This window comes from Miniopterus natalensis, chromosome 10, assembly GCF_054644295.1.
Source record: "Miniopterus natalensis isolate mMinNat1 chromosome 10, mMinNat1.hap1, whole genome shotgun sequence".
In the NCBI taxonomy this organism is placed as follows: Eukaryota; Metazoa; Chordata; class Mammalia; order Chiroptera; family Miniopteridae; genus Miniopterus; species Miniopterus natalensis.
In genome coordinates this window covers 69182852-69327030 of record NC_142090.1, presented here as the reverse complement: position 1 = coordinate 69327030, position 144179 = coordinate 69182852, and the positions used below count along the sequence as shown (strand labels likewise).

The 144179-nt window shown below is 38.2% G+C and overlaps 2 protein-coding genes across 3 annotated transcripts; one reads left to right on the top strand and one right to left on the bottom strand.

Moving 5' to 3' along the window:
• The first annotated feature begins 58162 nt into the window (after positions 1 to 58162).
• Positions 58163 to 59590, top strand: LOC107540266 (endogenous Bornavirus-like nucleoprotein 1). Its single transcript, XM_016216983.2, has one exon. The coding sequence runs from the start codon at positions 58163 to 58165 to the stop codon at positions 59291 to 59293; it is 1131 nt and encodes a 376-aa protein (XP_016072469.1). The 3' UTR covers positions 59294 to 59590.
• A 23663-nt stretch (positions 59591 to 83253) lies between these two features.
• On the bottom strand, positions 83254 to 125226 carry AHR (aryl hydrocarbon receptor). Of its 2 annotated transcripts, none has more exons than XM_016217060.2 (11): positions 125121 to 125225; positions 113212 to 113399; positions 98107 to 98210; positions 97691 to 97780; positions 95449 to 95572; positions 94353 to 94483; positions 92547 to 92749; positions 91570 to 91679; positions 90868 to 91009; positions 88067 to 89294; positions 83254 to 85358 (listed from the first exon to the last, which is right to left on the bottom strand). In XM_016217060.2, the coding sequence occupies exons 1-11, from the start codon at positions 125183 to 125185 to the stop codon at positions 85215 to 85217; spliced, it is 2529 nt and encodes an 842-aa protein (XP_016072546.2). In that variant the 5' UTR covers positions 125186 to 125225; the 3' UTR covers positions 83254 to 85214. The 2 variants fall into 2 exon arrangements, with proteins under 2 accessions (XP_016072546.2, XP_016072547.2); XM_016217061.2 differs by having other exon boundaries at positions 85266 to 85623; positions 125121 to 125226.
• Positions 125227 to 144179: the final 18953 nt, after the last annotated feature.

The window sequence follows — 144179 nt, the reverse complement described above, 5'->3', positions numbered from 1 at the left end:
CCAAATCTAGAAACACTGGGTATTTGCACATGGCCTTTATATTCAATGGGCTATAGGCTATGCAGTCCACACAGCGAAGCATGTAACAGATAGCCAGCTTGGGGGTGGCTTTCCTGGAATGATATTTCTGGAGGAGAGCTGTTTGCACCATTGAATTTGGGTAGTCATATCTTCACTCATGACTGTTCATCTTCTATATAATCCACTCAGATTTTAGTTAATCAGAAAATATGTTTGTTTTTCTCATCTTAACTTGATTTCGCTAGCAAAGACTCTACTTCCAAATGAGATCACATTCATAGGTACCAAGGGTCAGGACTTGAATATGTCTATGGGGGACGAATTCAATCCATAGCATCCCGGTTATTTGTTTATATTTTCTCATTAACAAGACAGTGCTGTGACACTTTCAATAACCATTTGCACATGGTTCAGGAAAAGTCAATTTTGGGTAACCATACTCTCCCTATTGAATATATGGTCAGGGGAGAAAGCAGTGGGCTTATTCCTGATTTATACAACAGCTCAGAAAGTAATGACCTTAATTAAACTCAGTAAGCTACAGAGCACAAGCAGAATATGTTTTCTGTTCTAAGGACCAAGAATATCTTGAGCTCTCTGCAATATTGCATCTTGCTCAAAGTATGAATTCACTGGTTTCTTAAGAACATTTGGAGGCAATGAAAGCACAAATAAACAAGTAGAAGTACATCAAACTAAAAAGCTTCTGCACATCAAAGAAAACCATCAACATAATAAAAAGGCAACATATGAAATGGGAGAAAATATTTGCAAACCATGTATCTGATAAGAGGTAAATATCCAAAACATACAAGGAACTCACACAACCTAATATTAAAAACAGCTCAAATTAAAAAATGGGCAAAGGACCTAAATAGACATTTTCCCAAAGAATATATTCAGATGGACAATAAGTATGTGAAAAGGTACTGGACACCACTAATATCAGGGAAATGCAAATCAAAACCACAATAAGATATCACCCCCTACCTGTTAGGATGGCTGTGATGAAGACAAGAGATAGCAAATGCTGGCAAGGATGTGGGAAAAAGGGAACCCTTATGCACTATTGGTGGGAATGTAAACTGGCACAGTGAGTATGGCAGTTTCTCAAAAAATTAAAAATAGAACTACCATATGATACAGCAATCCCACTTTGGGGAATATACGTAAAGGAAGCAAGATCATTATCTTGAATAATATCTGTATTCTCATGTTCATAGCAGCATTACTCACAATAGTCCAGGCATGGAAACAACCTTAGTGTCTACTGATAGATGACTGGATCAAGAAAATGTGGTATATATCTACAATGGAAGATTATTCAGCCTTAAAAAAGGAAATTCTGACATTTGCAACAACGTGGATGAACCTGGAGGGCATTATGCTAAATAAAATCAGCCAGACAAATAAAGACAAATACTGCACAGTATCACTTATATGTGAAATTCTTAAAAAAAAAAAAAAGTTGAACTCATAGTAACAGAGAGTAGAAAAGTGGTTACCAGAGACTGGGGGTAGGGAAGGCAGGAGAGACTGGTAAAAGGTATAAACTTTCAGTTATTAAGATGAATAAGGCCTGGGGATCTAATGTATGCTGTGGTGACTATAGTTGATAACATGGTCTTGTATAGTTGAAATTTGCTAAGAAAGTAGAACTTAAATGTTCTCACACACCCCCAAAAAGAATATTTGGGAGGGATGTAAATGCCCTTATTGTGACTAAATGTTACAAGGCACATTCTGGAGCTATTTCATAGTGTGGTCCTTTGAACTGTGGCACACAGAAACAAGTGTCAGCACCAGTGGCTGCTGCCAAGAGTGGCATTTGGTATCGTGAAGGATGAGTTACAAGGTACCACAGAAACAGCCACAGCAGAAGCATCCCCTGTTGGGATTTCAGGAGCCCCTGGCGTCTCGTCTCTCATCTCAGGCGGTGTGGCACTGAGCGTCTGGTGGCTCTGTCTGTGACATCTGGCTTGCAGTGCTTCCATGTGATCTTTCTCCTTCTTTTTCTCCACAAAAAAAGTGGCAATGAAAACATCTATTGAAGGGGGAAATGACATAAATCATTGCAAATGAAAATAAACCGGTTAATGGACAAGAGAAGCTGATCTGGAAGATCAAGGGATAATATTGTGTGTGAAATTAAAAGTTACCCTCCTGAAAAATAAAACTTTCTGGTTTTTATCTTATGTTCTTTGTTTTGTTTGATTGTTAGGGCATATGACAGTGTTCCATGTATTTGATGAAAAAAATTATTTTATAAAAGCTGAATAAGAGGTGTAAAGGGGGAACTTTTAAATCTGGACTCTCCTAAGATATACAATGAAATGTACTGAACCTTGAAATAGGGAACTAAATAGAAATGATCGTTATTATGTGATTATTTTATTATGGCATATAGTGGTCATAAATAGTGATAGAAAATGCAAAAACTTGACTTTTAATTGTGCCAGAAGGTGTTCGTAAGACTCAGAATAAAAATTCTCATATGCCAAGAGACTATGTGTTTTCTAGACTAGGAGTTGATGCTATGAACTGACAACTCTGGATTCAAGGTTAGTGTGATTTGGTCAAGAAAAGAGACATTTTCAACAGAAATAACTGGCTCATGGTACATCAGTACTTAATAGGAGACCCATTTTAACACCCCAAGTCTAAATGAATGACAACCCTATGGATTCCATCTTCCTTCAATTATCCAAGTGCAGAAAAGAACCACGAGACTGTATTTAACAAGGTGATGGAGTGTATTTCAAGTCACTAACTCCAGCACACACTCTGGTTGACTTAGCCATTAGAAATGGATTGCATGCTTCTTTCTGCAGCATTTTCTGTCATTTATATACTGTTATAAGTTGTGAGTTTTTTTTGTTGTTTTTTTAGAACCTCTACGAACATCATTTTAGGGTATTTAAAGAAACTCAAATATTTCCTTGCATTTCATTCTTTTCAATGCAATGCTAAATCTAAAAGGAATAGAAATACAAGTAGCTTATTTAAAGTATAGGGGGTCTTGGAGTGTTTTAACTGATACCTTATCCCTGTTAATAAATCTATTACTTTTTCTTCTTCTAAGTCCACTTTCTTAGGTAAATATATTTATGGTCCTTTCTTGATGATTTCACTCCCATTTCAGATACTTTTCCCAGGTTACATCTATGCTTGGAACCATGTTTTTCCTTCATGTCTCTCTTTGGTTTTCCAGTTTGAAAAGCATTCTCTACTCTATTATTGACACTCCCTAAAATTTTACTACCTCCAATAAAACGTTTTAAAGCTACTTAGAAAAGAGATGACCCTTTTATGGGCAGTATCCAAAAAATTCAACAATCTAAGTGTTTGATCTGCCACAGGGAGACACATCGCTCATTCCTTAGATTCAAAACTAGTCACCCTCGTCTTGGAAGCCATTAAGCACCTCAGAAAGGGTGTCACCTCAGAGTTGTTCAAGAATCATCTGAGTGAGCTCCTAGCCCTTGATAATAACAGGTTTGGGTTGAGAGGAGCCTTGGCCCAAAGACACATTAGAGGCTATACACATAGTATCATAAGAAATAAACTCTGGTCAAGACCTACCAGACAGTGTTTTCCTACTTCTTTCTTCTGAACTAAGAATTTAAATTATCTGAATTCCTTTACTACATAAAAAAGTATAAATAATAAATAATAATTGGTTACAATAATTGGCTTAATTTCTGATAAGATGCCATCCTAAGTCTTACTTTGCAGAATCTTTGATAACATTTTTATGATTAACATAGAAATATCTGTTAACTTTTTCCATAAAGGAGTCCAGAAAAGGATTTTATTCAGCTGACAAAAATAAAGGTGGAAGTTGAAATACAAAAGGTAATGGCATTTATTAGCTTGTCAAGTTTATTACTGATTATGTATTTGTAGTTGATAAATATTCTGATCTTGAAACTGAATAGTAAGTTTTCAAGTCCTATTTTCAAGTACTGATTCTACCAATTACCCGATGAGTGACCTTAGCCTAGTCACCAGTGTGGGCTTGCAAACATTTTTTTCAAAATCTTTACTTTCAAAGAACACATTTTTCTGAGGTAGAAAATATGGAAAAGAATAAAAATATTAGCCTCAAGGTATTGTTGTGAAAATCAAGTAAAGGATGTGTGTGAAAGCATTTAGTTAATTGTTAAAAGACAATATTAATGGTTAGGTTAAAAAACAAAATTTAGCTGAGTAAATTTTAAGGATTTTATTAGCTTTATTCAGTGATTCATGAACTGAGTAGCATCCAATCTATCAGGAAGAAAGGTGCTCTGAAGGGCTATGAGTACCAGCTACCACATTATATGTAAAATATATTCAACCAAGACTGAATTTTCCTTAGATTACATTGTTAAATATTTATACTATAGATCAGTTGTTCTTAACATACATAACAATCCATTTTTTTAAAGAACCAAAATAATTTGGATTGCTCATTTAAAAATCAAGTTTATCTGTCCCTCCTTCCCCACTGCCTAGGAAGGTGTACCGGTTTTGACAGGTAAACTATTGGATGGACTTGTTTTTATTAAAACATTTAAGCACCTTTTTTTTTTGTTTGTTTTTTGTCTTTTGGCAGTTCAGTCATGGTAATTTAAGTTTTATAAATTAAGAGTTAATTTGTCTCTCTTTAGAATAAATATGTTAACAGATATTTAATGAGATATTGTGAATAGGCCCCATTAGTTTCTGCGACACATGTATAATGTCTGATATGGTCTCAGCCCACAAGTCTCTTACCTTATAATTGGAGAAATAAGACATACATGCCAGAAAAAAAATCCATATTAATACAGGATAATATGTGATAAGTATCAAATAAGTGGAACGGACATTAGAGTGTTGTTTAGCGTTTAGGGAATGCAGAGAATACTTTGAGCATGATGCAAAGGACATGGGTTCTTTATCTTTAATTCAATAAATATTCATTGAGAACCTTTTCTAATCTTGGCGTTCAGCCAGATAATGTCTCTGTTTTCTTGAAGCGTACATCCTTTGAGGGAGGGAGACATAGTAAATAAATAAGATAATTTCAGATAATAAGGGTTTCATTAAGAATATGAAACAGAGCAAGGTGGAATAAATGAGGGATCTAGATACTATTTAATTAGGGAGGCCTCTCTGAGGAGGAGACACTTAAGCTGAGGTGGACGCCAAGGAGTCAGCCATGACGTGTGAATTGAGGATGCCAAGCAGAGGAATGAGTCAGTGTAAGACAGGAATAAGTTTAAGGTGTTCAGAGTTCAGAAAGAAAATAGTGTGGTTGGAGGGATTATAATAAACAAGGAAAGAATGGCAGACCATAAGGTGAGATATGTCTAGATCATGAAAGATGGTGGAAGTCAAGAGGAAGAGGTTTGCATTTTGTTTTCAATGACATGGAAAGACATGTCAAGATTTTATGCAGAGGATTAAAATAATATGTATATCTATTAAAAAGACAATTTGGCTGGTAAGTGGAATAAGAGGAGGAAAGTCAACTGTCATTACAAGAAAGTCAAAGAAGTACCATTGGTCTTGGCAATATGGAAATCACTGTGACCTTGACAAGGGCCACTACAGTGGATTGGTGGCACGTGAACTCCCAGCAGGAGCTGGTTGAGGAGAGACTACATGATGAGGGAGTTGAATCTGTGAAGCACCCCCAAAACAACATGTTTTAAAGCAACATGTTTTCAAAGTTAGGAGAAACTTTAAAGATAATCTAGCCCAACCCTTTCATTTGACAGATGACTGACACAAGATTTAGGGAATTTAACTGCTTGCAGAACCAGGGCCAGATGGCTAACTTACAGTCTGCCATTCTTTTTTTTAATTGAATTTATTGGTGTGACATTGGTTAATAAAATTACCTAGGTTTCAGGTAGACAATTATACAATATGTTTTCTGTACATTGTACTGTGTGTTTACCACCCCAATTCAAATCTCTGTTCATCATCGTTTATCCCTTTATTCCCCCTCTACCTTCTTCTACCTCCATCTCCCCACCCCTCCCCCTTTCTCTCTGGCAATCGTCATACTGATCTATGTCCACGAGTCTTTCTTTTTTTCCTCTTGGCTTAATCCTTTCACCCTTCTCACCCTGCCCTGCTAAAATAATAATAGCCTTTATTGAGTGATTACTAGGTGCCAGGTACTATTCCAAAAGCTTTACATATATTTACTACTTTAATCCTCATCATAAACCTATGAAGAAAGTTCTATTAAAATCTCCATCTTACAGCCAAGAAAACTAAAGCACAGGATATTGAAATATCTTGTTTAAGGTCATACACCTAGTAAATTCTGCAGAGGCAGAATTCAAAACCCAGATACTGAGATTTAGTAGGGCATATTCTTAACCACCATGCTATTCTATTTATTATTCCATTTAGTTCCATTCCTTAAGACTCTGTTTAAAATCAATACCTGTATAAGTTACTGTGTTAAATTTCATTACATATCTAATCCCTTTGAATCTCAGTACATCCCAACTTTGTAGAAAATGTTATTTATGTTTAAATTTCTGATTGAGTGTTCTTCATTTTTACTCATGGTAAAAGTAACTATCATACTGGCATGGAGCCATGGCTCATTGAAACAAGTTTTGTGTGAAACTGCTTTGTCATTGACTGACCACCATAAGAAACCTGTTTGTGGAGATAATAATGTAAGAAATCATTACTCATGTTGTGCTTGCCTGTCTGTGAACTGACCTCACTGCTATGAGCTTATTGATTCAATTGCTTCTTGCCAACATTTAAATTGTAAAAGAAGTAAGATCTTTTGGGGGGAAACTTTAGAGCACCTACCACATGGTTTTAAGCAATAGAGATTCAAAATTATTCCTAAGAACAAATATAAAGGAAAAAATTTTTTTTTAACATCTTAAAATAGGGAAATTTCAGGAAACAATGTAACTTCTCTTATGTCCCTTGATTTTTTAAGATCTGAACTTCAAGATCCAACTGGATTTTCATTGAAATTTACCATGCTCCCCTTCACAGCTGTGGTCTCAAAATATCACTTCCATTTATTTTAGCCCAGGGAATAACTGCTCGGCAAAACCACAGAGTCAATCAGACTCGAAATGCCCCAAAATCCTTCCTGCTTTGGAATTTTCCATCTACAGATCAAAAGATTTTATGCCCGTCAGCAATTTTTTAAATGCATTTGCTCCTTGTATGCACAGCTTCCATTTAAAGACTCCCCTTGGCTGACTTCTTTCATGAAGTTGTCTGCTTGCCAGGAAAACAACATTAATGCAGAGGTTTCCAAGGGGCCTTCAGGTCCTCTTTGACATTGACCTGATGTTTCAGATAATGTCCAATTCAGTCCTGGAGAAACCACCCTTCTTTGCACCAAGGGCAAAGGAATTGGTTTCCAGGGTGTGCACACTGTGAGATAATAGAGACAAATATAAGCCACTTAAATGAGCAAGTCATTTAAAGAGAGGATTAAACATACAACAGAAATCACTGTCATCTATCAAAATAACATCATGTCATTAACACTGGATTTAAGAGTAGTTTTAAGCTTGCATATGTACAGTGGGGTTGGAAAAACTTGGAAATACTTTTTTCCATATTTTTTTAAAACTCTGAGTTTATTTGAATAGTCTCAATTGCCATCTTTTAATGACGGGAAATACAATACACATAACAATAGATTTGGAAAAGAAAAACTGAAATTCCCAAGGGTGGTAGTCTTTTGGGAAAAGTTAATATTCATGAATTACGGGAAAGTGATGGGAGCCAATATATCTCTCTTCTTTGCTCCAAGTTTTCAACTCCTTGCTACAGCCAAACCAGGCCTTATAATAAAATCATGATGACTTTTAAAAAGGGGGAGAGCAGCAAGCCCATATTATTGAGCCTTTAGAACCTTGACAATAATAAACTTAGTGTTTATATTTGCATACCTAAGCTCATGCTGTTTTCATGTAAAACTTTCATCTATTTTTGAAAAAATGTATTTGATTTATTGGGTTAATAAAAATGATATAGGTTTCAGGTATAGAATTCTATATACATCATTCATATATCGTGTGTTCACCACCCCAAGTCAAGTCTCCTTCCAGCACCATTTACCCCCCTTTACCCTCTTCTTCCTCCCCGCACCTCCCCTTTCCCTTTGCTAATCACCATCCCCCTGTCTTTGTCTTAGCCTGTGAGTTTTGTTTTTTACTTTGCTTAATCCCTTCACCTTTTTTACGTGGCTCCCCAAACCCCTTCCCTCTGACAGCTGTCAGTCTGTTCTCTATATCTCTGGGTCTGTTTCTGTTTTGTTTGTTTGTTTGTTTTGTTCATTAGATTCCACATATACATGAAATCGTATGGTACTATTTTTGAAAGCAGATTTTTTTCTTTGTTTCATCAAATCACAGTATTTCTGTGCTAAAAAGTGGGGTTGAATGAAATTTGGCCTAAATGTCCTTCTTTCATTTCTGTATTTGACTTAATACACCAATGGACAGATTCAATATTTGGTTGATAATGCGTGAGCTTGCTAATTTATTTACTGAGTGTTCCTTCTGTACCACACAGTATTTATAACTATACAAAATATAAAAATAACTTTCTGCTTTTCTCAAGAGTTCCCATTCTAAGAGTATTAGATTAAGCAGATCTAGGTCAGCCTTTTGTCCATTTTCATGTTTCCTTGTTTCTGAAATGATGGGAACTTTTGGGGGAAGAATTTAATGGAGAAGGAAGGAATGAAGAAGTGACCAGCAGGGCTTGCTCAGCAGTGTGGTGATTCACTACACAGTGAGAGAGATGATCCCTCTCAATTTTATACACAGTTCTTCCAGGAAAAGATACATTGCCATGGATTTCTTTTTTTATCTTGCTCTGGCATAGTAAAGAAAAAAATGTGTGTTCACAGGGCCGCTTTGACAACATGCAGTGTTCTCATAGAGGTACATTTTCTAGATGTTGTTTAATGGACTTAGGAGTCTATGAAAGTCCAAGAAGCTCAAGTCTACAAATAAAAACTTAAAATCATAAGGGTTAATTTTAGCAACGGATGAGAAAGATGTAGTTTGTCGAATGTCAGATGGGCATGACCCCAAATTAATTGCTGATTATCCAGAAATGTGCATATACTTTTAGCAATTAGTGGAGAGATCAATAGAAAACATATATATTTAATTAGCCATATGGTTTGTTTTACTAGAATTGAAACTGTATGTCTCTCCCACTGTGTCAGACTTTTAGGATTTCACAAGTTATATCTATATACGTACTTATATTCCATTCATTTTGATTATTTATAAAAGTGAGCAGAATTAGCATAATATCCAAATCATATTTAGCTATGTTGCTAGAAAAGTAATTGAAATATAGCAGAGGTATTTTTATTATTTAAATAGTAAGAAGTCTAGAAGCTTTATTGGTTTCAAACTGTTTTAATTCCTTTACACATTTTAGGTAATATGTTAGAAACATGATTTCAAGAATATTGGCAAATTCAAGCTCAATAATCAGGTTCTGTAGAGTTGACTTTCAATTTAATCAAAGGTCTAAGAACTCTGATGTCATGTATATCTTTTCCCCATGCCCAAAAGAAGCAGCCATGACTGTAACAACTATTTAATGCAAGTTACCTCTTGAAGCCTCATAATGAAGAATTTATTTTTCTATCCATTAAATATTAGTCCTGTTACCTCTAAAAGGCTCCTTAGAAATGTGAGAAAGAAAAATTACATTTTTTCCCAGAACTTAATCATCAGCCTCATCTCTATAAAATTCCAGCCAGGTACCTTCCCTTTGCCAGGGTTCCATGTAGGTCTCAGGTGGACAGACTCATCAATATCAACTTTGTCTGGATTACAGAAGCAAAGATGGTGTATTGGTATAATTAGTTAGGTGGTCCTTCCTATCAATTATTTTCTTCCTTTTTCTTCTCAAGAAAAATTACCCATCATAATATATAGTCCTCCCCTTCAGGAGGTTACTGTGAAACGAAGTTTCTCAGGCAAGAAAACCTAAATATCACAACTCTCAGATTTCATTAGTCACTTTTATATAGCAAAAAATTGATACCTTCTCTAGCAAATCAATAATGTTCGGTCAAGCTTTTTTTCCCCCCCAGGATGAAGGTGAAGTCTTAAAATTCAAAATAACAATGAGACTCATGAGATTGGACCAAGAGCTCACTGTTGACTCTAAGACAGTTTATTTGAATTGCTCTGTCTTTGATTAGTCCAAGAAATTCATGGTGCCTTTTTTTCCCTAGCTTCTTCAACAACTGTAATTAATCACAGAATTTGGCATTCATCTTTCCACCAATGCCATGGATACTTTTTGAATGAATGATGATTATTTTTGTGTTCAGTTTTCTGCCCTTCGGCTATCAAAATTTCCTAGTTGAGTTTCTCCACATTCTTCAAAGCTTGCTTTCAACTTTGGCTAAAAAACAACATGACAGGACAAGATTCATTATGTAGGTCTCTGAGTTAATCTGCATTCAAATACTTGATGATTATAGTACTTAAACCTGTTTGTCAAAGCACTTGGCTTTTGGAGAAACAGTCTTTGAAAGTTGTGTCTAGAAGGGTGGAAAAGACTAAGATTAAATCTGAGCATTTTGGCCAGGCTGCCATACATTCACATAGACTGTTGGGACTAGGGTTAGCCTCCTGCTGAGCACCTGAGTTTGTGAAATGGGCAGAAAGAGACAAGAAAATCAGAACATAGTATTGTCTATTTTTATTATTCTGCCATTCCATTTCTAGATTTCCAAAGGATCAAAGTGATTTTCACCTGTTCCTGTATTGATATCTAGAACTTATTACCCAACTAGTGTGTCAGGACTTATATGATGAAGATTCAGCATTCTATATCTGGCTTTCAAATTTATTCTTTGTGTAAACTGGCTCTCTATCCTTCCATTTTATCTTCTTGAAATGGAAACCAGCCAAAGCTCCCTCCTCTCCTGATCTTAATCTCTTAGTGCCTGGCAACAAACTTCACAGTTACTGCTCTTTTCACTTTTTTCATTTTCTGTTCTTCAACCTCCCTTAACCACTCCTGAATTCTTTGATGCTTTTCTCTTGCACACTCTTTCCTCCTCTCACCTATCTACCTGCCTTGCCCCATAGCTCTACATGCCCTTTAGAAGGCTCCATCACACTCCTTGTCTGTTTGAGTCTTCTTCAGTTGGCACAGGGACTCCCTGCTTCCCCAGAGACTTCTCAACATAAAGAAGTAGGTGATAGAAGAGAAAGGGAAATATAGTAAAGCAACGTAGGGATTTTCTAGCTTTTGGAGAAAGTTCAAAAGAAAGCTGCAAAACCTATGGGAAAGGTTTAGAGAAAATAAGATGGCCTTATTGATCCAGAGCTAATGGGAACTAAAGATTGTTTTACAATACACATTGAATTAAAGTTCCTGAAAGAAAAAACACAGCAGATTAGTTCCCAAAATAATGATATGTGGGAAAATACATGGTCTAATGACATAAAGTCTATGTTATTGTGATAAAAAATGTTTTGGTGTGTAGAAAGAGGTAAAACCAGATCCAAACTTAAAATGAATCAATCGTCCCTGGCCCGGTGGCTCAGTTGGTTGGAGCATCATTCCTTACACCAAAAGTTGTGGGATTGATTCCTGGTCAGGGCACATGCCCAGGTTTTGGGTTCAATTGCCTGTTGGGACACATGTGGGAGGCAACCAATCGATGTTTCTCTCTCACCTTTCTTCTCTCTCTAAAAATCAGTGAGAAACATATCCTCAGGTGAGGATTAAGAAAATCAATCATACATGAAGATAACTGGATTAAAGCCCAAGCAGAGTAAATCTTCCACAGGAATGCTTGTCCATTGCATTTTAACATCACTAATTTGGACAATTGTTTCAGTGCCTAATTATTATGGTTTTGCAAGGATTTCTAGGTCAACATTGTTTACCTGACCATGTGGATTATTCTCATTCATTATATTTGTTGTTCATTCTGTTATGTGCCAGGTGCTTGAGACATAAGGATGGTTCTAATATAAATTGAATACCTCCCTGTGCCAGGCCCCACATCAGATGCTTTATATTTGTTAATATAATTAATCCTATCCTGAGAGGTGAGTTGGATTATTCCCCTTGTACAAAGGATAAAACTGAGATTCAGGGTAGTTAAACAACAAGGTCACATGCTAATAAATATTAAATCCTGGAAGTCAATTCATGCCTATCTGACTCTATTGATCAGGCATTTCACCAACTGTTTATATTTATAGTTCTAAGTCCATTATCAAAAACCATGGTGCCCTGCCAAGAGATTTGGGGTTTTTAACCTTAGGTCCAGGAAGGTTCAGAGATGTATGATATAATAGAAAGGGAGTTGTAATTCTCAGGTCAAATGTTGTAACAGGGTGAACAGATCATGGAATCTTCACTCACTTATCTAAAACTGACCCTTTTAAATGAAATGACATGGCTAATTAGAATCATCTTTCCTAAAACAAGGTAGAGAAGAAGGTTACTTAACTATTTAAGGATCAGGCTCCTACCTTGATTTACTTAACAAACAGTTATAAGGAGCCTACTATATACAGGGCAATGTGATAGAGGATGGTGATACAGAATAAATAAGAAATGATCTCAGACTTCAGGATCTTTTTAGTCTTGGGGGAAGGAGTAAACATGCATATAAGTGCAGATATATTTCATCAATTTAAGAAACCGTTGATTTTATCCAGCCAGTGTGTCTCAGTGGTTGAGCATTTACCTATGATCCAGGAGATCACACTTCGATTCCCAGCCAGGGCACATGCCTGGGGTTTTGGGCTTGATCCCCAGCAGGTGTGCAGGAGGCAGCTGATCAATGACTCTGTCTCATTATTGATGTTTTTCTCTCTCCCTCTCCCTTCCTCTTTCTAAAATCATTAAAATATATATTAAAAAAACACACATTGATTCTAAGATGCCACCAAGGGAAAAAAGATGTCAAACTATGTCTTGCTATCAATTGTAAGATTCGAATGTGCATATTAGAATCAATTAAATAGGATAGGTGACATGCTACTTAACGTAAATGCATTGGTAGTGATGGTTTAGGCCTGGGACAAAGATGGGGAAAGAGGAGAATCAGAAAAATCTTTCCAAAAAGACCTCTGAGTTGAATTTGTAAAGGTAAGTAGGTGGTGGTGTGGAGAAAAGATACAAAGGATATTCCATAAATGAGATCAAAAGAACGAAAAAGCTGGCTGTCTAGCTGGAACACAACCTCCTTTGCTTTGGGTGATAAGTAGGTTAGGGCCGCTGGAGCATGGCTGAAGGACTGGGAAAGGGGGCTAAGTTAAGGCAGGGTAGTGGGTTGCAATAGGACTCCTGAGGTTCTGGCCAGACTCAGGGATCTTGAAAACATGCTAAGGATTTTGCGTCAAACTAATGTAGGCAATAGGAAGCCACTGAAAAAAATCAAGCAGAAAGCGAAGTCTATTTTGACGTCGTTTCCTTCAGCCCAGAAGGAAAGACACGATTATCAGAATTTCTGATTCCAAGGGCTGCTGTAAGATTCTAGTAGTTTACATGCTTTCTCTCCTCTGAGTCTTATATTATCTTACTTACTTTTGTTCACAACTTTATTCTTTGAGATCCTGCTCATTTTAAAAGGCCCATATCAACTCACTTCTCTGAGGTACTGTTTCCTGATCTTCCTCAAGTGTACAACAGTTCACCATCGCTAGTTGAACCCCATTTTACTTCCTGAGTTTCTCTTTATCGACCTTCTCTTGATTTATGTCTTATTATGTGGCATATTTTGTCTATTAGACTGAGCTGTTTGAGTGTAAGGATAGGGTCTTAATGTCTTATTAATTCTATATTAGTATCTATTCTGAGCTCAGTCTAATGGAGATAACATAACATATAATACAACAAAATTCTGCTTTCCGTATACCCTGCCCTGACTCTCAGGAGCAATATGAGGAGCAAATAACATGTCCCTACATTTGTATGCTTCTCAGTGTGATAGTCAGCCTCCAAGGTGGCTCCCAATGGTCCTGCTCTTGGTATTAAGACTTTTTTATGGTTCTCCTCCCACATTGTATCAGGATTGATGTACGTGACCAATAGAATGCACCTAAAGTGATGATATGTCACTTCTGAAATTAGAGGGAAGCCAGATGTCATGAGAACACTCATGCACATGTAGATATATGGAACACAAACAGCCTGACACAGCCAGGGACATGAGTGATCCTGTAAGTGAACCTGCCAGCCACAGGTGACTGCAGCCCTGGCCAACAACTTGACTGGAGTGTCAAGCGAAACTGAGCCAGAACCACCAGCTACACTGCTCCCATCCTTAGCCCTTAGTAACTGGGAGATAGTGATTATTTTAAGCTTCTAAATTTAGGGGTAATTTGTTAAGCAGCAATAAATAACTAATACATTTAGCAAATGTCATTCCAGTTCTATTTGAGTGGAGGTTTTAGGGAGACAGGAGAACAGTAGAGTTCTCAGGTTTAGAAAGCACAGGACATTACAATCAGATTTCTAATTTAAAGATACGTACATTGTAATTTTGCCTTAGCTTAATTTTAAGATAGATCTGTGTCACAGTTCAGATTTAGTGTTCAATCATTTATCGCCTAAATGTAGTGATCTGATGAGTCCCTTAAGAGAGACAAGAAGAAAAGAAGAGTGGGCTGGTGGAAAGAGGGCTGAGCTAAATTTCTCCCTCTAAGAACTGAGGTTATAGAGGGGTGAAGGCCAGGGGAGGGGTGGTGGGGTTGGGTGGAGGTGGGCAAAGGGGAGGGGAATGGGGGACACCTGTAATAGTGTCAACAGCAGCAACGAAAAGAACTGAGGTTGTGCTCCAGCTCTGTCACTTACTATTTCATTATCAATGGGGAATTTATTTAATCTCTTTTGAATCGTGGTTTCCACACTAGTAAAAGGAATATAATAATTCAAGCTCAGGAGGGTTATATCAGGAGGGTTAAATGAGTCAGTGTGTATAAAAGAACTTTGTAAACAGCAAGACATCACCCAAATTGAAGGTGCTTTATAAACTGAGATGCTGACACGTTATTGGCTCAATGGACCCCACTTACTGAGTCAACTGGAAAGTGGCTATTTGACAACAGAGAGATTCTCCCCTGAGGAGACATTTGGCCTGCTGCTAACTTGGGTGCCAGGCAAGTATGTGCCGATCAGAAACTTCCTGGACTACCCTGGCTCCTTCCAGGCTTCTCGGTCTCTGTAACAAACTTGATTTTCAGAGAAAAGCACGATAGAGAGTTAGGAGCATACATTTTGACCACCTTTATCTACCCCTTTCCCCCCTGTCAATGTCTGTCAGTCACCAATCTGTCCTCTGTTTCTACGAGTTTGGTTTTATTAGATTCCACATATAAATGGGATCATACAGTACTTGTCTTTCTCTGTTTTACTTATTTCACTTAGCATAATGTCCTTGAGTTTCATCCATGTTATCACAAATGGTAGGATTTCCTTCTTTTTTTATGGCTGAATAACATTCCAGTGTGAGTGTGTGTGTGTATGTATGTGTTTGTGTATGACATTTATTCACTCATCTCTTGTTGAACACTTAGATTATTTCTATATCTTGGCAATTGTAAATAATGTTGCAGTCAACATGAGGGTGCTTGAGAAAGTGGTTTCACTTCCTTCAGATATGTACCCCACAGTGGAATTGCTGGATCATATGGTAGTTATAGTTTTAATTTTTTGAGGAATCTCCATATTGTTTTTCATAGTGGCTGTATCAATTTCCATTCCCACCAACAGTATAAAAGATATCATTTTTTCATACATTCTCTCCAGCATTTCTTGTCTTTTTTATAAGTCATTCTAACACTGTGAGAGTTGTTATTTTATTATGGTTTTGATTTGCATTTTCCTGATGGTTAGTGAGGTTGAGCATCTTTCTATATACCTGTTGTCCATTTGAATCCATTCCTTGGGGAAAAAAAAAGTCTGTTGCAATCAGGTACCTTTCATAAGATAGTGTGCAATGCCTTTCCACTTCTCCTGGTTCTGATGAATTGCCAATTGTTTCACAGACACAACTGGGGGAATACTGGGAAATAAGAAAGAGATGTGGCTGTGGCAGTTCATGCATTTGTTAGTCTGTGATACTAATAAGCTAATGTTAACTCAATAGCATTTTCTCCTGCTTGGGAGCTAGTGGCAGTGGAGACTGGCGGGGAGAGGGGGAGCAGCAGATTTGTGTGTTGGCAAATAAATTGATTTCTCTGCTACCCTCCTAATTTAGATCAAATGATTAACATTAATGGCATTGAGGTGAAGATGGAGATGAGCTTGCATTTAGAATCTTGCATAATATCAATTTTTGATAATCAAAAATATTCATCTTTCATGAATCATTAATTTGTTGCTTACTTCCTACATATATTCATTTGTCGTAGGTCAAATTCCCCAGAACACAGACTCTGAGGTAGAGATTTGCATGAGAGGAGTTCGTTGGTGTTTGCTTGGAAACAGGACCACCAGGGAGTGCAGGGAACCTGAGAAGCCGACTTCTTGCAATGCAGCTGCAACAGTGGCCACAGACAACCTCATGGGGAGCTCTGGAGCTGATGGCCTTGTAGAAATACCTTGAATCTAGGCCACAAGAGCCAGGTCTTCCAGCCTGTATCAATCAGCTGCGGGATGCAGATGCACCCTGTGAGGGGGTGTAACCTTAGTGGCTCCCTCCCACCGAGAGAAATTCTCAGAGAGGACTCAGCTCTGAGCCAAACTTTAAGTAGCTGGGGAAATGCACACTTTTGCTTTTAGTGGGGGAACTGGGAACACATCACAGCATCCACTACAACCATTAGGAATGGGCATGTTGGTCCACATGTGGGAACTGCTATGAAGGAAGGAAAACACAATATTTTGTTTGCTCAGATAGTCTAAGTAATAGTAAATTAAAGTTTGACTATCAAGTTTCAAATCATTAGAATACAACAAATACCCTTAAAGCCAAGTTTATGTGAATTATAATTTTTTTCCTGGCTGATGGAGATGAAGGAAGAAACAATCCAAACTTCATGGAGTCTTAAGAACCACATTCATTAGCAAGGAGAAGCACCGAGGTACAGTTAATAGCTGTCTTACTGACATAACAGTTAACTGCTTTATCCACAGTAATGGGTAAACATTTTATTCATTATATCACAGCACTGGCCTCGGTGTCATTCCTTGTCTCTTGGTTGCAATTGTTTCTCTGGCTAATCCAAGACTAGTTATTGGTGCCTCTGGGATGCAGGCATTTAGATGGTGGCACCAGATGAGTTCTTGGGTGGGTATGTGGGCCTATGAGGAGAGCCGGGCCACCGACAAATTCCCTGAGCTGGAAGGTCCCTTCTGCTTCTCTCTGAACACCTGTGCTACATTTCACAGGGTCTTTTTATTAATTTTTCAATTACAGCTGACATATGATATTATATTAGTTTCAAGTGTACAACATAGTGATTACAGATATATATGCCTTACAAAGTGGTCACCCCGTTAAGCCTAGTACACATCTGACGCCATGCATAGTTATTACAGTGTTATTGACTATCTTCCCTATGCTGGACCTGACATCCCCGTGACTATTTTCATAACTGGCAATTTGTACTTCTTAATCATTTCTCCTTGCTGCTGGTTCCTCTTATCCTCAGGCCAGTCCTTTTGGTGGGGTATCAGCAAAAGAGCTCCCACCTAGCTGCCTCTATGTTCTCAGCAAACTCATGCGTTCTTCGCACATGAGAGGGAATGGAGGCTGGGCCACTGCTGCAGTCCCCACCTGGCTGGCTTTCTTTTCTCACACTCTAGGGCACGTAAGTCCCCAAGTCTAGTACAAGGACAATTATGGGGCAACGGGAAAATCTCATTCAATATATTGATTTCTGTGTCTATTATCCAAGACAGAGGAGGAACTGGGTAAATATTGAGTGAGCAAAGGTTTAGCTGCTCAACAACCCTTCACAAAATTTTTTTTTTAACTCTTTAAAAATATTTTTCTCAAGTTAGAGCTAACGTGCTTACATTCCATCACGTACTCTTTTCATTGGGGACAACATCTGTTCCCCAAGCCCTTTAAACGGCACATTATATACACCAAGGCTGCAATTAAGTAACCCGCAGCCTTCTCCTCTTTTTGGCCAACCAACATCATTTCCGTGATTCCTTCCTCTTAAGCCTGGGTTTCCAGCTCTTTAATCATCTCTGCTCTCTTCTAGATCCAAATGTCCCACTTACTTTTAAACTGTGGAGACCCAAATGGAAATCTATCATAATGATGCTGTAAAAGTTTGGCAAATTTCAGGGAAAACCAACATCTGCTTGGTCCCTCCTCATTATCTTCTTGCTGCCTTTTCATTAAGGAGTTCTCGAGAAAAGTTGTAAAATTTATTTTTTAATTAAGTCAACAATTTTCCTTCTAGCATAAGTCTTCCTGTTTGTACCCACACAATTTCTATGCAAAAATGGATTAGTCAATGGAGGGGTTGTAATTTCATAAACATACACCTTTACACAATGTTTTAAAATATCTTGCATATACTTTTAGAATCTCTAGGCACAATACCATTGTTTAACTCTTCTTTTTAAAAAAATATTTTTTGTGTATTAGCTCAACAGTGACATTGTTTTTGCATAAATTATTTTTCAACTTAAAAACATTTTTATCATCTTTATTTGAATCTTGCCTATGCTCTTGGTATAGACCCGATGACTAAAAACTAAAACAATAACTAGTATTACATAGCACTTACCATATGCCAGGCAAATGTTTTAGATGTATTAACATATTTTATCTTCATAACAACCCAATGAGCCAGGCACTATTGTCATACCCATTTTTTGGATGAAGAAATTGAGGGACAGAGAGGCTGAAGACTTGGCCAAGATAGCACAGCAGTTGAGGTTGAGAGCTGGAATTTAAACACCAGAAGCCTAGCCTTAGCCTTCAAGTCTATGTTTGTATCATGACCTACTGCCATAAGTTTATAATATTTAAAAAGGTGGACTGACTCTTTTGTAGAAGGTTTCTTTTATTAGTGGTTATTAAGGTACGCAAGAAGAAGTTTTCTTTGTATTTAAAGATAACTTTTCTACTATAGTTATTAGGCTTGAGTGCTAATGCTGATTTGACTGAAGAAATGACTTATGGTAGTTTCTTTACTGGTATGCTCCATTGCTCCCTCGCATTAAGGAAGGTTTCACTTTTTGTTTTGAAAATGTGAATGCTGCAGTTGCTAAATATTAGTGAATCTAATTTCCTTTGGGTCAAATATTGAGCTCGTCTTGCCATCATGAATTGCAAATGTAACTTCCAGGAGCCCTAGAAATTTACCCCAAATGGCTGTGACGTAAGTCTTGGGCTACTCAAAAATACAGAAGAATACTTGATCTTGCCCTGAGTATAATTCATTGATGAGTCAGTTTCCAAGAACAGATGGTTCTATTGTTACCTCCCAGGTCTCCCTGTGGGGCTCTCGGAAACTGTGCTGTCCTTTCAGAGAACACTCGAGACCTTTCCAAGAGAACCGTCTGAACTATTAAATGGGTGGTGTGTTGAGACTACAGCAAACTTGTTGCTGCTTCGGCTGCTGGGGTTGTTCTTTACATGTTTCATTTAAACTTGGGGGAAAAGAATTTCCTTGCTGAAGAAAAAGAATTATATTCCAATTTATTTTATGTGGACTGAAAAATTGAACATAATATTCAAAACTGCTTCAAAACCCAATCCCACAACTAGGTGCTACACCTATTTAAGAGAGAAGCTTATCTGAGAAAACCCATGGGCCCATTTCCAATGCATAGGACAAGAAATGATATTTACAATCAGATGTAGGCATTTTAAGGAAATTTTAGCAAATGCTCTTTAACCACATCCTACTGTTATAAAATGTTCTCTAAAACAATTTCTCTTAAAAATATGATATACATGCAGTTTTACAGTAGGATCTGTGTATATTAGGAAATAGTTAAGCAACACATATATTTCCTAGTGTGCCATAATTTTTAAAGGACTCACAGCAAAAATATTTGCAGTGTTTATCACTCATGAGTAGGATGGGGACTGTTGGGGATAGAGATGCAGACTTTGACTTTTCCTCCAATGTCTGGATTTCTTTTTAAACCCTGTGTGTGGTATTTCATTAGAAATAATTATCTGAGCAGTGAGATTATGGGTTGTTTTGTTTTCATACATTATTCCATCTCAAACAGAAATATTATTTAAAAATGCAAAGTGCTTCTTGAACTCTCTCATAAAAAGTTTAATCAGTCGATGTATGGAGATAGTTAGTTTGACTTGGAAGGGGAAAGGTACCTAGTTTATCATTTTAGAAGTTTAGCACTGAAAGGATCCAGACATTGCTTTACAATAAGGAACTGAACGTACATGACATTAAATGATTTGTTCAAGTTCACACAGCTAGTGAGTAGGAAAGCTAGAAGTAGAATCCAGGTCCCCTAACTCTAGCCAGTACTTTTCCTATGAAACCTTCCCTAAGTATTAAGTATTTATATTTTTTAAATAGTATTATAATTCGCAACTGTAAAATTGAAATAATAAAAAAAACCTGTATAATTTGCAACTGAGAACCGTATATTCCTTTCATTTAATTGTACCATAAAGCCAAGCTTTAGAAGAGGTATAAACACATGTAAGGGATAAATATGATTCATAGGTAACCATGTTAAGTAAAGTATAAGTGCTAGAAGACACACCCAGTTTAAAACTGAAATGGTTCTTACTTGGGGTGAAACTCAGTGAGGGATGAAGGAATCGACATGAAAATTATGATTTCATCTAATTCTTTATTGGCTGCTATTCTGTTGAGATTGTAACGAGACCTAATTGGACCTCATTAAAACTCTTTAATTCTAAATATCTTCCTATTTAACAAAAAGGTTGGTAGAGTGGAGCCACATGTATTCATTCCTGTAGAAGCCTGATGTACTGTATGTTTCATCCAAGGATTTTGCAGTTATGAAAAGAAAAGAAAACTGCATAATTCTAGGCTAGAAGGAAGCAAAAAGCATGAAAAATGATCAGCCTTGATACTGAAACCTAACTCAAAGGTAGATCTTATTAATAATACACCTTAGTACAAGAGAAGGTGAAATCTCTGCTTTCTCCTACTAGAATCATAGTCTTATTATTTCCCTTACTATTTATAAAAGGGCTTAGCTCAGCTCTTCAAGTCCGTGAACAGAGATGTAGGAAGCTTGGCATATCCTTTCTCCTGGCGTAGCGTATGGAAACATATGTGCTCTGCTCCTTGGACTGCTGACCTCTACCAAGTGAGGGAACTTGTCACGGAGGGATCGTTTCTTGCCATAAAGATGTCCACATGCACACAGTACTGTAGCACAGAGAAGGCAGTATTTGCTGAATACATTAATCCATAGCTGTTACGACTTTTCCCTCATCACTCTTTATAGTAAATCCATAAGTAAGCTTTGAAAAATCTTGAGAAAATTGACTTCAATGTCTTTTTCATCTAATACCTTGAACTGGGAACACAGAAAGAAAAGTAGATCGTGGATAATTTTAGGCCAAATTTCTGAAGGAAAAAAAATATATATACAAGAGAAATTGCTACCTATTTGTAGCTGCCTGGAAGTTGAATTTTGTGATAAAATAAATTCTCACTATTTCACCATTACCTTCTTTCTGGAGAAGATGATCATTGCTAGTCACACTTCTTTGCCTTTTTAAATTTTTCCACTTAATATGCTCTAGTAGGATAAGTTATGTTACTTTTGTTTTTATTTTTTATATGTGAAAACTGAGGCTTTGAAAAATTAGGTACCTGACCACACAAGGAAGTCACTGGGCTGGTGTACTGGGTTTGAAGAACCTGGATAGATAAGCAGGTGCTGAATCAGTGGAATGTGAGACGGTATTGGCACTGAGCAAGGAGACAAACCCCAGAGAAAGGGCTGGCTTACCAGGAAGTGGAATTAGCACAAAAGGTCAGCTTTCTCTCTCAGATAAAGGGAAACTCACAGGTCATATCCCTGACGCAATGAAAACAAAGCCTAGACACTTTGGAAAAAACATAACATGCCCAGGGTACAACTTTGCTAGAAAAGCCACGGAGTAAGATTTAAATATGGGGGGGGGGGGGGGAACAGTTTTAAAACTGGGTACCTTTTGGGCTAGAAAGAATTTCCAGGCAAGTTAAGGATGAACTTTCTATCCTTTGTCGCATCTGGGTACCACCAGGAGTACAAAGAGAAATATTTTAGGAGTTTTCATTTCAAAACGGACAGACAAAGAAAAATGAGAGAGAACTGTATGAAATGATCATGTAAAATTGATTTTAGTAGCGAAATATCATTGCTATCATTTAAACTGAGAAACAGCTCTGCCAGTATTGCACCAGAGGCTGAGTTTATTACAACTCGGTGTGGGGACCGGGATAATGGAGACTGTGGAGCAAGAGAAAAACTAAATATAAAACTCTTCAGGAGGACTTGGGGAAACCATTAAAATTCATTGGTTCAAGCAGTTCCTTAAAACATTTTCCAGCAGCTTATTGAAGCTGTGGAAAAATTTGGGAATTCTCATTTCTTACTCTCAGATGTGGAAAGCTTAAATTACAAGAAGATGGACAGGAAGGAAATGGCCCAAGGAAGGAAAACCATGATTGAGTTATGGCTAATCTGAACATATTGGTGTTTTTCAATTGAAGAAGATGCAGTGAGAGCAGGCCAAAGGATGGGAATGATATGAAACTGCAATTCATTTATGTTCCAAAAGAGGAGGGAAAGAGAGGGCTTTCTTAAAGAAAGCTTATAAAAATGAAGAGAAGCAGTCACTGTCTAGACTGCACTTCGTTTATTTGTTCGTTATTACAATAAATATTTAGTGAGTAGGTTCTCTGCATGATGCATGTGCCTGTAAGAGGGAATGAAAAATTACTTGACCGTTCTGAACATGTGAATGTCAAATGAAGTGGGAGCTTATCTCTTAGATATTAGAATTGCTACCACTTATTATGCCCTTGAACTTTTTTTTTTTTTTAAGAAGATAGTCATTTGAAATTAGGGAAAACCTTAAATATTTAGAGGTAGTAGATTTTGATCACACAGATTCTTGAGTGGAGAACTTCTACTAAATGGCATAGCTGTAGTAAGAAATAGTCAAGATTGAAGCCTTAGGTGGCATTAAACAGAAGACAAACAAAACTGTTGTTTTTTTTAGTATCCCATTTCTTAAGGCATCTTAACATGTCTAAACCATGCCTAAGTTCATGACTAGAAGAATGACTAGAGAATGAGCTAAATTTCTTCAATCTACATTTCAGACATTTCTAGGGTGAAACTTTCTTTGGGCCCGTTCCTTTATATATTGTAGAAAATTATTGGTAGAAATATATATATGTTTTTCAAAAAATAGATATAAGTATTTCATGATTTCTTATTGTAAAAAGGCAATATTTTCAAAAGTCAAAAATAAGCATCAAACTAAATGTGCTAACTACAAAGAGTAATATAAAGGGGAAACAAAGTCACCATCCAAAGAGAGCAATTTTGTATATTTCTTGTAGAGCTGTTTGCATGTTTTTGGGACTTTTTGCAGGCCAAGATCAGGACATGTGCTGTTCTTGTTTGTCCCTGAGACTATTTACCTTTAGAGAAACATGGTCTAGAAAATCTACAGCCATGGCTCTACCATCTAAGTCTGTACTTCCCCAGAAAAGGAAGGGAATGATTCTCTCCACCTTACGAAGTAACAATCCCCTTCCTAGAAAATAAACAGCTAACTCTTTACATTATAGACAATATACCAAATTACTTCATATTTTCCAAACTCAATCTGCATGGTTTTACATAGTCCTAATTCATAGATGACTCTTCGGTGATTTAGCAGCAGCCTCTCCCTCCTAATTTGGGTCTGGTTCCTGGTCTCATTTTTCTTCTAGGGAATATGTACCACAAGATTATTTTCACGCTTAAATCTAAGGATACTCACAGATTTCAGGTATGCATTTCTTTTTCTAGACAGAGATTATTACTCCCCTTTTTGAAATAAGTTCTTGTGTGCCCCCCTTTTTAAAAGGATGAAGGCTTCCTAAATAAATGCTTTTAACTTATACCCAGAAATTTCCACTCCCCACACCCCAGCTCACCCCAGTTGTTTGTACTCAAAATTTATGGCCAAGGATCCTAACTTGTAATGTGGAGGTTTTAAAGAAACCATAAAGACAATGAACTCTGGAACTATAGAGGCAAATTTAAAAGACACGTCTCTTGTTGAAGACTGGTTACATTAGATTTTGTTGGATGTGGAAAATGAATATCACAGTCTTCCCCACTTCGTATCCTGGATTAGCCCTGTCATGCCCACCGGAATTTCTACTTGTGAACTTAAAATGAGATTTGATTTCAGTCTGTACAATGAACACATGGTGGATATACAAGTGGCCCCTAAGCCTTTTGATGTTCATTAAGAGGAAGGAGTGGGGAGCTGTTTCCTGGACGAGTATGGGGCACTAGGGAGCTTTAAAGAAAGAAACAATGGCAAAGGAAATGTCAGTCTTTTGCACTCATTATATTTCTGTGAACAATGAATCTCATGAGTTTTAGGGCTTTGAATGGACATGTTACAGGTTCTAGTCCTGTTCTCACCACTGTCTTGGTAACCACACATAATACTTCTAAAATTTAGATTTACTCTTGAAAAAACAACCAACATCGTACCCACTTCCCCTTGTCACCTTCTGGGGCTACTGGATTGCTTTGATTACAGATAATATGAAAAGCCTTTTAGAGCATTTGCTGTTGAAAGATCTATTAAAAGACATGGTAGTTTCAAGCCTTAGGTTTTATACACTCCAATCTCCCCACATTTATTTATGATTCTTATGAATAGAGAATACTAGGAAAATATATAGAAGAAAATAACAAACCTGTACATTTATATCAACCAGAAATAGCCTCTGTATAACTTTCAATACGAATCTTTACAGTCATATACATATGTATATATTATTTTTTAAGTAACAATTAAGGGTTTTGTAAGTTATAACAAATGGGATTGATTTGTTTTTTTCATTAAGTATAATCATTCACACAGAAGTCGACCTTGGATTTTATTTCCCATAAAACTTGCTGTTTTTGCCAAAGCACTACCCTAATTCTCAGTTTTTCTGAACTTAAGTTTAGACACAGTAATACTTTACAAGTGTGTAAATAGATTTGTATATGACTCAGACATTTCACATGTATTATCAAGCCTATATCATCCAAACCCTTAGATTGTTCTAAAGTTATAGAAAGAGAAGTTACAGTTATCTGGACAATACCTTAGTCAGAAATTCATAGATGAACTGTGCAACTGCCAAGGTCTCACACAGTCAGATCTGATCTTAAGCTCTTTACCTTTGGACTTTCAATGTTGAATATGATGGAACAGCACGTAATAAGCTAGCAATTACCTACCACTGATAATTTTTGAAGAACCGTGTTAGAAACAAAAGGTACAAGCCAAGGTCCCTAGAACCAAAAAGGAGTGACTCCTCACCACTGTTATGTTTTCAAAGAGGTCTCTTAGGAGAATTATTTCATACCCAACCTCCATTGCAACATTCAGTGTAAGTTAAACCATCAAGAATGAGAGTTATTTAAATTTCAGATGTTTCCAGACCTGGCTTATTTCTGTATTTAGAGTTGTATGTCATCTTTCTAATTTCCCCTCCTCTATTACTAGTAATTACCTTCCGTTAGGAAGGACATAAATAAGGGCAGGAGAAAGCTTTTGTTAATTGAGTATGAGGCCCCCAGTAATACTCTATATTGTGCTTAGCACTTCAATATTATCATCTTTTTTTTTTTTTTTAATATATCTTTATTGATTTCAGAGAGAGGAAGAGAGAGAGATAGAAACATCAATGATGAGTCATTGATCGGCTGCAGCCCGCAACCCGGGCATGTGCCCTGACCCGGAATCGAACCCTGATCGCCTGGATCCTAGGTCGATGCTTAACACTGAGCCATGCCCGGCCGGGCAATACTATCATCTTATTGAATCTCTACATCTAGTTCTTGATATTGGTATTTTTTTTAATGTGTTTTCAAAGCCCCATTCTCCCCTTTATCCTTAGCACAGGGCCTCATGCAGTTCAAGATTACATTTCTCAGTTTCCCATACTCTTCGCCTCACATCTCAATGGTGAGAACTTAGTCACATGATCCATGAGATCAAAAGCTTTGCATGTGTGACTGAAAGACAATTGCTCATCCTGGACGTCCCCTTTGCCCGCTTTGTGCAGACTGGCTGGATTTTCTGAGAACCAGCTTTGCCCTTGAAGTGTGGAAAGGCCTAGGAGATGAAAGGAGTCTATGCTCCTGAATGGCTTCGAGGAGCAGAACTGCCCACCCAGTTTAGAATGCCACCTAAACTGTTACATGAAGAGAGCTATGAACGTCTCATTTAAGCCATCGTTCTTTTTAAAGCATTGTGTTTTGAGGTCTCTTTTTTTTCTGCAGCTTAGTCCTTACTCCAACCAACAAAGAATTATTGACCTCACTGTACAGATCAAGATAAGTGAGGCGCATGGGAGTACATCACCGATGTACCGGGATTTTTCCAGCTTCCCCTTCTTGCTCAGCAGAATGTATTTCCACTGAAACACAATGAGTCCCTCTAGAGTGTGAACAGAATAAAACTCTAAACCAAGCAGGCCCAGGTCCAGGGAACACTCAACTCTTACAAGATTCAAGCCAAAACTCTCTTTAACCTCTCCATCTCTGGGTCTCAAATGAGCACCCTGTTGTTTAGCAGCTCTCTTCAGGAGGTTTGCTTTCCCAGAACAGCCTGTCCTCATTGTAATAAGTTAAAAAAAAAGCAAAAACTTTCATAGTTGTATTTTATATGGCATCACCCCAGCTTATCTCAACACCTCTGACAAACGGCAGCAGGAGAAAAGACTCTCTCCATGTGAGTTCCTCAGCTGTCTCTGTCCCTTATGAGTTCCTTACAAAAAAGAACCCATCATCTTGTTCTACACAGGTCAAATAAATATAACTAACACCAAATCAGTGCTCTGCTGACCAAGTAGCACAGCCTTTAAAAAGATAATCTTCATGAAATAAATGACTAGGCCTCCTCCATAAATCAATCAAGCAAAGACCTTGAGAGTAAATCAAGGCAAATGGGAAACCACCTGGAAGAAATCAAACAGGCAAAGCAGGTGCGTTGGCTTGTGTTTGGGAAGATGAAACACAGCATGAGGCATTGCACATTTACACAAAAGCAAGATCTATAACCTTTGTCAGGCTTTGAACTGAGTTAAAGGCATGACTTATTTAAGAAGAGCTGGTAGCCGGGAACTGGTTGAACTAAGAGTGTCAAGACCAATTCTGAAGATGTTTTCTTATGCTTAGCCTGTTTTTATGTGCTGTGAGGAGTGCCAAACAGCCAGTGGCAGATGGTCCTTTATCTAAGCGTGATTTTAAGGGATGTGAGAGATGGAATGATGGACTATTTCCCCAGAGTAGAGGGAAGAAGAAATTTTTGCTAAATAAATAAAAAATTAAATAAAATGCTTCTGTTGTGTTGGGTAGCTGCAAAACAGGCAAAGGGTGAGGAGAACGTCAACTGGCTGTTCCTTATTAGGATGAAAACAACACTGGACCAAATGTCCCTGAATGACTACAACACACATCTGTGGACATGCAAAAGGGACAAAAGCTCAAAAATTGAGCCACAGCACCACCTGGAAAACATACCATAGGCAACATAATCTTGTCTCCAGCAACCCAGAAAAGGCTGCCTTGCTGTGATAGAGGTAGATTTAGACATCACAGACTATTCCAACTTGGCAGGGTTTATTGGGCCAAAAATAATTGCCGCCTTCATTTTGGACCTCTTAGAATGCTTCAGAAGTTGTAGTCCAAGAATGCAAACACACACACACACACACACACACACACACACACTAAGTAGTGCCAGGAGTCTGATTTCTAGTAACTTCTGGCTAAGATCCTCAGATTCAGCCTCTCCTGATTTCTCACACAAAAAAAGATAAAAACTACCAAAAACTTGAATTTGAAGAACCTGTGTGCTTCTTATATCCAATTGCGAGGTGGATAGAAATGAATTGAAAAATGCAATTGAGACCCACCAGTGTCAAATCTTTACAATAGAGCAAGCTGCCCAGATGGAAGAAAGTAGAAAAATCCCCAAACCATTTGTCCTTTGGCTCAAAAACACCAGAACTGTGCCAGCAAGAAAACTGAGCAGCTGTCCCTCTCCTGCACAGGTTTCGGCCTTATGGGGTGGTCAGTGATCCTTTTGTGCCCACTAAACTCTCCTCACATTCACTCCCTACCATTAATACAGCTCTTTCTATGTAGAGGCTGATACTCCCAGAAAACAGAGGAGCATGGAGGGTTGCCAGATTTAGCAAATACAAACACAGGATGCCCTGTTCAACTTAGATTTTATGTAAACTAAAAATATTGGTTTAATATAACTATGTTCCAAGTAGTAAATGGGGACTAGAAATTATTTTTTAGTGTAAGTATATCCCAAATATACATGGAACATACTTAATGCTAAAATTATTTGTTGTTTATCTGAAATTCTAACTTAACTAGGCATCCTTTGCTTAATCTGGCAACTCAAATAAGGGGGGGGGGGGAGAAAATAGCATTACCACATTGCATCTTGGAGATGCAGATCCTACAAATAAGTCTGGTAGGCTGAACAAAGACACAAGAAACCCTTGCAATAACACTAATTGGATGTTAAAAATTTATATTTATATTTATTAAATTTGTTCAGAACATATAAGCCTTGGAAGGATAATATCCCAAACCAGCCCAGTACAAACAGAATCACTACAAGGGAGATTGACTCTTGGAAATGAAGAATTAGGCTGGAATGTATATTCATTTACCTGCCTTCTAGCTTATTGATAGCTAGATTCCAACAGGCACTGAATGCCATGAAGGAAATCCACACACCCATCAGTAGGCTAACATTGAGCCTAGACAGAGCTTGTTTCCTTAAGAATAAAGAAAGGAGAAGAAATAAGGGAAAATAGATTTCAGAACATGGGAAAATAACTACTGTCCCAAGAACATAAGAAACAATTATTTTTACTGCTTGAAATAATCTATAGTAGCAAAAGATTATGATGTCCATGAAATAGGAGCTGGAAGTCATAGGATCAATTCAGAAGCAAGATATTTCAGATAAAGAAATTTTAGAAATTTAGAATTAAATATAGTAGAAGTATTAGAATTTTTAGGGGAGTCAATGAAGAAATTAACATTGTATAATGTTGAATCAGAGTTTAAATATGAGATACTCTCTCAGAACTCATAAGAAAAGTAAAAAATGATGATAATGAAGAGATGATAGTTAGAAAGGACAGAGACCCCTACAAGTTTCAAGTACGAACAATGCAAATTAATTTAAAATGTTTGCATTAGATTAGCCTTCTGTAACTATGAATGCCAGGAGAGAGAATAGAGAAATAGCTATAACACTTGAGCAAAAATTGGTCCTCCAAAGTACAATTTTACCTGTTATTTTTCTTGTGTAAAGAAATAAAAAAGACATTCTCACATATGAAAGATTCAGAATACATACCACATGTGTAATTTCTTGAAAATAAATTTCATTGAGAAATTCAACATGTGTTCAAAAAATTAATCAAATTAAAAATTCAAAACTAGATCCTGAAGAGAGTGTCTTGATGCTTTTTTATGTTCATCTGAGGAACACAAGTTCATCCTGGTGAAACAAGGTGGTTCTCAGTGTATGTGCATGAGGATTACTGGGGGAATATTTGAAACCACCACGATTTAGTCCCATTTCAGATTAATTAAATCAGAAATTCAGAGTACGGGGTGTGGAAGGGGACACTGAAAAATTTAAAATTTTCATATTTTATTTTAATGTATAGCTAGGATTGAGACCAATCATTTAGATTCAAAACAAGCATGAAATCAGAAAGTCTGGGTTTTACCTTCTTGCCTATGACTTGGACAAGTAGTGATTGAGGGCATTGGTCTCAATCTATGTAGACAAAAATGTATTAATTTTATTTTTTAAAATATGATTTTATTGAATTTTTTAGAGAGAGAAGAAGAGGGGGAGAGAGAGAGATGAGTGAGAAACATTGATCTGTTGTCTCCTGTACCTGGGTGTGTGCCCTGACCAGGAATCGAACAGGCAACTTTCGGTGCATGGGATGACCCTCAACCAGCTAAGCCACACCAACCAAGGCAAAATGTATTAATTTTTTTTAAAAACTGCTATGATAGTAATAGCAGTAGTAATAATAATACCTTCCCCATGTATTTGTCATTTGCATAAAATTAGAAAATATATGTGTCATTCACCAAAGGAGGCTTATACGATTCCTAGCCACAACACAATGTTTTCACCGTCTTTTCTGGGAATGGCAGTGTGCATGTGGTGTTCCATGTTTTGAGTTATCATAAACAAGGGCTTTCTAGTTAAGTCAAACCATGAAATTCCATGTAATTCCAAACATATTTCAGTTCTACAGAGAGTAGCAGCTCATTTGCCAGACTTGAAAGGACCTCTGAAATTTGGCCACTCCTATTTCTTTTCAACCAATCATGCTTCTTTTCTTACCGAGTCTTTACCCAAACCTGATGGCCCCAACACAGCCCTGCTCACTTCTACCTGGATACATTTGCTCCTTGTTCACTGGTTCACATGGTTGCCATCTCCTCAAGGCCCAATACATCTTTTATCTTCACTTCTCTTTCCTGATGACTCCAACTCTCAGTGACCTTCACAACAACCATGTAAACTTAGTCATATTCTCTAGTACTTACTTTATAAAACTTAGAACTGTCTTATTTATTACTCTGCATGTATTTGCCCTAAGTAAACTTCAATTTCCTGTGAATGGTGTAGGAAGAATAGAGTGTGATGTGGAAAGAGTACTCAACAATGTACAAAATGCTCATGATATGGTGTTGAAACAAAAAATAGGATACTAAGTCAAATGTATGATATTGACTCAGTTATGGAAAACTGCATAAAGCACAGGGAGAGAAAATAAACTTAGGAGTTGGCAGTGGTTATCTCTTAGTGGTGAGATTATGAGGACCTTTAATGACTTCTTCATGCTTGTCTCTATTTCCATGAGCCGTATTTATTAATTCTACAATAAGTTAAAATATGTTCTATGAAGAAAAAAACTGTGATACAAGAGTGACATACATAAAAGAGTCAAACTTTTCAGATAACATGTATTATAAAAATATAAGACAACAGTGTATGAAAAAGGTTAATAGTATACACAAAAGAAGATATATGAATGAAAAGTAGGCAAATTTTAAAAACTTGCTGAATGTCATTATTTATCAAGGAAAAGCAAATTAAAGCCACAATGAAATATCACTGCATACATCAGAGCATGACTAAGTTTAAAAGTCTGACAATACCAAATAATGACCAGTATGTGTTTCTATAATCAATCTTGATAGCAATGCCTATAAGGGCGAAAAATTGAAAATAACCTGCCTATATAACCCTATAGGAATTGTTGGAAAATTATTGTATCACTTCCAAACAGAATAATTTGTAGCCAACAAAAGTTATATTTTGAGAGAATTTTAAATGACAGATTAAAGTTTACAATATAATAGTGAGAAAATATGTCCAATATCAACAATAGCTGCTCTGTGGTGTTGATAGGAGATAGCTCATTTTCTTCTTCTTGCTTTTCCAAATGTTAGCATATATTACTTACATTAGAAGAAAAGACAAATAAATGTATTTTAATGTAATAACTTGTTTCTGGAATACAAATACAATTCCTTCAACAGGGGAGTTTGTTCTTTATGAACCAGTGACTCTTGCTGCTGATTTGTGAATGATGTGTGTTTCTGGGCAATAGCTTTCTTAATATATTGTGTATTTGGGTTTAATTATTGGTCAATTCCATATTCTTTATAAGAGTGGTAATCAAAATGTGATGTCATATCTCTGGAAGTCCCTGGATTCAAAATCGTTTTCTCAATAAACTAAGACATTATTTGCCTTTTCTCATTTGTTGTCATTTGCAATAGTAGATAAAACTTCTGGTGTCTTAGCATGAAACAAGGACCTGAAAACAAACTGTACCAGTTGCATTCTTTTCTACCACATACTCACTGTAAAAAAAAAAGTAAAAATATAAACTTCAGAATGTCCTTGAGGAAGCAGTAAAAATTACCTTATTAAATCTCAGTCCTTGAGTACATGTGTTTTTAATATTCTCTGTGACACAAAAGGAAGGAAGCCTAAAGCATACCAAGCATGATGATTGTCTTAAGGACAAAAACTTGTGCTATTGAGTTCTGAACTAAATTGTCACTTTTTTCATGGAACACTATTTTTACTTGAAAGAATGGCTGACAGACACCATGGTTATTCAGATCTGGATAGTTGACATTTGCTTGAAAATGATCACAGTGAGCCTGTTACTCCAAGGAAAACAGGGGCCAGTATCTGTTGGCAGTGATAAAATCTGAGGTTCCTGGTGAAAATGAGACTTTTGGAAAACTGTTATCTATTAGCATAGGTTTAACAGCTTCCCAACACTTAAAAGACTTTTCTGATAAAATTAATTTAGTATTATTAAATGTTATCTTTTTATATTACATGATGAAATGGGTTGACATTTGGAAAAGCTATATAACACATTGGACCTGTGTTTTCTAAATGATCAGTGTACAATGTTACAAGGTTGGACATGGGTAAAAGATGGACCAATGGTCTTTAATGTAACGGAGCAGGCAAAGTTCACTGATAGTTTTCAGATTCCACATGGCAACTAACTTTTAAGAAGCTGTTATTAAAATATTTATCCCTTTTCAACCACACTTGAACATGAGGTGGATGTTCTTTATATATTTCAACCAGAACAACATATTGCATCAGGTTGAATATAGAAGCAGAATGATAATCCAATTAAGTTAATCTCAATAAATCCCTGAATTGGATTTGTGAAGCCTTGAGTATAGAAACCCCTCAGTTATTATTTTAGATAAATGGAGATTACCATCAATTTTCTGGTGCTTGTATTCAACAAAACAAGGGAAGCTCTCTTTTCTTAAAAATTATCTTAATAGACATTTCCTCTATTATCTTACATATTAGAGAAAAAGAAATTAATTGTAGCTGTTTATATGTTGGAAATCATCCTAACGTTACTGAACTCAATACCAATATGTTACTCCTATTTATCAGTTAGGATCAGTTAGCAGCATGCAATATAAAACCAAATGTTTAGTGGAGATTTATTTTTTTCTTACATAAAATGAAGTTCAGGTAGGTCCTCCAGGGCTAGTGCAGTGTTCCCATAATGGGGTCAGTGTCCTAGTCTTGCTACATCTTTCTGCCTTGTTTTTATTGACTTCAGAGAGAGGAGGGGAGAGGGAGAGAGAGATAGAATCATCAAGGATGAGAGAGAGTCATTGACCGGCTGCCTCCTGCACGCCCCCACTGGGGATCAAGCCTGAAACCCGGCATGTGCCCTGACCGGGAATCGAACCATGACCTCCTGGATCATTGATCGAGGCTCAATCACTGAACCACACCGGCTGGGCCCTAGCATATGATTTTAATCTTTTTGCTTGCAAGACGGCGTCTCTGCTGTCCATGCTCTAGGCAGGAAGGCCTCGGAGCTGTTAACCAGTTTTGCATCTCATTAGCCAGAACTGTATCATCCTGACCACTCACAGCTGAAAGAGATGCCGGGCAATCGCATTTAACTCTTACTCTCCTGTGGTAGTGGTGGGCAGGGGAGAAACGGGCTTGAAATACACGTTGGATCAGCCAGGCCAAGTGCCTGCAATATGTAGTAATAATGGCTCTCTTTAGTGGAAAGAAAAACAGTAGAAACTTACTAGCCCCAGAAAAAAATTTTGAAGTAGGTATATAATATTTCTTCCTGGGTGAAGTGAACAACAATAGCATTGAGAGGGTTGCCGAGGTAACTATACAAACATACTCTGTATATTCTTTTTATTTATTTTTTTAATCTTTATTGTTGAAAGTATTACAGATGTCCCCCCTTTTTCCTGTTCACTCCCTCCACCCCACCCCCACCCCCTCCCCAGGCCTTCCTGCACGATTGCACTATTGTTTGTCCGTGGGCTATGCATATATGCATATAAATTCTTTGGTTAATCTCTTCCCACACCACCGCCTCTTTCCCTCCAAAATACATCAGCTTGTACTCTGTATATTCTTAAAAACAAAGGAAAAAAAAGTCATTTTTTAATTTTCCCTGTAGAAAGAAATAATCATGTTTGGGCCAATAACCTAATTATAGAATTGCAAACTTAGCAGCTGTCAACTTGTTTCATTTGTGTGGCTCACAGCATATAAAGAATTTGAACAATTTTTTTTTTTAATGTTAAATCTTTTTTTTTTTTAATATATCTTTATTGATTTGAGAGAGAGGAAGGGAGAGGGAGAGAGAGAGATAGAAATGTCAATGATGAGAGAGTCATTGATCAAACCTGCAATTGGGCATGTGCCCTGACGGGGAATCGAACCCAGATCGCCTGGATCCTAGGTCGATGCTCAACCGCTGAGCCACGCCCAGCCGGGCAGCATGTAAAGAATTTAAAGAAGGGAAGACTCAATGATGTCAACTAAAGATGACCTCACAGATTAATAATCAGGAGGAAGACTTCATTCCTTCCACATTCACTGTTTGTTGAGTACAGCGATGTATCTGGCTCTTTATGGTTGGGATAAAGAAATGAGTAAGGCATAATACTCATTCAAGAAACTCAACATCCCCAGTGAAATTTGCTCTGAATTTTTTTCCCCATTACTTCATTTGCAGGAGGTTTGATGAGCCAATTCATGTACACTGTATAAAAAATGGTTCTGACATCAAGATCTCTGCCTTTCTTTTATATACTTCTCAAGCTATAAAATACACTTTGCTCTACAGTTAGGGTACCACATACATAATAAATAATTCATTCTTATTGGATAAGAGCCTGGGGATAATATTCTTGAAGCCTAATTCTTAGAAATTATATTTTTGTAGGCGAGAGGAAAGCCATATAGCTTTGCCTAGAACGAGTTAATTGTTCCTGTACCAAGAAGGAGATTTGAGGAGCAACGATTAAACTGGAAATTTATTTTAGCTTAAATAACTGACTAAATTTTATCTTCTTTCTTGGAAGAAGATAGGAATACATAGATAAAAATTACTATTTCAGAATCAAAATTGGATACTTTCTTGAGCTTTCCAAAATTTCAGTGATAGAAAATAATTGTACTTATAATGCTTAATCATATGATATATTTTAAAATCTGGTTGAAATTTTTTTTCTTGAAGTCAAGATTTATTTAAAGTGGCTGGTAAACATCTTGATGAGTTATTCTGGTTTGGAGTCTGCTGGTAGTCCCAAATAAAATGAAATACCTACTCAGATCGTTTTAACAGTTTACCAAGATTAAAAATGCCCAAACCATAACATTTTTGTGGATTTGAAATTCTAAATTCTGCTTTTAACCCTACTTCAGATCTTTAATTTGGGGAGAAAGGAAAAGAAAAATTTCCAGGTTTATGTGGGCATCAGGGAAAGTTAGGACAATAGATTTGCTTAGGCCACACCTCCATTTAAGCATCCAGCCCTTTCAACCCAAAGAGGCCCCCTAATTAGTCAATTTGGGTTTTGTCTAACTTCGGACCCAAGGTTTTAGCATTCAGCCCTTTAAGCTAGTTATCATATTAGAATATGATTGCATATATAAACCTCTTTATTGTGAAAATTTTGTGGTTGTTTTGGGGAATGGGGAAGATCAGTTAAAATATTTTATCAGAGAATCTTTATGAATATCAATTCTCTGCTTACTTTTAAGTCTAGGCTAATGTGATTTCTGGTTCTGGATTCTATTACTCTAATGACAAGTACTTCTCCACCTGAAACTTTATTTCCTTCATGCTTTACTTGTTAATTCTATTAAAGTCCCTACCTCTATAATAAAATTTAAACTTTAATTTTTAAAAATCATTTTGCTTGTTTGTAAAATCCAGTGTATTTTAATATAGATATAAAATGTTAGTATAATGAATAGTTTTTTAATTCAAGGCAAAAGAGAAGGAGAGAAAACATAGGCCTGGAGTATAGATGATCTGACCTTTGTTCCCATTCTGCCATCAACCAATTGTTAACCTCCCTTTAACTCCCTTTGTTTCTATTTTATACAAAAAAGTTAGGGGAGTGAAGCAAAATCTCTATAAGGTTTCACTTATTTCTAAAAATTCCATAAATCTTGTATGAATTAGAGAACAGGGTATATTCTGTTTACTGTTTGTGTATCTTTAAATCTCATACTCAAATGTCACATACACTATTAGATTATTATTTATTATCTCTTTAGGCATATCTTTTAGGCAGACTTCAAATAAGTACTAGAACAGATTGTTTAATGAAAACTGCTTCCATTGAACCAAGAGCAAGATTTGTACTTCCAAAATCTCATCTATTATTCTTTTTGTAAAATATATGAGCTATGAAATCTAAATTGAAATACTTAATATTTATTAAAATTGTTCAGTTGGTCATGAGATTTAAAGGAAGTTACACACTACAGATTAAAAAGCAAATGTATACATTCTGCAAAATCTATACCAATGACATTACCCTTTTTCATGAGCTTTATATCAAAACACAATTTTATCCAGGACCCTGCTGGAGGCAACATCTGTTCCATATTTACTTTACTATTACCAATCCTTTTAGGTTTCTTGAAACCCACTTCTAAAGACAAACTTGATTTCATAGGACTCTAATTTTCAACACTATGAAGTAAGGCTTCCTTTGTTGAATTCATAGTCTATAATACTCGGATTGTGGAAGTATGTTTTTAATGAAAAACTTCATAGGAGGTATTTTAGATTATTATTTCAGAGTATACCAGTGGGGTCTATATTAGCATTTTCCCCTTCATGGCTGATCACAAAGTGATCACTATATTTTTATCACTTCTGTAATGCTTTATTAGTTTTCTACTGGCTTTGCCTGAGTTTCAGAGTAACAATATTTCTCACCAAAACCCTTCTCAGGTGAGTAGACTTTTTAACTGCCCTCTGGGGCATTTTTTAAATCTTTAATAACTCATGCAAGACACACATACACACACACTCATCCACAAATACAATACACAGCTGTCTTTCCATCGCTTTCACAACTCTTTCCATTTGTTAATATGATTCTATTCCTTTAATTAATATATTCAATAAACATTTACTGAGCAGCTTTTATATACTGGCTACTGTGGACATAAAGGTAGATATTACATGCTCTTTGTCCTTAAACAGAGTGCAATCTAGTGGCTAAGGTGGACATGCATATAACTCAGTGTTACAGTGCATTGTGGGTAGGTGCCCTAGGGGAGGCAAGAGCAAAGTGCAAAGATTAATCAGAGGTGGAAGATAGCTGGAAAAACATTTAAAAATTGAAAATAAGAGTGAAGGCAGGGGGCTTGTGCTACTACATTTGAAAGCATTATAGACCTGGGACCTGGCACTCTATCCTCAAGGGAAGTCAGGCTTCTTCTCCCACACTGTGTACCCCTTACCGAAGGTGGTTATCAAGGCCTCCTAGCTTCAGAACACCATTCATTCATTCCCAAGAACTTAGACAAAAACGTCTCTTCCTTTGGGTCTCCTGCCATCTTGTTACCACCCACCACCATGCTCCTTGCTCTTGTTTACCAAAACCCTGGTTACTCCCCCACATTCAATAGGGACCTTAGCCCCCTGATCATTTCCTTGCCACCATTTTCCCAGCAAATTTCAAGTCAATGCAGACAACCCCGTCCAACAAACTTTCTTCACAGTTCCCTGATCTCTTCAACTCCACGGACCAGCACCACCCAGCCTCTCCCACCACACACACCTGACCCCTCCTGGACTTTATCAGCTCCCTCCTAGTTCCCTGTTCTGAATTCTTAAACCCTTGGCCATTCCTTCCCTATCCTCACATTTCTCTCAGGCCCTGATTTTCAGCTCACCAGTTATTGACTCCATCAATACCACCAACACGTTTACTCTCCATTTCCCCCTCTATCCTTCCAGCCTTTCTTGTCACCTCTCCCTCACTTGTGTCTGCCTAACCCCTAAAGGCTCATTAATTCATCCACTTGAGCCCACGTGTTCCTGTTGCCCCACCTGCTGAGGACAAGACAAAGCTTAGCTCATTCTAGAACTTCCCTCTACTCTCACACCTGAAGAACTTGGCACAAAGCAGAGGAGGAACAATGGATGTGATGACATATTCACGGTCTCCAACTTGACGCAGACCCTGGGTGTGCCCTGTAATCATTCTCTTTCCCAGCCTCATGGAAACCACTTCAACCTTCTACCTGTCTCCTGGGTGCCCTGACTTACTGTTACTTATCAGTTTCAACAGATAAAAAAACTGGCGAAGTTCTAATTCGTGAGAAAACAGTGACCATCAGACTAGCACCTCTTTGACTTCTCGACCTGCTTCTGCCAACATCTGCATATATCATAGACATCAATGTCAGTGGAAAAGAGACACCCACCTCTGATAAAAGCTATTCACACAACCTTCATCTGGCTCTCATTTCCTCCTGTATCCTCAGTCATGTGGCTCATCAGTCACCTTCTCTCTTCCATAATCAACCTCTCCTTTTCAGTATACAGGTGGACCTTGTTTCATTGCACTTTGCTTTATTGAGCTTCACAGATGTTGCATTTTTTTACAAATCAAAGGCAAGAACCTCCACCAGAAAAAAAAAAAAAAAGACTTGTTTTATTATGATACTTGCTTTATTGTGATGGTCTAGACCAAACCCACTATATCTCTGAGGTATGCCTGCATTAACAGAATTCAAATTTCTCTCAACTGAAAAACCAAGACCCTTTTCTGATTTGTCTCCTACTCCAGCTTCTTCTCACCCTTCTCTTCCTTTCATACCTAAGTGTCCAAAAGAAATTAGCAGGCACCCTTATCTACCTCCTCACCTTCCACTTAGGCTTTATCAATTTTTATTGTAAAATATTTTATATGTATAAAATAATATGCATACATAAGACATAAATGATAATTGAAATGTATCCACAGCTCATCTTAGAAACAGAATAATACCAATGCCTTTAAAATAAACTTGTGTTTCCCTTCCCAACCCATCTTCCTACCCTATAAGGGCAATCATGAATTTTTGCTTGATTTGCATTTTTTTCTCCATAATTTGTACATGCCTCAACAATATATGATTTAGTTTAACATGTTGTGGATTTATATAAATTCTATCACACTGTTAGTATTCTTCTGTGACTTGTTTTCAAGTTTTTGCTGCATACTTGCTTTGTGCAATTTATGGATAAACAGAGCAGCTGGGGTTTATAATGTATCATTTAATGGGAATTTACTCTATAGAAACAGTTGTTTCTAGTTTTGCTATTATTACACTGAACTACATGAAATTGCAATTTTTGTAGGTTTAATGTATTTGATTATCAGGATTTTATACAGTTTATCCTATACAAAAAACTCTGCTGTAAACTTTCTCATACACGACTCCTTATGCTGTGTGAGAACTTCTCTAGGCCAGGGTAGAATTCATAGTTCCAACAGTCTAAGCATCTCCATATTTACTACAGAATGTCGTTATTTTTTTAAATTATTGTTCCAGTTAGTATCACCACCATCAGTGTATAAATGTTCCCATTGGTTCACATTCTTAAGAGGAAAACAATTGCAAATTTGAAAGATGTAAAATTATATTTTGCTGTTAAAACTTTTTTATTGTCTTGTTTAGAGCACTTGCGGGTTCACAGCAAAATTGAGAGAAGGTTCAGAGATTCCCCGTATATTTCCCACCTGCACACATGCATAGCCTCCCCCATTATCAACATCCCCTCACCAGAGTGGTGCATTTGTTACAAATGATGAACCCACATTGACACATCATAATCCCCCGGAGTCTGTAGTTTGCTTTATGGTTCACTCCTGGTGGTGTAAATTTTTGCAGGTTTGGACAAATGCATAATGACGTGTGTCCATCATTAGCATATCATGCAGAGTATTTTCACTGCCCCGAAGATCCTCTGTGCTCCATCTAGTCATCCCTCCCTTCCCCCAGCCCCTGACAACCAGAAATATTTTATTGTCTCCATAGTTTTGCTCTTTCCAAAACAAAATATAGGGAGGATCATACAATATACCCTTTTCAGATTGGCCTCTTTCACTAAGTAATATGGTCTTAAGGTTCCCCCATGTTTGTTCTTTTCATAGCTTGATAGATCATTTGTTTTTAGCACTGAATATTATTCCATAGTCTGGATGTACCATGGATCATCCATTCACCTACTGAAAGACATCTTGGCTGCTTCCAAGTTTTTGCAAATATGAATAAAGCTGATGTAAACACCTGCTAGCAGGTTTTTGGGTGGAAATAAGTTTTCAACTCGCTTGTGTCAATACCAAGGCACGCGATTGCTGGATGGTACAGTAAGAGCATGTTTCATTTTGTAACAAACCGCCAAAACGCCTTCCAAAGTGGCTGTGCTACTTTGCATTGCCACCAGCAATGAATGAGTCCTACTGCTCCGCACTCTTGCCAACATTTGGTATTTTGAGTGTTCCAGATGTTGGCCCTTCTAATAGGTGTGTAGTGGCGTCTCATTTTATTTTGCATCGCCTTGGTGGCATGTGAGGGGGAGCACCTTTTCATATGCTTATTTGCCAGCTACGTATCTTGTATCTTCGTTGGTGATGTGCCTGTTAGGTCTTTGGCCCATTTTAAATGGGGCTGCTTGTTTTCTTATGGTTGAGTGATTAGGTCTCAGACTTTTACTGAGTGAGCCTATGTCTCTGGACTGTGAACTTCACAAGTATTGCTACTCTTTTTTTTCTTTCTTTCTTTCTTTCTTTCTACCCCCTTAGGTGCAACAGGATGAGTAGAGCAGCTGGAGTTGGCTATCTCCCTTTTCCCAGGTCGAGGGTACAGCTGGCTCCAGTGGGGTATCTCCCTAACCCCAGGGCATTTAGGCCCTGATCATACCCCAGGCTCTGGTTAACTAGTTTCTCCTGAGCTCAGGCTGTGTTAAGAAAAACACAGGTGCTCTGCTGTATTTCCAAATGGATCCTTTACTCCTCCCCCTACATAAACAGGAGGGGCTTTTTCTCTATTTACTGCGGGATCTGGGGAGCTCCTGGAAGGTAATCTCACCATATCGTGGAGGCCCCATGACTGCCTTCTCCTGGAGCTTTTGACGCGGGGCTGTCCACAGTGAGCCTCCAGCGATCCCACAGCGACAGCTCAGGCTCTCCTACCCCGGTGGCACCGGTCCTTGCTCGGGTAGGTGATGACACCCCGTATTCCTTCACCCGTCTGTCTCTCCCCTCTGTGCTCCCCTACCTTACGGATTCAAGAGGAATGGTTGATTTTTTCAGTTTGTTCAGCTTTCCCTTGTTACTTAGGATGAAGTGGCGTCTTCCAAGCTCCTTACATGTAGAATGCGCCTTTATGTTTTTAATTCTCACTTTCCTGATGAGTAATAAGATTGAGGATCTTTCGTATTTTACTTGGCCACTTGTGTTTCCTCTTCTGTTTCTGTGTGTGAGCATTTTTCTATTTAAAAACTGTTTGGTGAGAATCATCTACAAGTTCTGTTATTAATTGGCTTTTAATGGTACATATTAGAAATGTATCTTTCCAGTGGTGGCCTATGTTTCCTCCTTGATTTTTATGTCTTTTAATGAAAACCATGGTGTTGTTCATGTTAGCGGAGTCCAATGTGCCAGTCAGTTTAGGTTTTGTTGTTGCTGTTAAGTCCTTTCCTATTCCAGCAGCATGAAGATCGGTTCCTAACTTGCATGTAAAACTTAAAGTCTTGATTTTACGCTTAATTTTTAAATTCATATAGAACTGAGCTTTGTTTTGTATATTGATCTTATATAGTCCCTGAACTAAGCTCTTCTATTAATTTGAACAGTTTTAAGCATTCTTTTGGGTAGTCTGTGAAGACCATCACGTTTTCTGCAAATGATTTTTTTTTTTCTCGCCCTTTTCCTATCCTTAAGTACTTTTCATTTTCTTATTTTCACGTGCTTTCTGGGGTCCTCAACGTGAGGATAAATACCTGCGGCAGTAGTGGGCCTTCTTTTGTTGCTCTCTTTAAAAAGAATGATTTTACTGACTTGCCAATGACTATGATGTTTCCTGAGAGACTTTTATATGTACTATTTTGCCAGTTAGAAATGTTTCCTTTAATTCTGAGTTTGCTAAGAGTCTCTAATATGGATGAATATTGTGTTCATTTTATCTGCACAAAAGTGAGATGGCTTTATGGGTTTCTACCATTTTTGTTAACTTATACTAATATTTTTTAATGTAAACTAGCCTTTTATTTCTTGGATTAAAACCAACTTACTAATTTACATGTATTTGTGTTTAATATATTTCTGGGCTTAGTTTGCCAGTATGTTGTGTATAATTTTTGAATCTGGTTTATAATTGAGACCTATAATTTTACTTTTGAAACTTTCATTATTGGGTTTTGGAATCGAGATTACACAAATGACCTCAAGAAAACAGGTAACGGGAGAAAACGTGTCTTTTTTATGCTCTGGAAGAATTTATGTGATATTGGCATTATTTGTTTCTTAAATACCTAGTAGACTTTGTTGTCAAACTGTGGACTTGGACTTTTTTGTGAGAAGGAAAGTTTAATTTCTTCAGTGAGTATAGGACCACATAGGGGGGTTTTTTGTTTTTTCATAAGTCAGTTTTATAAGAGATAATTTTCTAGAAATGTGCCCATTTTATCTAAGTTGTCGTCGTAATCTTCAGTTGTCTTCAACATTCTGCTCTCCTTCTAGTCTGTTTCTTCTGAAGCTATGTTTCCTTTCACTTTGCCAATATTTCTGTGTCTTTCCCCTCTTTTGTTGATCCATTTTGTCAGAGATACTTGGATTTTATTGTTTTTTCAAAGAACAGATTTGGTCTTTCTGATTCTTCCTATTGTAGCTTTCTTTTCTACTTTATTAATTCCTGTTTTTATCTTTGGTATCACTGTCTACTTTCTGGGTTTGTTTTGCCAATCTGTTTTTTAAAACAGAGTTAGATGCTTCATTTATTTCCAGTTCTTGTACTGTGGGTACATAAGGCTATACATCTTTCTCTATGAACTATTTATCTGTATCTTACATGTTTCGATATATAGAAATGCTTGTCATTGCTTAGTTCTAAAATGTTCTAATACTCATCTGGATTATTTTGTGTTATTTAGAAGTGGCCTCAAATGTCTAAACACGAATTTTTTTTATGATGTTATTATTGACTTTAAACTTAATATTGTTGCAGTTACAGAACATGACCTATACCTTATCAAATCTTTCATACTTGTTAAAACTAGTTCTACAGCTTATTATGTGGTTTCTATATATTGATATGGTCAGTAAGGATCGTGTGTGCTTGAAAATGTCATTTCTAATTGTTTTGTGCTTCATTCTGCATAATGCAATTAGTTCAAGCTATGACTTATATTCTCAAAGCCTTTTATGTCTTACTGATCTTTTTTGGTCTGATCTATGAATTGCCAAGCAATGTCTCAAAACACCCACTATGATTTGCGAATCTTTCCTGCTAAGTTTACTGTATACACTTTGAACTGTGAAATTTGGCACATGGGATTTTTTATCTTTATGTAGTGACCCTCTAACTGAAATAATGCTTTTTACCTTGAGGTTTATTTTATCTGTTGGTACTATACCCTCATTAACTTATGTTTACCCTCTCATTTAAAAAAGATCATGTATTTATATTTTAAACTCCTTGTACATTTTTATTTTTATCACCTTGTACCTTCTGCTCATGCTTAGTACAGTTCAGGATTAATCTGTATCATTCTGCGCTTCATGCGAGGCCTTTAACTTGACTTAACGCTGATCATGTTCTGACTGATTCATTGTTTTACCTTTTTTTTCCCCCCTGAACCTCACTGTGCCGACACATGCCTTAAAGTGACCCCCAAAGAGTCATGCCTTTGCATAATTGTCTTCCCCCGAGTGTGGGTAAAACTTGTGACTTGCTTCTAACCAGTGGAGTATTGCAAAAGTAATGGGATGCCACTCCCTTGATCAGATGACATCCAATGGCAAAGGCAGTGAGGATGTCATTTCAGTTATGTTGTTCTAGAGACTGGAGGGGGAGTCGCCTTCCTAGCTTGAAGGTACCTGTGACAGTGTGAGAGGGTCTGTGGAATAGGGTGGCCTCCAGCTGACCGCCAGTGAAAGGTCGGGCCCTCAGCTGCAGAGCCTCAAGGAAATCAACTCTAATAACCGAATGAGCTTCGGACAGTGGATCCTTCCTCAGCGGCCCCGTCAGAGAGCACAGCCTGTCTAAGCCTTAATATGCAGCCCTGTGAGACCCTAATAGGACGACCCATGAAGCTGTGTCCAGACTCATGATCCTTAGAAACCGGATAATAAGTATGGTTTTAAGCCACTCAATTTGGGGTACTTCTTTACCTAGCAATAGAAAACTAATACACTTTCAAATTAGACTTTATTGTTATGGCTTTATAGAGTTAATATTTGTTTAGATTCACTCATAATTTCCACTTTATTTGTACACTTCTTGAACTCAGTATTTCTCCTGAAATGATTTTTTTCTTATTCTTGAAGTATATATTTTAGGAATTCCCACAGGAAGGAGTTGCTTGTGGGAAATTTCTTGATTTTTGTTATATAGTAGTATAATGTCACTTTAAGGTACAATCCTAAGTTGCAGACCTATTGAATTTTTAATTCCTGTATTTTTTATTTCTAAATGTCCAAATTAATTTTCATTTTTATTTCAAATGCCCAGTCATCTTCATAGTCACTTCTTTCTTATTTATACATTTGATTTTGGTTGTACTTTAAACAGATTGCACACTAATTTTATAGTGAGAATGTGACAGTTGCAATATCTCACCTGTTTTTAGGTCTGATTCTGTTTATTGTTTGTGCTGACATTTACTCCTATTCCTTGTTTCATTATTAGTATTATTAGTATTAGTATTATTTGCTTTGAACAGGCACCTAGGGAAGATCAAGCTTGGAGGTGCTCTAATCTTTCAGACCACGAAGGCAGTGAAATGTTACATCCTGTCCGTATGAGAACTAGGTCTGGCTTGTGAATTCTCAGAAGACATTTTGTTTGTCTCTTCATTCAAGGCGTATTTTATTTTTGTGGGTTTTTTTATTTTTCCTAATTCACACTTTAAATGAAGATACAATTCTTTATAGGTCCCAGAACTAGAATCCAACCCTCCCACCAGTGCAGACCCGCATTTGTCAAGGTCAAGACTGAAGCTCTACTTTGGAATTCACAGACGCTTTCATTGATGACAACTCTCTGAATTGCTTCTTCCTAGAACTTTTGCCTCTGGAGGCCCTGATAGTTCCTCTTACTCTCTCCAACTCAAGCATGCATCAGAATATGTCTTTAATTTTGTATCTACTACTGTTAGGAGCTTCGCAGCAGCATAGTTTTTCAGGATATCCACTCTGCCAGTACTGATGGAAAAGGAAGTCTCTGTCTACTCTTCACCTTCCTGTAACCAAAGTTTGCCCTTAGCATTTTACAGAATTTTCCCTTGCTCTGGTCACCAGTAACATAACTTCTAAATTAAGTAAATGCTCATCAGGTCTTCCTCACTCTGAAGCCTTTGCAACTATTGTCCACTTTCTTCATGGATCCCTCCTTTCCCTTCTATTTCCTGACACCTCCCTCACATTACATAGGGGTGCACCCCCCCCTCCCATCTTGGCATTTGCCATTACCAACTCTTAGGATGTTATGTCCACACTGGTTTTTATCCCAATGAGGTCTACCAAACCAAAGATTACCAAACCAAAGAAGCTTTACCTGATCCTTTCCTGTCCAATGGGATATGGGACATACATCCCAACACCTATTACCTATTGTAAGAACCGCTTGTCTCTCAAGACTGCTCTGTCATTAATCTGTTGTAAAAATGTATACCAGCCCGTCTTGGAAGTTGCCTGTTGATTAAAACCCTATAGCTCGCTGATTTTTTTTTTTTTATTGCAGCTCTGCTTCAGAGTTGATTCATTTCCTTCAAATTACTGGTGAATAAATGGCTAGGTGCTGCTTTCATTTTCTGTAGAAGCTGTTTCAATAAGGCTGCTGTTGGAATGACTGGGTGGGAGGTTCTAGAGTCATAAGTCACTATACGACCAAAATATCAAGTCAGTCTGATTTCTAGCTGCATCCCTGAGGCAGGATGCAGGCTCACCTGTGCGCTTCAGGAATAGCTAATAAAAGGCACAGCTTGGTGCCACGCTGAACTTTCCTCATGTTCATGGACCTACTTCTCCCTGGTTTGTAGTAAACTGTCCTTTTAATTAAAATTTATAAATAATGCTGTTCAAGTGATACTTAATTGGAGGTATTACTTTTTCTTCAGCAAACTCGGAGAAGGAATGTCAGTGAGCAGAAATCAGATCAAATACTCAGACCTGGAGTTGCCTGAGCAGTTGGCAGGCCGCTGGGGTGAAGCCTGTGCTGAGGACCTTCCCCTCTGGACCAGAAGGAGATGCACTCAGTGTCCCTTCCTCTCCAGCTGCCGCTTTGCAGGCTCCTCCACTGGTTCCTCATTCAGTCTGTCTGCTGAATATTATCCTTCCTCCAGGGTCTGTTCTCAGTCGTCATTTCTCTGCACACTGCTGGTCTCCTTTTGTGACCTCCTTGTCATCAGTCACCAGGTTACCCTGGTGACTCTCACAGATGTGTTATTAGCTCGGATACCCACCTGAAGTTAAGGTACAGTTTGAAGTTCTCCCTGATCGTCCCTTTTTAAAGGCACCTAAAATTCAACATGACTGAAAGCGAACCCTGCAACCCTACGAGTCAGTTGTCAGTTCTCATTGCATCAGCACCTGGTAAAATCTCTCAGGAACTCACTCCAATTTTAAAGTTAAAGGAAGCCTAAAACTGGCCAGAAAGATCTAGTCCTGCTTAATCATTAGTTCTAATTTTGTCCACAACTTCAGTCGTTTCTGATGGTTGCGATGTTCCCTCCTTCACCTCAGAGTAAAGAAGCTAAAAATGTGTTGTAATTTCCAAATTCCTCTTTACCTTTACCTAGCTGTAAACCTAGATAGCAATAAAAAGCCTCCTTTTTATACAACCTTAATGCGTGTATATATAAGAGAAATCATCTCACTAAAATTGCTTAATTTGAAAAATAAACTTAGTGATAAAGACAAAAGCCAAAATTAAATATGGAAGCAATGTAGACGATAGGCAGGAAGAAAAGTGACCCCAAACTTTTGGCTTCCCAGAACCCAGAGACCATCATCTCTCTCACTTCCTGCTCGTGGTGAAGGAATGTAGGGGGACTTCAGTTCTATATTGCCACGGTCAAAAAATAAATACAAGTTGTTATTATTTTTAAATCAATAAAGAACTTTCCACCACCCCTTTGGCAACTTTCTGCATCAACCACTTCCCCCTCATAACTCCAGCCAACTGTTTTCACATCTTCTAAGAAAAACAGGTGGAGGGTATTTCTGGGACTCTCTGCTGCTGAGGTTGCCCACATTTAGGTAAAAGTGTGGTAAATAACCACCAAAAACCTATTCCTGAGAGACAGAAGTAGAAAAAATTGATACATATAAAAAGAGAAGTTGAGGTGTCCTGGGGGTAGGTGAAAGCCAACTCGACAAACTTCCTCTCATGAGAAAATAAAATTGAAGTGCCCACTACTAAACCAGTCTGTGTATAGCCACCTCAGAAAACATCTTCAGGATCTCCAAGTGTCTAGATATTTTCAATTTCCGCATCTGAGAACGGGAAGTGGGTGGGTGCAACCCTATTAGCACCCTTTGGAAAGGAAGCTGGGTGTGCTCCTCAGGACTGCTTATCACTTTTCCTTTTTTGAAGGAAGGCAGAATTTAGTGACCTTTCCATGTAGCTTTATTTGAATTCCATGTGAGAGCAAAATAACAAAATGATCACATTTCTTTTATATTTGTTATGTATTGTTTAAACTCTGCCCTAGGAGAGAGTGACCCAAGGAGTAAATAGTAGTACATATGCTTAAAAAAAACAAAAAAACAAACATATGAGCAGCGTAGTCTCACCATTTACTCTACCGGCTGAGATGGATGTTAAGATGGATGTTGACTTTGGCATCCAGGTTAATTGGTATTTCTATTTTAAGTTTTATTGTGTGGACGTTGAGTAATGGGTAAGAGAGAGAGAGACAGAAAAAGGAGAGAATTAAATTTCAAAATAGTCCATTGTGGCTTGATCTGATTTGGACTGGAAAGAGCAAGCAGAGTTACTGAATAGAAAACTGGAAGAGTTGGAATCGCTCCTCAATGCAGAGAGAGAAAAGAGGAACCAACTTGGGCGAGACTGAGCAAGAATTTGAGTCAAACTGAGCACAGAGGAGGCAGCTGCCTTTCTGTTGTGACACTTATAGGACTGATGAGAAAGAACTGAAAAGTATTTTTTTGGTATCATGATCAAATGTCCCTTGGGCACTTTTCAAAGTGCTTCCATAGAGAAACTGCTCTTCCATTGCAGTTCGTAGGTGTTGGATTGGCACCCCTTTGATCGCTGTAGGATACTAAATAGGCTGTAACAAAGAAGGAAAACGTTCTAGCTGTATAGGGCTCACAGAATTTGTATCCACCCTGCCACAGTGGGGATTACATTCTCCTTAAGAATAAAATACTTAGAAGCCACATCAACATTTTGGGCCCTCACAGTACAGAGCTAAATTATATATAATTATTACCATATCTTTGAATATAATTATTACCTTAGTTGTTATTCTAGTAATATTTGTTATTGGGTAATTGTAATGTATAAAAACTTGTACTAAATTATGCATGAGATAGTTTAATCCTAAAAACTCTACGAGATCGGTGTCATTTTTATCCCCATTTAAGTGTCGAAGACACTGAGACACAGACTTCATGATTTGCCCAGTCCTACTGTAAATAAGGGGCTGAGCCAGGATTTGAATGGAAGCTGCCTGACCCTAAGCCTGGGATTGGTTTTAAACTCTGCCTCAAAGAAAAATGCTTGAGTTACATGTATTAATCTGGAAATGGAACCACAGATAATTTTGTTTGGAGTTTTAAAACACTTGCTTAGATTTTAAAAGCAGCCATGGGTAATATATCCCCAAATCGTGTCTCTGAATTGACTGGACTAGTTTTCCACTGAGAAAGTTACACTGCTGTCCTTTGGGACTTGGGTCCTGTCACTAGAGCTTCCTCCTAAAGAGATTGTGTTCAGAAAGGGATTTGAAGTTGAAAAATGTTTCCTTTCCCTTAAGGCGATTCCACACACCCTTCAAATAGGAAATTTTTATGTTGTGGGATTCACTTATTTGCCTCTCTTCTAAATCTGAGTGATCCTGGAGACGACCAAAACGCCAGAATAGGCTCCCTATCATACATCATTTTTTAAATCACATGTCATGAAATGTGACATCAGTTATCCTTAAGATACAATGAAATGGACCAAAGAGGCACAGGAAGTTCTATTTGTAGCTTCTCATTCCACAGTTTCAGGACTTGGCCTCTTTGTTGATCTGCAGGTGGACACAGCATCACCTTCTTCCAGATGACTAAGAAAAAATGAATGAATATGTGAAAGAAAAAGGGTGCTGCTTTTCTTTAGATCTGGACATTTTAATGAACGTCTTTCCATTCATGCATACACACATACACACACCCCTTTCGGTTGCTTCTGATTCTCCTTAATGATGACTATCACACGTACGTATATATACACACAAGCACATATATACACATATATAATAAAACATTGTTTTATATTTTTTACATTTAAATCACTGTCTTTTTTTTAATACCCTGAAGCCTAAAGCAACACTATGGAAGCCACCGGTTACAACCTTCTAGCAGTTCTGGCAGTTAATCTAAGACTGTGGAGTTCTGGAAAGTCCCTCAAAGGATACCACAATGCCGATAAAATCTGTACTTTTAAAAATTGCCTATTAAAAATATCCCCATACATGTTAACAGGGATTACCTGACATGTAATGGAAGAGCATTGCAACCTGATTAACCTCAGAAAGGGAAGAATGGCAAACGCTGCCCCTAAGAACAAGCCAAGAGAGAAGACGGTGTAAGTCACCACAAGCACAATATGCAGTGTGGCTTCCTTTATGGAAAACATACTGAGAGGAAGTAAATAATTGCACCTAAAACTGGATATCTAAGATTATAACACACAAGTACAAATAACGCATGAAAGTCGGCCCACCCTGGTTATAAGAAAATTATAGTTCTTTCTAAAGAAATTCCTGGAGCCTAACCACTAAAATTCTTACGTTTAACTTTCCTCTCTTCTCTAAGTACTTCTTGACATGATTATTTGCCATTTATGTTCAAACACAAATGTTTTTTTTAAGGACTTGGGAAGTGTTTTAACATCCTGACTGCAGAAAATACATGCTGCATTCATGTATGAGTATACACACACACACACACACACACACACCCTTCCAGCTTTGACTCTGTCCCCTGCCTCTACTATATATCACTCAACAGCCAGAGTAATTTCTTCAAAAATATAAATTGTGTCTTGCCTATCTCATGCAGTCCTTGTCTTCCAGCTTTATTCAGGATAAAAGGCAAATCTTTGCTATGGCCTTCGGGTCTCCTTCAGGTCTGGTGTGACTTGGCCCCATTTACATCTTCAATCTTCAGCCCATGTTGTTCCACCCAACCCTTGGCTCGTGATCTTCTGCCATTGTGGTTTCCTCGCTGTTTCTCTCACAGGCCAGGCTTGATTCTGTCTGAGCCTTTTGTTCTTTTTTTAATAGCTGGCTCCTCGTTTTTCCTAGTTACCTTCTCAGAAAGGCCACCCATCTCCATTGAAATTTAAGTGAGTCTCTCCTTGTTCCCTCACGACACCCTGCCCTCTCCCTTTATCTCTTTCTGCATTTTTGCATCTGCTGGTTTAAAGGCAGTCTCTGCTGCTATAATATCAGTTGAAAGAAGGCAGGAACACTATCTGCTTTATTTTCCACTGTATGCTCAGGACCTAGCACTTCATTTGTACTGGTGCATGCGTGTGCAATAATCTTAATTAACTTCCTTTTAAATCAGAATTGTTTCTGGTTTCTAATTCTCCGTTTTCATCCCAGATTGCCTCCAGATATCTTACAAGAAACTCTGAAGTCATAGTGAAATTGGCAACGAAGAAAGGCTGCACGACACCTGCCTTACCTGTTGATGTACCTCTCAGACAGAAAACCAACCAGTTAACTAAGGAAATTAATAGTTAACCAGTTAACCAGTTAACTAGTCATGTAATTTTTCCAGAAGAATTTCAACCCTAAATTTTGGTCAGTCTCACCACATTGTGATTATCTGAGATATTATTGTGGGTAGGATCAGCCCAGACCTTAAAAGTCAGATTTTATTACACCCTAATGACCACTGTGAGCACAACTGTCAACCAGATTGGCTCCCCAGCTCAGACTGGTAATGAGCAGCAAACAAAACCAGTTAAATTGGTGGTTTTTGTTGTGCAGATCAAGAGGCAAGTTGGCCAATTTCTTCATTTTTTACTGTTTTGGTACCATATTAACTCTGCCTTTAGTTTCATATACTCTGCAAAGGGGTCACTCTTACAGTGTCGTATTTGAAAATGGTGACATTGGTGATGGCTGCTACTCGCTAAGGCACATCTGTCACTGTGCCTCTGAAGAATCTTACAGAATGTTTCCATCATTTCATTGAAAAATGTGAGTTGGATCATTTTATATATTTCAATTGCCATATTGATTCACAAACAGAATAGCATTCCTCACTATGTTGCAAACATTTTCTGAGTGAGCTTTTGGAAAATGAAAAATAGCTCTTGATGCACTGCAGATTCATCCCTCAGGACTTCTCTTTCCTTCACGCTGTCTTCTCACACTTCCTCAGCTTGGAGCTTCTGCTATTGCTAAGCTCCTGCAGTGACTAGTTCAGCAGTCCTTGATAATTTTCTTGTGGTAAACCTACGTTCAGAAAGTAAACCTTAAAAAAAGAAACTAGTATTTTTTATTAAAAATGTGTAGAGTAAATGGATGCAGATAGTATACAAACCTTAAGGGAAATTTATGCAGAATATTTAGGCAAGACTTGGACCACTGCTTGTTAAGCTACATTTGTTGATAGAAGACTTTTATATATCTTTCTTTAGATGGTTGAGAAAATTCCCAAATTATTAAAATAGTGTATATGTGTATGTTTCAATTTGTAAATACAGACACATAGGATTAACCTTGTAGCTGGGCTAACAAAGAAAAAAAGCAAGGTCCTGACTCAAACGTACTGCATTTTAAACTAACAAAAGAAAACCGATAGTCACTGTGTTGGATCCATAAGCAGGACATTTCAGATGTAGTACCAAGAAAAATGGTCACAAAACTTGTCTAATACCAGATAAATGATACTTAAGAAAAAATTTATGTTGAGGAACATATCTCAAAATTTTGGCTTGGCACAATACTTTTCAAATGTTAGTAATTGCTTTTTTTTCTTTTTAACTCAAGGGCACAGATACATGCATTTGTTTTTCGAATTTATATAAAAGTGGAAAGAAAATACGAGTTTATTAGTGTTGGATGCTTTTGTGCTTATGTAATAAAAAATCTGGCTGAAATGCTTTGGCAAGTATGCAATGCATCATATAGTGGAATAACTTATGGTGCTTGGAAGAAAAATAAAAGCTGCTAAGAGATTGTGGTTTTGAACTTGGCAAAAGAGTTGTAGAATGAAGTTGGCCCACATATTTTCACAAGAACTCTCACAATGGATAACAGACTTTCTAAGCACTAGATAGAATGAGGTGATAAGCAACTTACTACGTTGAATTCTACTGTAATCTTTTTAGGGTTCATATGTGAAGAGAGATTGTTTTATAGAGAAGGACCCCCAACACACCCACAAATGAATTGCTTGAATATAGTTCAAGAGGGTTATACCTTATCTTAAGTTATACTCAAGAGGGTTTGCAATATAGCAATATTTTAATTACTTTAGTATTGATAACTATTTATGAGCTCTTATGAGCTGGTGTCTAGAGGATAGAAATATTAGTAAGAAAACACAGCCCTCTTTTTTGTAGAATTTATGTTCTTGTGGTCTTCCAGGTAGGCATTGAGCCATAACAATTCTATAGGCAAAATAAGTTTTATAGGAGAGGTAAAATGTTATGCTTCAGGTAGTGGATTAAGAAAAAGCTTTGTTTGTGTCCATCTCTAACCTCTAGGGAAGAGCTCACTATTCCCATTTACTCAACCAACACCAAAACATGAATTAATAAATAAAACCACCTTCTCCGTAGATCGAAGAATAATACGGTGATGAGTATAGGAGAGAGAAACTGAAATCTCAAAATATGCCTATTTAAGGTACTACAATAATTAGAGAAGCATTCATTCATCCCACGGGAGACTAGAAGAGTTTAAATCTCCCGTTTGTGGCACTTTCTTCCATCTCACATGACTGATGTGGTCTTCATGGGAGTGCCCAGTGTTCTGGAGCAGTACCCACCATAGGGCCTTTTGGAAACAGGGGGTGCCCCTTGCTCTTGGTATCCTAATAAAGGAATAGGAGTGCAGTGGATTACATCCAAATGGCCCAGCTCTTTGTGCTAGAGCAGGAGAATGCTCAAGATGTGTTACTAATCCCTATCTGGAAATCAGGAGCCTGTCTTTTTTTTTTTTGGAGTGAATCCTATGAAACTAATTCTCAGAAATCAAGCAGAGGTGGTGTCATACGCCACTGGCAGCTCGTAAAAGATTTTAGGATTTGGCATCCCAGCTGTTTCTTCTTTATAAGCTTTATGTAAGAGCTTTTGAAGTTAACCTTGAGCGTCACAAAAGTTTTCAAATGGCAGAAATAAGAGGTACTATCTAGAAAGGGGAAATTGTGCATCTACAGGTGTGCAGAAGAATGGGGCAGGTTGGGGGTAGGGATAGCAGAGCTGGAAAAAAAAGATGAAAGTGTTTCAGGAGTGACAATGCTGGAGAGGTTGTGATCATATTCAAAGCCAGGATGAAAAATTGTCAAATTTAACACGAGTTAGCGTGTCCCCAACATTTCTTCTTGGATACGTGACCAAGATGCTTTTCCTATGTCCTAGAGGACAATGCCCCCTTTTTCCCCTTCTTTCCCTTTGAATGTCCTGTGTGGACTTCATCCTGCCACTCCTGGGTGGAATCTTGGTAGATCTGATTGCTTACACAGGTAATAAATAAGTAGTCTCCTTGTCCAGGTCTTAAATGCCAGGTATTAAAATATTAAAGCTCAAAGCTGTCATCCAGTTTATAATTCCTCTTTCTCATTGGGCTGAGAATCTTCTTAAAAAATTTATATACTTATTTCCATTCAGGGTAATTTTCATTTCAGGGTTATTGAGTTATAATATACTTACAACAAATTTCTGTATTTAAATGTACAGTTGAAGGAGTTTTAATAAATTTTCTGTTGTCCTGTAATCACCATTATCAAGTTACATATCTCCATTACAACAAAAAGCTTTCTCCTGTCCCTTTGTGGTCCTTTCCCTCTCCCGGTCCCTGTCAACCACTGATCTGATTTCTATCCTTACTGTTTTTACTTGAATGTTATATAATATAAATGAGATCATAGAGTATGCTTGTGTTTGTTTGCTTGGACTTTTTTTCTCTCTCATAACGCTTTGGATATTGACCCAAGTTGTCAGGTGTATCTGTACGTTCTCTTTATTGCTGAGTAGTAAACACTGTATGATGTACCTTGTACCTGTTTATCCATTTACTAGTTGACGAGATCTGAGTCGTTTTCAGTTTTTGGCTGCTCGGAAACACAGCTGCTATGAACAGTCCCGTCTAGGTCTTTGTGCACAAATGTTTTCAGTTCTCTTGGTTTAATACTTAAGTGGAATTGCTGGCTCATATGATAAGTACTTAACTTTATATAAGAAGCGACCAAAATATTTTCCAAGGTGGCTTTGCCATTCTGCGTTGTCAGTGTCAGCGGTGACAGTGGACGTGTTCTGAGGGGCGCGTGGCGCCGTCGTTCCTTGTGCCTGGGTTGGCACAGAGGTAATACTGGGCGCGCTGAATGGTTTGAGGAGGGCGTCCTGCTCGTGTGTGTTCTGGAAGAGCTGACTGCTTCCTTAAATGTTCGGTAGAAGTCATCAGTGAAGCCATCTGGCCCTGCCTTTTTCGCCCCCAGAAATATTTTGTGCCTTTGGTGTTACTGAGACGTAATGGACATATGGCACCATGTAAGTTGCAAGTGTACAGAATAGTGACTTGATTTACATACATAGCAAAATAATTACCAAACTGATTAACACTCATTTCATATAGATCTTTCTTTAAATCTTTTTTTCCTTCCATTTGAAGGGAAGCCTTATTTTTATTTTTTATTTTTAAATCCTCACCCAAGGATACCCTCTCCATAGCTTTTCAGAGAGTGGAAGTGGGGAGAGAGAGAGAGAGAGAGAGAAACACTGATGTTTCGATTGGTTGCCCCGACCAGGGCTGGGGTCAGGCCAGGACTCCAGCCTGTAGCCGAGGCCCGTGCCCCTGGCCAGAATGGAACCCGGGACCCTTCAGGCGCAGGCCGGTGCTCCATCCGCTGAGCCAGCTGGCCAGGACAGGAAGCCTTAGTTGATCAACACAGTTAAAAGGACACTGGTACCCTCTAGTTGTGGCAGGTAACAAAAGCTGACTCTCTTTTGGGAGACTTTCGAGACCTCTTTGGGCCCTGTACCCCCTCACCTCTCAGCCTCTCTCCTGCTGTTGCCTGGAGCCCTCTCAACTTATATCCTCCCTGTTTCGTTAATGGATGTTTGATGTGCTCACAGCCAGAAGCCCTCTTCCATGTGAAGAGAGCTTGCAGCCAACTCCTTACCCAGCCCGTGGAAAATGTATGTATTTTATTCACTGTTTGTTGAAGGGCAGCCCTTTCTCTCTTCACTTTGCCTTCTCAAATGCTGCCAACTAACCGTTCTGGACTATTTTTAGACTGTCCCCTAGACCCACGTCCCAAGGGAAGCATGACAAGTTCTCCAAGTGGTTTCTTCCAAGTTCCTTCACCTGATTTGAGATGAATGGAAGGAATATCTTCCCCTCCCCCATGGGAAATACATAACACAGTTACTACCTGCCTCAAAGTTATTAATTACTACCTTCTTCATGCAAAAATTTGTTCTATATGATCTAAACGTGGATTACTAGTTGCACAGTTTACCATGTGCTACGTAGATGGTCTTATCCCTCCATTTGGGTTTCTTGGAACTGACCGGTTTTAGGGCTCTCTGCTAAATTTTGACAACAGTGCAGGTCTCATTGAAGGTCTATTCCATACATAAGTGGGAGGTCTGGTGTATATGATGGTGCTTCTAAGGATCCCCTGCGAGTTACTTATTTGGAATTGAGAACATGTTCCCTAAAAGCCATGGGCAATCATCATGCATGAGATCCAGAGAAGATGTCAAAGACCTATGTTTACGTGGGGCACAGTTATTAGTACTTAACATATTTAAATGGAAAGTTTTAAAACACAAAAGTTTACAAATACATGTTCCATTAGATATCACAGTGATGGCTCTGATGTCATAGCATCTAGAAAACTCCATTGTGCACTTGTGAGAAAACAAGTGAAAAAGGCACATAGCACCTTGGTATTACTGTGAAAGTAGTTTTGATATCATGAACACCCTGAAAGGATCTCAGGAACCCCCCAGGGGCACTAAACCATACTTTAATTAATCTGCCTGTCTAGGATGAGGAGGGGCTGTGATTTAGGGAAGAGGCACTGTGTTTAGTGCTCTCATGGGATGGATCCTGATAATGGTCAGAAGAATGGGTAATGGGGACAGGGACACCTACATACCATGCTTTGAAAATGCTACATCATGGAAATAAGTGTTTTTCTCTTCATTCATTAAATATGTACGTGCCAAGCACTGGCAAAATAGTGGAAAATAAGATGGAGATTTTGTTCACATGGAATGTGTATTCAACTTTATAGAGGCAGAAAATATAATTAAAGGTATAACTTAATTTGAAAATCATGAGACCTTCAAGAGAAAAAGTAATTTGGATAAAACATGAGTAGGAAAATCTTAGAATTTAAGCTTCAGAATATGGTAGCAAAAGGCTCAGTTTTTAGAAAGGTTGTGGTATCATTGCAGGATACAAAATTTAAAAATGTAGCGTGAGAGCAGGGCACATCAGGCTGACTGCTGCTAATTGAACTCTGAAGTCAGAGCAAGACTTTAGAGGACAAGATATGGAGGAAGAATTTGTGTCACTTTAAATCACAAATTTCCTTAGAAACCAACCTCTGATTACAAATAAGGGAAGTAAGGTGACAGAGAAGATGAGCCATGTACTATGGGAGTGTATTTTGGTACCTGTGTTCCAAATGAAAAGTTCTGCCTAGGAATTAACTGCTATAATTCTTTTGCCATTGAGAATTCTCTTTGACAAATACTTGATTGGAAGTCATTCAGCAAATTCCACACCCAAATTCACCTTTCACCTCTTGTACATCTCAGTGCACAGTCTTTACTTATTTATGTAGGTGTGATACTTATTTGGGGTGTGTTTTACATGGCAGTATTTCTACAATTATGTATACCATTCTCCTTTATTAAAATTAATCAGCTCTGTCTGGGTATCTAATTTAAAATTCTAATTTAGAGAGTCACAATCTAGTCTCACTTCTATTCTTAGAAGTTTATGTATTACTTCAACCACAGACATATTTTACGGGTTCTTTTTTTGTTGTTTTGATGAGGAGTGAAGTTTTCTTCATTTGTTTACCCAGAATTAACTATTGTTGGCAAAATATTTTGCCTTGCATGACTTCTTAAAATAAAAGAATTTGGGTAGAATATTTGGAGGAGAACTGGTAGAAATATGTAAGGGCTCAAATTAATGATCAGAAGTTTCTTATGTATAATATGATACTTGTATAAAATAATTATTAAAGATTATAGAACTTAAATGCAAAACAGCTTTGCACCTTCAAAGTGATCACTATAAATTGATGCTATCATTTCTCAAAGAATTTAAATGTGGTCTTACTGTTTCATAGTCTAACCTAATGCAAATATCTTGTGCTAGGAACCAACACAATGCCTCAAACTGACCAAGCTCCAGGCCCGTCCCACCCCTATGATCAGGATATAGAAGAGCCTGAGGAGGAGGAGCACAGCCACTATAAGCCAAACATGGAGTTTAACTTAACTGGCAAGTTTCGTCAGTACCCTACAGATGATGAGGAACCACAGCCTGGGATTGGAGAGAAAGAAGATATTGAGAGGGCTGCAAAGTCAATGTTTGATCCTGAACATAGAGCATTGTTTCACCCAGTTACTGCTAGTCTAATCTACCTCTGCTTCCTATTTGATGGGTTATATGAGAATCTTCTATCTGTTGGTGTTAAAAAAGAATCACACCTTGTTAATCCAGTAGAGGGGAAGATAGTTCTTAAAGCACTCTATAGTACCAGCTATAAGGGGAAGTCTCCTAAATTTACGGCACCAGAGATGTCGTCCATGTTAAGACATTGTTGTGATCTTTTAATAGGTGTAGTGAAAGGATCCAGTGATAAGGTGAGGGCAAACAGTTTTCAGATTCAAAAACGATTCAAGACTATGATGGTTTGTCTCCAACGGCCAACTCACGGAGATAGTGCCAACCTCCTTTTGAATTACAATGCAGGGCCTGCCGTTGATTGGATCAACTCTAAGCCTTGGGTGGGATCACTTGTGTTTGCTCTACTAACACGTGAGTTTGAATCACCTGGGAAAGAGATGCTTGATCAGGTCAAACTTGTTGCGGGGCGTTCTCAAATGACTACATACTATATTATAAGAATGTTTCTGGAACAGTGCACAGATGGCACTCTAGCCCTTCCAGCTATTATAAGTGAAATTATCCTATTTGAGGAGAAATCAAAGACAGTAAAGCGAGCCGTCGGCCAATTCTTTGAGTATTGTGGTGCTATAAGACACCCAGCCATGCTTGAGCTATCACCTCGGATGTTCCCAAATTTATCCACCGCAGCAAATCATTGGGCTAAACGGCATAACCCAGCTTATTCAGGTTTCAAGGCACCAGATGTTACACCTGGGGCTAGTATTACAATACCTCTCCTTCAAATGGCTAGTTTAAGGAAGATCTCAAGGGCCTCTGGAAATGGAGAGATGGACCCACACACTCTTTCTGTCTTGAAGAAATATGGAGTAACAGGGTTCCAGTAATATCGAACCAACATTTTCAAAAACATAGATGTCATCTGAAGAGAACAAGTTCCTTTGTATGGTTGAGCTTTTTCACAGACTCCGTGTTGGGAGGAGAGTCAAGGGGCCATCATATCAGAAGATATAAAGTCCAAGTTCCAAGGTGCGGACTCAACTCCCGGGAAGGATCCAACCCAGGAACCAACCAGGGCAATTTCACCCTGAAGAGTTTCTCTGGATTCTCCCAGGCGCCCTCAACAAGAATGTCAATCAGCTGGTGACCCCTGTAATGGAGTGGGATATTGAGAAGTTGATGGATCCGGGAGGTGGAAACCGGGCTTGAGGAGTGGTCAGCTGAGGAGTTGGTCCAGCATGTTACTGCCGAGAAACTGATTGAGCAGAGAATCACATCCCTCAAGATTTCAATTAATGCTCTGTGGGTATTTGTCAGTCAAGTCCATGAAAAGCAAACAAATACTCTCTCAGGTTAAAATGCTGCCATCAAAGGATGACATCAAGGTTAAGAATGTTCTCAAGGTGGCATCATCTGTTCAGCAAATGTCTGACTCAAATTGCTGAGAAGCTCAACCATGTTTATGAATGCTCTGCTTTAGAGGATTAGACTCCGATGATGACACCAGCCACAGCAGTAGTCCCTAGTGCACCACCAGCTTCAACATTATCTCTATACTCAGTCACAGATTTGGCTCTAGCTATACCTTTCTACTCTGCCAGGAGTTTAGTATTAGATTAAAATAAATATATACACCATTCTTGTAAATATTGCATATATTTCCAAAAATGTTGATAATGCTCATTTAAACTAGACACATTAGCTGATTTTAAAATTCTGCATTTCAAATAAAGTATTGTTAAATGTAACATGTTTAAAATGTTTGATGGTTCAGTGTTAGTCATATGGCTTTTCTTTTGTAAAAGTTTGTCCTAGTTCTGCACCAGTGTCGCCACCACAACTGAACTGTGTAGTAGTCTAAACACATTTGTTAATAGCATAAGATAAGGAAACTCAAAGAATGACAAAAATCCTGCCCATTATAGCACATTTTTTTTCTTACAAAAACATCTAAATGTTTCATCAGGTATTCTATTTCATCTCTTGGAAGAAATCTTCCATTTCTTCTTGAAAGAAATGTCAAAACCAAAGATATGACACTCAATAGAATACTGCACCAGCACCCACAACTCAGCATTAATGTGTATCTTCAAATCACAGCCAATGGCATAAAAGGCCCAGGCCAACTGTAATAAGCTTTTATGTTAGACCTAGATTTTGTAGGGCTTTGTATTGAGCCCACACAATGCACATACAGGAGTAAGACGGAGCCCCTGGTGTTAACTGTTTAAATAATCAAAGAAAAAATATTTTTCTTAAATTTTGATAAGTTTCTCAACCATCCTACCAAATCAATAAATTGAGAGATAGAATAAAAATTATTTTAAAAACACAAGATATCTACTTTATTTAAAAGAAAATAGAAATATTTAACTCTCTAGAGAGGCAAGGGCTTCATAGATTTAAAAGGGATAGAAGAAATTACAACTAAAAAGCAAAGATAAAAATTTAACTTTCAAATTCCTAGAAATGACTGAAATAGTCAAACTGTCAAACACAGATACAGTCTATAGTAATTCTGACAGGCATATTATACTTCTATTGTAAAGCTCTGTTTTCAAGCTGATAAAAGAACACTAAGATATTCAGTAAACCAATAGGCAAAGAATTGGAATGGACTTCACAAAAGATATAAAAAGGCAATTTGCATAAGAGTATTTACTTCCACTAGCAAAGGAAGAGACACAAATATATATAATAACCATATGTTTACCCATGGAATTAAAGTTATTTTAAAAAGTCAGTGTTAATATGTCACTAGAGTACTCTTCAGTGACTACTCCAGGAACCATGATTTTTGAAACTCTTTGGGAAAACAACTTGGTAATATAAATCACAGGCTTCCAAATAATCATATCTTTTGACCTAATAATTCACTTGGATTATTACTTTATCGTAAAAAAAAAAAGTCTGGGGCACTAAAATGATAGTTGCAGTGCCATTTTAAATGACAATAAGAGCAACTTTAAATGTCAATTTCAAGAAAAATAGTTAAGTAAATTATGGTACATCAACATGAGAGAACATTTTGCTTCCAGTTAAAAAATTATTTGAGTCTTTTCAAAAGCAGTGTTACCTGCAGCCTCCCCATTTTTCATATTCTCACTTATTTGGGTGTGTCCTTGGGCAAGTGACCTCTCTGGGTCATTTCTTCACCTGTAAAGGGATAAAAATGCTAACTACTGCATATGGTTCTTGTGAAGACATTTAATTAATATATGAATTACTAAAATCAGTACTTGGGTTATAGTAAGCATTTAATAAATATTAGCTATTAATATAAAAGTATACATTTGGGAAGATCTTAATAAAAAATGCATTGATAAAAGGCTAAAAGTAAGTATCCAACAATTTAAACAGATGTCTTTCATTGGTAGAACAATGGGTAATCTCTGACTTCATATTTCTGACATTTTATAATGATTATGTGTTAGTTTAAAGAAGGGGAAATTATTGAAACATTTAAGAAAGAAGGTCATGTTATCTGCCCTCTTGAAGTTAAGAATTCAACAGAGAACTGAAGTTAAGAGTAGGAGTAAGTATCATTTAGGGGAGAATGTGTCAATTACCAGCACAAAGAAAGTGGGAAATCGATCCACCGAAATACAGAAGAGCTTCTTAACAGGAAAAGTAGCATTTCACTAATGCCTGCACGGCATCAGATTTAAGCACAGGGAAGGATACATAATTTTCAGACTGAGAAAACAAGGGAAAGGCAAGACCAGGAAGCGAACAAATGCTGACAAGTCACTGGATCAGTTAGGTCATATGATACATAAAAGGGCAAAAATTGAAATGGTAGTTGGGAATCCATAGAGGAAGGTCTTAAATGACGTTATTGTTCAACACCTATCTAGAAAAATACAGATGAGGTTTAACTCTTATTGCAATATTGTCTTCTACCTAAAGATAATAAACCATAAACAATATAGTAATAACCCTTTGATTCTGCTCAATACATAGTCTTCTCAGTAGACTTGCTCACATTAGTAGTTAAGGTCCTTCAGGGCCTGCCTGCACCCAACTTCTCCAACCCCCTTGCTGTGTTTACCTACATTTCCAACTTTGGTCAAGAAGTTCCTTTGCCCCCCTACTTGTCTTTTTAACTAAATGCTAATTTCCAATCCCCTTAGTTTCTGGTTCCGCCTCTGCCAGGGCAGTCCTCTGCAGCTCTCTATGGTTGCTTTCTTCCAAGACACAAACTCAGTCTTTGCGTACTCTCTTGAGTTCTGTCAATAGTCTTGCCTTAATTTCTTTTTTTTTTGGCCTGGCATTTGCTTACAGGAGTTAACAGTATGTTGGGGTTTAGGGTCCCATTGTGATGTTTCTTGGTATCTCCTGATGCTATTGTATTAACCTGGATATTATTTAACAGAAAAGGAGGAAAGGAAAGGCTAGATATAGGCATGCCATTTATACAGCTTTGTAAAAAAGCTGCATTTAACATTCTCCAAGTCTGTTCTGCTGATTGATGCGGGAAGAGACTAGACAAAGACAGTTCAGACGTATGTCCAGTGAAGGTCTAAGTGACCTGGGAAGGTGCCTGTCTGCCCACCAATCACACCGGAAAGCCAGTCAGTGGCCAGAATGGGTGCAGGACACCTAAATATTTAATCTTCCGAACAAATCAAGCTCCCTCACCTTTCTTCTCCCTCTCATGTGCCAGGTTCCTGGCTCTCCTGTGGCATCAGATACACTCCCCTGTGTTCATATGGCACATGGCCGTGCTGGACTCCACACATTGACTAGTAGACTTGAATTAGCTTGGATGCTGAACTATACTCAGCTGCAACATGGAACAGAAGCTCTGGACACTGGCCCTGCTTCTGGCTCTGCTGAACTCCCAGCTGCCCCTCTTTCAGGACTGGCTTGGGGGAAATGGGACATTACAAGCTGAGAAATGGAACTCCATGCCAATAAAGCCACCTTCCACATCCCATTCTCCCATGGGGGATTCTGAAAATGCTTATTTCAGCAGCGCCCCAAGAACCTCCACCTCATTCCCATGAGCGACAGGGGAGTTTAATTTTCCAGTAACACTTCCATGTACAATCTTTTACAGGGAGTCAGTGATCAGCTCCTTTCCAGTGCCTTTTTTTTTTTTTTTTTAAACCAAGTCAATGAATTATTGAGCAACACTCTGGATCCACAAGAAGGGCTCGTTTAATCCATCCCATTCTGTTTCTGTTCAGGTCATTCAGAAAATAGACTTTTCTCACTTAACCCATGTGATTTTCAGATGTTCTTAGTGTTTCTGCAATTCTTATGCAGAGTTTTAGATTTAGCAATTATTTCCAAATACCATAGCCAAGCCATTTTTTAAAATTTGGCCTAAGATTTATTTCTCATTTTTCAATGCGAATAAAAATAATGAGATCTATATTTAGAACACTACTGAATTTAAATGCATTGGGTAATATTTACAATTTAAAGCAGTTCATTTGGAGACAGTTAAATTTGGCTTCAGTTTTACAACCAGGAAAGGAGAATGGACCTCTTCTTGGTTTTACTCAGTGTTTAGTAGGAGGATGCTCAGTTAAAGGCATGTCATGATGAATGTCCCAAGAAGCAAAACTGAGACTTCCTTCTGTTCACTTTTCTTCACTACCTTGACCATAAGCATGTACATGATATGTCTGTGACTTCTACTCAGTTTTTCTGTTAAAAATAGCACTGACAAAGATTTTTAATTGTCAGTGCTCAGAGACTGGCAAGGGTGTAGTAAATGAGCACTTTCCTAATATGGCTAGTGAGAGTGTTGATTGGTTCCATATTTCTGCAGCATAATTTAATACATATTGTCAGAGGCCTTAAAAATACACACTGTTTAATATAGCCATCCTACTTCTAGGAAATTTTCCTAAGGAATTAATCTTGGATGTGCACACATATTCAGCCATTGACCTGCTTATCTCACTGCATGATTGGCATAGTGAAAAACTGGAAAATACCAACATGTCCTGCAGTTTTAGAAGAATTGATAAAAATAATTTATGTCACACATAACCACTGGATATAGCCATCCCCATGATGTTCTGGAGAAATCTTTTCTGACATGGAAAAATGTTCATGGTATTGCCAGTTCCAATTAATAGACGAACAAATACTTACTGAAAAACAAATGTGCCTGACACTGGTTATAGGCTCTGGGGATGACAGTTGACATAAACGTGGCCAGAAACATAATGCAACCACTAACCAACGAATTCCAGGTGCTGCTAAGGACTATAAAGAAGGTAAAGGGGGGTGATGTGATAGTGACTGGGAGGCTGGGAGGGCTGCTCTACAGAGGTGACATCTGAATGAGGCAGACGCATGTAGACCTGGGAGAGAACATTCTAAGCTGAAGAAATAACAATGAAAGACCTGAAGACAAGGATGAGCTTATAATGTCTGGAAATATGTGTATCAGAATGCTAAGGAATACTAGTTATTTGCTACTGGTTGAGATTACAGATCAGTTTTATATTTGCTTACCTGTAATATTTTTCTATAATTGACAGGGGTTAATTTTATTAAGAAAAAGGTAATATAATAATAAAGCACTACTTTCATCTGCGTTTTTAAGTGGCAGTTGCCCAAAACGATTGCTTATAGTAACAAAGATAAAGCCTTAATCTGAAAACAAGGAGGGCGAGCTTTGCCAACTATATGATTGAAACAGCCTCTTTCATAGGTCATTCTTATCTTGCCTTTCTGTTTTCTTTGATTGGGAAGTAATTCACTTAACTTGGGTGAAATAGTTTATAGAAGCATAAGGATAATTTAAAATCGCACGTTTGCTAAAGAAACTAGGTCTAGACTACCATGATGGCCCTGCGCAGATTGGGGCAAATTTATTTTGGTTCAAAGTTACGATAAACGAAATACAGCCCACTTAGGGTTAAAATCAAATGGGAGTGGGGCAGCAATCCATAACCTGACTTCCAATAACACAAATCCAAATTTAGATGCAAACATGCTATACATGATCTTACAGACAGCACCGATTGCCAGGCAGGAAAAATAAACCATCTGCCCTCTATTGATTCTGCAGGGAGCAACTCACTGAATCATCACATTTCTTTCCAGTGAAATAAGAACTTTGGTCTTTGGTCCATTTTCTGATAAGAGGTTAATAAATGATCCAAGGGAAAACATGCATTTGAAATCACGCTATATAGCTATTCTCAGTTTCTTTTTATTTAAATCAATTTGATTTAATCTCCAAACACTGGCTGTTTGCTGTGGCAGCAGAGAAATGTGATTAGAACCACACAGCTGGTTAATTCACTAAAGATGCAGAAGGCCTACGGAAAAAGGAGCTATTCCTTTGCAAATAATGAAAAGTTAACAATTCAAACTTTCTTTTGGCAAAAGGAGGAAGAGACTTTGAACTCTACCGGGCTAAATTTTTATGAGCACTTGCACCACAAAATTGAAATTAAGTATGTGTGGGATTTGGATTAAGTACACCTTTGGGGATACAGAAGGAGGAGGTTTGAATGTTTTGGAGAAAGACCAGCGGAGAAAAATCACTTTCTGCAAAATTGTGCTTTAGCTCGGCTTTGCCTAAGGGATTTTTAGGATTTATCTGATCTCTGAAGTTCTATCAGACCTCACCTTTTAATGAAAAGCAGGACAGATTTAGAGTCATAAGGGGCTCACTTGGCTGAAGCTTTAATTAAAATTGAAGGTTTGTAAGCACATTTATATTAAACATTTCAGTCCACTCAGTTTTCTTTCAGATGCATCTATTGTTACGAGAATAGTTTTTAAACTTCTCTGAAGATACTGAATCTGTGGTTTAAAGCAGTTTATAAAGCAGACAGATCTGTGTGCTTTCTGCAGATCAGAGGACCTCACAAAGTCTTGGTAGGATGAATAATCAAGAATACCGTTCACTTGGATTACATGTAAATCAAATAAAAATGCATCAGACTAACATCTTGAATATTAGAAGAGACAAAGCATTTGGTATTATTTTGAGTGCTAACAGGGGTCATTTCAGTTATTACATTTATAAATGAAAAAGGTTTGCCCTTCACAGAGCATGATACAAATATGTTCTTTGAATAATGGAAAGTTTATAGAAATCATAGAATCATTAAATAAATTGATGGTTCAGATGTATTTTTATAAAGGTTTCTGGGGAAAAGTCAGGATTCAAAAAACAATTGTTTATCAAAAAATGTAACTTATCAAAATAATTGGAAAACAACAAAATGAAGTAGTAAATGGAATAGATTAATTAAACATCAAATACAGGTCCATGGTTGCAGATTCTGCCCTGGATGTGACAAGCACCAGTCAAATGGTGATTATTGTGTAGTTATTAAAACAGATAATACTGATTTTTAACTTTTTTTGTCAACGAAAAACTTACCTGCATATAACTTAACAGAGAGGCTCTGTACAGTTGCACCCTGCCATTGAACAACTGGTGACAGTTATAATTAATTAGTCTTTTGATTGTATAGCTGTAATGAAAAGTACAGATAGTATTCTTTTAAATACACATTATAAATAGAATATGTCTATGAGAAGCTCATTCTCTAAATCTCATGTTGGAAGAATCACCTCATGGAAAACCTGAAGTTGTGGACTATTTACATATTTTTATAAGTTACATATTCTTTTGAACTTTGTCTTAAAAAATGGAGTATTTTAATAACACACAAGCCAAACTGGATTTTCCTTTAGACAATCTAAATATAACAAGATGGTCTTCCCGTTGAAAAAGTTGTTCAGGCCTTGGGAGATGGTACAATAAAATATATATTTTTAATTGAGATGTAATTGACATTACATATTAGTTTCAGGTGTACAACATGATTCAATATATGGATATATTGCAAAATAACCGGCATAGTAAGTCTAGTTAACATCCATCACCACATATAGTTACAATTTTTTTTCTGATGAGAACTTTTGAGGCAGGAAGAGATTAATGAAAGAACTTATATGCATATATGCATAACCCATGGACACAGACAACAATGTGGTGAAAGCCTGGGGGTGGGAGTGGGGTGGAGGGGGCCAATGAGGGAAAACAGACATCTGTAAATACTTTCAACAATAAAGATAAATAAAATTTTTAAAAACACAAGAAAATCTCAAACTCAAGATATAACATTTATTTAAAAGTTGATGAAGCTCAAATATACCATTTTAAACTGCATATTGTAAAAGTATTTTGGAACCTTTCAGTAAAACAAATGCAAGACTACAGATTTTTTTATTATTGCTTTTTAGAGAGAGGAAGGGAGAGAAAGAGAAACATGGATTGGTTGCCTCCTGTATGCACCCTAACTGGGGATTGAACCCAAAACCTAGGTATATGCCCTGACCAGGAAACGACCCCTCAACCTTTTGATGTGCTGGATGATGCTCCAACCTACTGAGCCACCCAGCCAGAGCAAAACTACAGATTCTTTTTTGAACTATCTTGTCATTGTCAGATTTATTAAGGAGTTAAGGTAGATAAAGTTATTAGAACATAAAAGTAATAAAGTCTATTAGTAAAACCAAAGTAAATGATTCTGACATCTGGAATAATATCTTACCAAAAAATGTTCTATAAGTAAACTGCAATACATCTCTAAATTCTAACAGGCAGTGAATGACTAAGAGGAGAGCCCTGCCAAGCCCTTGAGACAGTCACATGCTGCCCATGACTTGTGACTTCAAAAATGCTCTAAGAACCATGACATCAGTGTTGAGCAGTGAATCAAATATTAGTAAAGTGTAGCTTGTTTTCTGTTTATGTAAAAAGTAACTTTTAAATCTAAATTCTGGTAATAACTCCCCAGCCCACTGGGTCCTTTGGTGCTTTTCCTGGGAGGAATGGACAGAACTTTAGAGACTAATGCTCGTAGGTGTTTTCATGCTTTAAAATCCTAAGATCTAAGATCAGGTTACTATAACTCTCAGTCCATGACTAATTTATTACGCTTTGACCCAAATAATGTTAATTATTCACCTGACTAATATTCCTTCTGTGAATAACTCTGCCTTAATATGAATGTTAGCAGTTTAACATACCCATATTAATGCTTTGGTCTCTGGGAAAGAAACTAAAGATGCCTATTTGGTATGTAATTTGCCTAAATATTCTCCCCAGGTTTAAAGTATTTGTGGATATATATGCTAACATAATTCGTAGAAAGACATTAATGGAATATACTATCCATCGAATATTAACATACTAATTGCTGCATTGGAAGAAAAGGGCTTTTGGACAAATCTTAGAATTTATCATCAAACCTCCAACCTAAGAGCTGTGTTATTAAAATAGTAAAACACAGTCTGTCAGATGTGCTGCCCAACAGTTCTGAGGACCCTATAGTATGACCAATAGGACTATAGTGTTGGAGCTGAGAGACTGGCACTTATCCAGATGAACTTCGTGATTCAACTTGATATGGTTACATAAATTATATTTCTACAACTTTCCTTTTCAGTTTGCCATGGTCACTAAGATAGGCAGTGTGGATGCAAATAGAGATGTAGAGAGTGTATGAGCCTTAATGTTTGGTAGAGAGGAGGTAGGGTTGCTTCATTATTTGGTAATTTTGGGTAACTTTCTTTTAAGTTACAATTTTAAACTTGACAGTCTCTGTTCCAAGGTCCTATAGGTGCCTATTCTTGGTCCAAATTCCATGATATTTTAAACAAACTAAAAATTATACATTTCTACAGATGTACCTGATTAATTTAATGGCCATTAGATAAAATCTTTTGCCTTAAATACTTTCCAGTTTGAGTACAATTTTCATTTTGAGTGCACCTCAAAGAATTCCACACCCATCACCAGGACCATTCCTCCTTTCCTCCAATAAGTTTCCTTTTCTATGAGAGTCATAGAAAATCTCAGGTAACTTGTTATTTGTAATGCTTGGCTGCAGAAGGGGTAGAACTTCAACTCTTCCCATAATATTTATCAGTTTTCATTGCTCAATGTTAAAGCTACCTGTCAGTTTAAGGAGATCTATTACTTTATGCAGTTAATCCCCTAAGTGGAGAATTATGTCCTTTATAGTTTGAGGCATGATCTAGAAATTTTAAAAAAGCCCATGAAGAGGGAGATTATGCTGTACCAAGGATGCTCTGTTATACATATATATTTTACTTTGGGAAAAATCTGAAATGTTCCTAGAAATATTAAAGAACAGTGAATATCAGCTTAGGAAACACCCTTTGAACTATAAGGCACTGATATAAAAATGAAAGTTGTGTCAATTCTAGAAATGGCAACCAAATGGAAGGTATTGCCAGGTCCTTGCAAGAGCAATCCCATGAGATGGAGAGGAGGAAAATCATCTTCTGTGGGAAAACACGTGCACATCCACATATACGTTGAGAGCTACACAAACACTAACCCGTGATAATCCACTCGTGTCTCTCCACATATGCGGATGTCTGGAGACCTCTGAATGCTCTCATTGCTAAGTTTAGCTGTGTGTTTCCTATGGCCTGCTCATTCAGCTATTTTTTCTGTGTCAACTTACACAGAGCTCTGCTCTTTGTCTAAAACATACGGGCCACAGCTCTAGGACACAGACTGTTCACAATTCATAGGCCACATGTTCTTTTGTCTCCACCAATTGTTGTCTTGACTGAGATTCATTTTTATTTGTCCCAAACTTGTAATTAGAAATATTACAAATGAAATAAGCATAACAAAGATGAAATTTGCCATGCCTATGAAAATTCAGTTAAAAGTTTTAATGTTTTGAGAAAGGAAGTCATTAAAACACTTTTGAGTTAGGTGTGGGCAAGAAACTTGTAAGAGATTAGAGAGGAAAATATTAACATTCTATAGAGACTCTGCACATTTCTTTCTTCATAAGTGTCTCTGAGTTCTCATTCCATTTTTAAAAAAAAAAGGGTCTAGTGGCTAATTACAAATATGACAGATACAAGAAAGACAGTGACAAGCTCCATGGGTAGCTCTATTTCTAAGGACAAGGGTATGGCTCTATAGCAAAAGATCAATTAAATGATGCATACTTGCATGCCTTAAGTTAAAAAATTTTAGGGTGTATACATCATGTTTTTAAGACTCCCTACACTTAACTGCATTTTTTTTCAATTAATTATCAGTCTAGATTTTATCATAGAAAAGAGCTTCTAATGTAATTAACTTATGCTGGTCCCATTCCACAAAGTACTTGAGTCGCCTTACAAAAACCCAGATGTTCCTGTAAAAGTGCATAAAATGTTATGTATGTAAAACACACATGTTACATGAAAGTTTAAGGTCAAAGCTAAGATTCTAAGGAGAAAATAGGGAAAGGGGAGAGAGGATAATAAAGTTAGCTGTATTTGGTTCTGAGGTTTGTGCTGCATTCGTTTTGTAGCCCCCAAAGCAAAGAGAGAAATTGACCACAAAGTTCATAGCATCCAAGTTAAAATAAAAGTAATATGAAAACAGACTAGATGCTCAGGCAAAGCACAGCTTTTCCTGATATTGAGAAAAATCTGATAAATAGGGCAGTCTGGTATGGTTGGCTGGATACTAAAATATAGCTGAAATAAAATGCATTTATAAAATGCGTAAAAAACTAAAATGACTTAATTCCATGGTAGTATTTCAGTGTAAATTTCCAAGATAACCGTATACTAATAGCATTCTGGTGCAACATCAGTGTTCTTACTCAAACCTAGGTGGTATTGACTATGGCACATGTAGGCCATGTGATATAGCCTAATGCTCCCAGGCTACGAACCTGTAAAGCATGTTACTGCACTAAACGCTGTGGGCAATTGTAACACAATCGTTAAGTATTTGTAGATCTAAACATAGAAAAGGTGCAGTAAAAATATGGTATAAAAGATTTAAAATGCTATACATTTGAATGTTGGTTGCAGGACTGGAAGCTGCAAAGTGGTTTAGGCTATTGCGTGCTGGAGCAGTGGTCAGGTTAAGGAACTTTGTGGTGGTCACAGTAGAGTGTTGAACACGGAGAGGGTGTAGAACTGAGGACTCAGTTTTGACTTCGGAGTTTTGTTTTTGGTTCCATTGCCTCATCTCGCACAACGGGCTCTCTCTGGCATTGAACTGATGGGTGAAATAAAATGTATCTATACTTTATATCATTACAATCTGAAAATATTTCCAAAGTACAAGGCAGGCTGAGTTCACACTACCATAGAAAGCTTTTACTAAAGTGGCAGTGGCACTTAGTACTTGTTAAGGTAACTCCTAAGGACCTGTGTCCTTATACAAGATCGGCAAATAATTTACATCAGTGTACCCTGAAGACCATCAGGCTAGACCTGGGAGGGCTGTAGTGCCCTCTGAATGTGGAGCACAGGCCAGTGGCTGAGTGACTGGAATGTAATCTCTGCACTCAGAATTGAGGCCCTAAGGTCCAGCTGGCATAGCTCAACGATTGAGCATCAACCTAGGACCCAGGAGATCTCCGTTTGATTCCTGGTTGGGGCACATGCCCGGGTTTCGGGCTCAATCCCCCGCATGGGGCGTGCAGGAGGCAGCCCATCAATGACTCTCATCATTGATGTTTCTCTCTCTCCCTCTCCCTGAAATCAATAAAACACATCTAAAAAAAATTGAGGTGCTGTGAGTGCAAATCAATTGCCAAGCCCCACAGATATCGCTTCCATTAGAGGGGGGAAAATTCCTTGTGAACCGCATATCTTTCCATTTCTTGTAGGAAATTCAGCTCCACTAGGATCTTGTGGGACCACCGTGGTATGCCCGGCCTGTCCTTGACCGAAGTGTCATTCTGCAGCATATGACAGCATAACAGTGGGAGTCCCAGGTTTATATTAGTGCATTGGGTTAAAATTCATCACTCAGTGAAGTTTTTCCAGCTCTATTTCTTTTTTTTCTTTCTTTTTTTAATATATCTTTACTAATTTCAGAGAGAGGAAAGGAGAGGGAGGGAGAGAGACAGAAACATCAATGATGACAGAGTCGTTGATTGAGCCACAACCCGGGCATGTGCCCTGACCGGGAATCGAACCCCGATCGCCTGGATCCTAGGTGGATGCTCAACCGCTGAGCCACGCCCGGCTGGGCCAGATCTATTTCTTATTTTACTTAAACAGTTGAAGTAATTAGTTGGCTCTCTTTTACTAAGTTTAGTTTGAGGTTTGTTTCAGAATTTTGATGCCCAAGCCCTCAGCTCCAGAACCTGCATATATATTACTTCCCATGATAAAAGAGACTTTTCAGATGTGATTAAGTCTAGGGTCTTGAAATGGGGAGATTAGCCTGGATTATCTGGATGGGCCCCATGTGATCACAAGAGTCCTTATAAGAGGCAGGCAGGAGATCAGATGTGTAGACAGAAGCAAGAGGTTGGAGAGGTGGAAAGGAGTCAGGAGCCAAGGAATGCAGGTGGCCTCTAGAAACTGACAGTCAAGGAAATAAATTCTTCAATTCCAGTAGGAACCAGCCCTGCCAACACCTGATTTTGGATCTCTGACCTCCAGAACTGTTAGATAAGAAATTTAAAGTTACTAGGTTTCTGGCAATTTGTTTCAGTAGCAATAGGAAACTAATAAAAACATTCATGATATGTAGCTGTAACTTCCATTAGATTGGTCTTAATATTGGGGAGATGATTTTATTGCTACCCCAAGTATCTAAGTTTACTGCATCACTGTAAAAATAAGTTGCTGGTTTAGATTTCATTGATGACTTGAGAAAATATTATATATGTCCATCTTTGAGAAAACTCCAAAGTGAAAATTCAGAATTAAAAGTCAGATAAAGGGGTGGCTAGCCATTTTACCCAAAGATGTTTTGTTTATCAAAGGCAAATGAATCTTAAATAATTGAGCCACACTAAAACATTTCAAAAGTGAGTTAACTCAGAAAATTGCAAATTGCTTCCAAATTTTGGGATCACACCTATTGCGTAAGAAAATCAAGGAAATAAGTGATTGATAAATAAAAGTAAATAAAACAGAAATTTTAAACATGAATGTAATTTTATTTGAGCACAGAACTCTAAAATAGGCTTGGTATTATTAGCCTTAATGGTTTTCCTTATATTTCAATAGTGCCCAAATGTACTGAGTTGTAAAAGTTAAGTATGTTAAGTTATGCAGAAGTACCTGAATTAGTATCTGGCACATGGTAAGTGTACAAGAAATATTAGCTGAGTGAGAACAGCAGTGGTGGTTGCAGTTGTTTGTTGGAAGCCAATGGGTGTCACCCCAGCTTAGTTTAGAGACTGGCTTTTCCTTTTCTTCAGTAAAGGAGAGGGGCAAAAGGGGCCCCTTCATTCTGGCCCTTTGTCAGGGCCTCAAACTATTAATATTAGCTACCATAAATTACTTGTGTTGACACTGACACACTCTAGACCATCATATTTTAATAAAGTCATAGAATCTATGAACATGAGATGAGTTTTTAAGTACGTGTTGTCCTTCCAAGTTCTCTTAACAGTGAGACAACAAATCTAATAACAAGTGGTTGCTCTAGTAGATCACTGTTGTTTAGCATTTGCCAAAAGGCGAATCGCTGATTAATTGCTCTTCCCACTCTCTCTGTTGTCAAAGGAGTATTAGTAAAAGGTTTTTCACTAACCCTGCAGTGAGACAGCCTCTCTGAAAACCATGTAGGGCATATTTTAAGCTGACCTACTGTCACTGAATGTCAACACAAGCTGCTCCAGAAGTTAGCTGGCTAATTAGATGGCCAAGCCGCTGTGCGTAGGGGTTGGGAAATTTATCTTGAAGTGATGTTTGTACGTTTGCACTTTACATAAGACTAAAGGCATTTCACAACCCTGGTCCCTGATTGGGGATGTGTGGGAGCCTCCATACAGCTGTGGTTTCACCTTTTCTAAGCCTGTGCGACAATGGAGAAAAGTGCTGATTCCCTCCCACTCCTCACCACGCCAGCAAAGACTCAATCTCGACATGAGATCTGAGATTTTGCTTAACTGAAGTTTTTGCTGTTGAAGTCACCATTTGTACAGAAAGCATCATGCCCAATAGTAATAATGGTCTTTCTAACCTAAATTCACTGTGTGACCCCAAAATGTAGATAAGCTCTCAGATCCCTTTCAGATCTAAAATTATGTAATTGTGTGTTTTAAACTAGCTGTCTTTTCCAACACAGTGTCAGATTTTTAAGCAGTGGTTTCCAACCGGGGGCAAATTTCCTCCGGGGACATTTGGCAGTATCTTGGGACATTTATTGTTGTCACAACTGGTGGTGGGTGCTACTGGCATCTAGTGGGTTGCTGCAGACTGAACATGTCTCCCCCAACTTCATATATTCACATGTCTCTCATTCACATGCCTAATGTGATGGTATTTGGAGGTGGGGCCTTTGGGAGATAATTAGGTCATGAACCCCTATGATGGGATTAGTGCCCTTATGAGAAGAGAGGGAGCTCTTGCTCCCACCAGGTGAGGATACAATGGGAAGACAGATGTGTCTGAGCCAGGAAAGGGGCCTTTACCCAGAACTCAACCATGCTAGCACCCCTTCCAGCCTTCAGAACTGTGAGAAATAAATACACAGTGTGTCAGCCACCCTATCTATGGTATCCTGCTCTAGCACCCAGTCCAAGACATGACTGGAGTGCAGAGATGCTGCTGAACATCCTACCCTGCGCAGGACAGCTCCCCACAACAAAGAATGGTTGGTCCAAAAACGTCAGTAGTATTGAGGTTGAGAAACCCATGAATGAGCAAGCACATGCCGTCGAGATCAATGTGGGTTTGGGAAGGGAACTTCTTATGAGCAAAAGCCAGCAGTTGTATTTCCTGGGAACGTTTTGCTAGTTGCCTGGTTGCAATTTTGCAATGTTGATGATTACTTAAGAGGAAGCAAAGTCTTCTCAGACTGAGTGGGAGACACAGATGTGAACCTTCCTAATTATGAGAAAGTTTCTCTGCCAAGGACACTCAGGAATACAATTTGTGCACTTACACAAATAGAGGACATTTAAATTATCCATCCACTCAGGTTTCCTTTTTTTCCTGAAAAAAGCACAACAAATTCCATTTTCCTTAGGCATAGCAAGAGAACCCTCGATGGGAACTCCTTGCCATTCCAGGAAAGAATGAATTCTCTGTGGAAAGTCTTGCATACCTTCTGCTGGAGGCTCAGGCCACACACCTCAGGCCAGGGTGTTGCCTATAAGTGCTTGGTATTCAAAAGCATAGGCCAGCAGCTTGGGCGCCACCTGGGAGCTTGTTAGAAATGCAGAATCTTGGGCCCAGCCCAGACCTTCTAAATCAGAACCTGCATTGTAACAAGATGGGGGTGGGTGGGGAAATTGCTAGGCACGTTAAAGATAAAGAAGCCCTTCCTGATGATCTTCATTCTATGGTAATAGAGCCCTAATTTTTGCGACTGTGAGTAAACTGGACTTAACTCTTATTAAAATAGGCATTTGTTTGTGACTAGTTATGTTGTATTGGGCAACTTGGTTCATGTTTTGGGCTTCAGTATTCTCATTTGTAAAAAAAGAGTAAAGACGAGAGGATCTCTTAAGTTCTTTTAACCACTTTTAACATTGTGGGAAATATATTTGTTTTCCTCCAGTGTAAACATGATTTATAACTGTCTGAGTTGTCTTGGGGAGGGTAAACATCAGAAAAACAGGGTCTCTGGCCAGTCCATACCATAGATATACAGACCCACGTTGTCACTGATTTCTTATGCAAACTATCCCACCTCCAACCTTGAATCTTACATCAGGGGTGTGCCTCTTAGTTGGCACTCGGGCCTACTCTTTGCAGTGATGTTCTTTGCCTCCCTAGTGGCCTGAACATCATGGATTATTAACCCATTATCAAGCACCAGCCTTGTCTGTTCAAGCAGGCTCTGCCCAGGTATGCTAAGGTGGGCTCCTGTGCAATGCTTGCTTGCTCCTGGTCACCCCACTTCAGTCCCAAAGGAGAGGCTGTCCAGCTAGCGTCTTCTAGCCAATAGTATTTGAAAACAGAAAGGCTGGGTGTAGGAAGATCTTTCAGCACAACTCACAAAGATGAAAAGTGCCTGCAATTCAGCTTCCTCCAAGAGCTACCTCTGGAGAGTGATGGGGGAGGTGGTACTTTGGCTTTTTTTTTGCACAATTCAAGAGACTGCAAGATCACAACTGTGAGCCAAGTCACAGAACTGCCACGTGGGCCTCTCCCCGTGAAGTATGGGAGAGACCCTCCAAGTGATTTTTCCTCTGGAAAAGATGGAATAATTAAAGCAGAAAAGTGAAATTTATTTTTACTATAAACCAGGGCATAAAAAATAATAGTTTATTATTGTATAGGTAGCCAGTGTAAATTGCTCTGTGTTCTAGGAGTGAAATAATGTCACCTTTCTTCATTTCCCAAATCAAATTAGAACCAGGCTCAGCTGCCAACCACCAGAAGAGCAAAAAGTCCAGCATTACTTCCTCGCCCCAGGTCGTTCAGGACCTCAGACGGCTTGTGCCTGGTTTCTCCGCAGGTGGTGAGGTGGGAGGCTTGGGTGGCGTCCAGGCTGGTGGCTCCTGTGGAGCTGGCACTGTTCCCCACATCGGCTCCACTCTCACATGTGCTGGCTGGCCCGGCAGCCCCAGGCACAGTCGGCTTCCTGCAGGCCAGTGGGGCTCTCACAGATGGGCTGGTTCGCTCCCACTGTCCCAGCAGGAGGAGGCTGGACCTTAGAAATAGAGAAGAATAGCCCTTCCGCCCCCACAAGAAGGAGAAAGTGTATCTTTCTTTCATTCCTTGCTAAGGAGGCACAATGCCACCTCCCCAAGCCCCTCCATGAATAAGGCACAGAGAATGGGCACACACAGAAAGGCCAAATAAATGGGGGTTAATCTCTCAGTGGGTCAGTCTGCTCCACTTGGAATGTTAACTTTCGAATCCTCTCCACAACTGTCCATGTGAGTCAACCGGAGAACTTCACACACACAGATCCATCTGTGGGGGAGCTAACCTGTATTTTGTCAGAGCTCCACGGGTGTTTCAGATGCTTGGCCTGGCTTGGGAATCACTGGGGAAGGAGAAAAGCACGAATTTGCAAAACAGCCCAGGATTGCTCTTCAGCTCTGCCTCTTACTAGCCACTAACTATCCCTATGAACTCGGGCAAATAACTCTGTTTTTCTGAGACTATTTCTTTTTTAAAATATGTACCATGTGTTGGGGGGAAAAAACCCAGTCTGTCTTCTATCATCATGGTAAAAATTGTAAAACAATTAATACTTCAGTATTAATCTTTCAGTATTTTAGATGTACATATCCTTCAATGCTGATATTCCAATACTAGAAATTTATCAAACAGAAATCTTTCCAGAAGTGCACAAGATGTACCTATAGAGGTGATTATTTCCTCATTGTTTGTAAAACAGTAAAAAAAAATTGTAAACAAACTAAATTCCCATCAATAGGGGATAGGTTGGTGTGAGTTGTATGAATATAGTAAACCACTACCCAAATCCTAGAAAGGAAAAATTCAACTATATGTACAACAGGCAGCTGTTGGGGAGTGAGAGAGGATTCTCCACTCTACCCTTCCGTAGCTCTTCTGGCTGGACTAGTTATAAAATAATATAATAGACAAACATCTAGATTAGCAGGAGAGAAAAACAGGACGTGCACATGGGGGAATCTCAATATAATGAGGCTCAAAGAGATCAAACGGCATCTTTTTATACTTTTTAGATGAAGAAACAATTTTGGAGAAATTGACAGGACAAAGTTAGTGCTCATTAGAAAGGAATCTAACGTTTAGGTATTTGTTAGTGAGAAATCTAAATGAAGTTTGGGCTTGGGTAGTAAATTAGTGGACAGCATGAGGCTTGTTCACACATGCTTTTGCCTGTAGACTTTTTCATTCTTGGGATAAGGTTGTGTCTCGGTCCTTCAGGAGTGGGGAGGGCCCCTACCATGGATATTTATTTCCTGCTTTTAAGGGGGACAGAGAAGCATCAGAGAGCTCTTCGCTCTTGCTGCTGCTTAGGTGATTTTATTTCAAAATAATCAACATGCCATTCTGGGATGTCTTGAGGCAGCCTGCCCTGGGTTCCGACACAGTGGACACTATATTGACTGAAAAAGCTTTATACACACATGCTTGCACACACACACACAGACACACAATACATGGAAATGATTGCATATGAGAAGAATATAAAAGTGTACATCACTACACCAGGCCATTGGTTTGGGGAGATATGTTCGTTTTTGTTTTATGCATTCCTTTACTGTGAATGTTTTGCAATAGCAGGTAACTACTTTTGCAAACATGTTCAATGTTTGAGTTTTTACATTGGACATATATTACTTCTATAAGCTAAAATGAAGGTGAAAAATTTTTAATTACATAATTATCAGCCATCCAACTACTGTTTTGTAATCAACATATTATCAAGCCTTACTCATCTTGCATAATTTATTACATCAAAGGCCTCTCTTCTTGGTCTCTGTATGAATAATTGGTTCCCTTCTAATTGACTCTCTCTGCCAGGTGATCTTCTAGGTAGGTTCCACAGCACAAAGGGCTATTGACTAATTTCATGGGGGAATTGGTAGCGAGAAAGATACAGGAGTAGGTAGGACCTCTTAGAAAACCACCATTTAACTCCATTTCCTGGATCATCTCCAACACATAAAACTGTTCCTTTGGAAATGTTCCTTTTTCTATTAATGGTTTTCATACAAGGGCAATACCCCCCAATCCCCAATGCCAAGGGGGCATTTGGCAATATCTAGAGAAATTTGGGGTTGTCACCCCTGGAGATAGGGCTATTACTGGCATCTGTTGGGTAGAGGCCAAGGATGCTGCTAAGTATCCTACAAGGGAAATTATAACTGCTTGATGCATGTAAACCAATGATGCAACTCGCTGTAGCCTCCAGAAGACCATCCTGAAATACTAAAAGATGTTTGAACTTGGAAGTCGGGTGACTTGAGTGCCACCAGTTATTAGTGATGTCGTGTAGAACAACCTTCCGGACTCTTCCTTTTCCATAAAAACTCATCTTATAGTGTAGTAGTCGGAATCAGTTCCAGTCACGGATGTGAACTGTGCAAACAAAGCAGTGAACAAATGGATGCTGCCCTGTGTTCAGGCAAGAAAAGCATTTCTGACAGTTTTGGGTCACGTATTCCCTTTGAATGGCCTTTTTGTAGAACCTACTAGGTGATAACATCATAGTATAGGTAAAAATTTATTATTTTCTTTCATGCACATGCATTTAGATGCATAGCTGCGAAAAGCGTCTTAAATAGCTTTGTTAAAGTGCAGAACAAACACTTAAAGATGTATTACTGACACTGCTTGTGTAATATCTAACTTACTGTAGTAAAGCCCTTTCTACCCTAGGAATCACTTTTTTCCTGAAAAAAGAAAATCATTTATCAAGACCCTTCTTCAGAAGCACGTGAGGCTGTAAGCAATGTATTTCCTGGCTTCTGACACAATCTAAACATCTGGCAAAGGCAGTGTAATGAAACTGTGACTTGGCTGTGTTCCTCCACATTGGTTTGCAAAGCCACGGCGAGACTGCAGCCCATCAGGCACCACTGTCATCTCATAGAGTGGGGGGAGGATCTTTTGCAGGCCCAGATGTAGCTGAGGGTAAAGGGAGGGGGGGGGATTGGGGAATACCACAGACTTTCCCGGGCCTCCCTCACAGAAGGGCCAGGGAGAGGTAGAGGGCAGCTTTTGTATTCTTTAGAAATGATTATAATGGAATAAATGTCTTCTTCCCGAATGCCTCCCTTCTCTTCTTAAAATCTGTAACCACTGTATTAGTTTCCTATTGCTGCTGTAACAAGTTACCACAAACTTAGTGGCTTAAAACAATACAAATTTATCATCTCACAATATTGGAGGTCAGGAGCACTAAGACTGAGGTGTCGGCAGAGCTGTGCTCCTTCTGAAGGCTCTAGGGGACAATCAGTTCCTGTGCTTTCCAGCTTGTAGAGGCTGCCCACATTCCTCGGCCTGTGGCCCTCCATCTCCAAAGCCAGCAGCCAAGCATATTCAAATCAAGCTCTCTCTGTGTGTGACCCCTACTTCTGTTATCACGGCCTCTTCTCTGCCTCTGCCTCTGACCCTCTTTCTCTAGTGTGTCACTTGAGTTTTCTTACGGCCTATGAAAATTGGTAGCAATGTCTTAAGTGTCCCTGTGACCCCACCTACAAAAGAAAGGACCTTCCATCTCCACAGGCCAAAGAGACAAGGTGGCCTGTTCAGGTCACAGGCAGCCGTAGGGACGGAATCTAGATTTGCACCCGAGTGAAGAGCACTTCCAGAGTCGGTCTTCCAACAGCCACCATGCAGGTGCTTTGCTGTGTTGCTTCACGCAGCTTATCTCGAGGGGCAGCAGAAAGTGAACCTTGTTAAGCAACCTCTACAAAGTATCACACACAGTTTGCTTTCGTATCTTTGGCCAAAACTGTATTAGCTACGCCTGTTCCACAAGAGAAGATGGAAAATGTAGTCTTTTTATCAGACTGACCTGAGAAAAGTTAGGGTTCTCTAGCTGAGGAGAGGAGATGCTGGTGGAGGTAAGGCTGCCACACACGGACAAGGTTTGTAGGGAGGCTCGTTATTTCACTTTTGTCACTTTTTCTAGCGAGACTGCTTATCAGAAAGAGTTTGGCCAGAGCTGTGGATTTAGAGTGGGCAATTCCAGAACACACGCAAAAGCAGTGCTGAAGCCCTGAAACCGAGGTCTAGGCTCATGGAGCAGGAGCAGTGGCGCTCAGGGCCTGGGGGCTGACGGGGAAGGAAGGGCTGGGGGGGAGGCTGGGATCAGGGGACCTCAGGCCGGCAGGAGTGAGGCGTCACCAGTGCTCAGTCTGAGCGTGGCGTCCTCAGCTGGCCTGGACAATAGGTTGTTATGGCTGATGGAGAGGAGCTATGGAAGCAAGGTCATTGGAAAGGGGGTCAGGGGATCACCCTGTCAGTGGGAAGGGCCACTGAGCTGGGGACTAAAAGCCACGATTCTCATCAACAGTAAACAGAATGAGGACTGGTGTCAGCACACGATTTACCTCCAGCTGAATAGAGGTTGTTTAGCTCTCAGGGAGGCTGCGATGTGACAATCAACAGACTTTTAAATTTAATAATGATTTTTCTTTTTATTATTTTTTATCCCTTTACCTCTCCACTTTGGTAACCATCAGCTTGCTCTCTGAGTCTGTTTTGTTTTAGATTCCACATTTAAGTGTAATCATACAGTATTTGTCCTCTGGCTTATTTTACTACCCTCTGGGTCCATCCATGTGACAAATGGCAGGATTTCACTCTTTTTTATTGCTGAATACTATTCCCTTGTGTATATATACGGCATCATCTTTACATTCATCTACTGCTAGACATCTAGGTTGTTTCCAGGTGTCGTCTATTATTACTAGTAATGTTGCAATGAACATAGGGATGTATCTAGTGTTTTTGTTTTCTTCGGATAAATACCCAGAAGTGGAATTGCTGGATCATATGGCAGTTCTATTTTTAATTTTTTGAGGAATCTCCATGCTGTGTTCTGCAGTGGCTGCACTAATTTACAATAGTGTACAAGGGTTCCCTTTTCTCTCTATCCTTGCCAGCCCTTGTTGATTTATTGATAGCCATTCTGTCGGCTGTGTGATGTCTCGTTGTGATTTTGATTTGCATTTCCCTGATGATTAGTGATGTTGAGCATCTTTTCATATGTCTGTTGGCCGTCTGTCCTCTTGGGACAAACGTCTATTCAGGTTCTCTGCCTAGGATGTTATGGGTTTTTATTTGATGGTCCTTTCTTACATTAGTAAACTGGAAGCAAGGTCACCTGCACACACTGGGAGAAAACTCAGCGAGGTATTACCTGCCCCTGGAGGTAGCTAACGTCCCTGGGTCAGTGCTCGGCAGGTTTGGCAAAAAGGGGCAGCTGACGCCATTCATGGTGCCAGAAGCCATTTGAGTGAAAGGAGAGATCAGAAATCTGATTATCTGGATTTTTACTTGAAAAAAGACTTAGTATTCGTTTTTCTAAAATGCTCGAAATTAATTATAATGCTACCTCAGTATGTTTATATATTAGGTTGTTGAGAAAAATGATTGTAAAGGATAAGCATAAAACATAAATACAATTGCTGCTAGAATAAAACACTTTTTCTCAGGAATTTTTCTTCAGACAATTTCAATTACAGAATTCTTGGCGAGTATTTAGGAGTTATAAATTTAACACCAAAGGCTTATATTCCATTTGTGTGTGAGAGTGTGTAGGGCCATATTTTCTAATCTAGGCACAAAATATAACTAACATGGGTTAGGGTTAGAATCGTCCATTTCCGAAGCAGTTTAAATCGATAGTGTTACTGGAAGTTTTAATATTCAGATCAAAACCAATACATGTAGGGGCAAAACTCTATAAGAAATTTATGAATTACTGACTTAACATATCCTTAAATATTATAGTTTGCCTTTAACATAGTTATAATACTATACTATAAATACTAATATCCTTTATATGAACCAGAAAGAATTTACATTAAAACATATTAATACTTGATTATTTTATTACCATATATTATTATATACAATTTTATTTGATAACAGTAAGGATATTATAAATCATATTTTAAAAATGTATGCATGGCATATGTAAAGCAGTAACATTTAGGAGCAAAGAGAAAAGCCATGAAAACATTTACCTACAAGTTAGTAATACTGAAAAACACTAGGTTTGTGCATAGTAATGACTGAAGGCGTCCTACTCCATCAGAAAACTGGTGCATTCTCAGGTACTGTCAGAACCACTTGGTGTAGGAAAAGTTCAATCAGACGCATCCAGTTCCGCAGACGTGCACACCACCTAAAATCTCTCAACACGGCAGTACCCAGAGCCTTCTCTCCTTGTTTTGGCACACTCAGCAATGCAGACAAAGGCGTGTTTGGTTTGATGTATTTTATTATTCTCAGATAAGCTTTAGTTATTTTATAGAGATAAGAATATACAATAGTGCTTTAAAAATTTTTAATTTTATAAGTGTATAGTCATATTCACAATTTAATAAGCCTATTTTCCACTAAACAATTCACCCTGTAACATAAGGGGAGACGAACAAAAATGGCTTAATGATTTATATGTAAAACTGGATTATTAATCTAGACCACTGGTCTAAATCTTTGGTGACACCTCAGGCTGGAAACAAATTATGAAATGTTTTAGGCAAATGTTGTTTTCAACACTTACACTGATTCTACAGATTCAAAATTTTGACTAGAAAATGCATACAACTGACATACATACTGTCTGAAGCCACTTTATGTACATTAACTTACAAAAACAAAAAAATGTATTTTAATACTACATCTCAGCTTGGGATTCCATCATGTTTTTATACAATACATGCAAAAGACATCACGTTGAATAAAAGAATGGCAGGTGGTGGCACTTCTTTTAAATCACCTGAGGACAGTAGTTAGTAGGGAGATTAATTTGCCTTACTGATAATAAAGGTCATCCTATCATAGAAACAACCTAATGTTTGAAATTAATAAAACTGCACAGTTTTCTTTTTCGTAATACCAATTTAAAGCAGTTGCATTCACAATTTAAGACTGATAAAATATATAAAACCCAAATTACTTATGTGCATATAAAATATGGAATATTTTTAAATGAAAAATTCAAAATATTTTACAAATAATTTTGTTCATTATAAAGCATACAATGCACCATTCATTTCATTCATAACAATACTTTGCACCAAACATTGCTATAGTCAATCTTAACACTCCTCAAATATGAGAAAAACAAAGTTTCCACTGTACTAAGAAGTGAAATTTGTAAAGTCAACATACTATTATCTTAAAATATTACAGATCTAAAACACTTTGTAAAAAATTTATACACAGTGAAATGGGTGCTTTGCCTTAATTTACAGAACGACTGAGAAACAAAGCTCCTGCTTGTCATCGCAGGTAGGTAAACGTGGTTGCCTTTACTTCAGCACTTTTTTCACACTGCACCATTCCCCTCGACTACCAGGGTGCAGATTTAGTAGAGGTAAACGGTGGTATATCGCTTTCTTCTGAAAACACTGTGGACATTTTAGTGCTGCTGTTTATGCATATTTATATAGTAATTAAGAAGTAATTTGAAAAGACATTTTACTTTCAAAATTTTTCAACATAAGGCACATGGCAACATTTAAAGTCTAGAAGCAACTAGATTATATAATAAATCTTTCAAATCATTATTTGTTCTTTACCTGAAGAAAGTAGGTGAGTAGTGCAGTTAAAACATGCCTGGATTAATAAAGAGGATTGAGTCTAAGAAATGCAAATAATATTTGTGCATAGAATGTTATTAATCTGAAAGAAAAAGCGTATTTTATATAAAATATACGTCCTACAGTGTTATAGGTAGAAAAAACTGGGAGGCACTGACATTAACTTTGAGATTATCTTTCTACAAAAGCACCGAACCATTTATTTTAACATCTGAGATACATGCAGAACCTAAAAACATTAGGAACAGTTTAGTTGGCAACTTTGTACTTCGAGAACGGAGGATTCAGAAGTTGAAAACTCAAAGCATTTCTTTATTCCAAGAGAAATAACTCCGAGAGTCTTAAATTTTGTAGTCTGCGGCGCTCAGGATGTGAAATGTAGATAGTATCTCACCAGTCTGTGACAGCACACTTTTCATTTGAATGACTATAGTATATGTAATCTTGATATGTTTTTAACTTTTCTTTAAAAATCATTAAAATGTGGTTTGGTATTAACAACATATATCAATGCCTCCGTGTGAACTTGCTGATGTCCAGCAATGACAGTTTCAGTAACTGTAATCTTTCACCAACAAAATCTAAACCAAAGCCAAGGTAAAAATTGGGCTTGGAATTACAGAAATCGACTGGATGTCAAATCAGGGAAAGGTCTGGCTTCTGATGGGTGATGAAGGGACTGAAGATGTGTGGTAGTCAGAGTATTTTTTATAGTATTTAACTCAGCTGGATAGATTTCATTTAAAACTCCATTCTGAAACTGAAAACAAAAATAGCAACACAATTTATTATTAAGAATGGATCTTTAAAGTATTTTTAAAATCTTCACTCTACATGATGTTAAACTTCAAATAACCTGGTTGCTGCTAAATTTTAAATCACTCGATGAAAACATACTGAGCACATACATTAGCACATTTATAACCTTTTGGTTTCTCCAATAGCTGACACAGATGAGTAACATGACTGTTTCACGTGAGATTCGGCATTCCACGAACCAGGAGGGCATCTGATCAATGGGTTGCCTTAGAAGGGAAGCAGTCATAAATCACACTTACACAGTGTGGGGCAAAAGGAGGTTTACAGTTGTGAGTCCACGATACACGAGTTTATTCTTGCATTATTTTCCATACAAACAATTGTAAACCTACTTTTTCCCCCTACCCTGTATATTTGCTTTTCAAATTCTGTGAACCAGGGAACTTATTACATTTGAGATTACTCCACTAAAACTGCAGATGACCTAATAAGACTTTGCTAAAAGGGGCTAGTTCTGATTTGCTAGAGGTTTCTAATATTCCTAAAATATTATACCATGGGTATGAATTCCTAAACTAATTTCTTGTACCATCCTTTTAATTAGTAAATACCACTATAATTACTGTCCTAATTACAGAATCAAGTTATTCTTTCTTGCCATCTTAAAATGAAATTATCTGGTTTCCATAACTGCTACTGGAGAAATGGGAAGGACACAGAGATAGTTCTGTAGGGCTTTATAGATGACAGAGCCTTTAGAGTATATAGTTAATGAGAGCTGCAGACACTTTCAAACATTAAATTCATATCCTTAATTCCTTCAAATAAAATCTACCTTTCTAAAGCCTATGTAACATTAGGCTTCACTTATCAAAATGATGATTATTTCAAAGGTCCTCCAAAACACATATTAAAAACCACATAATTAGACCTTCAGTAAATGGCACCTCTGTCAAGTCTTCAAAAGGAAGGTAGTATTATTTGCCTAGAGAATGTTGTGTTTTATATAAATCACTTTCATCAGTCATAACGTGGGCCAGCAATTCTCTTTAAACATTGTCCAGAGCAGTGCTGTTCAACAGAAGTGAGCCACATATGTAATTTTAATTTTTCCAGTAGCCACATTGAAAAGTAAAATGTTAATATATTTTACTTGCCCGGGCAGGCGTGGCTCAGCAGTTGAGCATTGACCTAGGATCCAGGAGATTGTGGTTCGATTCCCCATCAGGGCACATGCCCGGGTTGTGGGCTCCATCCCCAGCAGGGGGTGTGCAGGAGGCAGCCGATCAATGACTCTCATCATTGATGTTTCAACTCTCTCTCTCCCTCTCTCTGAAATCAAAGATATATTTAAAAAATATATATATGTAAATATATATTTTTTACTTAACCGAATATAGCTGTAATTTATTTCAACATGAAAATAATAAAAGGTTCTTTTTTCAAATTAAATCTCCAAAATTGGCATGTATTTTACACTTACAGCTCACCTGGGACTAGCCACATATAGAGTAGTTCCCCTGCAGAGAGGGGAGAGGAAGGTCTACACAATTCTTATTATTCACAAAGAACTAACACACAATAGTGAAGGGATCACTATCAAGGACTCAGGAGCCCTGTTCAAAATGTAAAATTACATAAATAAGTTCTCTAACAATTTACTCAAGAGTATATAAACCTACCCATGCTTAACTTCATGGCAATGTTGTGAAACAGACTGTAACTGAATATTAAATTTTAATACAATTAAAGGATGTCAGGAATGAAAAGAAGAAACTTCACTGCCCTTTTCTGCCATTTCTCATATACAATCAGACTAAATCAAATGTATGAAAGAAAAAACCATCAGGGACAAAGATCCAGTAACACTGTGAAATGACTATACTCTAATACACAGTCCATAGAGAACAACTTAATTTTAGTCAAAACTAAATTTTTAAATACATTTTAAAATGAACGATTTTTTTAATGGAAAATCGTAAAAGCAAACATGCTCAATTCCTGGGTGGCCAAAGAGAGCACATATAATCAGGTTAACTTTTTTTTAAGTGATTGTTTTTCGATTTAAAGTGTGCTTGCTGCTGGGAGGGTCCTGATGACACATTTAAGCAATAAAAATACAGTATCAACCTCAAGTCCCATGACAGAAAGACAGCCAAGTTACCCCATTTTTAAGAACGTCAGAAAAAACATTTCACCTTAAGGCGTAAAAGGTGGCCGATAAGACAGGTTGCTAGAGAGGAAGAAGGTGCCTGGGCCTAAATTCCAGGCATCATCAGGGCAAAGGCATGCGAAGAAACACACCTACATTGCTTTTCACTTAACTTAAGCTATATATTAAAACACTGAGAAATTATTTTTAAAAATTCAAATATATTTTTGAAGTTTGAATTTTTAAGATGTAATTTTAAAGCAGCAAGCTAAATCAAAATCTCTATTTTAAACAATATACTTTGAACTAATGTCACCTGGTAACTTAAGGATACATTCACGTCACTTTAGCCCTTGATTTCTTTTTCCTTTACAATTCAGGTTAATATGATAACCTGTGTCTGTAACATCCTGGAAAAGTACTGGCTTATAAAAAAAAGTAGTCCCAGACATAATTAGAAATGCTCTCTGACATAAACAATTTAGATAAGATTTCAACTCATGTATTTATAATGTAAGAAGAATCACTGAAAGGGTTTAGTTTGATAACATCCTTACCTTGGTCAAAAATGCCTGTGGCCCTGGCTGGGTTAGATTGTACTGCATCTGAGCCACACTGCTTTGCTGAGGCTCCAGCTGACATGGGTACATGGACACAGCCCCGGCATAACATGTCTGCGAAGTTACCACAGGTGACTGTGGATTTAATTCATGCTTTTGGTTTTCAGGAACTTGCAAGCATGTGACGAAATCTTCTAAATTAGCAGTAGTAGTAGGGTATGGGGATGGTTCAAAATTCCCCATGGGAAAGTCTAGCTGTGTCCCCTTGGGCTGTTGTGGTAACACAGACTGATTACAGGCAATAAAGTTCTGTGTATAAGGCACAGTATCCGCCTCAGATTTGTAGGGAAACCCTTGATTAGTCCCAGGTAAGTCTGAAAAGACATTATACTGTTGTATACTGTCTTGCTGAGGACAACCAAAAGGCACGGACTGGTTGGAGCTCCAGTTTGCAAACATGCCATTGACTTGCATGTGCTTCATTTTGTGGCACAGTTGCTGCTGCTGCTGCTGCTGCTGTAGCTGCTGCTGCTCTAACTGCAGGTGCTCCTGGACCATACAGCTTGAGTTTAGCGCTGTGGGCGGCTGCTGCTGGTAACCCTGACAAACGAAGGTAGACTTATTTAAAGAATCTTGGACGAACGTCAGGATTTCATCTGTTATGTCAACGTCTCTGAAGTCATCCTCACCAGAAAAGTCAGTTCTGAAAAATTCCTCATTCTGCTGCATGTGTTTAATGTCTTCAAAATCGATGCCGAGGTGTTTCATAATGCTGTACAAGTCACAATTTTTGTTGTCTGGGAAGAGGCCTCCATGACCTTCAGAGAGTGTCAGGTTCATTTCCTGAGACTGACCCATCTGTTCATGTTTCAGGATATCATTCCCCATTGATGCAATACTGTCTTGCCAATCACTGCATTTGTTCATGGATTCATTAAAAAAGTTTCTGTCGAAAGATGCACTATTTGAAGCAGGGCAGAGATAAACAGACTCATCTTGTTGCATGATGGCACTCAAGAGAGAACTGGGATGGGGAGAGTCCTTATTCAGAGTTGACTGGGTAGCAGAATCTTTTCCACCAGCCCCATTTTTAGTCCTCACTGGTAAGGGATCCATCATGGGAGGAGAGGGGTTGGTTATCTCGTACAGCAGAGCTTCTCCAGTGGCAAACATGAAAGGCAGCTTCAAATCGCGTTTCTTCAGATGCTCTGTTCCTTCTTCATCTCTAAAAGCAGCAAGCAAAATAGATTGTCATTGACAGCAGGGAACAAAAACTTTATTTTGACATACATTTTCTGATGACTAGTGCTATGAAATTGTTTTTAAAAAAATATTTAAATGATTTAGAATTTGTCTAAAAACAGTATAGTCATTAATTCCACAGGTATACCCCTACCTGATATCCTACCAAAAAAATCCCATGTGGAATAAAGATCCAAATATAAAAACAAACTACGATATTGGGACTCCTGAGTGGGAGAGGTATCTAAATAAAATGCAAAGCCCAGAAGCTATAAAAGGAAAAGATTAGCATAATTTACAATATGAAAATTATGTATGTGTACATATACACAAACATCATTTAAAACAGCACTGCAAAAACTTCAAATATCTAGGAATAGAATCATCAATAAAAGAGGTCCCAGACTCACCTAAGAAAAATACAACCCATTATTGAGATAAAGACATAGGGGTACATGGTTATGTAGTATTTACCTAAGTATATGTACATACATTCACCATGTTCATGGGTAGGAATATTAAGTATTATAAAGATGTTAATTCTCCCAAGACGAGCTATAGTTTCAGTGTAATCCCATGTATAGATTTGGGATTACACTGTAATCCCTTTAGATATTCTAGTGGGAACTGATAACTGATTTCTAAAATGTATATGAAAGCATAAAGGGGTCAGGAAGAGCCAACGTGATCTTGAAGGAAAACAAAAAAATCTCAAACGAAGTGAAGGGCATATACTCAGATATCAAGACTTAATAAAACAATGTGTTCTTAGTGCAAAAATAGACAACTAGACCAATGAACATAACAGAGTCCAGAAAGAGAACCATCATCTGATCAAAACACAGTGCAGTGGAGAAAAGATGGCTTTTTCAATATATGTTACTGGTCAACTGGACATACATATCCAACTTTTTTTTAAATTGTTAAATAGTAGATAAGCTTTCATTTTAATCTAAAAATGCACCCTTATCCATTAATACACTCACCATGGATGATCTGGGATGTTTATGATTCCCCACCCGCCCCTGCAAAAATTACAACCTAAAATATAAACATAAAACTTTATGGCACTATAAATTATGGCTAGAGGCACTGCTTCATAAATACTGTAGGGTTTTAATAGATATAAGGAGAAAAAAATGATCTCGATTCTTACTTCGAAGCCACATACAAAAAATCAATTCTCTAGAAAAAACTTACAATGCACGTATTTCACAAAATACTCATTTCCAGAATATGTAACTTAAAAATCACTGCTTGCTTAGAAAACATATGCTAAGCAAAGTACTGTTGTCTTTTTATTTTACAGATGGCACTAGCTTTTCATATTTCCTGCACATACCCAGGATAAAACCCTAACGTTTCCTTTCACTGTTCTCCTCCCAAAGCTCTAAATATTTAGCTGTTTAATAAAGTCTGTTAATTCTATCTTCTCAATGCCCTTCACCTATGCCTTCTTATTTCTATACGTATTATTTAAGTTTTCAGGAGCATTTATAAACCAAAGTGTTATTAAAATAAACAATTAACAGCAAGCATTCTGTCTTTGTACTTACGTCAGAGGTCTCTGAGTTGCAATGATATAATCTGGTCTTCCATTTTTATAAACCAAGCGGGCGTTAGACTGGACCCAGGTCCACCGATTGTCTTTGGTAAGAAGCCTGAACACTACCATGCCACTCTCTCCGGTCTTAATCACTAAAATAAAATAAAAAATTATCAAACCCCAAATCAACATATTAAAGAAAATCTCTGAAACAAGCCCCCCTAACATATTTCCAGGCGTATTTATCACCAAAGATGATAAATATCTTGACAACTTTTTAACAGTACGTTAAAAATGCATGGATATAGTTCTTGGGAGTTATTTTTCCTATTTCAGACTAAATTTATAATTTAAAAGGTTAAGGGGAAGATTTTATAACAGACAATTCTAGGAACACATGACATTATAGAGTACAGTTTTGGGGGAAAAAGATAAAAATTGTTTTAATTCTAAATAGGAAATGTTTATGAATGAATAATTATACCATCAAAAAAACTCCTGAGAAAAACATGGTACAAAATAGTCATTTTCATAGTAAACTATTCTATATTCCTGTGTGGCAGCTGCAGAGCAGTTAAGAGTATAACTCAGGTTAATCACAAGGCATGATTCTGAGTAGAAGATCATCCAGTTTCTTTATGTAATAATTTGAAGCATGCACTAGAGTATATGCCCTTTTTTATGGACATGTTCACGAGGAACTACAACTCACTCCGGATATGGTACTCAGCACAATAAAGCATGTCAGCAGCATGAACAAACTGGTATCCTGATCCTCTCATGCACAGCTCTGCTTCAGTGTAGCCTAAAACGAGTTTTCCTCTGTTAAAAAATAAAATGTAACATAAATGAAGGAACCAACATAATTTCATCAGCTATATGCTATTTTCGGCGATAGGTTTTACTAATTAGCAGAATGTAAAATTTTACATGAGCAGGTAGAAAAAATTAACCAAATTTATGTAACTGTTCTCTTTTGCTTATAGCATTTTCTTCTCCTGAATAAAGACCATGAAAGTTAAAGATAAATCCAACAGAGTAGACTGCATAGAAAACACAATCTTTAGTAAAAAATCTAGAATGCTTATATTCCATTTTTGAGGGGCAGGGTTTTTCAAACCTCTCTGTATTTCCATATTAGGAGAAAAGCAATTATATGCTTTTTAAATATGTTTTTGTATTGACTTGAGAGAAAGAGAGACAGAAACATCAATGAGAAACATCGGCCAGATGCCCCCTACCGGGGACCGAGCCTGAAACCTGGGCATGTGCCCTGGAATCAACCCCAGCAACTTCTTAGTTCATGAGTCGACGACCAACCATGGAGCCACACCGGGCGGGCATGGTAAGTTTTGATATACATGAATGCTTAATATCATACTCCTGATATTAAGTTACTAAACTTCTAGGGCTAAGAATCAAATAAAGTTTATGCAATTTAAAAATGTAAAACAATCTTATTAAGCACATCATCTTTTTTATATAGAAACTGGGGCAAGTATTGTAAAAAATTATGATTTTGTGAGTCTGATAAATTTTAAAAGAAAGATACTGAAAGAGTATAAATAATAGCTACTATAATAATATACAATATTATAATCTACGCTATGTTTTACATGCTAAGAGAGACTTACTGCATTGTACAGTATATACACCTGATAAAAATGAAGCTGAAAACGTTTTACTTACTTGGCATCACAACCAATAGGTGTAAAGTCTAGTTTGTGCTTTGTTCTAAAGATGAAGTTTTTGGTTCGAATTTCAAGTATGGATGGTGGCTGAAGTGGAGTAGCTATGGCAAACAGCGCTAGCTGAGGGGGAAGCACTGACCCATCTTTCCCTTTCTTGTTCTGGCCATGAAGATACTTTAACCTCCCTTGGAAATTCATTGCCTTAAAAAACCAAAAACAGTTCATTAAAATCAACAGTTTAAAATTGTTCCTTTTAAAAGGCTCAGTCATGGTAACATCCAGGGTTCCTGAGGCTGACAACTGCTACTTTCTTTCATTCCTTTCTCCACAGAAAGCCTGTTAAAACGATCCCAAAATGTAGGATGAGGACCATCTTGAAGGACAGAGAAGTGAACCACTCCTGGCTTTTTAATGGTCACAAGAACCACCTGTATCATTTTCTAGGCGTGAAAATGCCCCATCACTGACACCTAGTAGAGCTCCTTGCACCCATGCACTCAATACATATTTCCTCACTGAGAATGGTGACCAAGTCATCAAGTACAGATTAATTTTCAAACACATATTAGCTATATTCCACAGCTCATATTGTATTTCATAGCTCATGGTAATCTTTCATCTAAAGATAAAATACAACTTTATTAAGATTTGATTATCTGTTTCAAATTCCTGATATTTCACAAAAGTAATATACAACACACCTTCTAGTCTCTTTCTCCTGTGCTGGTGGAGTGTGCTATCTTTTCTGGGGGGCTGGGAGTACACTGGGATAGCTATGCTGCCTTCTGTTTTCTAAATAAAAAAAGAGGGCAAGTTTTGACAAAGATTTTCATGCCTCTTCCATGTATGAGAGGCAGCCTAGGAAGATGAATTTTGCAATTTGATGAACTCTAAGATGAATGGAACTAGATCGTCTAACAAAGGGTTCAATGATCCTCTGCACTGGGGATGACGGCATAATATGTGCCTTTCATAAAGGCTCTGAAAAGTCCTGCAGTAAGAAAACCCGTTTAAATATGAGAACTAATTGTCCCAAACTTATTTGGGCACTTTTTTTTTAGAGTGTGCCATCTTAAGAGTACAGATGATGGAGAAGACAGACCATCTGCATTCTTAGTATCCTGCCTCAGCCGCTCGGTGGTGATCCTACCCAGGTGTTCAGACGACGCAACAGCATCTCATGCCACACGACGATTCTGCAATCATGAATAAACCACCACTTTTCTACATGGCAGTTACTCTACCCATATGGAAAAGGCCAGGATAATTTCTCTGTCTAGAAGGCATTACATCCAAGGAGGGTAAACATTCTGCTATTAAAGGATACATAATTCTTCATCATATACCTAAAAAGTCATAAAAACAGGGAAAATACAAGGTTCTATGTTATTTCCCTCAATCTTTGACGGCACCCTAAAGGATAGGGTTTTGGAGTTACAGAAAAGATTCAAAAATCAGAAATAATGATATTTTAAAGTTACTTTTTTTTTTTCAATATATTTTTATTGGTTTCAGAGAGAGAGAAACATCAATGATGAGAGGGAGTCATTGATCGGCTGCCTCCTGCAAGCAATCTGGGCATGTGCCCTGGCCGGGAATCGAACCACGATCTCCTAGATCACAGGTCAATGCTCAACAGCTAAGCCACGCCACCCGGGCAAAGTTACTTTTCTTTATCAAATTATTTGATGAAGTAGATTTTTAAAACAGAACTCAAATATAACCAAAGAATACTGGTTTCATTTAATCTTTTAGTTCTATAAAATAATAGCGAACGCCAGGATCATAAGATTTTGTACCTTACCAGAAAACCAGATGAATTATCCAGGAGACACCTTAGTCGGCATATGAAGCACCTCTCCATAAACAAAGAGTTTTCTGGGGGAAGCTGGTCTGGGCTATAGTACACTGCTGGCTGTGGGAGGCCATTAGCTTCTGTAAAAATAACAGCAACACAAAATTTTTATTTTCCATTTTGCTGTAAAGTGTTTGCATAGTTGAAATTTGTGTTAATTTCTAAATTAGAGTCTGTACAAAAAGATAATCATTTTCAGAAGAGCTAATGAAAAGAAACTAAAACTTACTGAAAATCACTTTTATCTCATAGAACAACTTGACCTCAGTTTTGTTATTTCTATTGGCTTATCACTGCCGACAATTTCCACATTTTTAACACCAATGCCATCTTTTTTTTTTCTATTTAACACTTCCATGAACTTCTGAAAACACTGTTTGCATTGGGAAAAATTTTTTTATACTTGGATGTGCTAGTTTTCTTTTTGATTTTGTGCCTTTTAAACACAGAACAATTTACACACACTCCAGTATCGGCCTTGTACATTCCTTCCCATCTTCCACAACAGCATGAGTAATTTTATAAATTTATGAATGAGTATGCAACACTTTCCCACTTGATAGTCTTCAATGGCTGTCACAATATTCCTTAGATTTATTCATTTTTGATTAATATAAAATACTATATAAATCAAATCAAACAAGATAAAAAATAAAATCATTCATTTTTTTGGGGGAAGAAACAATATCCCTTAGTTCACCAATCTCTTTGTGACCTGCAGCTAGAGACACACGGCTTTCTACTACTTTCCTACCTTCACCAAGGAGTTCTATGACCCTATAGGTTCTCTACCTCCTTCCATAGAATTATATTAAAAACATCACAGCTATCTTTTTTTAAATTTACTTATTTTAGAGAGTGGGAGGGAGATGGAGGGAGAGAAAGAAATATCGATTTGTTGTTCCACTTATTTATGCATTCCTTGATTAGTGTATGTACCCTGACTGGAAATCAAACCTACAACCTTGGTGTATCTGGATGATGCTCTAACCAACTGAGCTACCTGGCCAGAGCCCAAAGCTATTTTTCGATAAAACATTCTTACCATCAATTCTTTGTCCAGAGTCTATACACTGTGAAGGGTTTAATGCCCAGTGTAGCTGACGCTGAAATTCAGCTCTGTCTTCAGTATGGATAAGTTCATACACACTCTGATGTATGACATCAGACTAAGGGGGAAAAAATACAAAGAAATAAAACAACAGTACTGATTTAAAAAATAAATGACTTACTAAGGTAATTTCAGAACCTAGCTAGATTAGCGAGCGCTTGTTAGTGATGATGAAAGAACCAAATGGATTGCAAAGCTCTCCAGTCATCCAAGACAGGAAAAGCTAGAAATAGACTAGCACTGTAATTGATAAGCCGAAAGTTATTTGCCACATGAAGGTTTTTCAAATAAGTCACTTCGCCACTCCTTAATTGCATCATATTAAGTTCTGCTTATTTTTATGCCTTTTTGATCTTTTAAGTCCTATTTTTTCACAAAACCTCATCTGAGCACCCAGTTGTCTGACTTCTCTAAGCTAAATAGTTCATTATGTATTTTCTGCACTGTTCTCTAACAGTTTTCTGAAGACTGAATTACTCCAAGTAGACTCCGGAGGGTAAGGGATGCCTTTACGAGGCCAGGATCCTTCCTCTGCCTCTTGCCCCTCAGCACTAACTACAGTGCTGAGCCCTTAACCATTTTTCTACCTTTTTTTTTTACTGCAACTCTTGGTACTGGAAACATTTTCTATCTGTCACATGTGTACATATACATACATGGAAAAATGCTTCACAAAACACTGTGTGTGATAACATTTTGTATTCTATTTAATTCCATTCTAAGCAACTAAAAGGAAGGGTTGATGGTGATGCACTAAACAATGTTATTACCCACAAAGGAGTGACCGACCACTTGAAGTTCAATGGTACCTAAACCACCACCCATGTCGGGCACAAACGTTTTCTTAAAGAGCTTCTAGGCTAATGTGTACATATGAGAAAAAAATCGATTGGGAAATAGTGAATCTCTTTGATTTCTTGACTGTTAGGGATCGCATTATCAAATCATTAAGATAACTAGGTAATTAAGTTTCAAACAGACATTAGTGTATTTTTTTTTAAATTTAAAAAGTCTGAAAGCAATTCTAACTCTGGGTCAGCAAAATTAGCTTCAGGAATACCTTCAGAAACTGCGGTAGTAGCCAGATTCCACTACTTTAGCTATCTAGAGAAATCTCCCTATGAACTTGACCTTCTAACAAACTGTCTCTGTGGCAGCCATTACACACTTGCTGGAGTTACCATCTGAAACAGACTGGAGCACACACACTCCCTTTAACACAAACCTTTAGTGGCTTCCACTGTGTATAAATCATAGATTAATCTTCATTTTATATAATAGTGTAAACAGTGCTCCTCAAACCAGCAGTCTTAACATCACCTGCGAGCTTGTTAGAAATGCAAATTCACAGGCCCCACTCTGATCTACTGAGTCAGAATACCCGGGTTTGAGGCCAAAGATTTTATAAAATTTTATCGAGTTCTTCAGGTGAGTCTTATGCAGGTTAGAATTTAGGAACTATTGATACATACATATAGCTAGCATTCAAGTACACTTACCAACTGTGCTCAAATCAATCACATCTTATATTCTTTTTCCCCAAGTACACCAAACACCTTATTTACTAGTCCACTTATTCACTACTCACTCAGTAGCAACACACCAGACACGTTCACCTCCTTGAAGGACTTCCAGTCTGCTGCTTCCAGTACTTCTGTCTTGTCTCTGTGTTCCCTCCACAACTGTGAACCCACCTGAATCCTACACTTTCTTTAAGTTAGCTTAAATATCATTTCCTTCAGGAAAGCTTTCATAATCCCCACAGATCATAATGAAAGGTCTAAGCCATGGAATTGTGCTTGTCCCTTTACATATCACCTCATTCATCTCATAGCTGTCCTATGTCCTCTACCTCCCATACTAGTTATTTGGCAAATATCCTCTTGCCTGCCCCATTCAAACCCCATCTGCCCCTTACCTGAACATTTCTTTTATATGAGAGTTCCTTAGTAAGTGAAAGAAGAAACACAATATCCATAAAGCCCATAAACATTTAAGGAAATTATAATGTAGTAAATTATTAATAGTATATATTAGCTGAAAATACAATTCTTATTCTATAGCACATATTTTAATTGATATTTTATATATACAAATTATCAATTGTGTCCCTAAAGTATAAGACAGATAAAAAGAAAATTTAAAAGTTTTTAGTGACCTAAAAAAAAGTATTTACCTGCTGAAATCCCAGGTAGTCTTGTATAGTAGAAGAAGCATAAAAGACCAGAGCATCTGTAGTGACAACCAACACAAAGCCATTCAGAGCCTGCAAGGAAAGAAGTTATAAAATTAGTAATGTGACTAACTGATAATATTGTCACTCATAAATACTGACTTCAATTAAAGCTGTTACTTTTATTGCTGAAAAAAGTCACTTTAAAATGGCTAAAATGATGACAGCTCACAAACACAGACACACCGCACACCCACGGAAGGCAGCGCTACACACTGCCGCAGTTCCGGTGAAAGTGGCATCAACCCTGGGTGACTTCTAACTTTAAATGAACTGGAAATAATTAAATGAGCAGTAAATGAATTCTCCATTTGCAACTGTCATCCTAATTATAAGGAACTATATTTACTAAAATTTACCTGTAATAAGAATTCTCCTTCATTAAAGTGCAGGTCTTCCCCCAAATTTGTTCTATAGTTATCCTGGACTCCATTTCTGTCAGCTGGGGACGATTTTAATGCAACTATGGGAAAAAAGGGAAAAACAATGGCATATTAAGTAGTTTTAAAAGTAAGTGGCTTCCAAGGGCTATATGAGGGAAAACCTCTCTATACACCAAACAGAAACAATAGGAAATACTGGTGTGTACTGGCACTGTAATGACAGTGAATAATCCTTTGCCAGTGGCTGATTTCCAACACAGATGACAGATTCTTAAAAATGATTTTTGATGAGTTCACTATATGGTTTTGGGCATAATTTAGAAGTTTCAAAGAATTGTATGGTGCGGCTATAAATACCCCTCCCATTCCTATTTACTTACTTATGAGAATAAAGTTTATCAGAACATAATGATTTTAATACCTCTATATACTTATCTAAACATCAATGAACTGGTGGTGAGGAGAATCATCCATACACCTTGTTACAAAATATATTTCCATTAATTTTACAATCATCTTGTCTAGTTTTAGGGTAAAAAACTATTATTATTAGGCACATGTTAAATCTATAAATCAACTCATGAAGAATTACCCTATTTATGATGTTGAATCATTCTATCCAAGAACATACATGTTTTTCCATTGGCTCAAGTCTGTACTTTTTGTCCCACTGGAGTGTGTTGAAGTTATCCACAAAAAAATTCGCACATTAATTTTTTATGGTTAATCCTAAGTAGCAGACATCTTATAGAGTGGGTTTCTCCTTCATTACTATCTTCTAACTGCTGTGGGTAATATATATGAAGGAAAGGCTGATGGCATGATGGAATCTTACTACTAGAGGTGGCATATTGTAATGCTCTCTCTCCTATTCTCTTTCCTCCCCCCCTCATCTTGTGTGTGCACCTGCACATGTGTGTGTGTGTGTATGTCTGGGAGGCAACACAGCTGAATGGAAGTAATAACTACCATTTACTTATTTAGAATTTTCCCAAGCTCAAATATTATCTTATTTAAAAACATGTGAATGGCCTGGCCAGTGTGGCTCAGCAGTTGAGCATCGACCTAGGATCCAGATCGGGGTTCGATTCCCTGTCAGGGCACATGCCCGGGTTGCGGGCTCGATCCCCAGTTGGGGGCGTGCAGAGGGCGGACGATCAGCGACTCTCTCCTCATTGATGTTTCTATCTCTCCTTCTCCCTTCCTCTCTCTGAAACCAATAAAGACATTAATTTTTTTAAAAAAGAATTATAAATAAAAAACATGTGAATGTTGGTACGTGACAGAATTAAGTTCAAACCTCAGCTCCGCCACTTAATGTGTGAGCTCCTGCAGCCTGTCTCCTACTATGGAAGCAGGAACTGAAACCAACCAACCAACCATCCTGCGGGGTTGCTGTGAAGAATAATGAGGATGTAAAGTTCCTGGCACACGGCGGCTCAAGAGTTCAATAAATGAAGCTTTAATGATTAGCCGCATTTCCCAGAGCTTATGACTGACTAGTCACAAAGTATAGCCTTTTAGGTATAGCCACAGTCTCCATTTTTCTATTTTAATCTGATGTTAAAGATAAACCATTAAACAAAACCGACTTTGACAAACTTTTAAGACTTCTTATTTCATGAGACTTTTATGTGAGAAAGATAATGAATGAGGCTTGGTGAAAAACTGGAGGCCTCAGTCTGAGCAAAGCATCGCATATAAAACCATTTCTTGTTTGAAGTATATATTCTGGTAAATCATCAAGGGCATGTGTCACACTGGACTCTTGTGCCAAGTTCTTGCCTTTGCAGAACTTGAAACATATCTCTTTCAAAGAAGCGGCCAAAAGTCTGGCCTCTGAATACAACAATTTCAAAAGGCCAGAGAACAGATTTCCTTAGGCCAAAAAATAGTTTGAGGTAAATTAATTGATCTAACAGTTAATCAAGACCAAAGGAAATGTTTAATCTTTTCTCATTGAAAACCAGAAGAGAGAAAGGCCTTTTCTATTCTGTAGGTTTCGTTGTTGCTGCTGGGCTTCTAATGGCCAAATCTACTTAAATGCATTAAAACCTCACAATGTCAGGGTTAACTCCACTCCACTCCACTCCACTCCTTTTCCCAAATCTCCAGTATGTGGCACAATTTAAGAGTTATGCTGAGTATCAGTAAGATTTGCTATTAAAATGACAACAAAACCAAAACCCTCACATTATGAAACAAGCAAAGTAATCTTGAAAATGGATAGATACTAACAGCATCAAACTTAAACTGTCTAAATTATCTTAGTAGGAATCTTTCAAAATTAATTTTTAATCAATGGAACTGATGTCAGTTACTGGGCCACTGAGAAGATAAGTAAGAAATGAAAGAGACCATTCATCTCAGAGTCATTTACAATTTGTTTCTGGCCTTGTACTGGGGATATTAGCCAATGTAATTAGACATTACACAGACTGCCTTTAAATAGGGACTCTAAGCTATGGAAATAAAGAACTAGAAAAGAATGTCAAATATATTAAGTACCAGAATGAGATTTAATTAAAGTATTGCAGAAACTTGAGAGAGAAAAATAAGAACAAATTCATTCTAAACAACGCCTACGATTCTAAATGTTGGGAGGATGTTTAATAAGTGACAAGTGCATTTTGGGGAAGGATCACTGGAGGGTTCTTCCAAAAACAAATATTTCTGTTGTTCTCATGTTTAAGATTAATAATCAGTAAAGGATTTAAGTAAATATTTTGCATTCTCATTTTCTTTAAAAATACAATGTGACTTTTTGGAAAACTTATTTTTATGTCCTGGAATCTCAACCCAACCTGTGTGATTTATGACTTCCATGAAGTCTGATCTTTCTTGATATCGTCTGCCTTGATTAGAAAGCAACAGAAGAGTAAGAAAGTGACCTACGGTGCTGTTACACTGGTCACTTCTTCCTAGCATCTGAGTGGCCTTCAGTAATTTCCTTAGCAATTCACACAATATGTGATGCCTACTGAGCACACATTGTATGCCAAGCAGTTTCCACGAATTGTATCTTATTTAATCTTCCTAACAGTCCTATGAGAGTGGACATTCTTGACCTTTCAGTATATTAGGAAACTGAGACTTAGGGAGGTTAAGAAACTTTCCCAAGGTCATAGAGCTTCAAGTGGCAGAGCTGGGATTAAACACCCAGGTAGCCTGACCCTAAGTGAGTGTGCTAGTATCAATCAGCTACCAGACTTCTCCCCCTGCTAACTACCTTTGACCTTTAGTTTCCTCATCTTTAAATGACAGTGATAACTCTGGAGACAAATTCTTTTGAGGGCTAAAATAACATGTAGAGTACCTGGGTAATAACACCTGGAATCTATAACTCACAGCTATATGCTGAGTTTATACACTCTCAAACCACTATGGAAAGCAGACACTAAGTGCACTTCAGAAATAATTGAGTATTTTCTCATCTCTAAACAGGGAGCATTAATGAGCATCCAGTAGGACTGCTGTGATGCCTACACTATATCTACAATAAAGATTTGAAAATACTTCTAAACAGTAAATTATTATAAAAATTTTATGTCTGATCAGATGCATAGGACACTTCTAACATTATACCACTGGCATTAAATACATGACAGTTCATAGAAACAAAATGTAATCTCTGAAAAAAAGTGTCCAGTTGATTCTGCTACTTGGGGAGCATTTGCTATTCTGAACAGATACTTGTTAAAATCTCACCTGTGGGAATAGCACACCTTCCAAAGTGTACAGATATGATACTGAACATTCAGAGGAATGTTAAGATCATAAACTGTCAAAAATTTTCAACTGTCTCTTCATTGAGAGGTTGTTGAAGCAATGACACAAGTAAACATTTAATTGATGATGGATTTTAAGTGTAAATATATTATGGCATTATCAAATTGTCACATTACAAACTGATCCAAGTCTTACTCCCATGTGCATTTAACCATATCCATATTTCCTAATATGGCACTTTTCTTCCTTATACATCTGAGCTCAGATTTCCATTTCTCCCTACAAGCCAAATATTTCCTCCTCAATAAATATGCTCTGAATTGTTAGAGAAATTCACAAGGAAGAAATATTGGCATGTGGTGAACTGCATCTTGTATTTTGTTACTACAGTTTGCATTTAAACAGAATGATGACACGATAAATGTCTTGCCAGGGAAAAGCAAAAGCCTTTTCAATATCTAATTGTTGATATAAATTCAATTTATTTTATAATAATATTTATCATCTCCTTTATTACTTCTGGAAGGAAAAGTTAAATTCCATTCCCACACTGATACAAGCATGAAAGAGAGCAAAGCTATCACATATTATAAAATTCAACCAACCACATAAACTTTTATAAATTAGATAGGGTTAAGTAATGGATGCAGTATTTCTTAACTATAAAGAAAACATGTTTAGATGAGCAAGCACACTGTATCCATAGTTTCTACCCTCATCAGAACAAACTATGTCACCTCTCCCTGAACAAACTGTCTAGAGTTGAGTGTGTGCCACTTGTGAAAAAAAATAGGGGGAAATAAATTATTACAGATTATATCAAAAGGCTAAAAAGAGTTTATTAGCAAATTTCTCTAAATCAAAATACAACATTAATTCAACAAAGGGATTCTCAGATGATAGCAATACCAGGTCTATAAAGGCCTCTATGCATCTTCAAGAAATCATTATCATTTATATAACAATTTTAATTCCTTCACAAATCTCCTAGTTTCAGGACAAATCCACTACCAGCTTAAAGCATCAGGCAGGCAAGCATTCTACTGTCCACGCTGAGAAGATGAAGACAAGACGGAACAGGGAGGTTAAAGGTCTTACCTAAGGCCACGAGATTCGTTAACTGACCTCCCCTCCGTGTCTCCTGCCTGCCAGTGCTTTGGGTACAGGACACGCTGAGATCAAGAGAGGGAATGCGGTCTCTACAACGCACAGAATAGAAGCCTGAAGCTAGACACTGTCAAGAATCCAGCTGACACTGAAATAGTCTCTAAAGCTGACCACAAAGGGCACCCCCACATCATGTGGGCAAACTTAAGGCTAGAAGAAACGGAAAGGATTCAATACAGACAATTTTAGTTTGATTGGATCCAGTTTGACTGCTTATCTCCCTCTTGACCACCCGCTGCTGATACCTGAATAGTTTGATGGCTTCTATAGACAACCAAGAGGCAAAAATTACCTCTAGTATTATTTTTCTGTATGGACGTAAATGTCATTTTTGTTTACATTTTCATGTGCAGTTCTCTCTCTGGCCCTCTAGTTTAAGAACCTGAAACACCACATGAAGGCATCTCTACGTGAACTCTTGACCACTTTACCATGGTTTCATATTCCACACACACACATTTGCTTTCCTCCACTTCTGCCCATCCTTAAAACATCTCGTCTTTGGTATTTTTCCTCTTATTCCATATACTTTCCCCAGGAAAATTTTATTTGCTTCCGTGGTTTAAAACACTATTACAACTATAGAATGGCTGCAAAATCTAAATCTTAGCCATGAACTAATAAATGATTAAAAGGCTTTAAGAGCAGGATTTTAAAATAACACATAAAAAGATTAGTAAGTAAAAATGATTAGTCATAATGTGTCTCATTACAGACCTTAATGTGATTAATGTTATATTAGTGAACACAGTTTCTAAAACCCTATAACGTGAAGATGTAATTTTCCATTAACCAGGTTACAAAGCATGGCAAAAAAAAAAATCAAATGATTTAATTATAGACACTTAAAACCTATATTTGGAAAAAAATTAAAAGGAAAAATTACCTACTAAAGTTGGCTGGCTTTTACTATTACTCCTCCTGCCCCCCCGCCCAAAAAGCTAAAGGATAAATTTATGACCAACTGGACCTATTCATGGCCAAGCAATTAAAGATCCTAGAGTCATAAAACACTTGGTAATGATCAAAGAGAAAACCCATTAAAGCAGTAAATTTAAAAGGCAGAAAAGAAGCAAAACATGTACTAAAGGATGTAATGAGTTTGAATTATAGTTTGAATCTTTGATACATATTTGTCACTGTTTGTTTGTTTTTTTAAATACTTGTCAAAGCAAACATACACACTCAGAGATGAAAGTGTCCTATACAAAATCATGAAATATTAAATTTATTCACAGAATCTAATGAACCTCACACTGTAACTTGGACTATGTGATGAAAAAGAGATTAAACTGTTGATCCAAAGAGGTTATACTGTTAAATGTAAGAGTCCAGATTTGACTGCCAGTTCGACTTCACTCAGTAAGAATTGTACTGATTCATCTACTTTATTCATGCGTTTCAATTTGCATGAATGTGATTATAGAAAGATCAAATGTGCTGATCTTTTTTTTTTTTTAAATATATCTTTATTGATTTCAGAGAGGAAGGGAGAGGGAGAGAGAAACATCAATGATGAGAGTCACTGACCAGCTGCCTTCTGCACGCCCCCAACTGGGGCTCGAGCCCGCAACCTAGGCACATGCCCTGACCTCCTGGATCCTAGGTCAACGCTCAACTGCTGAGCCATGCCTGGCTGGCTGGTTGATCTTTTAGGCAAACAAATATTTTGAACATTTCTAGAATTAAGAGGGTAAGAGATACAAACTTCCCATTATAAAATAAGTTATCCGGATGTAATGCACAACAGATAATATAGTTAATAATATGGTAATAATTTTGTACAGTGACAGACACAAACCCATTTAACTTTATAAAATATCAACCTTTAAAAGGGCTTTACATTCATTTTTACCGCTTGTTCAAGCTCATTGGCATTCATACATGCATATATATCTGCTTTTCAAGATCACGTTCTTGCTACACAGATACCAGAACAGGACTGAAATACAGAGAAACATGCAAGCTAAAGATGAATAACCACAATAGCTCTCTTTAAAAACCTAATGAACTGGAAGTGATTTGTTAAAGCATCTAACCAAAGGAAGACTAAGAGAGCACATAAAATTTTTATTTAAAATAGTCAACAAAGGTCCACGGTAAACAGCAAGGTAGAGTAAGTGTTAGATCATCCCATAATGTTAACTGTTCTCATCCTCTCCTCACCCAGCATTTTTTGACTTCATGAGATTTAAAATGTGTGCAGACAGAACTTTATAAAATGGTGATGATTTTAAGCAAGACTCAAGATTTTCCCCTATATTACCTAGTTTCCAAAATAACCAGAAAACTATTCCCTATGACATTTGCAAACGCAGGATTTTGGAATTAGAAACTCAGATCCCCAAACTTACTTTTATCAGACTTAAAGTAACTTACAGAAAAATATCTTTTGGTTTCTTGCAGAAAGGAAAACTTAAACATCTCAATATTTTAAGTCTCATAGAATAGCCCATGACTCAGAGAGCATGGAGGAGGAAAGATTTCACGGTTAATGGTAGTTTATTTATTTAAAATATATCTTTATTGATTTCAGAGAGAGGAAAGGAGAGGGGGAGAGAGAGAGAGAAACATCAATGATAAGAGAGTCACTGATCAGCTGCCTCCTGCACGCCCCTGACTGGGGATTGAGCCCGTAACCTGGGCCTGTGCCCTGACCAGGAATCAAACCATAATCTCCTGGATCCTAGGTCGATGCTCAACCTCTGAGCCACGCCCGTGGGCTGAATGATATTTTAAATGATGCAACACTTACTATGAATATTTTACTAAATTATCACATACTATATGCCACTGACCCCAACTACTGTCTCAGAGAAAGAAAACTTTTCTGTCTTTTTACACCTCATTAGATATTTGTGTCTCAACAGAGAACATGGATTAGTTATTCCCAAATTTTTAATTCTGGGTGTTGCTGTTCAAAAGGAGAATAATTTAAACACAATACTTATATGATGATGAGTATTTTAAAAGGTGATGATGAAATCTAATTCAAATTTTTCTATGCTGAAATTACTATTACTAAGAATGAAACATCACACCCAGCTGGGCATGGCTCAGAGGTTGAGCGTCGACCTAGGATCCAGTTGACTGGGGTTCAATTCCTGGTCAGGGCACATGCCCGGGTTGCGGGCTTGATCCCCAGCAGGGGGCGTGCAGGAGACAGCCGACCAATGACTCTCATCATTGATGTTTCTATCTCTCTCCCTCTCCCTCTCTTTTCCTCTCTCTGAAATCAATAAAGATAAATTTACAAAAAGAAAAAAAAAGAATGAAACATCATCATACCTACTCATATTGGTCAACAAGCTCAATGCCCACTGCTTGATCCTGGCATAAGAGGCAGAATATGTGGGAGAAAAGCAACCCTTTCTCTTAAGATCAACCAATTTCAAAGGTTGGACTGTAACCACCCACATCCCAGTCTCCCCTAATAAACTACTATTAATCACAGTCATTTAAGTTATTTCAACTTGGTAAATGTTTTCCATCTCAGAGGCAACATGGTATTTGAGTTTAATACTTATTTTCTAATTTATGTTCCACTTTTTTTTTTTAATTAAAGTCACAGACATCTCACAAAGTGGAATTTTCACTGATACATCTCCTAGGGCAAGAGAAACAAAAGAAAAATAAACAAATGGGACTACATCAAACTAAAAAGCTTCTGCACAGCAAAAGAAATCAGCCTCAAATTACAAAGGAACCCCACGGTCTGGGAAAACATATTTGCCAAGGATGTATCTGATAAGGGGCTAATTTCCAAACTGCAGAAAGAACTCATACAACTCAACAAGAGGAAGACAATCCAATTAAAAAATGGGCAAAGGAACTGAACAGACACTTCTCCAAAGAGGACATACAGACGGTCAAGAGACATGTGAAAAAATGCTCAACATCGCTAATCATCAGAGAGATGCAAATTAAAACCACAGTGAGGTATCACTTCACACCTGTCGAATGTCTACCATCAACAAATCAACAAATGATACATGCTGGCGAGGGTGTGGAGAAAGGGGAACCCTGGTATGCTACTGGTGGGAATGCAAACTGGTGCAGCCACTATGGAAAACAGTATGGAGGTTCCTCAAAAAATTAAAAATGGAGCTGTCTTTTGACCCAATTATCCCACTTCTAGGAATATATCCTAAGAATCCTGAAACACTAATCAGAAAGAATATATGCACCCCTACGTTCATAGCAGCGCCACTTACAATAGCTAAGATCTGGAAACAGCCCAAGTGCCCATCAGTAGATGAGTGGATAAAAAGCTGTGGGACATTTACACCATGGAATACTATGCAGCTGGAAAGAACACGGATTTCGTGACCTTTGGGACAGTATGGATGGACCTGGAGAATATTATGCTAAGTGAAATAAGCCAGGCAGAGAAAGACAAACATCACATGACCTCACCTTTATGTAGAATCTAAAGAACTTAATTAACTGATGAATAGAATAGATTCAGTAACATGGAAGCATGGATCAGACTGATGAATCTCAGAGGGATGGAGGAGGGCAGGTGGGTGGAGGGGGAGGCAGTAACCAAAGAATTTATATGCATATATGCACACATGGACATAGACAATAGTGTGGTGAAGGCCTGAGGGGAGGGGGGAGTGGGTACGGGGTAAAGGGGGTTAATGAGGGGGAAAAGGGACATCTGTAATATTTCAAACAATAAAATAATAATGATGATAATAAAAATAATAAAGCCATTTACTGAAAGAGCATGTTTGAACACGTATTACAGTCTGGATTTTCATGTATTACATGTAGCTTGTGCTAAAAATCAGTGTTCCGAACACTCTATACGACATTCTAAGAAAGTACATAAACTTTGGTAGAGGTTTAAACAATGCAAAACAAACAAAAAACAAAAACAACAAAACAAAAAGGATAGTGTCAACCATAGAGATGGAAGCAAGCAACAGGCTGAGGAATCTCAGGGGGAAGGCAGGGGTGGGGAAGTGGGTGGGGAGAGATTAACCTAAGAACTTGTATGCATATATGCATAACCCATGGACACAGACAATAGTGTGGTGAGGGACTGGGGGGGGGGGTCAATGGGGGAAAAATGGGAGACATCTGTAATACGTTCAACATTAAAGATGAATTACAAAAAGAAAAAAAAGTAAAGTGTCATCTTAAATTTCTGGAATTTGGTGGAAAGGTTTGAAGATGTTAAGGGTTTTAGGGGCTCTTCCAGTCTGCATCTCCAGCACGTAAGTGTACACACTCGTCAGGTCACAGCTCCACTTGACCACTTAGCTGTCCTCAGGCTCCCTGCTGGCCAGATTTAATCTATCTTGAGAGGTGAAAAATTGCACTTGACCATGTTTAATTGCCAACATCAGAAAACAGCAAATTTTAGATTTCTGTTATTTGCTAAAAAAACAGAAAAGGCTCTCCAGAAATACTTCGAAGATACAATAATTTAGAGGAGTCTTTAAAAAAATAAAAATAAGCAGGCAAAAATAGAAGGCAATACAGAAGAGCAGTGCTACTTAAGAAAACTGAACAGAACTTAAGCAGCTTCTAATATTTTAATCTATTATTTGTTATTAATATATTATTAATCCTAAAACATGTCTAAATGTGTCCATTGTGCAGAAATAAAAAATAAACTACCACCTTATTCTGGAATTTCTCATCTCTCAAATTTGCAAAGGGGGTGATATTTTAAATCCAGAGGCCTATTTGTACATCACATTGATGCTGACAAAAATAAAAAATGTAACAGGATTGCCAGACTGCTGGGAAGTACAAAAGGAACATCAAGCAAAGAAGAAAAGGTGCAGTGGCCCAGGAACAAGATGATAAATATAAAGCGATGGCCAAGGAGCAAAGAGTGTGGCTAAAGAATGCAAAGCGAGGTACTGAAAGCACCGAGAAAGGATACAGTGATACTAGTCTGTTCAAGAAAGACTACAGAGCTTTGACATTTGAGTCCTTAAATATTCCTACGTTTCACCATCTGATACAGCCAATCATAGACCATGTAAAGACTTCTGACTGCAACAATTCAATAAAGCAAATTATTTCTTGCATCTGGATATTTACAGAGAGAGAATAAACTAATTGATACAACCAATAATGGCAAATTGACCACTAACAGAAAGATTACCTGGAAATAGTAAAAAAATTAACATCTTAAACAAGCCCCAGAAATATATTTCTAAACACATCTAGAATATTCAATAGGAATTTTACATTGTTTTCCAGACATAAGTTAGTGAAATTAAGTTAATAAATATTTACTGAATGCCTACTATGGGGTAGGCATTGTTTCAAGTGGGAGCAACAGGCACTATACGGAATGTTTAAGCGCACCCCACAAAATAAAGCACTCTATAAAAGTTTTCATGATGATTATTTTATCTGTAGCATCAACAGACAGTACACACTGAAAGACAATTCTATGAGCTTTACTGTCTATATATACATATAGTTCAAGACTTTTCAAGGATTAAACACTCAAACTTTCCTTCATTTATGTCTTTAGTTGAAACCCAAACTAATAACTAACATTTATTAAGCAGCATTTTACTTCTCTTGAAAATGCTCCTTAAATGATTCATTACAAATACTTAATGCATATTTTTAAAGGATCTCACATACTATATGTTGGTTTCTGAGACACTGCACCCTGAGCTATTAGAGAGCAGAAATGCCCCCCCTCGTTTCTTCTTTGTGAATTAAGAACCTGCACAGTATTTATAGTAAAACACAATCTTGAATTACAAAATTTATTATAAAATCATTTCAATTCAATAGTGTCAAAGAAACTGCTTCTAATTTAACATAATTCAAGCATGACTAAGATTGTTCAAGCCCTTAAAGGTCATATTTCGGAAGGTCTTGAATACATATAAATATCAGTGTCGTACTTAAAAACTTAAGTATTGCTTAAGCAGGATAGTCATGGCTCCAAAGTTTAAGAAGATCCATTCAAGCTGGATTATTTAAACTTGCAATAAATAGGCGTATTTTCTTGGAAAAGTATCTATTGTTACAGTAAAACCTGAGTTTCCTCTCTAACTAGATTGTATGATTACTCGTTTATATTGTCCTTTCCGCAGGAATTCACACCCCCCGGGTACATCCTGTTATTCACTTAGAGCTCCCCTCAACCTCACTATACTGCTTCCTTAACAGTGGTTTAAGCGCACAAAATCCTGACCGCTACCGACAGTCTGCACACCGCGCACCTTCAGGTCATGAGGGTTACCTTAAAATTTTTACTCCGCGTTCTCTCAGAAGACGGCATTGCTGTCCTAACCACTGGTGGCCTGGACAAGCCTTTGGGATCTTTTTCACTGATTATGTCCCTCGCCTTCCACCTAACTGTTTTTGTATTTGCACAACCTAAGAAACTGCTTAAGAGTGTGCTTCCCACTGAAACCAGAGCACATTCTTCCTAAAATTTTGTACGCTTGGATTTGTCTTTCTGAAGGCAAAGCAAACAATATTTTTAAAAAGGAATTAGGGGTATAATCAAGGCCAGATTAAATCACTGCCTCGGATTCATCTAGGATGCTTATTAAAAACACAGATTCCTGGGTTCTACGTAGAACCTACATAGAATCAGCAAAAAGGGGGCATGCCGTAGAATGTGCATTTTAAATAAGCTCTCTAGGTTATTCTGATGCACACTAAAATTTAAAAACCAGTAATGCGAAGGACCTAAAATTCAAGATAACATAATGGAAAAAGGAATTATGCAAATGGGGGAATAAGGCCTACTGTCAAATACAAAGAACTAGAAAAAAAATTAAAAAACTCATTAGTGAAGAGCTAATAAAATACTTTGCAACTACTATGAACTCCATAATGAGCCAGCTAAACTATGACATTCTTTGGAAACTCCTTTACTTGAGGCACTGAACAGGGCATACGTGCCTAATGAAAAAAAAGTATATACATTTATATACTAAATACACATACAGAGTGTCCCCAAAAAATGTACAGGGAATTTAACAGCTGATAGCTTAATTTTAAAAATGAAATGTACTTTAATAAACACTGCCTTTATAATTATCCAAAGTGCGTGTATACATTTTGGGGACACCCTGCATATTTTAAAGCGTGTATTTCTGGATGTGTGTGCATGCGCGTACACACACAGCCTAGAAAGCAGTAACTGTGTTACTATTAAGTGGCACGCTGCTACCCACTCACCAGCAGCTTCCGTTCTGCTGCACTACTTCCAAACAGGGAACCACCTATACATTTTTTTTTCTCTTTCTAACATAAAGTTTGCTTTCTTGTTGTAGAGCAGCAGGAAATGAAAAGGCAAAGTGACTCACATCAATACATCTTTGCCGGAGTTAAGGAGTAATGCCCCTCTGGCTTCTAGACTGTTAGCTAACTCTCTAAAGGCAGAGACCACATCCTCCATGCCATGGAACCCTCCCCACCACCAAGGTCAAGCAGTAAGCACAGCAAGTGAATAAATGCTGGGAATCAGGACAGCATTCCATGAAGCTGGGAATGGTCTTGGGTTATGGTCAACCACAAGGGCTCCTAAACTTCCACGTGCAGATCTAGACTCACCACCAGAGTAGTGTATGATGCCCTACGTCTGGGATGGGGCCCAAGATCTGGCACTTCTCACAGTTCCCAGGTGACGTTAAAGCTGCTTCTCTGCAGACTAGACTTTGAGCACTATGGATTGAGGGGAAAATTCTCGGGTTTTTGCCATGTAAATGGTCCCCCAAAAAGAGAATTGAGACATGGTCAGGAAAAACAATATAGGGAATCTGGAAACCTAGGTTCTAGTTCCAACTCTATCATAAAATGGCTATATAGCTGATAAACACACACACACACACACACCCCTCAATGACTATCACATAAGTCATCTAGAAGATGAAGGGTCTGATATAGATGAAAACTGAAAATTCAAAGACTTTTTATGTAGATCAGAGAAAATTTAAGTGTCTAATATGAACCCCTGAAATGATTACCCTCAAACCAGTGCTTATTGCCCAGATCACAGCTATTAAACTGTATAGCTATCCAAAATAAAGAACATACAGCAAGCAAACAAAAAATAAAAAGATGCTCAGACTAAACACATCAAATCATCTAAATATAAACCTAAAGGGAAATAACTGTTTCGCAATATTCTAAACACAAATTACAAATTCAAGTATCTGTAAATGTGTCTAGGGCAGCAGGATCAGCACCATCTGAGAGCATGTTGGAAATGCAAAATCTCTGGCCACACCTAAGCCGGCTGCATAAAAACCTTCATCTGAACCAGATCCCTAGGTGATCTGTACGCACACTGAAGTGTGAGAAACACTGACCTAGGCCACTGAGGTTTTACCCTTCATTCTCTACTACTATTTGTAAAATAACATGATATATTTAAAAGACTGAGCATTTCCTGAAAAAAACTCTATTTCTGACATATGAACAGATAAAAAGAAATCAAGAAATGGTTTTAAATGAAAGGACACATTGAGACATTTTCAAACAAAAACTTCCATTTAAAATGCTTCCAGACTAGGAAATACTGTATGATTAAAAAGTAACGAATATCACCTAGCTCAAATCCCTAACTTATACAGCTGAGTAAAGTGAGGGACAGGGATGTTAACTGGTTTGGTTAGTCAAACAGTTTGTCAATAGCACAATAGAGACTGAAATCCAGTTCTACTGACTCCTATAATACAATGCCCTTTTCGGTAGAAAAGAAGAGTTTTAATCACATTTTCCGAGATGCACATACAGTTAATATAAAGCAGAAGTATATGTAATTTTGAAAGGATAAATGAAATGACATATCTATAAAAACATACGAAGGAAATCCATAGTAGTTAATATGTGTTTTATTCTTTCCATTAAAAAAAAGAGAGATTTTAAAAAAATAAATTGGAAAAAGAAGTGGAACTGGAAACTGACATACTTAATATGAGCATAAGTTCCAAATATATAATTTTCAAAGAATGACACCACATTATCATTTAGTGGCAGCATCTGTTTAATGAATAAATCTGGAAAACTGACTTTTGGAAATATGAGAAATTTGGCTCTGCTACTTAAGTTTTACTATACAGCAATAAACAAAACTTTTTCACATGTGGCTAATTTTTGCAGTTCTCAACACAGCAGCAGCCAAATTCAACATAAGTATTTTATAAGCAACGATAGAAAAATTAAACCCTTTTGTCTCACCATCAAAGAAGCTCTTGGCTCTTAGGTAACTGACACTGAGCCTCAGAACGGAAAGCTTGTCCAGCTTATTAATAACATCTTGTGGAAAAGGCAGCAGGTTCGCCAAACGGTCCAGCTCTGTATTGAGTCGGTCTCTATGTCGCTTGGAAGGATTTGACTTGATTCCTTCAGCGGGGACTGGCTTGATGCTGAAAAACAAACAAAATGCTGTGAAATACTCTAAAATCTATAAAGCAAACATTTCCACTGCCTTATAGCATCTCCTCAAATATTTCTCTCATAAAACAAACATCTGAAATCTTTCAGTTTACATAAATCCTTTCAAAATGCGCCTTTTATATCTTAATTAAGCAAAAGGAGAGAATGGGCAAAATTCTTCATAATGTTTTTATTAAAAGCTTATGAACCCATGATAGGAAATCACTAAGTATATCTTATATATTTCATATGAATGTGGTATAGTGATTTCCAATGAACAAATCTACTAGAATTTTCCCCTCTTTAAATACAACCATTGTTAGGGAAAGGGTGGGGGGAAGAAATCTGTAATAAATTATGTGAAAATCATGCTTCCTTTGCAATTTTCTAGAAGCATCGTGGCATCATTTATGTTGTACATAAATAAGAGCCACCCTAAATAAAAAGCTCACATTCATCACCCCAGCTTCCTAAATTTAACAATTTCATCCTGTTAGTGGTAATTTCTCAAAGCCCTCTGGGACCTCCAGATGGTCCAAACACCATCTAATGGGGTCCTCCAATATTAAAACAAGAAAACATTTGACTTTAGATATTTATATTTGTTGAATGACAAATATTAGAGGTTAACTGTGATTACTGGCAAATTTTGCTTTTATGACTGGTCAGTACTTCTACTTTATTAGCATCCATAGTTTGTGCTTCAATTAGAAAATCCAATGAAACCCCAACATTTAGTATGATTTTCATCTTAGAGAAAAGACACTTATGGTTAAGAGGAGAACTTGAGTTTAGAAATAAGAAGTTAAACTAGTTTACACAAAGGCCTTAGCTAGGATTCACAGCAGAAATTCACTATGTAAAGTGAATTTACAGATCATTAGACACTCATTCTGAAATACAGAGAAGCTATTAGAAAACCAAACAAAGTAATTTTAAGATCATGCCTGCACCTTTCCATTTGACAGAAAAATGAAGAATTATCTGGAGTATCTTCTAACGAAGTCTTTTTTTCTAGTTTTATTGAGAAAACAAAGACATTTTTTGACAATTCAAATAACAGTACCTTAAAAAGCAGAAACTGACATGAGTATAGTGCTATTAATTTGATGCAATCAAAACATTTCTAGATAATATGTTTTTGATGTTATATGTGGGGAATACTTTACGCAAAAAGATAAAAAGTAATATGAAATTTTAAGTTTTTACACTGTCCCTAACAAGAAATTTCTTCTGAACTTGCCTATTTCTAGTTTTTTCTATTATAGTTCATGTTATTTCTACAAAAATGATTAATTGGTAAAATGGCACACATACAGAGTAAGTCAGTAAAACTACTTCCAGACTGTTTATGTTACTGTATAATTAATGGTGACTGTTTCTCTAGCTAGTTTCCCTTAATCATACTGCATTATAATCAAATTCAAGTAACACCTAATTACTACATTTCTCCAATTAATCAACTGAATTTCAACTTTTACCTATAATGCATGTCTACCTCACTGAGTAATGCTCTCTTGTCAATACAAATATTCATTTGCACCTATCATGTCTTGGGCAGGCCAGAAAAATACTATTCTACATATTCCTCCCATACTAATTCTGTACCTGATGCATCTTATGCAAATGTCTTACACAACCATTCCATTAAGGAATATTCTCTTCAGATAACATTTCCAAAAATTAAAAATCAAATCCAGCCCTGCATGCTTGGTAGCTTTCCAATAAAGATTATAAAACACTGGGAAGAAGAGAGTAAAGCTAACACTGAAGCAAGACAAACTGATAGGACACAGGGAGAAATAACAACAGTTCAAGAAAGAGGTGTAGCGGTATTCCTCCAAGTGTTATGGGAGCTAAGTACTGGGAGCAACTACTTGAAAAAAGATTTTTACAGAAAAGATGGTATATGAAATGGATCATGAAAGACAAACAGGATTTCAGGAGGAGACATGACTGAGGAGGGGTGAGCTGTGAGAAGCCCCGTATGAAGTGTGACACACAGGGTGCAAGAGAGAGGAGAATGGGGAAGCGGGTTGTGATTCCAGGCAAAGTGGGGGGTGCTCTTCCCCACTGGGTGCTGCTGGGCGTGGAGTTCTTAACAGCAGCCCAAGAAAAACAATTTTCTGAGACTAGCACGAGTGATTTTTATTTGTATGAAATTAAATGCCTGCGTTTCTAAAGTCCCATTTCCTTTAGTCCTGTCATAGAAGTGTAGCTGGGGTTTCAGTAAAGCTAGAAGCAAAGGCAGGGTCTGGATTTCCTTTCCCTGCTGGAGCTGGGGCCAGTTCAGCATCAGGCTAGCTGCAGTCCACCAGTCCACTGGGTGTGGGGTCCTGTGAGTGAAAGCATGGAAGCAGGGGCCAAAGAGCCCCACAAGCCCCAGGCACACGAGTCCCAAGAGAGCCAAGAGCCTAACAGACTGAACTCCTTTCTTTAGGGGGTTACGTATCCCAAATCTTTGAGCCCTTGCAGTGGCCACACCCATGCTGGCCCACCATCTCTGTTCCCAGGTGTGACTGACAGCAAGCACCTTCGCTAGGCCCCCCCCACCTTTACTGAGCTTGCGTGTATCTTCCCTGTGTCCAGTCCCCTTCCTCCAATGTTTTATAGGGCACATGCCTATGATGTGTGGCCTTCCCCTTGCTTGCTTGCTGTTATTAATAACTAGCTAACTACAATGGTACCAGTTGGGACCACATTCTTTCAACAAATATTGACCACCCAGCATGTGGCAAGCACAGAACGCTCGGCAGTGAACGAAAGCCACGAGAGCTCCTGCTCTCATGAAGCTTACATCCCAGTGGGAAGATACACACACCAACACAGAGCTTTGTCTGTAAGCTTCAGGAAGAAACATAAAGCAAGGTAAGGAACGAAGGAGTGACAGGGGCGCTGGTTTTGCCAGCCAGGGAAGGTCTCTCTGCTGTGATGTTTCAGCACAGACATGAAGACAACCAGGGAGCGAGCCCTGTGGGTGTCTGATGGGAAAATATTCAACGCAGAGAGTGCAGCAACTCTCCTCACAGAAATGGTGCCAAACTGTGGACTTTGGTATCTGAAGTCATCTTAAGCTTTCAGCTCAGGTTTGCATGACCAGTCTTGTGTTTTCACTCAGCTGACTGGTGACAGAGAGCACACAATGCGGGGCAGATCTCACTGAGGTGAGCGCCTCTTTCTAAAATGTAACTCCAGGTCACTCCTCTGATGCAAACTTTCAGTGGCTCCCCACAGTCCACATTCCTCAGCCTAGCAAACAAAATGCTCCTTGATCTTCCTATGGCCCCTAACTATTCCTCTGGCCTCATTGTTTCCAGCCAAGGCCTTCCTTGTCCATTATATTCCAGAGCTAAGAAATGACCTACAGTTGCCAATACGTGCTCTGGTGCTTTCATAGGCACTACTCCCCTGCTCTGTCTCACCAGCTTCAAAGCCCTGCGCAATTAGATCACTTTCGTCAAGTCTTCCCTGACCCACTCACAGGGGATCCCTCCCCCACTACTTCTATACCTGATGCATCTTATGCAAATGTCTTACACAACCACTCCACTAAGAAAATATTCTGTGCAGATAACATTTCCCCTAAATTAAAAATCAAATCCGGCCCTGCACTCTTGGTAACTTTCCAGTAAAGATAATAAAACACTGGGAAGAAGAGACTAAAACAAACACTGAAGCAAGACAAGCTGACACGACACAGGGAGAAATAACAACAGTACAAGAAAGAGGCGTAGAGGTATTCCTCCAAGTAGTGCTGCCTTTCTTGCCCTGGCTCTTTGCAGAATTCAGCTCTGCCCTAGGAGAGACTGCTTCTTTACACAATGCAAACTTGTTCACAGCTCTAATGTAGTACTATGCACAAGATGGAATATTTAGCATGAGTTCACATTTCCTAAGTCTAGTGTTATGTAACCTATATTGTATATACTTGTTTGTTGCTCTTACTACTATGAAAACTTAATTATTTCTGTATCCCCACTGCTCAGCATAGTATTTGACAGAGAGTGATCTTTCAATTAATGTTTGCTGATCAGAAATGTGCAGAAATGATAGGAGCCTGACCAAAGGCAGTAACAGTAGGATAGTAAGTATAGACTGGCTTGAGATATTTAAACACACACTTTGCGCCTATCACAAAGCTGGGTACATAGCCAGACTCAGATGTTCACTGACTTAAACTCACTTGCTAACCAACTTAGGTACAGGAAGGGAGAGGAAAACATTGAGTAAGGACAGACTGCAAATGACTAGAGTTTGTAGCTTTGGATAACAACTATATTTCCCAATACAAGGCATATCAAACACAGAGAAGAACACACACTTGAATAATACCAACATTTAGGTGTAAGGTTGAGGAAGAAGCACAGACAAAGATGACAGAGGAGGAATGATAAGACAGAAAGGATAAGAAACAGAGTAGACTACTTTGGAGATTACAGAACAGTTAAATGCACAGAGGAATTAAATAATTAAGGATTGAGACGTACTCACTGGACTTGGCATCTCAAACCCAATGTTGTTAAAGCTAAAGTAATGGCTTTGACACACTTTTTCACTGACTTTGTGAGAAATATCCAGAACTACTTTGTGAAAATATTTCATACGTATCCATACATATTGAAGATATACAGAATAATTAAAAATAGAAATCTTACACCGATTACATTTGACTTGCGTTATGCTGGTAACTTTTACTTTTGTTTTGTCTTTAAATCTATGCCAAAATATACTGCCAACCACCTATTTAAATTAAAGGCTATATCTGAAATATAAATGTCCCAGTACGATGGGACTTGGGACACCTAGAGTTCAGAAGTCTGCTGAAATAGACTGTAGGATGTTGATCAGGCAAAGAAAAAATTTATTACTTTTTAAACCTTAACCTCAAAAATCTTGTCCCAACCTGTAACCAAAATAGTTGTGAAATCAAGACTCCAGCTGACTGCATGCCATGCTTCTGTTCTAGAAGCCTGCACGCTACAAGTACTGGTGGTGACAGGCCCAACAGCATGTCCAATGCCAGTTTGAATGTTATCTTGAAAGCCTTAATTTTTCACATCCCAGTCTAAAACGTCTGTTAGGCCCATCTCTTGTGCCCAGTGTCTGAAACTAAGCTGAAAAATTTAGCAACCCAGTGTAAGTTACTGTAATTATGTTTTTATACATTTATCATAAAATCTCAAATGACGTGCAAAGATATAGTTTCAGTTATCCCATGAGAATAAAGTGATATTTTCTAACAAGAGATTACCTATCACAGCACCAAGTTTGCTTTATCAGCTTTTTCCTCTGGGTGGTTTAATCTACTCCCACTGCTTCAGGTTACTTACCAATAACTTGTTTATCTTAATTTCCAGCCCCTGTACCTGGATGTCCTCTCATTCATATTTCCCAGAACGTAAGCACCTCCTTCTCTGCATCTGCTATGATACTACTTTCCATCCAACAAATAAGTAAATCTCTCTGCCACACCAACTATACCCAATTAAGCCCAACTTTTAAACCTGTCCATTCTTCATTTCTTCCCCATGGTTTCAGTGCATACTTATTTATCTCTGAATATAAATGTTGAATGTTTATAGTTATAAATTACATGCTTCATATAATATTGGGAAGGTGATCTGTGGCACAAATAACATTAAATTCCATTATGAGGCTGGATACAACTGGATATTTTGCTTCCCCATATGAGGCAAAAACCATTTACAACGTCTGAGAATCCTGGCTGGATGTCACGTGTAATGAGTCAGAACTCTGCGGTCATTCTCCTGCTGCTGGCTCCACAGTTGTGATGAGTTAGCCCCGTTCCCTCTTTTCTACCTAAGGAGGGCAATGAGGTGCAAACAACATATGGTCTCTTGCATAGGCTTTAACAGTGAAAACTTGGAACATGAAACATGCCTTAGAAATCAGTCACTTCCATAATCCTGAAAAGAATTCATTAGGAATATTCTCTTAAAACTCTTCTATGAATATACTTTTTTTTTTTTTTTTTTTTTTTAGTATTTCCCTTTAAACCCACATACTCCCTTTAAATTCACCTACTATACCGAAATCACTGAAACATTAGCAGAAAAGTCCTAAGTGTGTTGGTCAGCTGTTAAAGGAGTGAATAAAATGAATAATTCTCCAATACCTACTTATGTGCATGGAACTGGAAAGCCCTGGTAGATACAAACACAGAAGATAGTCCTACCTTTAAGGAGCTTATCTTTTGTACTAAGAAGAGAGACATTCTATAACAAGGCAAAATCAAGCATAATGTATTGCTCAATATTGTAGGTACTATAAAAGTGATGCTCAAGAGTTCAGGAAAGTAAGAGCTCAGGTAGAGTACTGAGGGAAGGTTTCATGGAGATGTGGCATCTAAATCAGGTCTTAAAGACAGGTAAATCAAGTCTGATTTCATGATGTCAGAGTACACAGCTTTTTGCAAGTACCCTTCGCAAGGAAAGCAAGAGACAGAAACAGTCTGTCTCCAGTAAACCTAAGAGAAAACTAAACTCAGATGCAAATAAATATGAAGATGGAAAATAGGTAGAAAAGAAATCAGTGACAACACAGAACAAGAAGAAAAGGTGTAATCCTAGCACATTACTTAGCTGAGCAGTAAACAATGCTTACAGTTAAAAAAAATTGTGAAACACTAAAAGTAGATTTAATCTAAAATTGTGATTAACATTATATTGGAAGAATGAAGAAAGGTGGAGAGAGGAAATAGCACTAATAATCTTAACTATCTTAATAAAGGTCAACAGATCACACCAAGCATGCTAAACTGAAGACTGCATATACGTATTACTGAATTTCTTAAATGTGCATGCATTGTTTAATAGGAATATTTTCAAAACAATTGCTCAAAAAACAAGAAAGGAGCAAAGTAAAAATTACTAAAAAATATAAGACAAAGCAATTCAGTATTGAAAGGCCATCTCAAGTAGAAAAATCTTTAAACACCACACTACCACTCCACACACACATAATCCCAACAATAAATTCAATTACCTACCCCACCAGTGTTTGTCTATGAAAGCCAATTGTCAAAATTAATATTTTTAAGCAAATATGCAAGGAAAGACCACCAATGGGAACATAAACTTTTTGCAGAGCAATCCGACACTTTTCTCGGAGCATAGTATTTGGCTCAACATTAAAAGTATGCATACCTTTGTACCCCAAAATTCCATGTATAGGAATTTTCCCTAAGGAAATAACTAAGAATTTGCATAGAAAGTCACATAACTCAAAGGTATTCTCTGAAAAACTAGTTAAAATATTTATAAGTTGGAAAAAAATAGACCCCCCCCCCCCAAAAAAAAAAGAAAAACAGTTAAATTATGGAATACTAAGAGAATGGAGTGTTATGCAGCTATTAAAAGCAATGTTTTAAAGGAGGGGAGGGAGGGAACAAATCACTAAAATAGGAGGAGAATACTCTTAAGAGGGAAGGGTGTGAATGCAAATATGGATTTAAGTATGGAAATCTGGTGTGGGAAATAGTAGATAACTTATTTCAGAAAGTTAACTATTTGGGAACAGTGGACAATAAGGAAATACCTAGGATACAGATGTACCATATGCACGGCTGAACTTATTCACCTGGGTAGTATTGTGAAGTTGGTAAAAACATAAGTTTTGGGATCGGATATTCAAACTCCACTGTTTCGTTTCCTACCTGACAATTTTAAATCTGAACCTCAGGTCCCTATCTATAAAACTAAAATATTACCTTTTCATAGTACTATTATAAACTGGTGGGGGGGGGGGAATTATGTATACAAAACACAGTGCATGTTTGTATCAGAGTAAATACTATCAAACAGTTGTTTGTTATATTAAACCACGATATAGATAAAAGCAATTTTACAGAAGTGTGGAAGTAAAAAAGTACTGTTGTTAGAGATTTATTTGTGCGGTACTTATTTCTAAGTAACTGTCTTAATTCTTTTCATCAATAAGCATGTACTATGTGAGTTTATTCAGCAGCGAGGCAGCACATTTCAGCCATACCCAGAACTGAGAACATAATCATATACTGCCTCTTACTGTTTCACAGGAGAATTGATTGTTATGCGATAATGTAAGCTAAAATTATTTAAAAAACAGAATTTATGTTTCTCTTTCATTTACATCTCTAGCAGTCTTTAGTTTATTAAATGCTTTTGTTCTACTCATTTTAGTTGTGACAGTGGCATTTTAGCTGTAGGTTTTGACTATCCTGCTATATTGGTCAAGAATGTGCCCAAATCTACAAAAGCAAGAAAACAACACCTTGTCTTTTAGTTTAGACCTAGTACTCTTTCCATTTATATCTCACTGTTTCCTCCTTTTCCCCCCTTTTTTAAAGAAATGTTACCGATAAGTAAATATTTTCACTTACTCATTTCATAGTTCCAATATGTAAGAGCCTCTACAGTCACTATGTATAAGTTATCTAAATAAAGCTATTTGAAAGAAAAATGATGGTAGAGAAATAATTATGTAACTGAAACGACTTACCCTTTAATTTTACAGGCTATTTGGAAAATGGTATCATACTACATTTATATGAAACATTTTTCAGGAAAACACTGCACAATTTTATTCTACTAAGTGGGTATTATCCAAATGAGGTTCCTGAGATTTAAATAGAATGAACAGCAACTCAGCAAAAGCAGGAAAGAATACAATGCTTTTGTATTCTAGTAACATTACAAGAATGTTAACAAAGTGAAAAGGAGAGGCTAAAGCTCAGAAGTTATTTCCAGTTCTGACACTTCCTGATGGCTGGCTTGATCACCACTACTGCTGACATCACTTTTAAAGGTAGAAGTCATGTACTCAGGATCCATTATTTGCCAACAGTCAGTACTAGAAGTACAGTAATTGAAATACCACTAAAACTTTTTCTGTATTAACAAAACTTCAAAACTACAAAAACATATCCGAAATTATCATCACTAGAGAAAAACAGATTCTACTTAATGGTACACTTTTCACTTATCTCCATGAGACAACGTAACTCAACAAACTGACCAAAAACAGTTATAATCTCCAAAGAAAATGAAACAAGATTTAAGTAAAAAACAATGTTTTTTTTTGTTTTGAGGAGTGTTGTTAAGTATGGAACAACATTTTAAGGTAAGTTACAGAATATATGCCTGAAGTTGTCATGAAAATGTTTTCCTGAAGTAGAAACCTGGATCAGATAGATACAAGGCTGCTTCAGTCCTTTAATTTCATAACTTTTACTACACAGAAAAGGAAGGAAACATTAACTGAGCATCTACTATGTACAACATACTTCAGTGGGATTGAAACGAACACATTTCAGATCTATTTCCTACAAATAAAGGTAAATTTCAATGATAGAATGGCCACTAGAGGGAGTTTATCTTGTTTAATTAATTCAATTGAAGGTGGACTAGAAGAGCTTCAGGTTAAAATTCTGTATCTTTAAATGGGCATCTCATCAAAAGTCTTACACTTATGCTACAACATTTTCTCTTCAAGTAGATTAAAATAGCTTTCACTTAAAGGATCAAAGTGAAATCTCAATAGTATTTTCAGCTCAAACAAGATATATTTTTCTGACAATGTTGACATATTTTAGACCTCATTAGCTACAAACTACTAATTTAACTAAAAAAAAAAAATCCATACTAAATATAGTATTAGGTTTAATGGCCACATTCCTTAAATGAACTTTGATTAACTGCATTATGAACCTAACCATTTTTCATGCAGGTGAAAATAATTTATAAACAATTTCATGTGACTCTGTAAATGCCAGCACTAGGCTTTTCCTATGGAGCAATGTAGTGCCACTTAAGGTATTTATATGACCAGAAGCAATGCATGGTGCTCAATAGAGATCTGATAAATATCTATACTAACTAAATAAAATAAAACAAGGGTAATGTGGAAATGCTTTGGCAACACTGTATTACAAGAGATCATTAAATGCAAATATGTTAAAGTCTTAGGAAGTTTATTAAAATATTCAGATAAATAATAAAAAGTACAACTTAAATAAATAGAAGGAAAATGTAATATGTTTAAAAGGGGAAGATCTTTAATAAAATAAAATGTTAACTAAAAGCCCAGAATGTTAAACTTTATAATGAATATAAACATAAGGCATTTGACTTTTTTTTTTTTTTTTTTTAAGTCATGTAGGTTCTTATGTAACACACTGACAGGAACTCAGTAACTTAAAAATCCATTAGGGAGATCTTCAAGTTTTATGACTATACACATAAAACCCATAATACCTGTATTATAAATTATCCTAAGTGTACAATAAATACATAAAATAGGCATTTGGGATGCCTCTCAATTTTACCCTTCAAGAACAAAGTCAAACTAGACAAGCACGTTTTCATATAAGAAATCACTCTACAAAATACAAGTTTGTAAATCAATGTCATAGAACTGACAAGACAGAAAATCGCTAACTCACCAGTATTGCTAATGTTAGACACACTGCAAGACAAGACTTCCAAATTATAATCAGTTGATTTATACATATATATATGAATATTCTTTGTTAACACCAAGTCTAGATCTAAAGAACTATGACCTTCAGATTGAAATCCTAAAAAAGGTTATTAAAACTCCAGAATGAAACTTTTGAACTAGTTAGTGCTTTTAAATATAAATCTTAAACTGTTATTTTCCTTATTTCAATTTGTGACCTAAATTAAGTTTTAGGCAGAGTGCATACTTCTGATTGGCTCTGAATAAACCTTTAATGTGTTCTTAGAATTGTTTAAGAAAATCTGAAAAATGTGAAGCAAAGTAACTCAGAGATGATAGAAATAAACACAGGAATACAGCCGGCTCACAGAAGGAAATCTGTCTCAAGCACGGATTTGTTTTTCTGAAAAAATTGTAAGGTTATTTGCCATCTCATGCAAATATCCCACCAAAACAAACAAAAAATCTGTTAGTAAACACTCTATCAGGATTGACAAAGCTTTGGAGGAGGGAAAAAAGGGAATTAGAGAAAGTTACCGAGAATGAAAATGTCTGTTTCACTAATTTCCAGGTTCAAATCTGCCACTTCCCAGAGAAACTAAAACTACCGCAAAAGTCTCCAAAACTAAAACTCTCCAAAAGGGTAGCTCAAAAAACAAACCCCCCACCGCACCTTGCCCATCACACTCACTCTGCCTGCTACAATCTACATACATTTTACCGACGTGGTCACGTTGAGCACTTCAAAATTACTTCCAAATAAGAAAGTAAGGGCGCAACAAAAAGCCAATTGCACTAGACCAAAAAATACCTGCAGAGGCACTCAGCCCCTTCCTGCAGGTGATGCGTGTTTAGCTCTGAAACACCTCGCCCTGCCAGGAATGAGAACTCTGCCCGTCCTCTACACTAACCTAAGAGGATATTAAAAGTGGAGGGGGGTTTCAAGGCGGGTTTACGTTAACTAATCCACCAGCCCCACAGGCGGACCAGAGCTGTCAACAAATCAGGACCACAGAAGAGCGCACAGCTGCAAACGGGTGGGGGGGTGAGAGGGTGCCTGCGCACTGGGGACCGGGGCAATTTTTAAATGCAGTAATTAACCATGGAAAACTGCGAGGCCTGGGTGCCTCGATGCGGCCCCGCACCTCGATTCCACTGGGTCGGGGAAGAGACCTCGTTCCATCGAGCGGGGGTCTGGGGACCGAGTGGGGAGCGCCCAGCCCCCGCGCCGAAGATGCGCTTCGGCCACTCACGTTTTCTGCACGGGCTTCCGCCGCTTGCGACTGGCGTAGGTGATGTTGGCGCTGCTGCCGTTCATGGTGCCCAGCGGCCGGCGACTCCTCCCCGGGCGCGGGCACCGACCGCCCGGTCGCAGGGACCGGCGGCAGCTGGGACGCGGGCGGCAGCGGCGGGCCGGCGTCCACGAAACCGCGCCCGCTCCACCTGCGTCCTCCGGACCCCGGCTCCCGCAGCCCCGCGCGTCCAGGTGCGCTTCCCGGGCCTGGCGCCGGAGGGGGGCGGGGGGCAGGGCGACGGGCGGGGACCGGTGAGCTGGCGGCGCAGGTGCCGTCTACGCGGGCGGAGGCTCCGCCGCGCAGTCCGCAGGTGAGGCGGCCCGGGGAGAGGAGGAGTCCGAGCCGCCTCTTCGGAATCCTCAGCCTGGGTCTCGCGCGGTGCCGCCGCGCCCCGTGACCGTCGCCGCGGCCCCTTGGATAAGGGAGGCGCCGCCGCGCCGCTCCAGGGGCTTCCCCAAATCTGGGTGCTTCCCGCCCCTCAAGCTCGGGCTGTGGCCGCCACTCCCGGTGCCGCCGGCTTCCGCTCGGCTACGCGGCTGCCCCTGGTCGGAGCTCGCGGTCCAGGGCGTGCTCCCGGACCGAGCGTCGAGCGGACCCTCCCGGCGCCGCCTCGCCCCGCGCGCGCACCAGCCGAGTCGCAGAAGCGCCCCCGAGCCCCTCCGGCCCCGCCCCGCGCCTCACAGCCCCGCCCCGTCCCACTTGGCCCCGCCCCCGCCAGCTCCCAGGAGGGCCCCGCCTTCCCCGCGCGTGATGACGGAAGACGTACCGACGCCCCGCAGTAGCCATCTTCTTGAGGTCAAGGAGGGGGCGGTGGCTTCTGTGGCCGAGGTTCCAGCCCGGAGAGAGGTGCGACGGGTGACTAGCTGACGGTCCCCGGGACAGACGCGCCAAGTGGTGAGCGCGTCTCCACCGGCGCGAGGGGCCGGGACCCGCCTGCCTCCGCCCGAGGACTCGCGGCCGCGGCGGGCGGGCCACCCGGGGCCTCCCGACCTCCCCGCAGGGGCCGGCCGCGGAGCGCCGCCGCCCAGCTGGGATTTAAAAGCTAGGACTCGCCGCGGCTTTTTTTTTTTTTTTTTGTCTCTCTACTAGATAATATCTTCTCCCCAACTAGAATAACTTGCTATTCTTAGATTTCAACTAGGTCGAAGGGAAGGGAGCGAAGAAGAGGGAAGCGGGAGACGCCAGGGGATGGGCAGTGGGCTGAGACCAGCGGACAGACGACCTGGCAGTGACGTTCGGGAGTTTTAGGGTCGAATCGTGAAGCTTCGGTAAAGGGCCCAGATGTGAAAGGTGTTTAGCAGGAGAGGGACAGTCCGGCGTCGTGGGAAGGGCGCCCTGGGAAGGCAGGAACAGTGGTTCCCGGGAATCCAGGCCTCGGCCACCGGGGAGGAGCAGCACGGGCGCTGCCGCCACGATGCGGGCGCAAGTCCCCGGGAGGGGCCGTGGGATGGAGAAAAGACGCGAGAGGCATGACAGGAGAGAATAGGAAACGGAGGGGGACCGAGCCCTCTGAAGTGGCCCCGAGGTTCCTGACGCTTTCTGGGCCGTTGGAGCGAGAGCGTGAGCGCGGGGGGCGTGCTGCCTGCGGGGGCCCCCGGGGCCGAGAGGGGGTGGCATCCCGCCCCAGGCCGACCCATTCCTGAACTTGAAGGCCTCTAAGCCCTTTCCGCCTAGCAAGCTTGTTACCTCAGATTCAGCGCAGCCCTCAATTAAACTCGTTCATCTTCTTTAGCTGAAACTTTTTCACCGGCTCTGCGAGTCTCCTGATCAACCTATGAATCATCTTCGGCTCCCCAATAACTTTCATCTAAATATCCCAGCAAATACTTATTCAGTGCTGTCCTTTGCCATAGTCGCACCGCAGTGTCAGAAAGAGCGCGCCGGCGAAAGGCCGCCCCACTCAGGATTCCCCAGCTGGGGCGATGCCCCCACACAGGAGGCAAATCCGGAGACGTTTGGGGAGGGTACCCCCAGTGTGCCAGGAGCTGTGCTGGTCCTGGGGAGACCCGCGGCGAGCAAAGAACAGAAAGGGACCGTGCTTTTGGCGAATGCTGTAACCGAGAAGCACATGACTCAATATGATTTTCTAGTAGATAAATTTGACTTAGTTGTTGAGGTGAAAAGAGGCTCCCCCCCCCCAAAAAAAAATGATGATTAAGCTGAGATCTGAAGGGTACAGGCTTAGCTAGAAGAAAGGAGGGGAAGAGTATTCCAAGCCAGTGACGCAGCACAAGCAGTGGCCCTTGAGGGAGGCGGGCAGGGATCAGAGACTAGGACAAGTTCAGGATGATGGGGGGAGAAGGGCACAAGGGATCATACTTGTGTTTCAAAAGTAACAGCATATTCGGGGCAGACAGGTGGAAGAGGGAGGAACAGAAGGCAATGGGTGGAAGTAATAATCCTCAGGAAATCATTTGCAGTAGCCCAGCCAAGACGTGGCAGTTACTGCCACCCCGGTGGAGGTGATTATGGAGAGGAGGAACGTGGAATAGATCCAGAGGTATTCGGGAGGCCTTGGAAGATGGGGTGGACATGTGAGCGTGAGGAAAGAAGGTGTGTCAAAAACATCATAGTTTTCTGGACTGTGTACCTACCTGGCTATGTGATGATGGCGCGTACTGGTGAGAAATTACTAATTTAGCTTTGGATCTCTTAGGTGTGAGGTACCTTTGGGACATCTAAGAGAAGATATCAAGTAGACCGTAGCGGGTACATGTTTGTAGTTCAAAGAAGATGTGTGAGCTGGAGGGAAATTCAGAGGTCATTTGCATTTAGGTGACCAGAGCATGGAGGTTATAGGGTGTGACTATATACTAGAAAAGAGACTAGGCCCCAAATAACATTAATAACTGCAGAACCAACTGAAAAGCAGTAATGGTGGAATGGTAACGAGAATAAGGGGACTATTGTGCATAGAGGGCAAGGTGGAGAAACGTCGGGAGTGGTTAACAGTATTGAATGCTGTTGAGAGGTTCAAACAAGATGAGAACTGAAAATGGGGTTTTTTTTACTTCTCAACATGGGGTCCTTGGTGACTTCTGTGACACTATGTTGGTGGGTTAGTGGACCTGCAATTCAGATTGAAGTGGAGATGAAATGACTGGCAAACACAATTAATGTTTTGAAAAGTTTGGCTGTGAAAGAGAGAGACCTAAAATGGTAGCTAGGGGGCGAAAAGAGTTAAATTGGTGTGTGTTTGTTTTTTAGTGGGTGATACTTAAACTGTTGAGAGAGAGTAGAGAAATTGATATTTGCTGCTTAAGAAAGACAAGGAGCAGTTACGGACCTTAGCTATTAAAAAGAGGGACTAGGTGCCAAAGCACAAACAGGGAATTAGGATTATAGTAGATTACATAATAGCAGAAATAGCTCATCTACTCCTTTACTCTTCAAAGTGGCCCACAGCTTCTCCTGGGAGTTATAAGAATCTCTGGGTGTCCTTACCCAGTTAGAGTCTAACTTTAACAAGGTCTGCCAGGTGAGTCAAATGCTCATAAAGTTTGAAGATCACTGCTCTACAGAAAAGGAGAGTGGTGGGTGAAAGGTAGTCCACTGGTAAGGATCAGAAAGAGGGTGTGATGAGGAGGGCATTACAGCATGAGCTACAAAGACACAAGTGTGTTTTGTGGTTGATGGTTTTGTTATATATTTTAACTTTACAAGACTATCAAGTAAAAGTGATCTCTCATCACTGGTGTTTCTATCTCTCCCTCTCCCCTCTCTCTGAAATCAATAAAAACATATAAAAATTATAAAAAGTAGATAAGCATTTTATCAAATAACATATATGTATAAAATTTTTGTTAAAAGCCATTTAGCTTTCAAGATACAGGTGTTTGGAATCTATATAACAATACATATTTTATGCATTTTAAATCATGATATAGAAATGAAAATAAAGATCAAATATATTTATATTAAATTTTTAAAAAGAAAATTGTATTAATGTACTAAGAAAAACTTGAGGAAATGTACATTGTTGTAACACTGACTTAAAGTCTATAATTTAAATCTGTTAAACTCTAAAAAGCTAGCACATTCTTATGCACATTGAAAAATAAAAACAATGCATTCTTCCTGAAAATGTTCAACTTGAATTTAATCAATCTGTAGACAGTGATTCTCAACTTTTGTTGTACATTGTAATCACCTGGGGCTTTAAAAAATATTGATGCCTTTCAGAGATTTTGCTTTAGTTGATATAGGTTGTGGCCTGGGTATCAGGATTTTGGGGGTAATAATTATATTGTGGTCATATAGGAGAAAAACCTTTATTCTCAGGAAATGCATACTGCAACATCTAAGTGTGAAATATCCTGATATTGGCAACTTACCTAAGAATGCTCTAGCAAAAAATGATGATAGATGACGATAGATAGATAGATTAGATGATAGATGATAGATGATAGATAGATGATAGATGGAGATAGATGATTTAGATATATGGGTGCATAAACATATAGATATATAGATATATGCATACATATATATATACACACATATATATGTTTATACATTCCTACACAGTTGTGAAAGGTTTAGAGGTATTTATGGTATTATCCTTTCAACTTTTCTGTATGTTGAAAATTTTCCCAATAAAAGGAGAAAACAATAGGAGTGAAAACAGCCATTTACCTCCAGTTTAAAATTCAGAGACAAAATAATTATCTGAAGGCTGGTAACTGATTCAGTGAGCGGCGAGGCCAGGACTGGTATATTCATCACCCAGCTGTTACATGAGATGAAGCTTTAGAGCTTGCTCTAACCCCTGAGATTCCAGAAAACAGATAGATGACCAGTGAGAGAGGACTCAGATGAAATTTCTGCCCTGTTCCAGGTTGAGAACAAACATAGAAGCCTGAACCCCCAACTTAAGCATCTGTAGGCTGAAGAATGTATGAGTAGTTAGTTGTGCTTTTCAAGAATTCAGCTGTTTTATGCTAACCACAAATTCCCCATTTTGTCGTACTCACTGGTCAGTTATATACACTAAAATGCTCATGGTTCCTGATACCTTACAAGCATTTCTCACTTGTTCTTATGATATAAGTTTGAAATTTCTTCTTCACCCACTTCCTTGCATATACTCCTTGACTTGTGTAAGACTTTACAGTGCATCAGTAACCAGGATTTATATCTGTAAGACAGACATGCTAAAAGAGTAGCTTTTTCAAAATCTTTGAAGTGCAATGTTTACTTGCACCCCAAGTGAAATCTGTTCACATTAATGCTATGTAAAACAAGTATAAGAGGTGAGGGTCTCAGGACCCTCCTTCGTTAGGGTCTGTATTAAGCATTGGGAAATCTGCCATTGCCTGATTGGTAAGTCGATAATGATAAATGAGATCTGGTTACATAATTAATCCAGGGGATGTAGCTGAGGGTGGAGTGTCCTGTCCTCCACCCTTCCCTCCTAAGGCAGGGTGGGAGAGTTTCCCTTGTAAAACTTTTAACTTGAGTTGAGCCTCTTTCCTGCATGAACACAGATTGACTTCCCATCTGCCTTTACAGAGGCAGGGAGTCCTGATGGAAATGGGTTGGAAGGATTCAATGTATTCCCAGTTTTTGGACAGATTTCTTACATTCTTCCAGTCCCTGCTTTGTGTTGAATCCATTCTGGTTATCTGAGTGTATAAGTAAAGAATCAGATAAAGTAAATGTGTTTCCTGAAAAACATGGAAGTCAAATAATTATTTTGGAGTACATTGGCATTTAAAGCAATACCAAGTAGATTATTTTACAATGTAAATAATTCAGGGTTTTCAAACATTTGTTAGATACTTCATTTTTTCCATACTATTTAAACTACAATGTTATAAGCACACAGATTTATGCCAGCTTTTTACACGATCCTTTGAAGCAAGTAATCGCCACCAACACCAAACAACAAGAGTCAACATACACCTAGATTGACAAAAATGCCAATCTCAATCTTGCTAGAGTGCTTGAGATTGTATATGGAAAATATATAAAATATTTAAATGCAAATTTTGACTCTCTTTAGCAATTCTTGAACATCTCAGAGTCAAATATTAACTTCAACAGGAATTGATTTTTTTTTATGCAGTAATGTGAATTTAACTCCTTTAATTGTAACATAGTATGGTTGATAAGTGTAAACATAAATGTATCCAATAATTTATATTCTTTTAATGTACAGATAAGGAATTTCTGTACTTAGACCATTGAATGTGCATATAACATGTGTTCACAAAGATTCTTTAGAAAGCATTTGGAATTAAAGTTATGATTTAATCGATATTAATGAGATTACTGGTGCAATTAAAATTTTTTCATTTACCCAAATATTTTATTTGCATATTCCATATTTTTAATATTAAAGTACAAACGTAGGCAGATTTCCCTAAGAGAATTTTCATTTTTCTATTTTTCTTTTATGTATGCTTAAAATTCAAGAGGATTTGACATCCCAACTCTTTCCTTTCTTAATGTTTTTCTGTATATGGTTTGCAGAAAAGACAAATTAAAATAATGATAAGGTACAAATATTACCATATTGGCAGGTTTTATCCAGCAGGAAGAAAGCTACTAATGCAGTCTCTAATAATGTCCTTTCCCCCTTTTAACAAGAAGGTTTGTGCTGTTCTGACATTAAATGGATTAAGCAGCAAGCCTGCTGAGAAAAATACTCAAAGGTATTAAACCCTGGCAGTGTTGGTTTAACTGTAAGTACTGTAAAATAAGATTAAGTCTGAGTTTGGAAGGAGAACTAGATTTGACATAAGACTAAAAGGTAACAATATTCACAGATGCCTGAATTAATGGTTCAGTGAAAAATATAATTAGCACAAGATTTGAAAATATGTCTCCTTTGGCAAATGTCTTCAGAGAGTAATCAGTGCTGTAGACTGATGTAGTGGAAAGAGCACTGGGCAAGGAGCCAACATCTTTGAATTCAAGTCTGTTGCTCTAGCACTCGCTAGTTCTGTAACCTTGGATGAGAAATTTCTAGTCTCTGAATGGCAGTGTGGTGGATGTGGCCAACTGGCAACCATTCTTCTCTACAGAGTGCATTTCTGCACTGCAGAGGCTGGAGAGCTAAAAACTGCATTTCCCAGGCTCCTGTGCTATTTGAGTTGCAGATGCAAATTAGTTTCAACCAGTTAGATATGCTTGTTGAGATTTGGAAAGCAGAAGTCAAGTGGAGGTCATCTTCGTGCTGCTTGCATTGTTTTCTGCTAATAATTGAGATTGTGAAGATATGAGTTTTGTGTGATGGGTTCCAGCATCCAAGTTCAAGGGTTTTGAGAGGCTATTCCGGTGGCAGCAGTAGTGGTTTTCTGATCCCTTGTAGCGTAGCTACACTGGTGAAATTCTGTAGTTACAATGGATATTTTTTCCATTGCTCCTCAGAGAGAGTGGAAGTAGGGGGTGGGGAGAAAGAGAGAAACATCTGTGTGAGAGAGACACAACGACTGGTTGATCTGCAACCGAGGTACATGCCCTTGACTGGAATCGAACCCAAAAATGTTCAGTCTGCAGACCCGCGCCCTAACCACCGAGCCAAACCGGCTAGGGCTATTTTGTAAGCTTTTAATACTTAAAGTACCTGGAGCTTATTCTGTTTCTTGTACTGAGCCCTAAGTGATACATGTGTGCAAATTTTATTCACACCTCACAGGGTCATTGAGAAGACCAAACCCTACTACCTAAGTAGATTTAATATTGTTTCCCTTTTTTTTAAAAGGTGGGTGGCTATTCCTGATACAGGCAGCTGACAAAATTGCCTCATGGTATTTTCCTGTCATTAATTTTATTCAGATAATATTGGTCTAAACACATTTGTGAAGTACATATGGGTTCTATTCGGCAAATAACCCAGAAGGAGCAATTGCATATTCCGTAGGTACCTAGATATTACAAATCTCTAGCTCCTAGGAATGTCCACGAGTTAGAATGGACAGATGGATATAACTCCATATTGGTCAAGATTCTGAGCAGATTTGAAAAAATTTTGTGTTTTCTGACCTCATACTTTCTAAAGGAACAAAGTAATCCTTTCTAATTATCTGTTGTTTTGTTTTTTCATAAACATTTGTTGTTAGATCTGTGGAGCCAAGACACACTTTGCCTTTAAACCTGCCCATATGCCCAGTGCTCCTCAGATCAATTATTTCCTGACAGGGGTCTTCATTGCTCTTTGGTCTCAGCCTGGCTCCTGGCTGTCTCCATTTCTGTTTGTGTCTTCTTCTGTGACCTTTAGACCTGTCATGAGTCCTGTTCTGCTGCTCCTAAAAGAACTCATTCCACTGGCTTTTCTTCCTTGAGACTTTTAATTTTTTTCTAGTTTTGGGCCCTTGGGACTTAAATTCACTTGAACCTCAATTATGATAAACACCTTCCAGTTCCCCTCTGGAGAAGAATTCAGAAAATGAGAGAATTTCACTGAGTCTCTGTTACTGTCTTATATAATTTCAAATAGTGGGCAGAATAAACTATATCTAATTTTCTAGTGCTCTGTGGATAAAAGCTTATTTATTTACTTCCACATATATAAAATCCCATCATATAACCCTACTTTCATAATTTCATCTATCGTTTCTTTATAGGCCAATTCTAACCTTACTATATTAGTTCCTAATTTTCAGATTTACCTCGAATTTCCCCATCCCATCTGAAATGCTACCACAAGATTTGTCCTGAAAGTACTTTGTTCTGCATACACATGCCACTTCCCTTCTCAAGAGCCTGTCATCCTAAGATACCCCATCAACTACTATAACTTTACCTTCCTAATTGTATCTTCCCCATTCCCCAACACATGCCCTCCACCTCAATCAGACTAATTTCCTTTCTTGTTAATCCTCACCAAAGGATTTGTGTTTTTATTGATTTTTTTAAGAGTGAGACAGAGAGAGAAACATTGATGTGAGAGAGAGCATGGATCGATTGCCTGCACCAGGAATAGAACCCTCAACCTTTTGGTGTACAGGTCGACACGCCAGCCAACTGAGCCACCCAGCCAGGGCTTTCTGAAAGCGTCAGATTCATGCTTCCCTCTTCATCATCACCTTTAGCTGAGAAACCTGCTCCCCTCTCACTCAAATTGAACCCACCAACCCCATAAAGTACTTGTTTGTGCCATGCGCTCTTCACATTAACTTACACTTTATCTTGTATTATTTATAATTTTTTCACTAATAAGCCATATAGCCCATGTAATTGAAGAACATGCTGGTGAAATATTAAGTGCTTGATCAATATATGTTGAGTTGAATTAATATTAAATATACCTGAAGATTTTGTTGTTGAAGCAAAACATCCTAAAATTTACATTCATGTTATGTTTGTCGGTCTGGTCACTCATAAGTTTTCTCAACTATAGTGTCTGTTTTTTCCAAACGTCAGTAACAAGTTTGGTATATTGTAATTCAGATGAACTATGTAATTTAGTTTATATGCTGAAGCCAGGTCATTTCACTAGTGGTAGTGTAATACTCATCTGATAGTCATACAGGATGCGTTCATGCAGCCAATAAATGCTGAGCCGTGGGGACAGCACAGAGAACAAGACAAGATCCTGGCCTCACGTCCAGAAAACCTACAGGGTCTGCAGGGTGAGGGGCCTGAGCAAAAACTGCACGGAGTGGATGAGTGTGAGGATTATGGTAAGTACGAGGTGCTCTGAACGCACACAAAGACAGAGAACACCAAATCTAACCTCAGGGGTGCTGAAGGGACAAGCTGACCCTGCAGAGTAGGCACCACCCCAGCGAACAAGGCCTGAGACGGTCAGAGGAAACCTGGGCAAAATCTGAAGGCAGCGGGGAAAAAGTCTTGTTTGGCATGTGAAAAGTTTTGAGATACAAAGTTAATTTAATTACTTAAAATTTCCTGCTGGCATATTTAGTTCTGATTCAGATTTTCTGTGATTCTAGTCCATATCTTAAAATCTGGCAAAATTACCTCAAACCAAAAGAACATGCTGGGAATAATATATTTTAAAAAATAATATTTCATAAATAATTATGAAATGTCGTTTCATTATAACATTGATGAGATGACATAGGAACTTAACTCGTATTTATATCAATTAGCCTATAATAAAATTGGTTCTGTTATACATCATTTCGATTAAAGTTGCAGAACCTATCAACAACATTAAGTGAGGAATCGCTGTCTATTTAGCCCAAGGCACATCTATGTGACACAATTCTGTTTCGTGAGATTAGAGTCATCTCTTATCAGTTTTATTATATATAAGAAACCTGCCAAGGCAGGCATTAGCCATTAGGTTGGAAAGTCACACTGTGATAAACTGTTTTATAGTTTTTTGTTTTTTCTTTTTCTTTAGACAAAGGCTCGATTTCTTTCCTTTAGTTTTTCTTCCTATGATTGTCTTTCCTTTTTTATTTCAATTTTTCTTTTTTCTTTTCTTCTCTCCCCTCTTTTCTTTTCCTTTCTCCCTTCATTCTTTCTCATTTTTCTTTCTTTTCCCAGTGTTGTGAACTGCCTGTGATAGGATAACCAAAGCCAAACCTGGAACTCAAAAAAAAAAAAAAAAAGAATTGTTGCAGGAAATTGGATATGCTTTTATTTTTTCCATTCACCTAAAAGTTCGTAAGCCAGTTCAGGATTGTGGTCTTCTCTGGATTTTAATCTTTGGCATTCACTTCCAAAGTGCCCTCCCCAAGAAACTGAATAATATTTACTGTGTTTCTTCATCATTAATTCTGATGAATTTATAAAGTGTTTTTTAAATGACATCCTTGAGAAAGATATGTTCCTTAGAGATCCCACAAACTAGGGAGCAGGATTTCCTAAAACTGTTGAACTTAGCTAAGTTTCTTATCTTTTTTTTTTTTTTTTTTTAAATGTCTTTATTGATTTCAGAAAGAGGAAGGGAGAGGGGGAGAGAGAGAGAGAGAGAGAAACATTAATGATGAGAGAATCATTGACCGGCTCTGCACGCCCCCTGCTGGGGATCGAGCCGGAAACCCAGCATGTGCCCTGATCAGGAATCGAACCTCAATCGCCTGGATCCTAGGTCGATGCTCAGCTGCTGAGCTATGCCCAGCCATGCATAAGCTATTGTTTTGTCACTAGAAACTGCACACCTATGTCATATCAATCCAACCCCATTTGGAATTGTTCTATAGAATTACACTTTAATGTTGTGCCATGGACTTTCTCTGAGAAACAGTTGTAGAAATAAACATAAATTACTGTACATACCTCTGTATTTTTGTGAAAAATTGGTATAAAAAAAAATCCATAGCATAAAAATTACTCCCAGCCAGGCTGGTGTGGCTCAGTGGTTGACCGCTGACCCATGCACCAAGAGGTCACTGGTTTGATTCCCAGTCAGGGCACATGTCCGGTTTGTGGGCTCATTCCCCAGTATGGGGCGTGCAGGAGGCAGCCAATCGATGTTTCTCTCCCCTCGATGTTTCTCTCCCTCTCCCTTCCCCTCTCTCTAAAATCATTAAAAACATATTTTTTAAAAAATTACTCCCGGCACCCTGAACCAAGGAAAAAAAAAATCTCCTTTTGAATTGTAAGATTCCTCAGAGGAGTTATCGAATTTAAAAAAATTAGTCATACAGATTGGTAAACCTAAAGCCGGTGCCTTATCCCAATATGAAAAACAGGTGAATAGGGAGCTGCTCCTGGTGACTCAGAGCTAGAAGAGACTCAGTCCCTGGCTACTTGTCTTCAACCTTCCTTAGACTTGGTACTAATGTGAGAGTCATTGTTCCAAACAATGAAAGTGAAGTGATCAGCGTGTTTCTCTTTTTCCCTCATGAAGTAGGAAGCTCAGAGCTAAGGTTTGTGTCCTGTACATTTCCTGAGTGGGATGTCAATATAGCATTTCTCCTCTCCTGTTTGTTTTCTGGAACTATTTCAAACTAGCATATCTGTGCTTAGAAGTGAAAATAGTCTCAAATCTGTTAAGTTGATTGTATTATATGTTAATCAATTAAACATTTGTTTTCTCAATTTGATGGAAATACACTCTCAGTTACAGTTTCCCCAACAGTTAGAGGCTCGCCCATCCTCCATAGCAGCTTTCCACAGAGCATATGCTTAGGGGCAACTAGGGAATGATACAGGGCACATAGACCTCTATACATCTCTAATAGTCTCCATTGGACTGTGGGATCCAAAATGAAAATAATGTGATGGGTTGTATAGTTAAAATACAAAATTGTTTGTAAATTCTGCATTTGTGGAACAAAAATGCATTAGTAATTGTGTGGCTCTTAAAAAGTACATTTCGAGAAAAACATTTGCCCATACCAGTTACTACACCCAAAACCAACAGATAACACACATAACCTGAAGCTAATAAAACTGATGACAGATATATCTATTTAAGACTATGGATTATGACTCCCAGACAGCTGGAGAATGATTTACTGGAACAGTTGCTAAATACAGTAACTGCCTTGATCAGCATTACAACAATTGACAATAACTGTGTCCATAGTGAAGCCTGAGCTCAGGAAACTGGCAATGTCATGTCTCAGAACCAGACCCGTGAAGGGTGCCTACGTGATGTTAGAATAAACGCCAACCTGAAAATTCATCTACGTGACAGCTAACCCTGGGACTTTCCAATTCTCTTTAAACAGATTTGTAATTTTGCAATAGGTCCTGATTTGAAAGGCAAAAAAATAGAATATTAAAAAAAAATCTCTTTGGCCTTAACGGATATTCAGTTCAACATTTTTTGTTGTTGAGAACCTAACATTCGCTCGACATTTGCTTGAACATAAGACAGTCAATATTTAAGAGGTGAGCAGACGTTTGGATAATATGTAGACCTTCCAAGAGAAGAGTAAGACAAAAAATTAAGAGAAAATAAGAATGCTTGAATTTAGGCATCGATGTGAGCATTGTTCTCATTCTGTACCTGCTGTGATGCCACTGCTCTTGGCAGTAGCTAAGGACCAAACTAGTGGTTCTTCTCTCACCTCAACTTTCCCCTCTGAAAGCTATTATATCAGCACCTGTTAAAGGGCAAGTGCTGGATTCTGTCCTTTGCACCTATTTTAAGAAGTAGTAGAATCAAATCGGAAGGCTACATATTTAACAACACTTAAGAGACAGATCTCCCCTGTGGCCAGTTCAGATGTGCTTCAGGACCCGTGCATTACTCCCTGGCTTTCTGCTTGTGGGACACTAAGGAATGACTGGAATTCAAGAATAAAAATTCAAGAACCTTTGGTCCCCTAAATTAGATTTGTCATGATTACTGATTCACCACCACCTTCATCATTGGTCCATATGATCTCACTGGCAGAAAACAGTGTTAGCCATCCCTGTGTCAGATCATGGTGTCATGTGAACGGGGGACAATCCCTGTGGGTCTATGCACTGCCTTCTATATATGTGAATTTAGACTCAGTGTAACTAACTGTCCTGTTTGCCTGTGACTGTCCCATGAGCACTGAAAGACCTATGTTGGGTAAAACCCAATCTCTGGCAAACCAGGCAAGCTGGTCGCTTTAACTAAAGCATACCCTAAGTGGCCTCAAATAGTTCATTTTTCTGTATTTAAACGTAATCAGAGCCTATAGCTAACACCTAATCATGGGTATTATTGGGCTCTCAATATGTGCCATATTCTATATGAACCACTTGAGAAAGAAACTATTATTATTAACCCTACTTTACTGATGAAGACACTGGGCACTAAAAATTTAAGTAATCAGCTCAGGTCTCGCTACTAAGATAGATTCCAGTGTCCACGTCCTGAGGGACTTTGCACGAGGGCCTAAAAACAAATAAGGCATCAGTGTAGCTTCAATGTGCCTACTTTTCTTCACTGGCAAAACAAATGTGTATGCTTCGGATTACATTGTTAGATTGAAATAGAATAGTGCATTTCTAATGCTGATGGAAGAGTGTTTAGCATAAGTAACATTCTAAAGAATATGACCCTATTTACAATGTGATTGTATTATATACCCCTTTTTAAAATTGTAATAAATAGTATTTTTGCCAGTTACCTCACAGAGCAAGGAAGCAGAAGGAAACTGGAAACACAATATTCCGAGTTGTAAGATTAACCTTTACTCTGCTTATTTTAAGATCTGGGACTCTTGAAGGCAGCATAACATTTGCATGTCATTGGGACTAGTTTTTTCCACACACACACCCCATCCCATTTCATAGCTTGAAACTTGTTTGCCTTTACTTTAATAAAAGACCATCTTTTATCTTTAAATGTATTTATGCACATGCTCAGACAGCTTGTCATCCTGTACTTCTTGGATGATCAAACACCCATGAGTCTTTCTGAGGCGACTGTAAGATTCCTCAGGGCAAGGATCCTATTGGTTGTGCTCAGTATTTTATTAGTAGTGTCTGACACAGGGTCTGGTTTAGAGTGGGCACCCAATAAATATCTGTTGAGTAAAAGAATGCCTGAGGAATTTAATAAAGGGTCATTTAGAAGATTCATTAGCACTGAGTCAGAAGTAAAAAAGATGGCTGTTGAGAATTAAGAAAAAAATAATTTTAAGTTGTTGAAATGAAAACGAACACAGTAAAATGATATTGTAACATAAAATTTATGTTATTTTATTATTGCAGTTAACATTTATTGGGTGCTTATTATGTGTTAAACACTGTCCTGAGTGCTTTTTAAAAATATTTGTCCTCATAACGAATCTGTGAAGCAGGTATTATTATTGGCCACAATATTACATTTGAGGAAATGAGCCTTCGAGAGGTTAAGCAACTTGATTTCAATCTCATTGCCAACAGGTAGTGGATGGAATTGAGATGGTAATATTAATACCATATTCTCTCACAGGACTCTGTAATTCCTTTATCACAATACTCCTCAAACTTTGTAATTGCTTATTTAGTATCTGTCTTCCTCACTCTATGAAGCCAGAGTCTGTGTCTATCATATTTAACATTGTGTTCTCAGGACCAAAGGACCTGGGAATCCCATAGTAGTAGCTCAACATTTCTCAGATGAATGAATCCATGAGTTGAACAATCAATGTGCTTATGAAACAATAGGACTTAAAAACTATAGAAAAAAATGATAGATTACTAACATTTTTCTAGGGTTACAATATAAATGCCTGTTCCCTGAGATGATTACCCACACTTGGCTCTTAAAAAAAGATTGCAGCTATAAATTCCACAGAACGGTGCATATACTTGGCACAGAAGTTAGCCTCTCTAAGCAGAGCAGCCAAGTGCTATATTGTTGGAAGCTGTACTACATCAAGGGAAGCAACTCTCTGGCAAAATCTAGATATGACTACTAGAGATTATAAATAAATAGTTCTTACGAGAGAGGATGACGTTGGTATCAGAACACTATTAAAGAAACTAACATTGTGAGGGGGTCTTTCTCTCGGTGTATTATATTCCTCACTGAGTTGCTCCCACCCCAATTAAGAACAAAGGACAGGCTGGTCTCCACTGTACTGATCTCACCCTTTTGTAGCAGAAAAGTTGGGTGTGTGGTACTTAATTTAGAATGAAGTTGGGTTAAAAGCAAGTGAGGACTAGCAGCACTACTAATATACTCAGGGAGACTTACATACTTAATCCAGTAAAACCTGGCAAGGAGGGTTTCTTGTATAGACCATTTACAAGTAGGTTTGTCTGGAGGAAGATTAACCAGGGAATGATGGTGGGTGGGTGGGTAGGAGATGGATACATTCTATATCTAAGGACAGCAGGTACAGAAATAAAGGAATTCACTAAGAAAACTCAGAAAAAATACTAAAATATTTCACAGTTCTTCAAAGATGTTTTTAAAGTAGGACCCAAATTGACCACATGTTTGAAATGCAAAAAATTAGAAATTTGTAGTTTTATTTATTTTAAATGGTGTATTGGGAAGGGGCACAACTTAGTGGGATGATGATTTTTAGTTTTAGATATGTTCAATTAGGATATGGCAAAAAAACTAAGAGAAGAACCACTGGAATTACAAGATGAGAATATTCATTAGAGATCCTGACTAGAGACCAAGATTTGGGAATCATCAACATGGACGTGATCATTCAGGCCGTCAACATCGGTAAATTTGTCACATAGAAGAGGGAGAGAACCAGTGAGCCTTAAAAATACAGAAAAGGGACAGGAGACTAAAGTGTAATGGGAGGGGTGGTCAGGAAGGTGGTTGTCTAGGGTTATAGAATTCAAGTGATGAAAGTTTCAAGGTCAACAGTTAAGCCTGTTTAATTTAATGACAAAGAAATCAGGAAGGAGAAAATGAAGAAAAGACATTTGAATTTATCTAGCAGAGAAGTCCCTGGCTCTCAGAATATTGGCTTATGGAAAACAGCCAAAAAAGCAGATTAAGGGGTGAGAGGTAAAGTGAAGGGAGATGGTAAGCATATAGGAGTCATTTAAGGACCTTGGGTCTAAAAGGAAGGAAAGACGTATAATGGCAGGAAATGTTAGGGGCATTAGGTTAACAAAATAAAGGGGCGCTGATATAATAAAGAAGAATCTAATCTTCCTGAATTTTGAGCTACTACCTCATAGTGAATTAGGAGCCTTGGGAGGCTCATTAACTCCAAGGGGGCACTGGGGTATTGTTCCCTGCGTTGCAGTTACAGGGCCTGACAAAGCATACAGGCTATTATTCATCGCTTTAGGAAAAGCACTTCCTGTCACATTGGAGAGACTCCCTAGAAAATAAAGATGCCATTATAAGAAACAGGAGCAGCAGTGTCTGGTTTTCTAGAAGAAAGATATATTTGAAGACAATTGCAAATCCTTTAGCAAAAAGTTAATCTACCAAGATCAGATTTTAATCTGCTAGGCCATTCCTGTCTCCTCCTTACGTCTCAGGTTCTTCATCTATAAAATAAAGAGTTTGGAGCAGATGATTATAAGAAACTTTTAGCTTTCAAGACCTGTCTTCCCTGGTTCTTTTCCTTCTCAGACGCCATCATCTGTAAAAAACAAAATGTTATCCGTAATACAAAATGCAATGATGTGATGAAAAATGAACAGAGGGAGTTTCTCTCTTCTTTTTCTGTTCCTCTTTCCATTTTCCTTCATTTCACCCCCTTTGGTTTAAAAAAATGCATCTTAAAAACAGCATGCATTATGCATTTTATGAGTGCTAAAAGGTATGAGAATTTCTTCAAAGCAGCCATTGATTTTTTAAAATATATTTTACCTATCATGTAGCTCCTAGGATTCTTGTAAATAGCATTATTATTAGCCATAATATCAGAAAAGTAGTAATAAGTCAGAGTTCGTTACCTACAGGAGCTAAAAATCTAGTGGGATGCAAATGGCCATATTTATAACAACTTTCATATAGATGCTAATTTACAGCTTAAAATGTGCTTTCACCATTATTCTCATCTGAATCTGACAGCTGCCCTGTAACAGAAGCATGTATCCGATCCCTCTGTAACTCATGCGGGGTGTGGGGTGGGGGTAGGCAGCAGCTGACCTTGGCGTGCGCGGCCTGGAGGCCAGAGCCAGTGCACCAAATGGGCAGCTTCAGATGACCCCGAAACACCAACCACGCCCAGCAGCGACGCACTCAAGGGGCAGACTCAGTGGACACCAGAGCCCTGCTGAAGTCAGTCCTGCTCTGTGGGGAGGGCCCCTGTACAGCTGATACCCCACTCCCAGGTATCCCTCCAACTCCGAAGGATGCATTTATATGTATTAAAAAAACGGGTCCAGCCCAGCCAGGTGTGGCGCAGCGGTTGAGCGTTGACCTAGGATCCAGGTGATCAGGGTTCGATTCCCAGTTGAGGGCATGCAGGAGGCAGCCGATCAATGACTCTCTCATCATTGATGTTTCTGTCTCTCTCTCTCCCTCTCCCTTCCTCTCTCTGAAATCAATAAAGATATATTTAAAGCAAAAAACAGGTCCGTTCTCTTCTCCCACCCTCGCCTCTTTGACAGTAAAAATGTACTTCACTGATCACAGGTACCGTTATTGTTTTTGGATGGTACTCTCCTTTGGGTTTTCTCTCAAGATGGCCAGGCAGGCCCTTTTCTGATTCTCTATACCCAAGACTAGACTGTAACATTTAACAACAAGGATCAAAGATGACGGGAGAGGAAAATATATAATTTACAACTGTTGCCTCTAAACACAGCCATGCTCAGGTACCTGTCAGGTCCAGACCCCCCCCCCCCCCAGACACAGCTCACCTGGGCTTCTAGTAAGGCCTCAGATGACTTTCACCAGTAATGGGGCAAATCCCTACTGGTAGATACTGAGAACTGTAACTGGACAAGAAAGTGTGAATTTCTTTTTCAAGAACATTGGCTTCACTCTATGACTTGTAGGGTATCAAAGGGTCTCATATTTCTCTGTCTTGTCTTAAAGCATGTTTCACCCTGATAGTTTCTTAATAACTTCAGAAAACTTTGTCAGGGAGAGCCCAGACTGAGACCAAGAACAAAGCAAGAATTTCTCAAACTGAAAGGGAATTGAGGGGGAGTTGTTTTTTTTCTTGGCTCCAGAGATTGTGCCCCAAGAGGTCTGTGTCCTTATCATAGACTTCTCTTATTTAGTTTTGGGGTTTTTTTGGGGGGAGAAGAGTTAGTATACTAGTTTTCAATAGCTGCTGTATCAAATTACCAAAGTCTTAATGGCTTGAACTATACAAATTTCATCTTTATAGTTTTTTAGGTGAGAAGTTCATGAGTTTCACTGGGCTAAAATCAAGGTGTCAACAGGGCTGCATTTCTTTCTGGAGGCTCCAAGGAAAGATCTATTTCCTTGCCCTTTCCAGCTTTTAGAGGCTGCTCACATTCTTTGGCTCATGGCCCCTTCCTCCACTATTAAAGCCAGCAATGGTGGGTCAAATCATTTTTAAGTAGCATCTTTCTGTCCATTATTCCATCATCATATCTCTATGTCTGACCATAGCCAGGAAAGGTTCTCTGCTAAGGACTGGAATTAGATGGAGCCCACCCAAAGAATCCATAATAATCATCCTATCTTAAATTCAGCTGATAAACACCTTAATTCCATCTGCAACCTAATTCCCTTCTGCCACAGGTTCCAGGAATTAGAGCAGGGACAGTTTTGGG

Excerpts from the sequence above, each read along its gene's own strand:
- LOC107540266 (XM_016216983.2), top strand. The coding sequence starts at position 58,163 with ATGCCTCAAACTGACCAAGCTCCAGGCCCGTCCCACCCCTATGATCAG.
- AHR (XM_016217060.2), bottom strand. The coding sequence starts at position 125,185 with ATGAACGGCAGCAGCGCCAACATCACCTACGCCAGTCGCAAGCGGCGG. Across the intron at positions 95,573-97,690 it reads ACTACCTGGGATTTCAGCAG|TCTGATGTCATACATCAGAG; the intron begins GTAAATACTTTT and ends TTTCCCCCTTAG. Across the intron at positions 94,484-95,448 it reads CTCTGGACAAAGAATTGATG|AAGCTAATGGCCTCCCACAG; the intron begins GTAAGAATGTTT and ends TTATTTTTACAG.